This window comes from Gastrolobium bilobum, unplaced genomic scaffold, assembly GCF_033153095.1.
Source record: "Gastrolobium bilobum isolate Gb01-03AN ecotype WA unplaced genomic scaffold, APGP_CSIRO_Gbil_v1 utg169672, whole genome shotgun sequence".
Lineage (NCBI taxonomy): Eukaryota > Viridiplantae > Streptophyta > Magnoliopsida > Fabales > Fabaceae > Gastrolobium > Gastrolobium bilobum.
Genome location: NW_026899867.1, coordinates 1 through 126,581, shown reverse-complemented (window position 1 = coordinate 126,581; position 126,581 = coordinate 1). Strand labels below are relative to the sequence as shown.

The 126,581-nt window shown below is 34.2% G+C and overlaps 12 protein-coding genes and 1 non-coding gene across 15 annotated transcripts; 6 read left to right on the top strand and 7 right to left on the bottom strand.

The window, feature by feature from the left end:
• The first annotated feature begins 26,071 nt into the window (after positions 1-26,071).
• On the top strand, positions 26,072-26,413 carry LOC133294017 (probable histone H2B.3). Its single transcript, XM_061492661.1, has one exon. It carries the CDS (start codon positions 26,072-26,074, stop codon positions 26,411-26,413), a length of 342 nt encoding a protein of 113 aa, XP_061348645.1.
• Positions 26,414-29,481: 3,068 nt separating this feature from the next.
• LOC133294025 (protein VACUOLELESS GAMETOPHYTES) lies at positions 29,482-30,394 on the bottom strand. The gene has a single exon (XM_061492670.1). It carries the CDS (start codon positions 30,376-30,378, stop codon positions 29,653-29,655), a length of 726 nt encoding a protein of 241 aa, XP_061348654.1. The 5' UTR covers positions 30,379-30,394; the 3' UTR covers positions 29,482-29,652.
• A 3,362-nt stretch (positions 30,395-33,756) lies between these two features.
• LOC133294012 (pentatricopeptide repeat-containing protein At2g15980) lies at positions 33,757-35,612 on the top strand. Its single transcript, XM_061492656.1, has one exon. The coding sequence runs from the start codon at positions 33,929-33,931 to the stop codon at positions 35,360-35,362; it is 1,434 nt and encodes a 477-aa protein (XP_061348640.1). The 5' UTR covers positions 33,757-33,928; the 3' UTR covers positions 35,363-35,612.
• Positions 35,613-35,683: 71 nt separating this feature from the next.
• LOC133294013 (CASP-like protein 5C1) lies at positions 35,684-37,861 on the bottom strand. The gene is made up of 3 exons (XM_061492657.1): positions 37,079-37,861; positions 36,101-36,233; positions 35,684-36,013 (listed from the first exon to the last, which is right to left on the bottom strand). Exons 1-3 carry the CDS (start codon positions 37,207-37,209, stop codon positions 35,819-35,821), a joined length of 459 nt encoding a protein of 152 aa, XP_061348641.1. The 5' UTR covers positions 37,210-37,861; the 3' UTR covers positions 35,684-35,818.
• Positions 37,862-39,143: 1,282 nt separating this feature from the next.
• Positions 39,144-41,558, bottom strand: LOC133294014 (mitochondrial import receptor subunit TOM6 homolog). The gene is made up of 2 exons (XM_061492658.1): positions 41,285-41,558; positions 39,144-39,490 (listed from the first exon to the last, which is right to left on the bottom strand). The coding sequence occupies exon 1, from the start codon at positions 41,468-41,470 to the stop codon at positions 41,306-41,308; it is 165 nt and encodes a 54-aa protein (XP_061348642.1). The 5' UTR covers positions 41,471-41,558; the 3' UTR covers positions 39,144-39,490; positions 41,285-41,305.
• A 5,004-nt stretch (positions 41,559-46,562) lies between these two features.
• LOC133294018 (RING-H2 finger protein ATL65) lies at positions 46,563-48,932 on the top strand. Its single transcript, XM_061492663.1, has one exon. The coding sequence runs from the start codon at positions 47,045-47,047 to the stop codon at positions 48,248-48,250; it is 1,206 nt and encodes a 401-aa protein (XP_061348647.1). The 5' UTR covers positions 46,563-47,044; the 3' UTR covers positions 48,251-48,932.
• Positions 48,933-53,786: 4,854 nt separating this feature from the next.
• LOC133294016 (probable CoA ligase CCL6) lies at positions 53,787-60,321 on the top strand. 2 transcript variants are annotated; one of them, XM_061492659.1, is made up of 19 exons: positions 53,787-53,941; positions 54,452-54,515; positions 54,759-54,848; positions 54,933-54,989; positions 55,650-55,698; positions 55,814-55,890; positions 56,306-56,345; positions 56,443-56,537; positions 56,663-56,827; positions 56,961-57,071; positions 57,164-57,251; positions 57,387-57,453; positions 57,537-57,612; positions 57,687-57,804; positions 58,081-58,326; positions 59,157-59,296; positions 59,478-59,660; positions 59,760-59,879; positions 60,117-60,321. In XM_061492659.1, the coding sequence occupies exons 1-19, from the start codon at positions 53,793-53,795 to the stop codon at positions 60,171-60,173; spliced, it is 1,992 nt and encodes a 663-aa protein (XP_061348643.1). In that variant the 5' UTR covers positions 53,787-53,792; the 3' UTR covers positions 60,174-60,321. The 2 variants fall into 2 exon arrangements, with proteins under 2 accessions (XP_061348643.1, XP_061348644.1); XM_061492660.1 differs by having other exon boundaries at positions 54,747-54,848.
• TRNAI-AAU (transfer RNA isoleucine (anticodon AAU)) lies at positions 54,214-54,287 on the bottom strand. Its single transcript has one exon. It is a non-coding gene; the product is annotated as a tRNA-Ile (tRNA).
• Positions 60,322-60,701: 380 nt separating the features above from the next.
• LOC133294019 (cold-regulated 413 plasma membrane protein 1) lies at positions 60,702-63,217 on the bottom strand. Its single transcript, XM_061492664.1, has 4 exons — positions 63,002-63,217; positions 61,643-61,750; positions 61,470-61,540; positions 60,702-61,214 (listed from the first exon to the last, which is right to left on the bottom strand). Exons 1-4 carry the CDS (start codon positions 63,163-63,165, stop codon positions 60,961-60,963), a joined length of 597 nt encoding a protein of 198 aa, XP_061348648.1. The 5' UTR covers positions 63,166-63,217; the 3' UTR covers positions 60,702-60,960.
• A 14,829-nt stretch (positions 63,218-78,046) lies between these two features.
• Positions 78,047-79,641, bottom strand: LOC133294022 (allene oxide synthase 3-like). The gene has a single exon (XM_061492667.1). It carries the CDS (start codon positions 79,639-79,641, stop codon positions 78,226-78,228), a length of 1,416 nt encoding a protein of 471 aa, XP_061348651.1. The 3' UTR covers positions 78,047-78,225.
• An 8,771-nt stretch (positions 79,642-88,412) lies between these two features.
• On the bottom strand, positions 88,413-92,017 carry LOC133294020 (uncharacterized). The gene is made up of 7 exons (XM_061492665.1): positions 91,873-92,017; positions 91,487-91,652; positions 91,311-91,369; positions 90,305-90,423; positions 89,872-90,109; positions 89,285-89,405; positions 88,413-88,679 (listed from the first exon to the last, which is right to left on the bottom strand). The coding sequence occupies exons 1-7, from the start codon at positions 91,930-91,932 to the stop codon at positions 88,600-88,602; spliced, it is 843 nt and encodes a 280-aa protein (XP_061348649.1). The 5' UTR covers positions 91,933-92,017; the 3' UTR covers positions 88,413-88,599.
• An 11,409-nt stretch (positions 92,018-103,426) lies between these two features.
• On the top strand, positions 103,427-105,948 carry LOC133294023 (protein JINGUBANG). Of its 2 annotated transcripts, XM_061492669.1 has the most exons (2): positions 103,427-104,953; positions 105,668-105,948. In XM_061492669.1, exons 1-2 carry the CDS (start codon positions 103,539-103,541, stop codon positions 105,720-105,722), a joined length of 1,470 nt encoding a protein of 489 aa, XP_061348653.1. In that variant the 5' UTR covers positions 103,427-103,538; the 3' UTR covers positions 105,723-105,948. The 2 variants fall into 2 exon arrangements, with proteins under 2 accessions (XP_061348653.1, XP_061348652.1); XM_061492668.1 differs by having other exon boundaries at positions 103,427-105,948.
• Positions 105,949-112,498: 6,550 nt separating this feature from the next.
• Positions 112,499-117,905, top strand: LOC133294021 (extra-large guanine nucleotide-binding protein 1-like). The gene is made up of 8 exons (XM_061492666.1): positions 112,499-113,666; positions 113,808-113,945; positions 114,041-114,145; positions 114,238-114,417; positions 114,882-115,056; positions 115,414-115,655; positions 116,801-116,964; positions 117,147-117,905. Exons 1-8 carry the CDS (start codon positions 112,647-112,649, stop codon positions 117,712-117,714), a joined length of 2,592 nt encoding a protein of 863 aa, XP_061348650.1. The 5' UTR covers positions 112,499-112,646; the 3' UTR covers positions 117,715-117,905.
• The last annotated feature ends 8,676 nt before the right edge of the window (positions 117,906-126,581 follow it).

Here is a 126,581-nt window from a genome sequence, read left to right as displayed (position 1 = left end):
GTTGTGTAGCCTTTGGTTAGGTTAGGTCTTGCTCCACCACAACTAGCTTTTCATGCCACTAGAAGAGGCTTGATCACAATTCAACTTAACCCACCCTTGCTTGGGGGCTGTGGAACGGCTCTGAATTTGGAATCACCACGGCAACAATTCGGGGCTTGCCAGAATCTGTTGGACAACCTGCAAATTGAAACTGCTGCGATTGCTGATCATGACAGAAATGATCTTCGTGGATCTCCAAATTTCTAGACTCCACAAAACCAACAACATGAGGATATTTAAAGTCAACCAATCCTGCAAATTCGAATTCATAAAGGAATTGGGTATCGAACCTGTTAAACCAAGATTGCCAAATTTTCCTAGCATGTCTACAATCACGAAGAACATCAAATAATAGTTTCCTCATGATTTGGACAACTGGGACGACATCCGAACCTCTCTCCACTTACTGGTTCTGCTGCGCACTGAAAGTTTAGCAAGCAAAGTCATCCACATAAACACTTTCACTCGCTCTGGTCCATTCCACGACCAAACTTTTTTCCATAAGCTAGTGTGAACATCTGCTGGGAAGTTCATAAGATCAACAGATAAGCGACCTTAACCAAAGAAGTTGAGTGATGATTATTGATCCAAACTAATCTATCATCCCCATCCCTTAGAATAAGCCTGAGATGATTTGTTCCTGTATCAGCCAAATCTCACTCCAGAAATTGATGAACAATTTCAAGACGGAAACCATCATCCACCATGTAATCTGCAATTGATTTCTGACTCTCCTCCCACGGCACCTGATTGCTCGACAACTGCTGCAAATTTTCCTCCTTTCTTATCCCAACCAGTTATCAAGGTTAATTATTCCAAAGCTTTACTTTAGAACCATCTGCTATTTCCACAAAACGTTACTGTATATGGAAAAAAGGGATTGCTACCGATTTGACCAGCAAGGAAATTACTCCAACATTTAGTAAGAATATATCAAGTCTTGACCAAATATCTACCAATACTAGGCTAAGTGCGCTTAAAGCCCATTCTGTTGACAATCCTTGCATCCTGATCTCCCCAAATGAAAGCCCTTTGTAGTATCAGTATTCGGGAAAAAAGGGAAAAATAAATCAAAGATTTATTTGCACTAACACTTTGCCCCGACATCTCACAAAAGAGATTAATACAATCCATAATCTCCTTAGCTTGCTCCATATCTGCTTCCGCAAAGAGAATGATATCATCTGCAAATAAAAGGTGGGATACACTCGGCCCTCTTCTGCAGACTCTAATAGGCTTCCACGAACCCGTAGTCACTTTTTCAGCGATCAAGTGGGAAAGTTTCTCAACACACAACACAAAAATATAAGGAGAGATTGGGTCCCCTTGACGAATTCCTCTGTGAGGAACTATGCAATCCGAAGCCACACCATTTATCAAGACCCTCAAACGATTAGAAGTTATAGAAGCCATTATAACACCAATCATCCAATCAGGAAACTGAACTTCAATAAGCACTTTATAGATAAAACTCCAACTGAGTTTATCATAAGCTTTTTCAAGGTCCAGTTTGATTGCCATTGTACCTTTCTTTCCTTTTACTCTCCCCATAGAATGAACCAGCTCCTTTGCTACTATAATATTATCCTGAAGCTGACGATTTGGCACGAAGCTAGCTTGGTAAGGAGAAACTAAATTCTCCATTGTAAGCTTAAGCCTATCCACAATGATCTTGCTCATACCCTTATAAATGACATTACACAAAGAAATAGGCCTGAATTGAGAAACATACATTGGCTTAGGAACTTTGGGGATCAAAGTGATCAGAGTACCGTTGACTTCCTCAATGCTGGAAGGGTTTTCTGCATAATACTTGATATCTCTCCAAATATGTTCACCAATAAATTCCCAGTTCTTTTTGTAGAATGCCGCGGTATAGCCATCCTCCCCTGGAGCTTTCGAATCTTTCATAGAAAAGAAAGCTCGTCTGACTTCATCTTTTGAAATTGGAGCACCTAAGTTAACAGCAGTCTCATCGTCCACCTTTGGCCAAAGAGTCTGGACCCAAAGACGATCATGGTTTTCTTCAGAAAATAGTTTAGAGAAGTAAGCATTTATTACCCGTGCAATGTTGTGATCTTCTCTAATCAAGTTTCCAGCATCATCTTTCAACTCCAAGATCTTGCTCCTTCTACGTCTAACAATTGTTTTCGTATGATAGTACTTTGTATTCCTATCTCCTTGAGCTATCCAAGTAGCACGAGACTTTTCAAACCACAAAAGTTCCTCCTGTTCTAAAACTTGTTCAAGTTCACCCCTTATCTTGCCTTCAATCTTTTCCAAATGGCTTTTATTCTGCTCAGAAATTTCCCTCTCGATACCTTCAAGCCTACCAATCAACCTATTCTTCTTATGATGGATATTACCAAACACATCTTTATTCCACTGCTTAATAAGAGGAGTGAAATCACGAAGACTATCAACTGTTCTTTGATCCTGACGCCAGTTTTCCTTGATGAAATTGTTAAAAAATTGATGATCCAACCAAAAAGAATGAAAACGGAAAGGGCGTTCCACCCCATCAACTTTGCTTGGCTCTAAGGTAATAAGGATAGGATTATGGTCACTGTTAATACGAGGAAGCACTCGAACCTGGCCTTCATGAAACATCAACCTCCATTCAGCATTGCTACAAGCTCGATCTAAACGTTTAAAGACTCTATCTAAATGAAGAAATCTTGGTCCTCGCCATGTAAATTTAGAACCTATTCCTTCAAGATCAATCATCTTTATATCAGTTAGAAGAGAAGCAAATTTATTACATCTGCTAGTATCAACTGGAGCACCACCACGTTTCTCACTTGGAAAGGCAATTTCATTAAAATCACCTGCAATTAACCAAGGAACCGAGATATCTTTTGATAACTGAAGTAAATCATCCCAAAGTCTCTTCCGAATTTCTTCTCTAGGACTTGCATAGATAACAGTATAAAGAAAAGCTTGATGATCTGCCAATGTAACACGAACATGAATAAATTGATGGGTCTGTTTTAATGCTTGAACCTGACACCTATCATTATTCCATAGTAACCAAAGACCTCCCGTAAATCCATGAGCATCCTCCACTATTGAATTATTAAAACCCAGCTTTTTTATTATCTGTTTTGCTTTTGAACCACTTACTCGAGGTTCAAGAATAGCTGCCACCTCAATCTTATGCCTTCGAACCATCATTTGAAACGTTGATTTGAAGCACTTTTTAGCCGCCCTGCGGCAATTCCATGTAACTAAAGACATTAATCAATGGTAATTTGGCAGGATTGTGGATCCACTGCCATCCCATTGTCATTGCACTGAGTTTCAGATTCTGAAATCATCTCCATCTCAATATTGAGCTTATGGTTTATTGGGATATGCTTTCCTTTATCTCTACTTGGATCAAGCGCTTTTGGTTGGGACAAGCCATGATCTAAGCTGTTGATATTTTGACCATCCTTATCCACCTCCATTTGATAACAATCTTTGTTATAATCAGCAACAATACTCCTAGCCACCATGGAATCTCCACCGCTTTTACCTCCAATGTCCTTACTATTATGAATCGCAACTTGCCTCCTCAAGTTCGTTGTATTATTGTTTGAGGTACCTCTGGCAACTATCTTCCCATTTATTTGATTCTCTTTTTCATGACCTGTCGTAATCCCACTTAACGTAAATCGGTTGAGGTGTTCCTGTAATTCAACATTAGGACGGCTTCTAGGGTTTCTGTGTTTGGACCCTTGAGATGTACTAATATCAATATTAACAGGAGGGCCCACCATATTGACGTCATTTATAACAGCATCCGGATTAGTCGTTGGGATATCATGAGTAATATCATCTTCATTAGAGCCCATTAAAGCAGCGTAACGGGAATTTGATTGATTATCAATCATAACCGGCTGATTTGATTGCGGTTGATTACTCCCTTGATTACTCCCTTGATTATTCCCTTGATTATTCCCTTGATTACTCCCTTGATTACGCCTTGATTCCCTTCGAACCGGTTCCTGCTTCCTGTTGTCCGCCATTGGAGTTTGAATTCTTGATCGACGTTGACGTTGCACCACCATCCAAGGACCTAATCCATTTTTCTGAAACTCAGCCTCATCTTTTTTCCCGTCTTGAGTTTGCTGATTATCATTTCCTTCAACTGGTATCTCAGGACAACAATCTTTACTATGTCCATAGCACCCACAATGGAAACAAATAAGGCCTAAACCTTCATATTCTATCTGTTTAGTTGCTCCGTCCAACACATATTCACCCTTCAAAGGCTGAGCAAGATCCAATTCCACGCAAATTCGAGCAAACTGTCCTCTTACATGCTCATTAGTTGTCTTATCGATCTTCAACATTTTACCTAGCCAGTTACCAATACGGCGGAAAAAGGCTTCATCATAATACTCCAGTGGGATACCCGGTAATCGCTCCCAAGCTGCAATCTTCATCACACTTGCAGCATTTGGTCTAAAAGCTGGCTCCCAACGTCGGAGTGATAAATAATGGCCTAAAATAATCCAAGGACCACCATTTAGAGCAAAAAGAAGATCATCTTTGTTGCTAAATTGCACCACATAGAATCCATTACCTACATCTGTAACGTTAATCTTTCCAGCTCTAGCCCATAGTATTTCAATCTTCTTTTTCATGAAAGCCACTCCTGTATTCCTTCCAAGTAGTTTTACAATGAGAGCTTTTTCCCAAACCTTCAGCATTCTTGTTCTTGCTTTTCTAGTACAACCAAAATGAGTTCTACCATCTTCCTCTGTCCACATTTTAATCCCACCATAATTCACATCCTCTTCCTCCGCAGGTGCACTTTGATCAACATTTTCTTCCAAATTCCAATCCATTCCTTCCCAGTCATCTGTTTCACCATTGTGTTGCATGAGCATCTCTCGCCAAGTCATCTTTTTATTACCGTCGTCAACCATCCAAGATTCATGTCTAGGAACCCTAGACTGTGATTCAGTAAACACCCTATCTCCATCTTTATTTCTCTTATTACTCCTACGTAGTAGATCTTCTTCTTCTTTTGAAGTTTGGCCTTCAGTAGCTATATTTTCCTCCATGAAAAGGAAAACCCTAGCAGAGCTCAAGGTACATGTGAAGACAACTTTATCACTTTTTAAATTATACAACAAATAGTAATTTGCAGTTCATCTTTATTTTGTTAGTTGAAAAATTAATTCTTTTCTAAATGATGTTTAACTATTGATTTAATAACTAACAGTAGTGATTATTATATAATTAGTTATTTTAATATTAAATAATCTATAAATATAATGAGTAAATAAAAATTGGGAATTAGTTAATTTGTTATTCATATTTAATTCATATGTCAATAGATTAATTTCTTTTTTCTAAATAATGTTTAAGTATTGATTTAAATAAACAATAATTACTAAATAAATAATTACTATTTATTCATTGACTAAGTAACAAAAATTAATAACATAATTATACTTACTACATTATGAATTAAATATTAATTGTAAATTAGTAATTAAAAATATATTGCCAAAATAATTTAAAATTAATCACATTAATTATAGATTAATTATTCAATTGCTAATTATGTTATTAAATTTTGTAATTTAGTCAATGAATAAATAGTAATTATTGCTTATTTAAATCAATAGTTAAACATTGTTTAGAAAACAGAAATTAATTTATTGATAAATGAATTAAATATGAATTACAAATTAACTAATTCAATTCAACCCTGAACTGCTTTAGGGCCATTTCTCGTAATATATAATGAGTAAATAATTTGCTAACGTCGCTATGAATCCAAAATACATAATTTGTTAACGTCGCTATGAATAAATGATTAAATATTAAGATGGTTAATTGTCGATTCAAGATAATCGTAGTTAATGTTGGATTTGAGAACTACCACTGTCTATGGATGAGATAGTCATGGGTGATGACATATCACTGTATACAACCAATAGGTAGAAAGCTTAAGGGTGTTGGGGGTGGGTGTGTGTGCACTATAACAACTAAAGAGGTTAGGGTTGTAATTACATGTAAGATTAAATCCTTTATTTATAGAAATATTCATCTCATGATGAATAAAACTCACATAATCTCTTGGTCGTGTATGGACTTTTATATGAGCACAAAACAATGGTTAAAAGCAAAGTGAACTGAGTATACCAACTAAATACATGTTCTCATTTTATGTACTCTTTACTCTGTGTTTATCTTTTTGTTTTATTTTATAGAGACTTTAACCTTTTTAAAAGCTGCATGTGTTAATTCAGAAATGATCACTCCATCTTAAACAAACAATTTCAGAAAATCCACTAGGGCTAGCCTAGTGGTGAGGGGTGTGAGTAGATGTGTTAGGTGATGTATGTTCTAATCCTTCCTCATCTATAAAAGAAAAACAATTCCAGAAAACATATAAACAACATATGCAACATGTTGAATTTCGTATACGATCTCTTTTTAAAAGACAATCTATTATTCATTTTATCATACTTTTCAACTTACTACAATTCTAAATTCGAAATTTGAATAGCATAAAAGTGATAGTAAACTACTAAATTGACACAAAATATACCAGCTAGGCGATGTTGGCGTTCATTTACGGAGATGTTGGATACCCTGTTTCAAGATCCACTAGTAAAATTCGATGGAGTGTAGTTTATGAAGAATGATATACTGCTCCAATTGCATAGGTAAATTTTAAATATTATGGAATTAAATATATCATAATTCTATTCTAAGTGTCATAAAAGAGCTCTCTTTTTTTCTTTTTAATTATGATATATGAAGATGAATTGTTAGAGATTGCACACTTTAGGGCTCAAATTCAATTCAACCACATTTTTAATGAATATTATATATATTTCATAAACAATCGGCAACAACACAAACACGATGTTTTTCTTTTTCATTCAAGACGAGCCCATTAGTGCGCCTTGTACAAAGTGCAAACACACAACTACAATTCAATTCAATGATCTGAAAAGTTTATATACACAATTAATCTACACAAGTTGTATAAAATAGGTTAATAAACAACAAACTCACGACTATTTTAAATATGAAATAATTATTTGGTACATATGCTTATTTGCATAGTGTACAAAGTTGGATTTTTCTGATCATACTTCTACAGTGCAGTGTGCTCCAAAGTACGTTTCCTTAATTCCTTTGCTCATGTCAACTTTCGAGTTTCATATTCCTCATTGTATTTCATGAACATTTCTCTAGGTCCTGCTACGAACTTCCAATAAATTGCAACTGACATGATGATCTAACTTTTCTTGTAGAGAGAAAGTGCTTAAGACTTCACAATCATGGAGAAGAATCCGCAGCTTTTACAACATTGATGAAGATCATAACATTCATTAATCCCATCTTCGAATTTTCGAAAAACTAATGGGAATATCCCAGAGAAACGTTTGAAAGAACAGGGTGTGTTTTGAAATTTCTTTGTGAAGCAGAAGATGGTTTTACTGAGTAGGTAGGTTTAGAATGGGCAAGAGCTGCATTAGCCTTGATGGCAAGTGCGCACAAGTCCTGCAGAGAAAGTGGCACACGGAATTTATATAGTGGAACAAGGAAATATATATGGTCCAATTGAAGCTTTTCACTTGGAACCACAGGATGCATTGGTGAGCCAACATTCATGGATTCTGAGCAACATATGAAACAGTTTGGGTTCTGGGACAGGACTTGCCATGCTTTTGTAGGCTCCTTCAATTGTTGTAGCCTACCATCTAAGTGAATGATGTTCACCGTTGATTTCCAATTATGGCTTCCATCTTTGCTTGTATATTGAATAGATGCACAAGTACCCATATATATATATATGCTTCTTTGTTTGTGTGTTTGTGTGGTGGAATTAAGGGGAAGGCGATTCCAAGAGTATTTAACAAAGAAACTTTAGTTCTCAGAATGGTTTTTCGATGGTGAGGGAAGAGTTGTGTCTCTGCTATTTATCGGCAAAGAAGAGAAAAAGGGAAAGAGTAAAGTACAAATCAAGGAGACATTATTGTTGATTTTTCGTTTGTATGAAAAAGGCATGCAAAGCACGAATCTGGGGGTCGATTGGGTAAAGTTTTTTTAATGGTTTATATTAATTTTCCATGCATCCCTCAAGCAAGAGTTCTTGGCCTTAAAGCATGAATATTGTACAGACCCAAAAAAATTTTGTTTTACCTTGTGCTTATTTAATTCCATTTGAAAGTGTCGGCGGTGAGGATCGAACTTGTAATCTTAAGGTCACTAGGGTGTTAACGGGCCGAGACTTTGATATTAAAAAGGTTAAGTCTATGTTTAAATATGTCAGTAGGACCTAGTATGAATATAATTTTTGACATGTGACCTAACTTATTTACAAAATATAAAAGTCTGGTTTATAGCCTGTTAAAAACAATAAGATAACAAAAAATTATTCAAAAAGAATATACGATTAACAATGCTAATAATTCCACAAAGATTCATAAATTTAATGTATATCTAAACAACATAATATAAATCAAAATCATTCAAGAAGTCTATTTAACCAATAAAATGGGATGCAATTGGTTGAAGAGAGGGGGGTTATTATGAATACTATAAAAAATATAAAATAAAATAAAAGTTACTATATTAAGTCAGCCAAAAAGACTCTATGGTCAGGCTTTTGAATTGAAATTTGAGGCTTTTTTATTAAATAAGCTTTTATACAAGTCCAAATCTGATTCTAACAATTAATTTTAAATATGTAAGCTCAAGCCACGTGTCAATAAAAGTCTTTTGGTTCATTTATCACCCTAATGATCTCGAAAGCTCTAATATTATATTAAAAAATTAATTTAATCCAAAATTTTATTGGGTTAAATGATAATTTTTTTAATAATTTATATTATTTTTTAATGTGCCCTCCAATAATTAGTGTTAGTCACGAGGACAAAAATTTTCGATTCTAATTGATTTGATGTGCTTGCCTTCGTGGGTGCTCCACTGTTATGTTCTGGGCAGTCTATTTAAAAGACAAATTTCAAGTTTTAACCTTTCACGCAGAAACTCTTGAGAGAAAATGAGATAGAGATAAATTGATAAAGAGAGAGAAATTTATAAAGAAAAAGTGTGTATCATTTTAAAGGATATAAAATTGTGTCATTTAAAAAAAAGAAAAAAAAGAAGAGAAAGTTGATAAAAAAATAAATAAAGATGTGAGTCTCACCTCTTTATAAGAATGAAAGAATATAAATTGTGTCATTTAAAACGATAAATATTTTTTCCAACCTATAAAATGATTGACCCCACTTTTTTTTTTCTCTCTTAGCGGCAGAAATATTTTCTGTTTTAAAGACATAAATTATTTTCCCAATTTTTATATATGATACCATGAGGAAAAGCACCAGTAAGAATATTTCATAAAAGTTTTATCCGGTCAAAATATGTTTGATATGTTTTGCCGTATGCTTTAAAAAAGTACTAGTCCCATCATACGGCCATACGAGACTCTCTAAATGTTTGGTTGTTATTTTCAAGGAGAAAGAAAGTGTAGATATATATTACATGGACTATGGTCTCCGCAGCATAACGCATGACGTTCGATTGTAATCTACGCAAGCAAAGTCGTCACTTTTTTTAAAAAATAAAACTTTATCACTTTTTAAATTATACAATTATAAATAATCACTTTAATCCAAAATTTTAAAATGTTAGTTTTAGATTTTTTTTAATAATTTATATTAATTTCTAACATCCCCACATGTAAGAGCCATCTGAGTTTGAAACATGAATATATAGGTCTAATTTTTTTTAAGAGTAAATACTATTTTTGGTCCTCAACAAATTTCATGATACTCGTTTTAGTTCCTAGCAAATAAAAAGACTCATCGTAATCGCTAAAAATTCAAATGGACCCATTTAGTTGAAATTGTAGTCCCTCACAAATTCAAAAAAGACCCATATTAGTCTCTAAAAAGACTAAAATTGGTCCATTTTGTATTTTTTAGGGACCACAAAGGGCCTTTTTATTTAGTAGGGACTAAAGCTGACATCGTGAAATTTGTTGAGGACCAAAAAGAATATTTACTCTTTTTTTAATCTCTAATAACCATTTGCAAATTACTATTTGTTGTATAATTAAAAAAGTGATAAATTTTGAAGAAAAAAAAAGTGACTATAAGAATTATGTTATTAATTTTTGTAATTTAATTATAATTATGTTTAACTATCTGTTGTATAATTTAAAAAGTGATAAAGTTTTTTTTTTTTTTTTAAAAGTGACGACTTTGCTTGCGTAGTTTACAATCGAACGTCATGCGTTATGCTGCGGAGACCATAGTCCATGTAATATATATCTACACTTTCTTTCTCCTTGAAAATAACAACCGAACATCTACCATTAGCAATTATTCTAACCTGCTTTAGTGTCTTTGACCTTATTATCTATATTGTAAAGATACTTCAATATCCAATATTTTAATATGTTTTGAAATTTTATTATATATCATGAAAATATTGATTGATGTTTTATCTAATTGATATAATAAAAATTAAAAATGAATACTAAATAAATCTCGTTGGAGTGTATAAGAGATTTTCAAATTTGAAAATATGATAGTAAATATTTACATCTTATGTTTCTTTGCAAAATTAATGAGTATTATAAGTTTAGTTTTATTTTTTGTTAAATTATTAAATATTAAATATAATGTACACTACATAAATTAAAAATATTATTTAATATCAAAATGAGTTCTATGTGTCAAAATCTAATATTTTTTAAAATTAATATGTCAGAATGGCGTGTTGTGTCTTGTGTCCCATGTCGGTATCCGTGAAACATAATTAAGTTACAACCTAACGGATGAGAGAAACTAAGAAAGAAAGAGAAAATAAACAACGAAACAATGTGTATATTATTCAGATATCCTTCTTTGTACGTCAAGCTCCCTTTTATACACAGCTACTTACATGCACTAAACAAAAAGCGACTTAACAACTCTAACAGTCTTCCTTATTTCACTCTTCAACTTCTAACTACCATATATTTCCCATGTGACACTTTAAACAAATTCCAACTAACTACTTACAGAGACACATAACTCCATAATTGAATTCACATTTCGTAACATTATCCACCCCTACGAAAGGGACCTTGTCCTCAAGGTCCAATGGGGGGAAAGAAAAGACAAGCAAAACCCCTAGGTCCCAAATCGAATGGAAGACAGTGTTTCCAGCAACATAATGTGCTGCAATTCCAATTCCAATTCCCACGTTAAATCTGGTTGTGTTCTTCTTTTCTCTACTGTTTTTCGTTTTGTTTTTTTCGCTGCGCTGTCCGACCTGGTGAAGTTCAGGCCGAGGTATTGCCGAGATCCGAGATCAGGATCTTGTTGATTGACTTCCGCACAAAGACTGTTTAGTCAAGCTTGAGGGAACTGATTTTTTCCCAACAAGAAGCTGCATCGAATGCTGATGAATTGTTGGATTGCGAAAATGAGGAACACGAGTGCGTGCAACAATTGCCATAACAGTAGTGTTAAGCTATTGCAAGTGAGTCAAAATCAACGACATCTGATTTTGATAATCATCAAACCGTTTTTCTATGCGAGACATGTGAGCATGATTAGCATCAAAATGAGGATCCACTTTTCGCTGGAACGCAAAGAACTCTGTAACGAGATCTTGAACTCACATCATGGAATCTTGATTGGTGTTCAAGAATGAAAGCACCAATTGTTAGGTTACAACCTAAAAGAAGAGAGAAACTGATAACGAAAGAGAAATGAACAACGAAACAATGTGTATTTTATTCAGATATCCTTGTTTGTACATCAAGCTCCTTTTTATACACAACTACTTACATCCACTAAACAAAAGGCTACTTACAGAGATACATAACTCCATAATTGCATTCACATTTCGTAACAATAATTGTTACTACAATGATTCAAATGCTTTTGCAGCTTTTGCCTCCTCTCTTCTTCCTATGTGGAGAGAGTCTTGTATATATGACGAGATTAGTACTAGCACGAGACAAGCTAACGTGGAAATTGGTTCCGTAATGAAGCTATATGGGACTGATCTCGTACTTGCCACATGTAGATTTGACTGCATTACTATGACAAAACATATCAAATGTGTTCTGATTAGGAAAAACTTTTACCAAACATTTTTATTATGGTGCTTTTGCCTGATGCCTTGCGACCAATAACTTTTTAAGACTTCATTATCAACCTTCCATTGCGCCTTTCAACCATAAATTCATGAACCTTTATTAAATCACTTAAACTTTCATCAAAATTATGAATCGGTTTAAAGAAAGAAATTTGAATTCCTTAAGTATCTAATGTTATATTTGGTTTTAAAGTTTACATGCATGAAGAGAAATTTCCATCTTTAACGACCCTTGATTGTATCTAAAAAATTTACTATATCTCACGTATCATTTGAAAAATAATATGGAAAGCTAAATAAATACAATCAATTTAAAGAATATAATATCATCTAGTATTTGGTAATACACTGTATAATACTATATATGATAAAAATAAATATTTTTAATAAAAATATCCTTTAATAAAGAATTTATATAATTCTTCAAAAAATATCATATGATATTAATTTTTATAAAAATTTATTGATCAGTGTGTCCAAAATATAAATTAATTTTTATAAAAATAAAATTTTTCAATATTTTAAAAATTAATATATTGAAAAATTAATTTTATTTTAATAAATTAATATTAAAAAAATATATTAATTTTTGAGAATTACATTGATCAACGATGTTAATACATCAATCTCTTATCAGGCTTTATCCCTCACTCTTAGGCCGGATTAAGTTATACATCGTTTTGATGTATTAAGGGATTATACTGTATAAGCTTATACTATACGATGGTCATACCAAACAATTGAAAATGTCATAATGTATAGTATAAGCTTATACTATTATGCCTTATACGTCACACCAAACATGCCCTAAAATATGAGACATAACTTCAGGTTTGATCTATTGTGGCTGTTCATGATGCAAAATTATATGGAAAGTAGGCTCTCAGGAAAATGCAGAAGTTTTCTGCTATATTATCATTCTTCAATAATCAAAAAAGTCTTCCCTCACATCCTTCTAACCAGCCTTTTAAAGGCAATACAAAAAGTAACTGACAACAAAGGACCATCAATGGTCTTAAAAACTGATACAAAACGGAAATAACCATAAACAAAACATAAAGTCATGCAAACTGAAACGTCTGCAATTATTAAAATCCATAAAAGGCTTTAAAACTGAAACGTCTGCAATTATAATAATTTATGGTGACTTAAGTGCATCATCCTCTCCCACTAGGAAAAGATTCGCCCTCGAATCTGCAACGTCTTCAGTGGTAATCCAGGCGGCAACTCTTCTGGTACAATATCAGCAAATTTCCTAATTAAGATTAGGACTTGGAAATGCAATTTTTTGACATGCTTGGTATATTCATTTGTAGTTTGGATCAATGATCGCATCTGTGATCCGTCATAGGAAAACTTTGTCTGATGTACTAGCAAGTCCCATTGCCCTTGACGACCTCCATGGAGCATAAGGTTGTTATGCTCGTTGTCCCCAAATTCATAATACTGCTTGCAAACTAAAGACTTAGACTTCTTGGATGAAGGTTCATTCTGCATGATATCTTTGGGTAGAACTTCATCTTTGTCAGAGATATTAGAATTTCTAATAATTGACTTCCCATCGGAATCACTACAAGAGATTTCTTTCACCTCTGGATTCTCGTCGTCTTGCTCCCCATCATACTTATCATAGATAGGGAACTTGTCATAAATTGGAGCATCCATAACAGGATTCTCATCATCTTGCTCTTCATCATATTCATCGTAGATTGGGACCTTCTGGTCTTCTGTCAAGTCTATGATGTCAAAGACCTTTTCGACGGTGTGTGATTCGTCGATAAACTCATCTGGATGAGTAGTGCCTTCGAATTCCGGGATCTCAATCTTCACCTCAATATTAGCAAAAAAGGATTGATTTCCAGGTTGACTTCGTCCTCGTCGCTCCTGGTTTCGGTTCCATAATCTCCTTTCCTCCTCATGAGATGATCTTTCAGATTCCCATCCTTCATCTGACTCGTGCAACTGTGCCTCTGCAAGCAGTTGTTCGAGTTCTTGGATCCGTCTGTCCTTTTCCTCAATTTCAGCATCTCTCGCATCAGTATAATAATCACCATCGGTAGGTTGACCGCGTCTGTCGCCACGACCTCTTCGTCGTGGACCACGACCACGACCTCCGCGATTTTCCTGCTCAGCCATCTTTAAGGCAACCTGAGCTCTGATACCAAATGATGCAAAATTATATGGAAAGTAGGCTTTCAGGAAAATGCAGAAGTTTTCTGCTATATTATCATTCTTCAATAATCAAAAAAGTCTTCTCTCACATCCTTCTAACCAGCCTTTTAAAGGCAATACAAAAAGTAACTGACAACAAAGGACCATCAATGGTCTTAAAAACTGATACAAAACGGAAATAACCATAAACAAAACATAAAGTCATGCAAACTGAAACGTCTGCAATTATTAAAATCCATAAAAGACTTTAAAACTGAAACGTCTGCAATTATAATAATTTATGGTGACTTAAGTGCATCAGTTCAGTTCATATAAATCTTTAATTAACAATTTTAATAATTGTTTAAAGATAGAGCATTTCCTACATTTTTTTTTTCCATTTTGGTTCAAGTGTCTTAAGCCTAAAAAATAAAATTAAACACTACAATATTATCACTCACAGTCATAACGTGCAAAGCCATTATCATTCACAGTAAGACCTCTGTAGCTCCATGTGCTCGACAATGTTCTATATTGTAATATAATTAGACAAGATATTAGCATATCTAGCTAGTATTCTAAACTCATAAAAACATTTAAAATAAATTATTCTAATAGATTACGTAGAGTGCTATGCCAAACAAAATTTCTAGACTCTAGTTACTTCGATGATAATATAACAATCTAAATTACTAACTATAAGATAAAAACCAAGAAATTTATAATAATAATAATAATAATATACTTTAAAAAATTATTGGAGCTAACATAAATAGTATAATACAGCTGAAAAACAATTTCAAATCTAATTTCAAATTCTCCAAAATAAATAATTTGCTAATGTCGCTATGAATAAATGATTAAATATTAAGATGGTTGTTCGATCCAAGATGATCGTAGTTAACGTTGGATCTGTTGGGCTTCCTCCTTCAATGCTAAGCCCAAGCCCATTGAGGGGTTTTCTAAAAACCCTAACCCTAGATCTCACCTCCTCTATATATACTCATTAGTTGTGGGTGGAGGCTAGGTCATATGAGAAAATTTTATTTGACAGATATTTGAGAGAAAATTGTTTGAACAAAGCTTTATGTTGCTACTCACGGCAAGTGCACCGATCGTACAAGTAATATATGATTAAGTAAGAGATCGTTCCCACGAGGATTACGGTTCAAGCACTAATTCACTGTCGCAAACTTAGTTGGACAATCGAAAGTGTATTTGAAAACAGGATTTGAATTGCAAAATTAAAATATTAAATATTAAGCTAATTACTTGCAAGAATTAAAGACAAGAAATTAAAGATGTGATTTAACTAATAAAATAAAAACGTAGCTAGGGGTTCGATTTCATTTAATCTCCTTATTACGTTTGAATTCCTTCTTAATGTTAATTGTCCTTAGTATCAATCTAATCAATTCTTTCGCATGTTATTAGAGCTCAATCCCTTGTTACTCTAAAACCTTTACAATATTGGAAGAACCCTAGTTCCCCGGTTATTCCCCAAGCATGCAAGCATTAAATTCAAGAATCTTAAAGATACGCAAACCCTATGTCTATCCCTAGAATCATAACGTTTACGATGAAGTTATCAGATATGGATCACACACCAACATTCCTATTGTCATGCATTCACCGATGATCATTATATAAGATTCAAGCCTATATAAAGCATTAAAAACAGATAACTTCATTCATGATATAAAGGAAAATTAACACAGCGAATTGTTCAAAACATAATAAATTGACTAAAATCCATTTAACCCTAACTACTTAAAGAACTAGCCGGACATAGCACAATCAAGAACAAAAGAAAATAGAAAAGCTCCCCCAAACTCCATAAGTGATTGATGGATCTTCAATATCTCCAGTGAACACTTGACGTTGATCCGTCTCCGCCGCTCACGAACATGAATCTGATGTTTCTCCGCGTTCCTTCAGCCTCCAAGCACCCAAGAGTTGTTTAGCAATGTAAAAGTTATTCTTCTGGTTCCCAATGGTGTTTTTTTATAGGTCAAGAGTTCGTATCTTGATGAAACACCTTGAATGGGCCTAAGTTGGGTTTCTGGGGCGCTTAAGCCCCCTAGAACGGTGATTGCAGAATTCGCGTTGCGCGCTTAAGCGCGCTGTAGGGCGCTTAAGCGCGATCTTCCAGTCAGAATTTTCTTCTTCCAGCGCGCTTAAGCCCTGAGTTAGGGGCTTAAGCGCCCATAGGCCGAGACTTTTTGCGTATTTTGGAGGCTTAAGCTTCCTTATTGGGGCTTAAGCTTCCATTGGCAGAGGCTATTTGCTTGTTTAGGAGGCTTAAGCTTCATGATGGAGGCTTAAGCTTCCTCTCTAACAACTTGATAAGATCTTAAATCTATCTTGTTTTTGATTTTCCTCTATCATCTCTTGATCTCATATCTTCTAGTTGTGATCTCTATCTATCCAATCTTCATCTTTTGACTCCTTTTGTCAACAAATCCCTAAAAAATAGCAAGGATGATTCAATTAAACAAAAATTCAGATAATGTTCATGATTATCCTATTAAAACCCTAGTTTTTGACTTGTTTAATTAGATAATTCATATTATTTTAGTCCATAAAACAAGATAAACTAAAGGTTTATCACTTTATGTTTTGCATTTGAAAGATCTCTAGAGAGAGTTTGAGTGAAACATCTCTAGGGTAGTTTGATTATCACCATTGTTGGAGAGGTTGAGTTAACCACCACATTGGTGTATTCTGATTATTTTGTAACCATTATTTTCATAGTGGATTTCTGATCTGGACTAGGTCCCGTGGATTTTTACTTCTTCATTGAAGAAGGTTTTCCCACGTTAAATCTGGTTGTGTTCTTCTTCTTTCTCTCCTGTTTTGTGTTTTTCGTTTTTGATTTTTCCGCTGCGCTGCCTGACCTGGTGAAATTCAGGCTAAGGTATAGCCGAGATCCGAGATCAGGATATTGTTGATTGACTTCCGCACAAAGGCCCCTGAGCCGAGCTTGAGGGAACCGAGTTTTCCCAACAGTAGTATCAGAACCCGAGTTCGACGGGTTCTGAGGGACACGAGATGGAGACCAGTGGCATAACCAATGATGGAGACATGTTCAAGTTGACCGTAGATAACTTCACTTGTTGGAGACCGATGATGGAAGATCATCTCTACTGCAAAGATCTACATGAGCCCATTACCCTTGATGAGAGACCGGCAGGCAAGGCCGATAAGGAGTGGGAGATCCTGAGTAGGAAGGCGGTAGCCACGATCAGGAAATATATTGATAAAAGCCTCTTTGAGCACGTGTCCGAATTCACGAACGCGTATGAGTTGTGGACGAAGCTGGAGTTCATGATTCCGAAGAAGTATCCCAGGAATAAAGCATATCTGGTTCGCCGACTTGTGAAGCTTGAATACAAGGACGGCATGAGCATGATTGAACACCTCAACACCTATAAAGGTATTGTGAATCAGCTGTCATAAGCTGAGATGAAAATTGATAATGAGATGCAGGCTTTGCTGCTGTTGAGCTCGCTGCCAGAAAGCTGGGATACTCTGGTGGTGACTTTGAGTAATTCAGCTCCAGAAGGAAAGTTGAAGATGGATGTCGTGACAGACAGCCTCCTGAGCGAAGAAGTCAGGAGAAGAGAACGAGGCGTTTCGAGGACGTCTGAGGCCAACGTTGTAGAGAACAAAGGAAAATCCGACTCCCGGGATAGAAGCAACAACAGGGGTAGAGGTCGTGACAGACGAAAAAAGTCCAGAGGTCGATCAAAGCCGAAATATGAGTTGAAGTGCTTTTAATGTGGAAAGATAGGCCATAAGAAGCCAGACTGCTGGACCCTACAGAATGATGAGAAGAACGGCTCTGTGAAGCCGGATCAGATTATTCCCAAGAAGAGAGAAGACAAGAGCACCACTGCGGTGGCTGCCAACCCGGATGCCGAGATATTCCTACTTGGTGAGGATAATTATTTGAATGTTGCATATGATCTCATGATGAAATAATTATTTGGTACATATGTTTATTTGCTCACATAAACACTGTCCTGTATTTATAGAAAGATTCATCTCATGATGAATAAGCTCACATAATCTCTTGATCGTGTATGGACCTATTATATGAGCACAAAACAATGGTTAAAAGCAAAGTGAACGAGTATACCAACTACATACAAGTTCCCATGTTATGTACTCTTTACTCCGTGTTTATCTTTCTGCTTTATTTTATAGAGACTTTAACCTTCTTAAAAGCTGCATGTATTAATTCAAAAATGATCACTCCATCTTAAATAAACAATTCCAGAAAATAGTCACTAGAGTTAGTTTAATGGTGAGGGGTGTGGGTAGATGTGTTAGGTGATGTGTGTTCTAGTCTTTCTTCATATATAAAAGAAAAACAATTTCAGAAAACATCTAAACATCATATGCAACATGTTGAATGTCCTATACGATCTCTTTTTTAAAGACAATCTATTATTCATTTTTATCATACTTTTCAACTTACTACAATTCTAAATTCGAAATTTGAATAGCATAAAAGTGATAGTAAACTACTAAATTGACACAAATATACCAGCTAGGCGATGTTGGGGTTCATTTACGGAGACGGGGATACCCTGTTTCAAGCTCCACTAGTAAAATTCGATGGAGTGCAGTTTATGAAGAATTCTATACTGCTCCGATTGCATAGGCAAATTTTAAATATTATGGAATTACATATATCATAATTCTATTCTAAGTGTCATAAAAGAGCTCTCTTTTTTCTTTTTAATTATGATATATGAAGATGAATTGTGAGAGATTGCACACTTTAGAGCTCAAATTCAATTCAACCACATTTTTCATGAATATTATATATACTTCATAAACAATCGGCAACAACACAAACACGATGTTATTCTTTTTCATTCAATTCAAGATGAGCCCATTATTGCGCCTTGTACAAAGTGCAAACACACACCTACTATTCATTGATCTCAAAAGTTTATATACACAATTAATCTACACAAGTTGTATAAAATAGGTTAATAAACAACCAAATGGTGGTAGCTCAGTTGGCGCATATTTCAAAAAAAAAAAAAAATAGGTTAATAAACAACAAACACATGACTATTTTAAATATGAAATAATTATTTGGTACATATGTTTATTTGCTCAGTGTACAAAGTTGGATTTTGCTGATCATACTTCTCCAGTGCAGTGTGCTCTAAAAGTACGTTTCCTTAATTCCTTTGCTCATGTCAACTTTCGACTTTCATATTCCTCAATCCTCATTGTATTTCATGAACATTTCTCTAGGTCCTGCTTGCAACTGACATGATGATCTAACTTTTCTTGTAGAGAGAAAGTGCTTAAGACTTCACAATCATGGAGAAGAATCCGCAGCTTTTACAACATTGATGAAGATCATAACATTCATTTATCCCATCTTCGAATTTTCGAAAATCTAATGGGAATATCCCATAGAAACGTTTGAAAGAACAGGGTGTGTTTTGAAATTTCTTTGTGAAGCAGAAGAGGGTTTCAAGACTGAGTAGGTAGGTTTAGAATGAGCAAGAGCTGCATTAGCCTTGATGGCAAGTGCGCACAAGTCCTGCAGAGAAAGTGGCACACGGGATTTATATAGTGGCACAAGGAAATATATTTGGTCCAATTGAAGCTTTTCACTTGGAACCACAGGAATCATTGGTGAGCCAACATGCATGGATTCTGAGCAAGATATGAAACAGTTTGGGTTCTGGGACAGGACATGCCATGCTTTTGTAGGCTCCTTCAATTGTTGTAGCCTACCATCTAAGTGAATTATGCTCACCGTTGATTTCCAACTATGGCTTCCATCTTTGCTTGTATATTGAATAGATGCACAAGTACCCATATATATATATATATATATATGCTTCTTTGTTTGTGTGGTGGAATTAAGGAGAAGGCGATTCCAAGAGTAATTAACAAAGAAACTTTAGTTCTCAGAATGGTTTTTCGATGGTGAGGGAAGGGTTGTGTCTCTGCTATTTATAGGCAAAGAAGAGAAAAGGGAAAGAGTAAAGTACAAATCAAGGAGACATATTATTGTTGATTTTTCGTTTGTGTGAAAAAGGCATGCGAAGCACGGAAGTGATTTCGAAGGGCAAAAATATTGACTTTGTGACGTTCTTCGTACCTTCCTTTCAAAGATTGCAAATAACTGAACCAATGATTCTTCTAGACACGGGTTTATGTCCTGTTTGCAAAAACAATTCAAATCAATATCTGTATCTTTGCCTTTCTTTTTTACTCAAAATGATAAGTATAATAAAGAATATAGGATTCAAGGTGTAAATAAAACATTTTATTTCAGTTTTTCCTTACACAAAAGTTTAGAGTATAACTGTGCTTCCAAGCAATTATAAGTGGACTAATGGTGAGCTCTTTGAGGTTATCATTATATAAAAGAAATAAAAAATTTGGTACGTACATATGACTGATTAGGGCATAAGCATAAATCCAAACCTAAAACCTTTTTTTTTATGTTATTCGATCCAAATTATATATATATATATATAGAGGTAAGATCCTTTGACACCTTATCTGAGAGCCGTTAGATCAAAAAAGATCAACGACTCTGATTTGCAAGCATGTGACACCATTGATCTTTTTTTATCTAACGGCTCTCAGATGAGGTGTCAAAATTAAAATTTGACACCGGTGTCAAAGGATCCTACCTCATATATATATATATATATATATATATAGGAGAAGATTATATTTACGAACTTTTTGTTTACAAACTCTTACAAACTACACTATGTCTAACCAGTAATACACTCTTGAGTAGAATATTACTGGTTAGACATAGTGTAGTTTGTAAGTTTGTAAAAAAAAATTTTGTCAATATAACCTTACTCATATATATATATATGAGAAACTTTATATTTACAAACTTTTTGTTTACAAACTATACTATGTCTGACTGGTCATACTTTAATCAAAAGTGTATGATCGGTCATATTTAGTATAATTTGTAAAAAAAATTATAAACGGATCGTACCCCTATATATATATAATTATTATTATTTGGAAAAAAAAAAATTTGGAATTTGGTATCTAACGGGATAAAAGGGGGATGAGACCAACGGAGAACAGTGCTTGAGATTCACGGAAATGCGTATCGTTTTCAGCAGAACAGTGTTAATTATAAAGCATATCTAGATTGAAGTCGTGGACTGGCATTGCAGGAAGCATCCTTGAACTTTCTCAGCTGATACCTTTTTTTGTTTTCACATTACTTTGCATGGATTTGAGTCACTTTATGTCAAATTAATTTCTGTTTCACATTTGTATGTTTCCGTAGCGTGTATCCCCTTTTTCCATATTGATCCATGATCATTTTATCATTTTCTCTTCAGAAGTAAAATGTATTTAAGAATAAGTAACTCTCATTAATCTAGTTGTTTTATTTTTGCATATTTAATAATTGTTAAAATAAAATAAGATAGGATAAAATAAATGGATTGATGTTTCTCCTTTAAATAAAATATCTCCAACAATTTCAAAATAATCTCATTTTGGAATCTAAAAAAATAAAACAAAGTATTTTAATAAAATTTATAATTTTAGAAAAAAAATAAAATTTTTAAAATACCTGCACTTTTTTCAACAACCCCAAAACGTGGCTACCGTTGTTAATGATAACTTTGAGTGTGAAAGTGTAACTATAATGTTTCATGTGATGTGATATGTCAGGGTCAAAACCCAAGTAAATAACTGAGGTCCTTACTCGGTTTCAATAGATCAAAAGAAGCTCGGTTACTTTTTCAGACTCCAATGGCAGGACAAGAATCTCAGCCACAAAAGAAATTAAAGGCTTTGAAATTGGGTCATTTGGTTGAAACCTTATCCGTATAAAGTTGCATAATTTAGATGAATAATTTGTCCTATTACATTAATGCGGCCAACAATTATCCTTAAAATCTGAGAAAAGTCTTTTTTTTTTTTTTTTAAGTGTGTAGCATTGCTCTAGATTTATACCTAGGAAAAGTTTCTCAAACACTCATTTATTACTCTCTCTCTGTGAGACTCCCTTTGTGTACCATTTCTCCAGTAACAAATTGAGAGATTTGTGCTGTTTTATTTTGCTGAGTTCCCATATAACAGAAAACGAGTGATTATTATCAGCTTATCAACAGCAGAAGTAGTATATGATTCAAATTTCAGGCAATTAATCGGAGCCTAAAATTTCGGCTTATGCATGAACATATATATGACCATCGCCTATTACAGGAACAACTCATTTTCACTGAAGTGTGGAATGGAAATGCATTTTACATTGAAGTCAAACTGAACACATTTTTTTTTTTTTTTGGATATTATATGACAAAGATAAGTCAAAAGTTAGAATTTCACTGTGATTGGAAAAAAAAATCGTGCATATATTGAACAAAACTCCATATATGTTAGAGATATTAATATAATATCTTTTATCAGTTTAAATTGTTGGGTTAAAATGTTTATATTATAAGGTATTAAAGCTTGTGATCATGAGTTCCAATATCATTGCCTAACAAATATTAAAGTCATCATTTCTTATTATATCCTGGAATAAGAATATTTATTATTAAATAATATTTACAGTGAAAATTTTTATTATTTGATAAAATTTTCTATATAGATGAAAATTTAACGATTTTATTTTTTTGGTAAAAATTAGTTAAATAAGACTTTGTATAATTCCCTCTCAGCTTTTTTGTTGGTACAAATCAAGTAATGCTGAAATTTTAAATAATTTTCCAAAATTTAATTTTTTTTACTACATATTTTAAAAGTATAAATGGATGATCATAAATAAATACGTTACTGTATGTTGTGATTATAGATTTTGAAAAGTATAAAAATTAAAAAAATTACCAAAAAAAAAGGTATAAAACTAGATAGGAGAGGATCCATTCACATAAGACTTAACCCTTTGCATAATATTAATTATTAGACAAATAATACTTTTTTAACATTCTAGATTGTTGGATTCAAATTTAGACAAAGTAAATCCATATTTTAATGCAATTTTATTTCTTTTTTATTATTTAAATTTGATATAAGTACATTTTTAAGTATTAAATATATATATATATAGTTAATTTTATTGCAAATATCATATAAAATGAATAAAATATATAATTATAAGTAGAGAAGAAAATATCTTTCACTTAAAATAATTCAAAATAACAATTAAAATAAATAAAAAAATTCTTACTCGCTAAGATATATATTCATTATATAATCCTATAAAATTATATATAAAGTATATTTTTATTATTATTTTGTTTATAATTTATTTTATATTTATAAATACTTAAATTTTTTCTTTCTTTTTTAAAATAATAAAAAATTTGATAAAGAAAAATTTTCGGCCTATGAGTAAACTCTAATCTAGCCCCCAAAATTATAAGGCTCTCGTGTTAGGACAAAAAAAAAAAAAAAAAAAAAAAAAAATCTTACCATAAAATAAACTTTGGAAAATTGCCCACAAACTACAGCCCATGTTAATTTAACAACTCTAGTAAAATATGTCGGGATTTAAGTCCTTAACCATTTGTACTTCACGAAGAATGCCAATGACTTATGAAGCAAGTCTGAGGAACTGATTCTTGGATACACATTATACTTTAATATTTATATATAGAACATGACAGTTGGACCTTTTGTGGTCATGAGATTTTCTTAGCAAAGCGTTATCATCATGAAATTTCATGAAGGCATTTAACCCAATATGCATAGTGACTGCAAGGATTCTACACAATTACTTTTAATTGGTTTAATTTAATTTTTAACTCGAAGGAAATAGATAAAGTGATTTGGCTTAAAAATTAAACCAATTTTAAAAATATAATCATTTTAATGCAATTCAGATTTATAATATTCTTCTATTTATTTGAATTTTTTTCACATCCCTAAATTCTTCAAAAATAAATGAAAGTAAAAAAAATAAAATGTATAGCTGGAAGGGCTTTTTGATCACCTTATTGCAAAAAATGAAATATAGCATCACTTTAATTATTTTGGGAAATCATTGATTTATCTAATGCAAGTAAAATGTGTATAGGAAGGTATATGTTTAAGTCACATGTTATCCCTATACACGAGTTGTGATACAATCCACGCAATACAAGACACGCATGCTACTCTATATGTGTTCAAGTCGTGCATACTCCTAATGTGCATTTTGCAAAGAGTGACATAATAAATATTTTTTGAATTTTATACAAGTTGCACAAGCGCATCTCAAATGTGCATATTTCACTTACAAATTTCACTTACAGTAGATAGATAAATAATTTGTTAAAAGAATTAACGATGGTATGTTTCAATTTTTTTCAACTGGAAGGATTAAAAAACCAATATGAAGAGGAACACACGTCAGGTAATACATAACTACATTGGGTCCATGTCCGAGTGGATCATTATCATATCAATAGCAATACACGTTGAAAAATACTCTCCCTCCTCAGTTAAAGTTAATACATAATTACATAGGGCCTTACGTAGGTCCATGTTTCAGTGACTAAGGGTATTTTTGATTCCTATTCTTAAAAACAGTTTTTAAGTTTTTAAAATAAAAAAATCAAAAATTCTGTTTGAAAATGATTGTTTTGCCAAATGCTTTTCAAAACAATGACTCTTTTTTAGTTTTAAAAATCAGAAAACCAAAACAACCTCCCGATGTTCTTCTGCGCTGTTTTTGGTTTTTTTTGTTTAGGCGGTGGCAAAATTGTAAATATCAGATTTCATTAAAGGCAATTTTGTAAATATTAAGACTCAAAATAATTACTTTACGATGGTATTTTTGTAATTCTAAAACTTCATTAAGGCATTTTTGTAAATAATTACAATTTTTTTATAGCTTTAATTTAAATACACTCAAACAAGTTTTTTTGTTTTTTACTCTCAAAATCAGTTTTTAAAATTCATATCTAAAACAGTTTTTAAAAATAAAAAATCTAAAACACTTTCAAACACACCCGAAGTAATTGTGTAGTGTTGTTTTATTATTGTTCCATTTTTTTATTAAGGATTCTTAGTTAATTACTTAATTTATTTCTTAGTTGCTCTGTTGTATCGATTCAATCTTCAACACTACAGAGCGACAGGCCGTTTAGCACAAGGTTCTGATATGAAAAGGTTCTTGGTTCTAGTCCTTTATTAAGCAATTTTTTTTCTCCTTTAGTTACTCATTCTGTACAGAGGAAGGTTATACTTATAATTCTTTTTTTTTTTCACAACCTCTTACAATTATATTTTAACACTGTTGATTTCCGTCAATTAACGGTTATGATTTTCATAAATTAAGCCCATTAATTAATTATTAATTCTGAATAAATGATAATTGTTGATTGACGAAAATCAACGGTGTTAAGATATGGTTGTAAGAAGTTGTAAAAAAAAATTATAAGTATAACCTTCCACTTCTATATAACGGAGAAAAAATTATATATGCCTCGATAAAATGACTGATACAAAATCTAGAAATCATAAAAGCCTCAAAGCACAATCCAATTATGGTGGAAGCACGATTAAATTCATAAAACCACAAAGCACAATCCAATTAGGGTGGAAGCACGATACAAAATCTTAAAATCATAAATCATAAATGCAGAAGCACACAGAGAAAATATTTTTATACTAGTATTGTCACTCAGATTTTTACACATGAAAAAGAATAATCTATATAATTTATTTCAGCAGGCATTATAGTTTTCAATTCATCTAAATTTTTCTATTTTATAGACAAGAGAGTCTCTAACCCCATTTAATGGAGAAGATTCCAAAGAAGATCTCAAAGGAAGGGAGTGGCAACAAGAAACGTGTGAAGAAGAATGTGGAGAGTTACAAAATTTACATCCTCAAGGTGTTGAAACAGGTGCACCCTGACATTGGCATTTCTAGCAAGGCCATGGGGATTATGAACAGTTTCATCATTGACAACTTCAAGAAGGTCGCTCAAGAGGCCTCACGCGTGGCCCAATACAACAAGAAGCCAACTATCACATCACGGGACATCCAGACAGCAGTGCGATTGGTGTTGCCTAGTGAATTGGCTAAACATGCCATTTCTGAGGGGACAAAGGCTGTTACCAAATTCACCAGCTCTTGATTTAGAATTTGGTGTGGTTGATTTGATTGTCTCGGGAGTGGATCTTCTCATGTGAAAAAGTGATCATGTGGTCATGTTTTTTGATCACAACCACTCATTTAAAAATTATACACTTTTTTCTCTCTTATCTCACTATCAATGAATAATTGTGATCAAAGAACATGACCACATGATCACTTTTCTACATGAGAGTATCCACTCGCGATTGTCTTTGAGATCTATGATTCTGTCTCTGAAATTTAGCATGTAAATGTAATGTTATGAACATTTATTAATGGGAGATTTTCTTTTGAATAATGTAAGACAATGGCGTACCTAAGAAATTTTCTAGATGTCTGCATTCTTAGCTATGAAAAAGTTATTTATACATTCGGTTAGCCATGATATTCTTGGGTGAAAAAGATGACAGAGAGACTTTGTGCTTAGCCAAACGAGCAATGAGGGATCCCAGGATCAAGTTGGTTGTGTATCACCTTGCTCCTAAAGAATACAATATAGACTTGGAGTGCATAAGAGATAATGAGGTGTTAGAAGGTATTAAGAAACCAGAATATGGCTTGGAAAGTGTGAGTTATAGAAAAATGACACTAAATGATGGACCAGAGACATCTAGTATTTTACATGATATAGTAAATGAACATGACTTTTTATAGTTGGGAGAAGGCATGACTTTTCCCTCAACTTTATATCTGCAAGTGCAGACAATTGCAAGTGCAGACAATGGCTCCCACCTGGGTCCGCCATTGATGTAAAATTGTGTTTTGTTTATTTATTTTTGAGTTAATTCAACTTTAATTATCTCTTTGAGGCGAGTTGACTCCCTATCATATCCTCACAAACTTCAACTTTTTGAACTAGTTACGGGACTAATTCGGAGTGTGAGACGGATCAAAGATGAAGATATTTAAATCACTTTTAAACATGACATGTGAGGATCGAATCGAGATCTTTTCCTTTTCACTTGCTCAACTTCCTTGTTACTAACTGAACTATCATTATTCATTTATTTGGTTGTATGATTGTGTTTTAAATTGTAAATATGCTCCTGGATAATTATGGTTTTTTTTTTCATCTTAACTCGATACCTGTTTCTAAACGGTTGGCTAAATTTTCTCTTTGCTTGCCCCAATTTAATGAATGTTTGTTTACCCTGGCCCTACAACTTTATATCCTGAAATTGAACACCATTTTGAGGCATTTGGAGCTTCATTGTTTCATAAGATTGATAATGGCTTGAATCTGGTTTACTTTTGGGTGCTTACTCAATAATCTTACCAAAACTTGAGTTCACTTTGAACGGGGTTCTCCGAATCGCAAATTTGGTATTGGGTGAATTTTGTAAAGATTAATGTCCAAAGCACATCTTTTTAATCTAGCTATGTTATCTTTTTTTAGAACAAATAAAAAAAACACATTTTCATATCTGTCCACACATCCATTAACATCTTCAATTAACATTATTGACTAATTTTATCTCTTCACGAACCTCTTTTATTACTTCCTACTTTCTAGTATTTTAATATTCAGTTATTCAAAGATTCCCTGATAATAGCGTTGGTTGCCTTATATATAGGAAAAATCTATTGTACCACAGCGACAGGTACATTGCACTGTTGGGAATGCAATATGTCAGCATATATTGTACCGGAAAGAAAAAAAAAAAAAAAAAAATTTTATATTTTACATTATATCTTACTAATAAAATATAATGTGATGCACTGAATTTTAGTGCATCTGATACACTGTAGTTGCTCCCCTGTATATGGGTCCAACAATTATCAATTGGAAAACAAAATAAAAAATTGAAACAAATGCATTCGAGCTTGCTTGCATAATCCACATGAGTTTTTTTTTATTTTTCTCAATGATTCCAGCTTTCGAATGCTGGCATAGGATTAACTTTTATTAGAAAACCAAAACTATTACTAAATAATGATAATTTAGTTGGTGTCAGAAAATAGGTGGAGTAAGAATATGTGTTAAATTCTCCCCAATACCGTTTTCAAAGATGTTTAAAGTCTTAGTCTCACAAACCGCCTCAAATTGAATTAGTCATAAAATAATGAACCGATTGAAATATCTGAAAAGAAAAAATAGAGCTACTATGTTAACAAACCATAGTCCAAAGAACTATACAAATGGACCGACTCCATATCCCAATAAAAGTTATGAAAAGATCACTAGAATTTTTTTGTCAATAGATGATTACTTCTGTGTATATCTAGACTGGATATTTGGACTGTAGAATGAAAGGGTCCAATCCGTATGCTGCTGTGCAGTTTTGTGGTCCGAATTATGGTTTGGACCAGCCTCAAAGTTGGGTCGGTATGACTTATACTATGTTCAAGACGTGAGGAGTATTGACCCAAAAAACTTAAAAAATTTAAAGCGAAATTGGAATTCTTTCTAAAATGAGTCAATAAACGTACACCTATTTTTGTATTGTAATAGCGTCAATTCGTCAAATTATGTTACACTTTAAATTAAATAATAAATAAATACACCGTTGTATACTCACTTTAAATAAATTTTATCCAAAAGTAATATAGAAATTTTTACTCTCAAATTCTTCACAAAACCAAAATTGAATTGTAGAGAAGCAATTCGACTATTGATTTATAAAAATTGATAAAGCGATAATGTTTCGTCACATTAATATGCTTGTAGATTGAGAAATGGTCCAATTACTTTATTGTATCCAACATTTATCCTTAAAAAAAAAACATTTTTTTTAACTGTGCCATACTGCTTTATACCTTGTAAAAATCGTCCATATATAGAACCAAACCAAACTCCATCTATTTCATTAGATAGCTTAAATTAAAACCACATTTTAATGAAGATTAACAACAAATTAAGCCACGCCCAAGTTTCCTTCCCTTACAAAGTACAATCCCTTAAAAAGCTTAAACAGATAGATTCTGGTCCTGTCCATTTTTATTACTACTATCATTTGTCCATTTTTATTACTACTATCATTTTGAACACTAGTACGATGATGATAGTTCAAAATAAAATTATAAATTATATAATTTCGATAATATATATTTATGATATTAAAGTTTTTTTTTTTCTTCAAAAAACATATTAACTGATGTGGAACACTTCTATTGATCGATTGTACATACGACTCACTGATGTGGAGCACTCCTATTGATCAGTTGTACATACAGTTGATGTGAAACACTCCTATTGTTCGGTTGGTTGTACATACCATAATATTGTAGATTTTTTTCCTATCAAGACCGTGACATGAGTGACCCCACAATACCTGCAATAATAGCCGTTGGATCTCCCAAGACTGCTGATATCACAAACTGCACAGCCAATGCAGCAATCTCACAGCACTTTTTCACCTTCCCTTTGTTTCTTCTGTTGTTGTTATGTGAAGTCATCAGTGTATTCTTAAGGCCAGGAATGCTTGTCTCCAATTTCCTTCCTTTGCTATGTCCAATATATAACTCATGCCAATTCTCCACCAACATTTCCCTCACACAAGCCACATGCAAATTGTAGTTCTTGCATGTTGACCTGTAACTCCAACTACGTCCTTTTCTACCACAACGGTGACAGGGTGAGCTCACTTTCCTATACAAGTAGAGTTTCACTTCACCATCATCAAGCACCATTGGTAGCTTAGCACAACATGGGTGTAGGTCGAACCCACATGACTTGCAATGGTAGACAAAACCATTCACGTCCTTCTCACATGCGTTGCAGTAACGAGGAGTGTCACCTGGTGGAACAGACATGAATTGGAAGGAACATTTTGTGTAGAATGGGTGGAACAAAGTTGGGGAAGGTATGGCACAGTGCATGTGAAGATCATAGTCACAAATGGAGCATTTGTAACGTGACCCTATGCCAACTTCCTTGCAGCCATCACATTTGAATGGGAATTCAGAGTACTCAAACCTCAGCTTGTGTTGTGGGTGATTGAAGTGGGATATCTCATTGTATTTCATTGTTCTTGTATGTGTCTTTCTGATGAGAATGGCCTACGGCATGCAATTTCATATCATAGAGTAATTGTATTTATATATATATAATATATGGAGGGTGTGTGATTACAGTGATTTGGCTTATGGTTGAAGCGATTAGAAAGGAATTATGCCTCCTCCGGAGATGGTGGTGATGGTGATAAATACAGAGTTCATGGGAATCCCCACGTCAACGGGAAGGAAAAGAGGTAGACATAAGGCAAATTGGGTCTTGCCCCACAGGAGAATATATACGATTTTACATAACTTTAGGTGACTTCTAACATGTTAGATTATTTCCTGTTGTTACACATGTTTTCAATCTGTTTGTGAAATTAAGAATTGGTTTATGGTTATTTGGTTATTATATTATGCAGATGATGTAAAACATGAAATTGGAAAGTGTAGGCGAGTAATTCATTTAGTTATAATGGAGGTGTTGTAAAGAGAAAGGCCGGCTTGGCTCAGTGGTAAGCATGCTTATCGTGATGTTCAAGGTCCCGGCTTCGACTCGGCCTTTCCGCAAAAGCGGGGGTAAGGCTTGACTCGATTCCCTTCCCCAAACACTCACGCGTGGGTATTGAACTGGGTCGGCCCTTTAGGTGTTGTAAAGAGACTTAATTAGTCCCTTTTTTTTTTTGATACAACGATGGCACTGAGATTTAAACTTATAACCTCGTGCAAACTATTCAAGTCTTTTATCACTAGACCAATTCTAGTGGCTTATTAGTCTTTAATATATGACAAAATAAGTGAATATTTCAAGAAAGTAATGAAGGATCGATGAAGATAATAATACTTTAATCTAGGGATTTCATTATAGAATAAGAATTTAGCATCTATCGAGTTGAGTTAAAATGAATGCTGTGATCACAGATAAATTTTGCTTTTTATTCTGAGTTTTTCACAGCAGGGTGTTTTAAAAATAAGCAGATAATGATTGAAGGGCTCTAGATATATATCTGTCTAATTGGATTCGTTTAGTTGAAAGCTAAAGGATGATAGAGAATCACTTGCATGCAACCTCCTTCCGTGATTAAAGTTTTGGAACAAAAAGAACAAGAGAATAAATCCCATTTTATGATTATTAGTTTCTCACCTTCTAATCTTTAGGTCCATTAAGTTCTAGGAAATAAATTCCACCTTGATTGAAGGGCTTATCCATTTGTATCTTCACCAAGAATGCCAATGACCCATGATGCAAGTCTGAGGAACTGATTCTAGGATAGATTTTATACTAAAATTATATTTATAGTACATGACAAGTTGGACCTTTTGATGTTATGGGATTTTCTTAGCAAAGCATTACCATCACGAATTCATAATGGCATTTAACCGAAGATGCACAATGGCTGCAAGGTGTCACAAGGTGATTGATGTTTCAGTGGCTGAGATAAGTGATCCTTCGTGGAGAACCAATGCTATATCCTTTCTCAATTGTACTGCTTCTTTAAAGAACAAATGTCGGAAGAATTAAGCAACCCAGTTGAACAAATAATGACGAGATACTACTTTTATCCTTTTGTTTTCCTTTTAATTTTTTTGACCATTTTTTCTTTTTGTTTCTTTTAACACGAACAAACATCAGGAATCTTCAATCGAAGTGTAAGTCATTTTGTTACTTTCTCCATTGAATTCTTCTGCTGCAGCAATGGTAATCACATGACAATTATTAAAGCGGAAGTTTAATGTGATTCTCTTTTCTAGTCTCCATCTTTTTTGTCCTTCTCAAGAATGAAATTATTCCTTCCAACTTCCCCCTCTAGGCCTTTCAAAATAACCATCTTTGGCAGTGGTAACGACTCTGTAGCACCGATACGGACACGGGACACGTGACACGATACGATACGACACTCCGACACGTTAATTTTAAAAATTGTTAGATTTCGACACGTTAGGACACGTTTTCATATTAAATAATATTTTTAATTTATGTAGTGTATATTATATTTAATATTCAATAATTTAACAAAAAAATGAAACTAAACTTATAATATTCATCAATTTTGCAAAGAAACATAAGATATCCCAAATATTTATATTAAACTCAATAAAATGTTAATCGAAATCCAACAAATCTAATAGTTGAAACTAAAAACTCAACATAGCGCAACCTTTGAACCTTTTTTTTTAATTTCTATAATGCGTGTTGAAGTGTCGGAGAGTGTCGGAGTGTCGGGAAGTGTCAGACACGACACGTCAAGATTTTTGAAGTGTCGGTGCTTCATAGGGTAATGAAACTAATTCTTTTAATTTTATTTTTTTTTTATTTTTTTTGAGTACATTTCTCAAGGGTATCCCCGTCCCCTTTGGGGATGAGACTAATCCCATGCGAGTACTGTCGGACCCTTGCGGGAGGACTCTACCTAATCCGTTCTTTCCATACTCAGGGAACCACTGGTTAAGGGAACACAGACTCCTTCTATCTGTGCCAACGGGTTTGGGTTTTTAATTTACTTTAGGAAACAAAGATTATCTTTTTTAAAAACATAATTTTATATCATTTTAAGTGAAGCTTTTGGTGAGTATATACTAATATGGAAGAGAAAAAATGAAATAAGTATATGATAAATAGGGATTAGTTTTCTCATTTTATATGAGAAAATTTTTATTTTGTGCACACACAATTCCAAGGTGGGTCCCACCTATGGTAGTTAAAATCTCGATTTATCACTATATTTTTATGATTTTTTTTTCATCAAAATATTTTTACCAAAATTCAATCGTTTTTACGTTTATACGATTTGACGTTTTATAATTTTTTATCTTATTTTTGATTTTATGTAAATTCTTGTTTTTAACTACCTTATATTTTTGTCTTCTAACTTTTTTGTAAACCTGCTCATTTAAGTTGGAGAAAAAGATTTTTTCACGTGAAATAAGAAAACTATTTGTCACGATGAGTACCTTATTTATTTTTTTCAAATCTCGAAATGACATTACGAGAAATACTTTAATTCCTAATTTGAAGAAAAATTCATGATGGTCAACTTTAATTGGTGGTCAAATTAAATCAAACTGTGATAGCTTAGTTGGCGTTTGGGAACTGAACAGGTAAGGGTGAAAATATGTATTTGATCCTCCACTATCACTTTTGAAAAGAGTTTAAAGTTTTAATCTTAGACTTATATTGAATCAAACTAATTACGAAAGAGATGAACCAATTAGATTATTTTTTGAAAAAAAAAAATTAACTGGTCGTCATTAGAGCTTAGTTTATTAATCTTTCTCCCTATCTCTATTTTTCTTCCTTGACTAGTCGCCATTCAATCAATTATTTCTTTCTTTTTTTGGACATTACAAGGAATCGAACTGCACACTTAATACACCCTAAACACACCCAACACCACTAGACTATCCACCCAACACCACTAGACTATCCTAGTGGTGCTCAATCAATTATTTCTTTCTTGCTGTGACAACTATACCCGTGGTCTTAACTAAGTCTTAACAAGATAGAATAATGCTTAAAAACAAAAACAAGTGAAATGATAGACACAGACAAACATCAAATGTCATTCACTATTTATTAACTATGGCGATTCATTTCAAACGCTTGTTTTGCACTTGTTCAAACGATGCAACCCAGAGTGTGGTAACGAGCGTGGTTTCGATCCTCACCCAGCAACGTTCCAAGTCTCGTTGGAGCTATGTCCATTCTCTGTGCCCTAACGGCATCGACCCCATTGATTTTTCCCAAATCACGCTTCAACTCAAGAACAAACCTCACCTCGCATTACGCTTCTTCCACTGGACAAAATCCAAATCCCTATGCCACCACAACCTCGCTTCTTACTCCACCATCATTCACATCCTCGCACGTGGCCGCCTCAAGTCACACGCTTACGAAGCCATCCGAATCGCAATTCGCTCTTCCGATCTCGCCGCCGACGACGACAACGAAGATCGTCGTTTCAATTCGCCGCCTTTGAAGGTCTTCGAGACCCTTGTCAAGACCTACCGAGATTGTGGGTCGGCACCGTTCGTGTTCGACTTGTTGATCGAAGCGTGTTTGGAATCCAAAAAGGTTGACCCTTCAATTGAAATCGTTAGAATGTTACTCTCTCGCGGGATTAGCCCCAAAGTTAGCACCTTGAATTCTTTGATTTCTAGGGTTTGTAAAAGTCGAGGGGTAGATGCTGCTTATGCTATTTACCGAGAGTTCTTTCGGTTAGATGAGGAAAAAAATGAAATTTCGAAAAGGGGTTTTGGTTTTAGAGTTACCCCGAATGTGCATACTTATAATACATTGATGCTGTGCTGTTATCAAGTTGGTTTGTTGGAGAAGGTAGAGGAAATTTGGCATGAAATGTGTAATATTAAGTGTAATCCCAATGCTTATAGTTATAGTGTGTTGATGGCTGCTTTTTGTGAGTATGGGAGGATGGGAGATGCTGAGAAATTGTGGGCAGAAATGAGGAATGAGGAAATGGAGCCTGATGTAGTTAGTTATAATACTATAATTGGTGGGTTTTGCAAGATTGGGGATGTTGGAAGGGCTGAAGAACTTTTCAGAGAAATGGCATTGGCTGGTATTGAAAGCACTGCTTCAACTTATGAGCATCTTGTCAAGGGATATTGTAATATTGGGGATGTTGATTCGGCTGTTCTTGTTTATAAAGATATGTCTAGGAGGGCTTTCAGGCCTGATGCTTCAACCCTTGACATGATGGTTCGGTTACTTTGTGATAAGGTTAGGGTTCAGGAAGCCCTGGAGTTTGTAAGGTATGCGGTTGGTAAATTTGATTTACATCCCTTGGAAAAGAGTTATGAGGCCTTGATAAGGGGGTTATGTTTTGAGGGGAGGATGGAAGAAGCGATGAAGCTTCAGGCAGAGATGGTGGGAAAAGGGTTTCGACCTAATTCAGAAATATATGGCGCTTTTATTGATGGTTATATTGGACAAGGGAATGAGGAACTGGCAGAAGCTTTGAGGAAAGAAATGCTGCAAACTCATATGCAGAGCTAACAGAATAATAGCTTTTGTTTGCCTCTTTTTGTTGGGGGGAAATAAACTGTATACTGATCTGCTTTTGTCCTCAGACTCTATTCACAATAGTTATCTCCTGATAACCAAGCTTGTTTGTTTAGCTTAAGATAGATAGATGGCATTATACATAGAAACAAAGCTGCATATTGAACACAAATCTTTTACATCTGATGCAGTTAACGCGAGTTGCTTGTCTTAAATGTATACTTCCTTTTCAGTTTTCCATGGAAGTAACGTTTTAAGTTGACATCATTGCGCTCCTGTGTACAGTTTATCATTGAGCTTCTCTATGATTTTAACTTTCCCAAATACATGTCATGAGTTATGTAATCATACATTATTTACAAAACTGTCCCCCAGATGTAATATTTGGAAAAAAAAAATACAAAATAAATAATGATTAATCTAATATTTTACAGGGGAATTAAATGAGAATCACAATGAGGGTAATACCCAAAGGTTAAAAAGAGAGGACGCCAAAGATAGAAACCATGACAAAAAGGCCATAACTGCAGACATCCTGTACCTGCTCCAAAGCTTTGGAGGGCAAAAAGAGCCGTTGGTGTTGAGGAGGAGGTCTACAACACTAGCTGTTGAGCAAGCTGCTGCTAGTGTGAGAGTTGATAATACCTATAGCAAATAAACTGGAGTTACTAACACATGGTTGCCAGTATCTGTCTACATCAACTGATAGCATGTGGATCAGAAACTACCCACCCAATCTCCCACAACAATAATCAGTAGTATTCCTGGTTGACGAATGGGGCATTTGGCCAGAACTGAGTATCCATCTAGCAATGCTAATGTGAAACTCCATGGTATGACCAAACCCATAATTGTTACCAAATAACTTGGACATACAAAAGTAAACCAGTTAATCAACAGAAGAATCAACAAATACCATTATATGATGTAAATAACTGAAGCAGAAATGTAAGCATATTTAAAGGAAGAGTTTTATAAGAGTTATGTCGTAAGAAAAGTGATTGTGTCATGTTATAAAAATTCGTTTTTCGTGCTTTAGTTTTTTTTTTTTTTTGCTTCAAAAAATGCGAGCCCCACAAAATATTGTGTGTGTAGGAAACTTTTTTGTGTGATGTTATGACAATCCTTTAAACGAATCAAAAAGTAACTTAGTTTAAATTCACAAGATATGCTTGATAATTAATAATAAAAAACAAACTTTCGTTTTATATCCTTCTGACACTTGTCACTAGTCACTGGATCGACCGACATCACTCTGAACAATTCATTGCCTATCAGCTCTTAACGCTAAATGTGAACAGAGCTTTGGTGCTTCAGTAGATTAGATAAAATACAGATTTTAGTTGCAAATTAATCATATTAAAGACATATCAAATTATCAATATAATAATTAAATTCACCATCCTTCTGTCTCATCACTCGGTGCATGCAACATCCACCAATATCATGTTTGGCATAAAATTAATGATTCTTTTTGCTATTCTAGAGAATAAGAGGCTCAATCAGATGAATGAACTCAATGCTATATATGATCTATAAATAGCTTATATATGAAAGAAAAATATACATTAGACTCTAAAAACTCTGCAGAATCTCAGGGAGAAGTACTCTTAGAAAGTCAAGCCAGAAAAAAGCAAAGCAACAAAATGGCGAAAGTTAACTACCCTTTTTAGATTAGAAAAACGAAGAGAAGAGAATGAGAGAAGGTACCAGAAAGCCGTGTAACTGTAGAATTCAACACCCAAAGACATAAAGAGAAGGGATGCAGATGAGAACATGGTCTGGCCCAATCTAAGACTGAAGCTGGCACTAGTGCCCACAGAACCAGGTAATTCATCCATGAAGTTATTGCATAGAGTGTATGTACTGTACTAGTTCTACTTCTTGGTTGTTCTCTTCCCTTGTGATATGCTGTTATCATACACACTCCACCACCACCGAGTTTTGTTATCCAGCTTTATTTCTTTCGGCTGAAACCTTTTGGTTAGTATAAAAACATGATCTATGATAGATAAGATCACACAAAGCCCATGATTTGCACAAAATTCATGACCCTTTTTCTCCCTTGTGCCAAGTATGAAACATGCCAAGGAAAAGAAGAAGGAAACTCCAGCAAGTAAGGACATCGGTTGCACTTTATGACAATAAAGGCATAACTCTTCCAAATAGAAACTTCATGATAGAATTCTGTCTAGTTTTTTGTAGGTGGAAGTTTGGACTCTAGTGCAAAAGCTTTTAGGATCTGCTAATTGAGCAATTATGTGGTTGCTTTTATTATGATGATGGAATTGAAACATGAGCTACTTCGTTTTTAGGTGACATGTCCTCAGCGCCGCTATATTTCTTTGACAGGACTTTAGGTAGAATCGGTTGAGTCCTAACCTTTTTCTGTTTATAGCAGAAACGTTTTTGCCTTCTCTACTTTTGGCGCAAGTAATAAGCCTTCTGAATGTACAAGATAAGAAGATTATTCAATAATGAATGTTAGTGACATAATTTTTTATATTATTTATTGTTAAATCATTAAATAGAACTTAATTTTTATGAGTGAAATTTCATATAAAAAAAAAAAAAGTGTTAGTAACATTTCTGTTATTCCGAAGGAAAGAAGAATGATCAGAAGATGCTTCCTTTGCTATAAGTTTTGGTCCTTTTTCTTATTATTTATTTCTATATTCGATTCTTTTTCTTATATTTTTTATGGGTTATGTTTATCTCATTTTACATGAGATAAACATCTCTCCTACACACACAAAAAGGGTTGGGTCCCACCACTTTTTTTTTCTCTCTCCTCTTACATGTGGGTCTCACTTATACTTTTATTTCTACAACATGAAGTAATTCCTTTCCTACAACATAAGAAAAATATATCCCATTTTTTATATGGTTTTGAACGGTCGATGACTCGACTCCAAACTTGTTTGGGACAAGACGAGGAAGGCATCGTGTCCCAAATGAATTTATGAAGGAACGATTAGAGCCATATTGTACACCAGTGCTTTCTACAGAAGGAACCTAGATTTGCCACTTGTCATAGCTATATTGACCCCATTTTCATTGGAAAGTGATGTGATCTTGTCAAACAAGTGGTAGTGGAGAACCTAGAGAAGTGATGGAAACCAGTCACGTCTAACTTAATGGCCAAAATAATATAATATTATGCGCTATTCCTTAGATTTTGTATATCTCAACGCAGTATCAGAGGCTCTGCTTCCCTTCGAATCTGAATCTTGATTCGATCACGTCATAAACAAACAGCACAGTGCCGCATCAACGAGCGAAGTTTATGCGATCGGGGAGAAAAAAAAAAAAAAGTAAACACAATTTTTGGTCCCTAAAAAAAAATACGATCCCCACTTTAGTCCCTTACAAAAATAAATTAGTCAGTTAGTCCCTAACAAATTCAAAATGAACCCATTTTAGTCCTTTGAGGGACTAATATGGGTCTTTTTTGAATTTGTGAGGAACCACGATTTCAACTAAATGAATCCACTTTGAATTTGTTAGGGACTAACTAACTAATTTATTTTTGTAAAAGACTAGAGTGGAGACCGTGTTTTTTGTTAGGGACCAAAAAGGGTATTTACTCAAAAAAAAATTGATATAACTGAGAAAGAGAAAAAGAAAAAAGGTTGAAGAGAGAGAAAAAAAAATTGATCCAAGTGTCAATTTTCTAATGAAAGAACCACCGTCATGGACCATATTAAAAAATTCTTTGTTGCTGGTGAAAAGTAAGATAAATTTATAGCAAACAAAAAAAAAAAAAATACCCCATCACCACCGGCTAAAAAAGAGAGAGAAAAGGCATGAAGCATCTCATTTTTGCTGCCGTGCCGTGTAGGTTGTGATGCATACCAGATGAACCCAAACATTGTTGAACAGAAAATTAATTTAAAATAAATAAATCTTCATACGCTTATTAGTGTAATATGAGATGCAACAAAAAGTGTTGTCCAATAGCCTTAGGACGTCTCCTCACCATACAATTTATACTCGAAATGTAAACGGGAATTTAATTGTAATAACAACATATTATTGCCTCACAATTTTCAGGATTGCCTACAAACATTACTCCAAAAAATTCTTCCTGACTAGCAAACATCCTCCTCCTCTCGAGACCCACTGCACTTACAAGAAAAACATAAGCACATAAAACATTCTCCAATAATAAAAGTGATATAAGGTAGCAAAAACGAAGGGGGAAAAACAATGATGCAGTAGACAGCTATATGTGACAACAATCATCTGCTGAAATACATTAAACATAATCAAATAAAACAGAGAACTGATAAAAACTTTACGGCATTACGTGCCTAAAAATGGTACATAAATAGAAAAACTGAATTTCTTTTATGTTTGTGACAGGACGGAGAAAAAAAAAACATAATTTAATAGGAATGTTCAGATGTTCATCAAAACTACAATTAAACATAATCCAGAAGTTATAGAAATAAATAATAACATTTCTGCTAAAAAAATTCCAATAAAAATTGAAGACAAAAAAGAAACTGCAGCACAAGTTTGAGACAGCAAATACACTGAAGAAAAGCTACTAGCAAGTGCCATATACTACCTGAGACCATAAATTATGTATTTTGATACTTGACAAGTACATGACAACAGGTTCATCTTAAGCAAATAAAACGAACATAAGATGGGGATATTCCCCACTTTCAAACTCGCAATATATGTGATGACATCTCCTAATCTTATATACAGAGACAACCACAATCACTTACAACTTAAGTTTGCAAAAGTTAATTTTGAAAGTCTAATTAATGATTCGATGTAAAAGCAACCATATAAATCCTATCTAGAAGGATGTTCTTCATCCTTACTGCAAACTCTGAATTCGATCATCAGAGAAATCAGAGGAAAACAAGAGAAAGAAATAGAAGAGAGAAAAAGGATGAGAGAGAAGAGTCTGAATATCTTCTATCTTTGATAAGTAACAACAAACATACACATATGCTCTTTATAGAGCTCATTTACATTGGTGACACGTCAGCTAGTAGGTATTCTGTTATAACAGTAATCAGTTTACTAAAACTGAAATGAGGTAGGAATCAAGTACAACTCAAAGTATAGTATAAGACTAGGCTAATTACAGAAATATCCCTACTACACAATAGACATTACAGAAGCTTTGCTTTCATATTTACACTAATAAATCAGTAGTTTTCAACTCTCTTGTTTTTCTTACACAATGAAAAACATAGGGCTGTAACAGTTACGAGAGATTAAAGTATACTCCTCATTCAAAATTCAATTCATCATATCATCCAATCAGCTGCCAATAAACCAATATTATTTTATCATTTGAATCTCGAAATTTGTTTCAGTTGGATCACAACCATGGACACCATTAGATTGATGATCCACACATAATTCATACAGGCATAAGAAACTTGTATATTGAGATAAATGTTAATCATATGTTATGTTGGTTTACAGTTTACAATTCATGTCACCTAGACAACCTATAAAATGCTTACACAAGAGGGAGCTGTATAATTCACATGAGAGCAAGATCAGCTTAGCTCTACAATATGTCTTGAGCTCTCATACAGACTGCAACACTTACAATAAAAATCACAATTTTAGGTCACCACACAAAATGTTGTTGTTTCTTCTTTTAACTGTTACTTATTCGGTTTACTGCAATTACTAAGAACCCATACGTAATTTGAAGAAGAAAAAAACACTGACTTGCAAAAAATCTACATGTAAAAATCCAAACAAATCCATCAAGATTCTGTCCCTTCCATAGATACCCAAAGGATCTTAAACACAAAAGTTTCAAAATGTATGAACAGGTAGAGAATTCCCAAGATTCGTACACAACTCAAAAGAAAGACGCCGTGCAAGTGGCGAAAAAATTAATTAGAAACGAAGGTAATAAGAGTGATCGATTACCTGAAAAGGAGGAGTGAGAAACTAAAGCTCGAGCTTGAGTTCCTCTTTCTCGCCGTTGAGAAAGTGAAGAATGTAAGGAGTGACACGAATAACAACAACCCATGCCCCGAACATAGCGACATGAGATTTCAGCTGCTTCAGGGCTGCAGCTTTATCTGGCTTGCGCATGAACATTCCTGGAAACATGGCTTCTCTTATCTCACACTGCAACCTTAAACCCTAACCCTAGCTCTCTTCTCTCTTCTTTTAGGGTTTTTGTATTCCCCCAATTGCAATTGCTACACCTTGACTTGTGTTTTCTTTTTGAATTAGCCAAGCGCAATGGTCGAGCAGCACTCACAGCCCATAACGATATGGGCTTGTGATATCCTATATACTCTGCCCAACTAGAGGCCCATAACGTGCCTTTTGGGCCCATTCAATCTTTAGGCTTGATCCAAGTTCAAGGGTCGAGCAGCACTCACAACCCATAAGGACACGGGCCTTGTGAGATCGTATATACAATTCCCAACGAGAAGCCCATAATATGCCCGAGCATTCTAGGCTTTGAGTCCATTTAATCCTTTAGGATTGATCCATATGCAGTTTGGTAGAGATCGTAATCAAAACTATTTATTTTTTATAAAAAAAATCATAATATTAAATTTAAGAAGTCAATATTAATATGATTAATGTACCAAAATCACTTTATGCAAGTATCTTTGAATACTCACTTTTTATATAAAAAGATTCAAAACATGAGTCAAAAATCCAAATATTGCCCGTCACAAACCATATGGCGAATAAAAGCTCAAGTGAAGTTCGACATTTATTCATCACGTGTGACATCCTATATACACTATATAGTACAGTGCGAATTAAGATTGCATTTTACAAACTTCAACCACAATAAAATTGCATGGCAAGAAAGAACTTGTGGAAGTTATTCAATACCAATTTGGCACGGTTAAAGGATTAATTTTTCTTTTATTTGATATGGTTGTCGATCAACTGGAATTAACTTTTTAATTGAAAAAAAAAAGTCAACACTTCCATCTTAGGCTTTTTCATTTTTCACTTGACTTATTGTTAGTTGGATAGAAATATTGCAATAAATAAAAAATCTACTCTGTTTCAATAGTAAATGTAAAGAATTGTTACCATTAAAAAAAAGGAACGTTAGGGTATTTGATTCTTCCAAGCATTTTTTTAGGGGATAAATTATGATAACTTTATCAGTACTTCATACTTCATATTTTTCTATAACAATCCAATTGGTTTTGTTGAAACATCATAAACAATTCAAGGAGAACAATTTTTTCTTAAAATGTATAATAGTCATATTATATTTTTTTGAATATTACAGGAATCGAACTTGCAACCTAATACACACTACACACACCCAACACCACTAGGCTAATCCTAGTGGTGCATAGTTATATTATATTCAACCAAAAAAAAACAATGGTGTTAACTTTTTCTAGCCAATTGTAAGCCTACTCAATTGATTACTGTGTTATAATGAGTATTATTACCCATAAAAAATAACAAAAGTGAATGAACGAAGTACATAGCATACCTAATTTCATCATTATTTTCATGTTGTTCAATGTCAGAAAGGCTAAGAGCACCTCCTTGAGTCAGATAAATTTGATGGTAGCGCCTATAAAGTAACAGCAGATTAAGAGCACAACCAATATCATAACCAACTATCCATATCCTTATAGTCCAAACGGGTCTCTCCCTCTTTAAAAATGGCCAAAGTGAATGTTGTAATGGTTATTTGGATGATGCTGGAATTTATTAAGGCAATAAATTCCAGCATCATCCAAGTGCTAGAATTGAAAGGATTAGAGCCAAGACTGGACCTTGATCCATTTTGGAAATGTAATACTCTTCTAAAGAAGGGTTCAAGCCTTAAACATTGGTATAAGGGTTTGACCCTTTTCATATGATTCGTAAGAAGTTGAAGCTCTAGTGTTTCAGTACAACTTCAATCAAGCATACCTTTCATATAATATTTTTCTAGTATTCATTTCAAGTCTGCATCATGGTAATCAAGGAATTCAAGTATGAATTTCATTGTGTAGCTTTCATTAATCTTGATGTCACTTTGGGCTAGATAGCTGAGAGTTTGTATCTAATGTTGCATTTTTTATGTCGCTTCATTTGATATATGTGGTATTGGCCTAATGTTTAAACCTTTAGGCAGGCAAAGAATGGGAAGAAGAAGCAAAAAATTTAGATATTTGGCAGCAACATTCTTCTTCCCTTTCTGGCACCCTTTCGTACATGTGATCCCGTATTGCTAATCTTCAGGCTTCCTTAGAAGAAAAAGATAACACTTGTGTTGCTTTAGAGAAAGCGAAGCAACAAGCTGAAAAGACAAGGGATGCATAAATGAATGCGAAGAAGGAAATCTAGAAGGAGCCGAAAAAATTGGGTTTTCCAACCAAGTCAAAACTTTGGAAACCATTGTGGCTGCTACCTTTGAGCAGACAAAAAAGAATTTGGAGATGGATGTCGCTAAATACCAAGGTATATAGGAATCTGAAGCTGTGGCTACATACAACAACATCATAGAATAAATCTGTTTCTTCAATCCCACCGCCAAACTTGAAAATGTTCATTTCTTATATTTTTTCAAGAATGGGCAGTTGGTGAAGTTCAATAAGAAAATCGGGAATTAAGAGCCGGTGGAGTTGATTACCGTAATGGACACAGATCTTGTCACCAATCCCGCTGCGCAAGATAACATGGTGATAGGTGATACTGATGTCCAAACTAATGCCGCATGAGGAAAAGCTGATGGAGGAGTTCATTTTGCAACTCATTTTGTTGTTCCTCAATCTTATGAGTTTGTTGCCTAAGGAGCTTCAAATTTTGTTGATTTTTTGGTGTGTTATCTTGCTGATGAGAAATTGGAGCTACAGAGGAGGCAATTCTCTGACAAGATGCCCGACCTCCCTTATTTATGCCTTTGCAAACGTTATGGGATTTGAACATCTTGCTCCTGGTATCAACTATGTTTTTAATGTATAGAGCGTGAGATTCAAAACTGACCGTTATCCACAGATGACGCCAATGATCAAAACCATTTTTATCTGAGCTGACCATGTAATCATCTTCTACACAAATAATTTGATGCAGCTTTAACCCATGGGTCTTCACTTGAACACGATGGAGATGTACTGCAAGACACTACGACACTCAAGTCAGATTTTGTATAAACAAGTTTATTCATGTAGAAGAAAATGTGTACATTGGGTTAACACATTCATATTTATAGTGGAGAGATGACTAGCTTGAAAGATGTCTTTCTTCATGATGAAGGCAATCATCTCTCTTCATTGGCTCTTGTTGGTGGTTTGAGATAAGCTTTGCATAAATTTCTTGGCAGTAAAGTATGCAGAGAAGTTTGTGAAAAGTGGCTTGTTGAAATGTAACAACCTTTGTTGACTTTGTCATTTCTTAGAGACGAAGGCTTTCAATATAATCCTTGTATTTCACTATATTTATTCCAAATCAATTACGTTGTTTAAAAAATGAAGATATTAAATGGAATAGATTCTATCAGGTTGAATTTCATTTTACATTATTTTAAACAATCTAAACAATGACAATGTCATTCTATTCCCTTCTCATTTGTTTTATTCATTTCCATTAATCCAAACTTTTTTTTTTGTGATAAAATTCCAAACATAGTTTTAGGGTGCGTTTATTTGTGTTTGTTTAATTTTGACTTAATATATTTTTACTAAAAATTACAAAAGTGTTACCTGATATTTACTTCTTATTTTGGAACTGATACAAAACAGAATAGAATTGATTATATTTTGTTAGTTTATATTTTTATTCTTATAATAGTCCATTTAGGTTATTTGGCATAGGGTTAAAATGTACTTGATGAAATTAATAATTTATTCGAGATCAAATCATATTTTAACGAATGCAATCATATTTAACAGAACTTCTAAATTTAAGTTTTTGAATTTGATGAGGTTTTAAAAATTAATCTATTTCCTATGTTTTAATTCTCTAAATTTAAGATTTGATTTACAAATCAAATTAATCATTTTTATATTCAAAACACATTAAACATTTTTTTTTTGAAATAAAAAAGAAGCCAATGCCAATTTTCTAAAAAGGAAACAAAAATTGTGTGCATGCACTGTGAATCCAACTATGCAGTACGGAAAAGTCCGTTTAGAAAAACAGAAGAGGAGATCATAAAAGTCATTATTGGGAAAAAAAAATGTCACTAGAAACCTGAGTGCAAACATTGAATTTGGCATGTGAATCAAGAATCGTCTTCCTCCTATTATTATTTTTAATTTTCTTTCTTTCTTTCTTTTCTATGCATGACTATGCTCGCTCTGGTTGCCAGTTATAGAACTCTACCAATTAAGTGTCTGTTTGGATCCTCTTTTTTTTTTAAGATAGAAACTACTTATAAGCATAAGTTAGGCCAAACAGATTTTGGAAAAAGTTATTATAACGAAAAACTCTTTTTTTATAATAAAGAAAAAAAGCTGAAAACTAAAAGTTCATAGAATAAAGATAGAGAAAAATAATTTTCTTGAAATATGTACTTTTAAGTAATTTTCAAGTTAAAATTTGTATGTAGTTTCTAAACAGTTTTTAGCTTCTTTTTTCAACTTTAGCTTATAAATAACTTCTAACTTAAAAATAAGAAAATCCAAACAAGCTCTAAATTGTGTTAAGGAAATTATTAATTCTCTCTCATTACGTGTTTCATCAAAATTTTCAAACTAAGTTGTCTTGATAAAGTTCCTAATTCCTTTAAATTGACAGGTTAATTCTTGTAATAAAATGAGTTTAATAAAAACTTAAATTTTATTACTATCAAATGGCCCACACAACATAAAGAGCAACTCATCATATATACAAGAGGAAGAAAAGACAATGAGTAAGATTTTTGAAAAACTGAATTTTTTTAATTTTTAAATTTTTAAATATTATCATAAATTAAATATTTTCATCGTATTTTTAAAAATCAAAATTTTCGGATAAAAAATAATTTTTCTTTTACCAAACGCTTCATAATATAAATGTGTTGGTACTTGGTAAAGCCCCCATATGACTTGACTAACATTAGCGACGGCGTTGTTTATGAAAGAAAAATCTAGAGGAAGTCAGAGAAGATAACAAACCTGAAAAAAAATAAAAAATAGTAAAAGAGACGTAGAATAAAAATGTAATTAAGAGTAATTTTAACTGCAGTAATTAAATGTTTTATTACAGTCATTGAAAAGTTAAAAAAGAAAACAGAGGGTATTTAAAAATGAAATTGTGTTTCGCATCGCACGTGAGAAACCAGTCAGCAGTCACACATGTCACATCAGAAGAGGAAACATGACGTGTCGCGAATAAAAAAAAGAAAAAATGAGGGAATAACATAGAAGAATGGTGAGTGGAGCAGGAGAAGAAATCCCTTGGCCTTAAATTCACCGAAGAAGAGGTGACGTGTCTCTGTGGAGAAGGAGAAGCAGTCAAGGCCAAGAGTTAGCGAGTGAGTGCGCGCAAAAAGGGAAAAAGAAAACAAAAAAAGAAGAAGCACACAAACACACACACTAACATAACACAACAGTCAACGTTTTGCATTGTCTGTATTATGTGTGTGTTGGGTTTGTGCATTAAACCTCAATTGCACAGTACCTTCTTTTTTCTCTCTCTCTTTATGTCTGAATCTGAGTCTTAAGTCTTAACACAGACCAAAAACCCTATCACCATTCAAACACCATTCCCCTCATCATCACCATGATGGCTCCTTCTCATCCACCCCATCAACTTCATTATCATCATTGGGCCCCATCTCCATCTCCATCTCCGTCTCCAACGCCACTCGTTAACAAGTCTTCCTTATCCCCGTCGTCAAAGTTGCCAGCGGTGGACTTCACCCCGCCTTTAATAGCAATGGTGGTGGTTGTCGCCACCGCCTTTGTCGTCGTTACTTATTCTCGCCTTATCGCCCGCCACCTCAGACCTCCCATCCACCGCCTACTCCGGCGGTTTCGGCGGCGGTCCTTCCTACCGTCATCATTGAGCGACGTTGACTCCCTCCCTTACGAGTCACCTTTCGATGGCCCACATCATGTGATGTTCTCTCCTTACGGTCTTGACGAGTCTGTTATCAAAACCATACCTTTCTCTCTCTACACCGCCAAATACGACAACCGTTTCGAGGATTCACGCCGTGACTGCGCCGTTTGCTTGCTCGAATTCGAAGACGACGATTACGTTCGCACGCTTCCCGTTTGCTCCCACACTTTCCACGTTGACTGCATCGACGCTTGGCTTCGTTCCCACGCTAACTGCCCTCTCTGCCGTGCCGGAGTTCTCTGCGCTCAATCTCCGTTCACGCCAATGATGGCCGCAAGGATCCGACCTAGCCTCGACGACGACGCCATTCTCCACCGGATTAATATGGAACCCATCCTCGATGCTCCGCTTCCGCCGCCGTCTCACTCCTCCTTCCCGGAGATCGTGCCCTGCGTCGACGACCACTCTCCGAGGAGGAACAACGGCAATTCGGAGGATCGGTTTAACGGAAGGGACTTTCTCCTGAAGCGGTCCTATTCGTTCGGGTTCGAGCGGAGCCTGGCGTCGGAGAGGATGGTTATGGAGCCGGCGACTGCGTCGCCGTGGCGGTACCGGAGAGGGAGCAACAGTTTCTGGAGTAAGAGGCCGTCGCCGTTTGGATCGCTGGGGAAGCCGCGGGTGTTTTCGTTCAGGTATTACAGAGGGATGAAGTCTCCGTTTTTCCGGCGAAGGGGGTTCTTTCCGTTGTCGGAGTCCAGCATGAGGTACGGCGGCGGCGGGAGCTCGTCACGGCGAAGCAAGTCGATAGCAAGCCCCATGTTCATGAGATCATCCGGTTTGGGAACGGCGGGTTTTTCGTCAAGCCGGCTGAGGTGCGGTGATCCCGAGGCGCTGCTGTCACCGGAGAGGTTTAACAGAAGATGAAGTGAAATGGTCAAAATGTAAAAGGGTTGAATATATTTGATTTTGACGAAAATACCCCTGAGAGTGGACACGTGGAAGTACGGGACAGGTTGATGGTGCATGAGTGGGAGCTTCGATCGGAGATGGGTGGTGTAATTGACGGAGAATGGAGGGTGATGGTGTGGGTCAGGTCAATGAGGAATTAAATGGAGGTGGTAGCATGCGTTTAATTTAATGGGACTGCTCTGCCAATTTCTAGAGACTCATTAATTGATGGTAACAAGTGCATTTAATTGGATACAGAGACCTAAACTAAAGAATACAAGAGAAGATAGTTTCTTTTCTATTTCCCCCCCCCCCCCCCCCCCCCTCTCTCTCTCTCTCTTATCTATTATTCTCCGTGCCTTTGATCAGACTCTGATGGAGTAAGGGGCAGTTTTAAAGAGGAAGCTCATAAATGAGAGGAGGATAAGATAGAGGTTGGGCTTGGCCCCTTTCATGTATTTTACAACCTCATGTCATGGGGGCATTTGACAAATGGGTTGTGTTTCCACTTCCTTGTTTCATGAGGTAGCAATTTAGTTTTGTTTATGCCACCGACTGAAAAAAGAAAAAGAAAACCCCATGTGAAACAATTCAAGATACAAATGACATAAATTGTAGTGACCTAGGGTGACTCTCTAGGCTTTTGCCCACAGACGTAAGGCATTAATTGTGGCATTGGGTATGCTGACAAGAAAGATTGGTTCTTTCGTTTATGTGAATTCTTTCATCATCACATAATTAATGCCATTTATAAGATTTTGAATTTGGAATCTTTTCTGTTCAATGCATGTCCAATTTCCAGTTTATTATTACAATATACCTTCTTCTTTTTAAAAACCAACGGTGAAGCTAAACTCACTCTCGGGTAAACTAACAAAAAAATCTTGGGGAGTTGTGGATGACATTGAATATAATGTGAAGGCTTATTATGGTGTAATATATGGCGTAATGTTTCGTGTACCTCAATTTCTATACCATGCCTTTCAATGGTTACGTTTGTCAATTTTCGTCGGCTGTCAAAATGCGAACTCCATAAATCCACTTGTTTCTCTTTTTGACAAAACAAACCTAGGAACTTAATCAACCTTTAGCATTGTGGCTACCAATAGTAGTAGTAGTAGTAGCTTCTTTGGTTTGTTTTTCCTTCTTTCTTTCTTTTTTGGGTAAATATTTGTTTTTTCTTTTTATCTTTTACCATAATTAGCAATAGTGGTTAACTTGTGGAGCTATCATGCAAGCTCACCGTGAACTTCATCACATGTCTTTAGGCCCAAACCTAACACTTTTGAGTTTTGACCGTACATGTTGTTCGGCCCATTAGTTTTCAGGTTGGTCTAAGTAGATAACGAAACATCAAACATCACACAACGCGCTAATTTTCCTTCTTCATTACTTTTTTGTTTGGGAAAACAAAAATACGTGGCCTGAGGAAAGTAGCATACAATTCGTCCAATACATGCATCGCCGTCGAGTTAAGAGCTAACATAATAAAATTTTGTAATATATACATCTGTAGTGGCCACATGCATTTTTAATGTAGCAGGGAACATTAAAGATAGCACAAAAAGTTAGGTATTAGTTTTTTTTTACTTATTAACTTATTTTATTTATTTGCTGTGAAAGGCTTGACTTATAATCGGGTTTATTCATTGACTGAAGTGGGGTATTTTCCCCCAAATTTTTTCAATTTAGGATTCGGTAGAAATAATATACCAAAAGGGATGGTCATTTCCCATGCGACAGCACTTTTTGTTTGTTTTCTTATTTATTTATTTAAAGAAATGGGCCAATCATATTATGCCATGTGGTGCAATTTGGTCCACATGCTCCTTAAAAAAACAAAAAAAAATTCCTGTCTTCCTTTTTATTAATTACTATATTAATAATTGTAATCAATATTAAATGATACCCCAATCGTTAATGGAAATTTTATGCAAATCCATAATTATATTATAATTGATTTTTAAACCTGGCATTTGCCATAAAAAAATTTATTTTATCAATTATTTGATAATTTTTTGTAAATTATTAATGGATTAAAATTCTGTGTAAATCCAAAAATTAATTATAATAATACACATTTAAAAATAAGCTATAATCAATTAATTAATTTATACAAAATTTCCATTAATAATTAATTAGTTATAAGTATTGATTGAAAATTATTATTATTATAATAATTGATAATTGTAATTATGTATTAATTATTATTTTTAATTATTTGGTATAGCATGTATTAATATAATTATTTTATAAAAAGGAAAATGATAAATATTTTTCGTTGTTTTTTTGTTAACAAAAGGAACATATCACTGAATTATGCTATATGACAATGTGTATCTTTACAATTCTTTTCATTAAAAATTAATATTTCATTTGGCTTTTGACTTTAATCCAAGATAGATATTTGAATGTATTTTTTTTTTGTTATAACAACGAGGTTAATCGTATATGATTAGATTTTCTCATTGATTTTTATTTCAATTTTTGTACATTTTTTATGTTGTATTACAAAATTGTAATAAAAAAAATACAAGAAAAGCCGAATATAAGGATATTTGTACTGTTTAGACATGTTTATGACTTTTCGGTGGCCGATCTGAAAATCAACCGGATAACGTGAAAGGAGACAAAAGAACGAGAAGAACGATGGTCGGAACAACCGAAAAGAACACCAAATGCGCCACCTGAAGTGGTTGCACATGGACTTCACTCACTGGTACATATCTGGCGCGTGGTTGACTGGTTTCTCACGTTATTTGTTTTAAACTAACTTTCTCACGTTATTTGTGTTTCACGGTGAAATGATGAGGATATCTATTTATTTCTTTGAAGATCACTCTAAATTTTATATTGTAATTAGAAAGTTTGTATTAAATATTGGTGTTCTTATTTTTATTTTATTATTTTATTGTTCTTACAGTTAAAATATAGTTTAAGAAATAACGTTATATTCTCTATACATTTAATTATAGAAAGGATGTTACGTTAAGATGTTACGTTGGTTAAGTGCGTACATGACCAAAGCAATCCTTACAATAATTTGGACAATCCTTTCTTTTTCTTCTTATGTTAACTTTTGAAACTCAATTCGCTTTTAATTTCAATACAAGTTAACGGTACGAATTAAAGTTTAAACTTAGGGTTTTATTATTCTTATGTTACATAAAAATAAATCTATCTCCTACACACATAAATTCAAGATGAGTCCCATTTTATTTATTTTTTTCTCTTTTCTTGAAAGTGGATCCTCCTTATATAAACGAGTCAGTAGAAGATAATTATTATCTCTTACTACATGAGAAAATTATTACCCTTAAATTTAATTAGTACGATAAAATTGCATTTAGATTGACATTTTGCGTTGTGATGTTTTAAATATATTAAACAAATGACATAATTCTGTTAAAAAAAATAGTGTATCCAAACACACCCATTAGGACAAATCCTAAACACATATCAAATGGATGACGTTGTGACCCACTTAATATAAAATGAAAAAGTTTTTATTGAATTGATTTAAAATCTAAAATTTTTACTAAATTAATGTAATGAGACATATATGGGTAATGGGTCACAAACTTTTAAATTGCACATCTCCACATGTGCTATTTAAACGCGCATAACTCTCTTATATGTCTCGTCGTATTATTTGATAAATATTTAAATTTTGCATTATTATGGCTAATAATTTTAGATTTTACATTAGTATTGTTATTAAAACAAGATCAGACTAGTCGGTGGCATTTGTATAAAATATTTGATATATAGCAGCTGTTAGGAATCAAACCCGTGTCATGTGGATGAACAGTATAACACTTACTACTTTAATCATTTGTTAAGATGCATCTTTTAATAGGGGCATCATCCTTTAATATCGGTGTCAAATTTTGAAATTTGATACCAATTTTTTTTTGAAAATATTTCATCGGTTCATCCTTTAATCATTAATTCCTAATAAATAATAACCGTTGATTGGCGGAAATCAACGGTTAAAATTTGGTGTCAAATTTCAAAATTTGATACCAGTATCAATGAATCCTATCCCCTTTTAATATATTTATTATGTGATTTAATATAAATTTAGTGGGTTCGCCACTTCTGCAGTGACATCAGCAGATGGAAATTTTTACAGCAAACATATTTATACTAGGATCTGCTAACATTTAAAAAAGAGAGAGACAGGATCCACATGCATATTCTTTCTTTCTATGCGTTGCTGTAATTTTTTTTATCTACAACAACATAAAAAATATTAAAGCCTATTTTCAAAAAAAAAATATTAAAGCCAAATTTAATTTAACCAAAACACATTGATCCGGTACCAGTGTTTAAAAACCCGGCCTGACCATCGACCCGACCGAGGTCAGGGGTCAAGTGGTCACTGCGCTGACCCGGTTTTATATATTAAAAAAAGAATAATATTTTTTTTATGTTGTAGGAGAGTGATTATCTCTTGTTATAGAAATAAAATTACAAGTGAGACCCATACGTGAGAGGAGAGAGAAAAAAGAGTGGTGAGACCACCCCTTTTTGTGTGTGTAGGAAAATTATTTATCTCATGTAAAATGAGATAAACATAACCCTTAAAAAAATATAAATATATATATCCTATATAAAAATATTAAAAAACAAATCACCAATCATTAAAGATTCAAAATATATTTAACATAATTCACCAATTACAACCACAAGTTAATATTACACAACCTAAGTTAATATTACACAACCTAATTAAAATATCAAGATACCAAAGTACAAGACTCATATTCTAATGATACCAAAGTATCAAGGTACCACACGTTTAAGTCGTTGGGAGAGAGAGAATATTTAGATTTAGGTTTGCAAGTATTTTTATTTTATTTTTTTAATAAAACGACGTTGTTTCATGAAATTTTCTTTAAAAAAAAAAACATATGCAGTGACCCTGTTTGACCCCTCTGACCCGGGAGTCATTGAAACCTGGCCTGATTTTGGAGGTCGGAGGGGTCGATGTGCATATAGGGTCCAACTTGTGACCCCAACCCTAAGAGGGGAGGGGTCGGGGTTGACTCGAGTCAACCCGGGAGGTGGAGTGGAGTTTTAAAACACTGTCTGGTACCTTGACCGAGTCCATAACATGTTCTAGTTTAATAATATTGATTAAAAGTCCGATATTAGACATAATTTTTTTTTTCATTTTGCAAAAAGTAGTAACAAAAACAAAAAGTCTAGTAATTTATCTTTTTATCTTGTTTATCTATTTTTAGGCAAGGCATCCCCAGTTGCTCACCAAACTTTGACAGCAAAAATAAATGCTCAAGGTGGGTGTGCGTTGCTAAAAATTGACAAATACCGAAACTGGCACAAAGAGGCTCATAAAAATACCGCTACAAAAATAGTTCAGATATTATTTGGAAATGAATTTATTGCTTCAGATCAACCAACTCTTCTAACGCCATCGATCCCTTGTTAAATTCATCTACCCTTTTAGATAACAAAACACCCCACTTGTTAAAACATTCCACAGTTCATCACAATGCCGGAGGTATACACTGTGAAGGTGGAAGAAGCAAGGCCAGCAACTCATGAAAAGCCATCAGCAGGTCCTGTCTTTAGGTGCATTTATGCCAAAGATTCTCTCTTGGACTTGCCTTCTCATTTTCAATCTCCATGGGACTTCTTCAGGTCACTTTATTCAATGTTCAAATGTTTCATAATATTGGATTTATGACTTAATCCACATAATGCATGATGTGTTTTAAGTTCTGATGAAATTTTTTGCCTTAAAAATTCTGGGAAACCCGTTTTGTTCTTTTTAGTTGTCAAATCCTTCTTCTTGAACCTCACTACATTGCACACATTTTAGACATTAAGCTAATTAATTGCATGAAATCTTAAATAATGTTATTAGAAATATTTGGAATTATGATATAAAAATATGTTTAATAAAAAAAAAATGGCCCATGCAGGTCTCGAACCTGCGACCTTCGCGTTATTAGCACGACGCTCTAACCAACTGAGCTAATAGGCCACTTGATTTTCAATTATTAATATTTTAATTAAAATTTATTTACAAATCGCTTCATTTTTGGGCGTTGATTGAAACCTCTGAAGATTGAATATGAAGTTGTAGAAGTGTATTTGTAGTTTGGTTTGAGAATTCATTCTGAGCAGTTTTGATGCTTCCCAATGCAGGGACACTACAATAAGGTGCCCCGGCAATCCAATGCTGGGTCGGCGTCAAAAAACAGATTCTAAGGTACCAACATTTATTAAAAAATAAAATTTGTATCAATTTAATTTCTTATGACATATGAGAGTGATTATATTTTGATTAGTAGAGGCTAAATAAAATAAATAAATTAATAGGGACTAAATTAATAATGAACACAATTATAGTGGAACCAAATATAATTTTTCACATATAGCTAACTACCTAAAAAAAAAATCAATTTTTTCGTTGAATGGGGTAAATTATGTGAACATTCAGCTGAATTTGCAGGTGGGTCCCTATGAATGGCTTACATATCAGGAGGCTTATGATGCTGCCATCCTAATGGGTTCCGCCATGAAGAGCCGTTGTGTCAATCCTGTAACACATCTTGCTCTATCAAAGATACTATGTATTGGGAAATATATGTAAATAATCTAACTATTGCTTTTATTATATCACAAGGGAGACCGTTGTGGCATATATGGATCCAACTGCCCTGAATGGATAATTGCAATGGAGGTAAATATTACTTTGATTTTGTTCTAGATACAACTTACATTAGGTCCACCAGATGGGCCCAACCTCTCAAAGCCCACAGTCTAGAACATTCTAGAGGGCACCCATGACAAGCCATAGATGCTCTTCATTGGGACATTTCCCTTTTCCTGCACTGCTGCCCCTGTACACTGAGGGGGACAGCTTGATGAGACAGCTCATGGGCTGACCAGCTCAAGCCCCCATGCAAGAGATGACTCTCCTCTCTAAATACCCCTCTCACACATGGAGAGAAGGGCTTGATCTTCTTCCCCACTCTCATATGCTGTCACTCCGCCTCTATGCAGAGCCCTCACACACACTCTCCCTTTGAGCACATTCATGGGAAGCTTCACTAGTGGCTTGGTCTCTATCAAGGCCACTATGAACACCCCCTATATCACCCTCAATAGGACACATCTATGTACTGCCATGAGTACAGATTTTATGTGGGAAATTACACTTAAGCCACTCTTTAGTATGTTAATCACAGTTAGGGACCAAATTGAACCATGTGTTCATTTGGTTCCTAATTATAGTTATGCAACTCAGATGGGCTAATACCTTATTATTATTTTGTATGATTAGCATTATTAATTATTTCTTTGGGACTTGAGTGACTTGATTCAAATTTGCTCTTTGCAGGCTTGTAATAGCTATGCAGTAACATATGTCCCATTATATGACACCCTCGGTTTGTGTTTTTGTGCATTTCCCAATCAGTCTCAATATGCTTGCTTTTACTATTTCAAACATTTCACTCATCCTGTCATTCAGCTAGAAAATGACTTTAAATTTATGACTAACAGGTCCTAATGCCGTGGAATTTATCATCAACCATGCTGAAGTTTCCATAGCATTTGTACAGGATAACAAGATTCCATCTGTAAGTTCTGTTTCATTTCTTGGAGCACAAACTTTGTTTTATTTCTTGGATTCCTTATAAGTTAGACACCTTCAACAGATAACTATTTCAATTCTATCGACTGTGTCTTTTTTCCTAAGAAATTGTAGGATAAGAAAGCCATTAGCAGCTTTGTAAAATGAGTTTTAAATAATTTGTTTTCAGATATTTCTGAAAGCCAATTACTTAAAACAGTAATTAAAACCAAGTTTTCTATTTTGAAGCTTACAAAATGTTACATATACTGCTAGTCCTATTTTATATTTACTGTACTTCTTGTAAATTCTAAGTTATCCATTGTATTTCTTGAAGATAATTAGCTTAGCATCTGAGACAGCATTGGGCATCTCTTTTTTATGATTTTTCCCCCCCACTGAAGTAATGACTGTTTCCACAGATCTTGTCATGTCTTGATCGGTGTTCTTCATATATTAAAAGTAGGTTAAAAGTTTCTATTTTCTCTCTGTTACTATTAGTTTAAGAGGCTTTCCTTCTTTTGATAAGGTTACCAACCTTTGTAATTTAATGGTGTAGCTATTGTGAGTTTTGGTAATGTTTCAACCTCACAAAAGAAGGAAGCTGAGGAACTTGGTGCATGCTGCTTCTCGTGGGGAGAGTTTCTCCAGTTGGTAGGATATTAACCTGGTTTTTTAATTGCCTATCTGTATTTAAAATTAACAACATGAACCATTTTGATTGAGTATTATGAGATTTTTTTTTTTCAACATTTAGTCATGTATCTATGTTTCTCCAGGGAAATCTGGATTGGGATCTACCTTCAAAAAAGAAGACTGACATCTGCACAATCATGTACACCAGTGGAACAACAGGCGAACCCAAAGGTGTCATTATTAAGAATGAAGCTTTCATGACCGAAGTGTTGTCTGTGGATCAAATAATTCTTTTAACAGACAAAGCGGTAAGATAAGTATTTTTCTTGAAGTTCATTAGTTTCATGTAATGCTTTTACAAGTAAATAGAAAAGTATGAGTTTGCCATATTTGCATAACGTCAAGTGCTGATACAAAACATATACTATGTTTTATTTATAGGCAACACAAGACGATGTGTACTTCTCTTTTCTTCCTCTTGCTCATGTATATGACCAGATAATGGAGACCTATTGCATTTACAAGGGCTCCTCAATTGGATTTTGGCAAGGCGTAAGTTTTGGATTCAGTTACTTATATTAATTTCTGGCTCATTCTTTATGTGTTCTCTTTCCTCATGGAATTTTTCATGTTAATTTCTGCAGGATGTCAGGTTCTTAATGGAAGATGTTCACGCACTGAAACCAACTATATTTTGTGGCGTTCCTAGGGTTTATGACCGCGTTTATGCTGGTAAGGAAAGAATGCTTCTTGTGCTACTGCTATTAACTTCTTGTGTGCTACCTTATTTTAGTAGTGTTCTAAGCATTGAATTTAAGCTCCTTGTACTTGTGTAACTACATTGACCAATAAGCTTTGCGCCTGAAGGTATCAAAAGCAAACTTTCATCTGGAGGAGCAATGCGAAGTGCATTGTTTCAGTATGCATATAACTAGTATGTTTTGCTGCTAAACTCCTCACCATTTTATACTTTTAGTTTTCTATCCTTGTGCAAACTAATCTGGAATCTTCTGACAGCAAGTTGGGATATCTGGAGAAGGGTCTTCCACAAGACAAAGCAGCACCTCTGTTTGATAGGCTTGTGTTTGATAAGGTATTCCACTTTATACTGTGTTTTTTGTTCAGAAAGTCTTGTTTTAAAAATTGAATTGTTGTTTTTATTGATAGATAAAACAAGCATTAGGTGGACGAGTTCGTCTCCTTACATCAGGAGCTGCTCCTTTGCCTAGGCATGTGGAGGAGTTTTTGAGGGTCACTTTTGGATGTACTCTGTCCCAAGGATATGGTATGGTATTTGAATCTATTGCTAAAATGATTCAGGTGGATTATTTTACGCCATTTTGATGATGACTCTTCAATGCAGAATTTCATAAGAAATGGTTCCATCCTATAAATCTGTTCTAGCTTTATGTTGGCATTTCTTGATTTGATTTTTTTTTTTTTTTGGTTCTTGAGGATTACATTTCATTATAATGGTCACATGTTAATCCAGAAGTGTATATGGGTGTGCATACCATTTAATTACAAGCCACATTAATTTATTATCACTTTGATATGACAGGTCTTACCGAAAGTTGTGGCGGGTGTTTCACTGCAATAGCCAATGTGTTTTCTATGATGGGAACTATTGGAGTCCCCATGACAACCATTGAGGCCAGGCTTGAATCTGTGCCAGATATGGGATATGATGCACTTTCCAGTGAACCCCGTGGAGAAATTTGCCTGAGAGGGAATACCTTGTTCTCTGGTTACCACAAGCGTCAAGATCTCACGGAAGAGGTCCTGGTTGATGGTTGGTTTCATACAGGTAAATCCTCATGTTGTTATGGATTAATGCGGCTCTACAAAGTCAATGAAGAATTCCTTTTTCCATGCTCTGTTAGGATTCTCCACTTGAAAGTTTAGTACTTGTTAAGAACCTTGAGGTCACCACCCCAAAAGCTAGCTCAAAGGGTGGAAGTGCCCAAGGCCTTATAAACTCCACATTAGTTGCACATACAACCAATGTGGGACTATATATCTCAACACGCCCCCTCACACAAGAGCCCATTGGGCTTGAAGAGTGGACAATGTAACAGGCCCAGCTTACCTGTGCTAAGAAACGCCACAAGAGAAAGTGGGGGGCGGCGAGGCTCTGATACCATGTAAAGAACCTTGGGATAAAATCTGTACATAGGGGTCTCCCACCCTTTGAGCTAGCTTTTGGGGTGGTGTATCCCAAGGTTCTTTACAGTACTCTTACTTGTTTAGGCACCACTCAGATTCTTGTAAAATTGCTAGTACTTGATAGAATGAGAGACATTCCTGAACAGAAAAACAAATTATATATGTATTTATAAATCTGAAAAGAGTTTTATGGGCTGTTTAGGACTTAGTAATCTCCCCATTTGCGATATAAAATCACTTGTTGAAATTATGGAAGGCACTTTTCATTGATAATTGAGCTATCCAAAACGATGTTCGTATAAGAATTGGTTCAACATTGTTTACTAAAGTTGGGATCCCAGTGAAGAGGGCACATAAGAAATCAAGTCTTGAGAGTTTTGTCATGAACTTCTACCTTTCTCCGTTCTTGTTTTTCTTTGCATACATACTGCATAAAGATTATTAACTGGAATGATTTGAAAATTGTTGCAGGTGATATTGGAGAATGGCAGCCAGATGGAGCCATGAAAATTATTGATAGAAAAAAGAATATCTTTAAATTGTCTCAAGGAGAATATGTTGCTGTGGAGAATATTGAGAACAAATATTTGCAGTGCCCTCTTATAACATCCGTATGTTTCTGCTTCAAACACAGAACATTCTCCAAAATTAGAGAAACAGGAATTATATTGCATTTTTGTTGGATGCCAAGTTTTTATAGGAAAGTTGATTTACAAAGTAACGTTGCAATGTACCTCAATTATTAAATTTATGCAATTCAATTAATGTATAACGTTTTTATTATATTTGCAGATTTGGGTCTATGGAAACAGTTTTGAGCCTTTCTTGGTGGCAGTTGTGGTCCCTGAAAGAAAGGCCCTTGAGGATTGGGCAGTGAAGCATAATTTGACTGATGATTTTAAATCTTTATGTGAAAATCTGAAGGCAAGAAAATACATTTTGGATGACCTCAACAGCACTGGTAAGAAACACCAGGTATGTATATAGAATCCCCAATTCCATGCACTTAATTTCTGGTATTATGCTATATTTTAATCTCGCTAGCTACATTTGACATGATTGATATTCTCTCAGCTTAGAGGCTTTGAGCTGCTAAAAGCAGTTCATCTGGAACCAATTCCCTTTGACATGGAGAGAGATCTAATCACTCCAACATTCAAATTGAAGAGGCCACAATTGCTCAAGCACTATAAGGTTTGTCTCATGTTGTGTGATCAACATTGTAACAACTAACTTTCTATTTCACTTTATAATACAAATATATTTTGGTCACAATTTGCACCAAAATGTGCATCACTTTTGGTTTATCAGGAAGCAAAACCTTTTAATAATTTCAATAGATGTTGAAGTGCTTAAGTTACTAAGAAAATGAAGTGTTACTCATGCATCCAAATAAATAAATAAAATATTATTTGCCAACATCATTTGCAGGATCATGTTGATAAACTATACAAGGAAGCAAAGGGAGCGATGGTGAGAGCCAAGTGACAAGCGGGAATTTTATATGCAATTGTATTGATTTCTGGCAGTTTCCTCATAATCCATTCTGAATTTTTGTACATTTTGGTTCATTATCTATTGAATGAAGTGAAAAGCCATGAACAAAGCTTGAAGTATATTGAAATAAAATCTCGGTATGCCATTTAGCAATTCTTAAAAGATAACAAAATAAAGATTATTTCGCGTTTTCTATTTTGGCGCCGACTGTTTTCTCATCTAGTCCATAATTTCTGCCACAGGAATATAGTGGATAGCGATAATGCTGAACCTGAACTTGGATTTTCATTCCACTCTTAACCTTATGCTTGTTGGTAATGTTTTGATTACATGTTGATATTTGATAAAGATGAAAGTAGTATTCTTAAAGGACCAAAGTTCCGGGGGAAAAAAAAAAGTATTCTGAAAGGACTAAGTTGTTGCAAGTTGCAACTACCTTAAAAGTTGTTATACGTACAATGCAGAGCAGTGGTAAAATTATATTATATTCCACAAGCAAGAATACAATAATTTCCTCAAATCACGTTTGATATGTGAATACACAAGAAGCTAGAAATATATATACTACATCAATCCTCTTTTATCATTTTATTTTTTACATTCAATGAAGCCAAAAAAGTCTTTCAATGAGATTTGATTTGACAATTTAAAACATGCAAACAATAAGACATAGGTCATGAAGCAATGGCAGAGTATTGCTAGATACATCCAATAAATGAATGATACAAAAGGCAATTGGTCTAATTCACACATATCAACCAAGTCCAAGAGTTGGTGCCTAAAGAAGTATGACCACCAACGCCCATATGGGATAGACTAAGAGAACGATTATGCCAATGGAATTTGATATGCCATGAGCTCTAGTGAAGGAGTTTCTAAAACCACCAGATGCCCGAATGTGTTCTTGCAGCAAATAACATGCAATTATAAGGCACACTACCACCCCAACAATGTTGTCTCTAAAGGTGCTTGCAATTAGAGATGGAGCTACAACCATAAGAAGAATCAAAGCACCAGGTAATTCCAGCCAATCTGCAATAACAATCATGACTAGTTACTAAATATAGTCAATGTTTCCCTGTACTTAGTTTTAGTATATAGTAAAGACTGACATATACTTGAGATATGAAGTGGTATTTTGCTCTGGAATGACACAGATCACCAATAAGGATAGCAGCAGAATATTTGCATGTTCGATCAATGGTTACCAGTAAAGAGTTTTCAGACACATTAACTATATTAGTGAGCATGATTATACTGTAAAGTCTCAGAAAAATTGTACCATACCAGGAAAGTGTTTAGGAAAGAAAAGCCGTAACACAACTGCAACAAAAGCAATCCATTTTCCAATCTCTCCCCTGGGTATCCATAAGTAGAATTGTTATTAAAAGGAAATTTAATAGATTAGAGAAAAATGATGGTACAAATTTGATGACAATAAAGTTTGACAAGCTAATCACCTGAAGACATTGAAAATTATTGAAGGCAAGCTGAAGAAAATGTATGGAATGAGTAGTGATGTAAGAATGTTTGTCTTCCAGTTTGTACGATCCAAAATCAACAAATAACTGCAGAAAACATATCAAAATAATCAGTGTAGTCATAGTAAAACTATAGTTTCTCCATGAACTTTATTAAGTTGTAAAACGTAACTGGTATTGCCTCTCATTTTTTAAGACTCTTGAATTTAATGATGTTTGAAATTTTATCTCTCACTAAATTTTTTTTGGTATGCATCTCTCACTAAATTTTACCTCTGAAGAATAAAAGGAAATAATAAAAGCTAACATCTAATAAATTAAAAAAAAAATGCAATTGCTTATGAAATATATGGGCCCAATCAACATTTGTGAATGATTATCTACGATGAGAGAGATCCATTAATTCCCCAATATCTTGAGTGCGTTAACATGGTGGACCTCCTAGCATTAATAATATCTTGTCTGTGAAGGGATCTTATCCAAATTCAAAACTCATCCACCATCTACCTATCTTTAAGTAAGAGAGACTTGAGGTATATTTGATGTTAAATAAATTTATATTATTAAATGCGTGCCATATTAAAGCTGTACTTGAATTGACTATTTTATATTCAATAGCTTATTAAGAGAATTTTATAAAAAAATAAATATATTATTGTCCTAAATAATAAAAACCAAATATGCTATAATTATTTGGACTATTATTAGTTATATTAACGGTTAATGCTTAATAAAAAATTGATGTTGAATAACTGTTAACAATTTTTTATTAAGCATTAACCGCTAATATAACAAACTGTGAACAGTTATTATCAAAAATCAAATTCAAGAACTAAAGTGAAAGAGAACAATAGCACATACATTAGGAGAAGTGCTTAGAAATTTCTCAAAAAGTAAAGAAGGGACGAATAAAGAGTCTGAATTGAATTCAGCAAAAAGAGAGCTTAGAAGCAGTAAGAAATAGCATAGAAACACAAAAACAAAGGAAATTATTGAGAACAAAAATAATCTCAGAGATATGGAGTTAGATCCAATAATCACAATTCACAACACCACCTGAATAAGAGATTTATTCCTTCAAGTTCAAGCATGATCAGCAACCGAATCACCAAAAATTCATATAAGGGGTGATATGAGGTGCAAGTGATGAAGTTGGGGGTTGTAGTTTCATAAATTACAAAATAAATCTCCAGCAAAGTTTGACATAATTTTAAAGAAATTAAAGGATACCCTTTGAATAAAATTGCAAAATGGAAGTAAAAAACCATGGCCTTTTTATATTTTGCAAATACAAAAAAGAGATAGATTTGGTTTTGGAGTAGAGTAAAGAGTACATACATAGCAGCAATGGCAGCAATCAATCCGAAAATAGAGGCTCCAAAGCCTATGCCACCAAGTTTAATGGCATGTTGGGCCAATTTATTAGCAGCTAGACTCAGGTCCCTGAAATCAGAGTTGATCAATTGAGCAGCTTCTTCTTGAAAATCCATCCTCTTAAACATTTTCTTCCAAACTCTCAGAAGCAGGAAAAACAGTGACAGAATGAAACAGCGAATGAAATTCAAACAAATATTAAGCAAAGCTAAGGGATCCACAAATCTATATGTATGGACATATGAATATGGACACGTTACTGGGTCTCTTCCACGTGGAGATCAATAACTTGGCAATAATGTAGATATAGATGTGCTGGCGTATGATGTATGACAGCTGGTCTTGCTTTCACTAATTTTTATTTTTTGTAAGACAAGTCCTACAAGCAAGAAAACTCCAGTATGGTAGTATCGATAAACTACATATATTAAGACTATAATATTTGTTTTATTTATATTCTTATCAATCATGCGTTTGGTGTCATGTGAATAAATAATGAGGAGAAAAAGGTTGTGTCTGCCACGTACTAAAGCAAACCTCGCTCATATTGTGTGGGTCAATATGTCTCGCAATTGGGCCATGTCACCATCCGGCATTTGTTTATTTGTATGTCGGTAAACCATATCCCAACCTGTTTCCCTCCCGGTTTTAATTGGTTTTCCCTTTTCAAGGATTGGCCTTTAATTCCTCACTTCCTCAATTTCCTAACTTCATTCCATTAAACTGATTAAAGAATTGGAACACAAATTGAGGGTTATCATAAACTTCTATTATCTGTTACGGATTTGATCAAGCTTTTTTTAAGGTATAATTGTGCTATTTTTTCCCCCAATTTTTAATTAGGCTTTAATGTTTCTAAGTGAATGTAGATAAGTTATTTATATTTACTCTTAAAAGAGATGTCATTTTGAATTGAAAAAATTAAAAAATTATAATGAAAAATACTATTATAATCCTGAAATAAATTATAACTACAAAAAATACTTTGATTTCCGTCTCAAAACGATGTCATTTTAAATTCAATGTAGATAAATTGTCTATATTGACTGTAGAAAAAGATAATCCTTTAAATTATGCACATATTGTGAGTTTAACTTTTAAACTTTGTTATAATGTTTTTTTTATAGAAAACAAAGCATGGGACGTGGGGTTGGATTAATGTATTGTATATTGAGAAGATTATGAGGGTGGTAATTCTTGACTCGAGATGCTGATATAATATGAAAATTTATGTTTAGATTGATTTATATTTAAATTTGTGTCATGTTGAATTATTGGCAAAATATGATACGTAAAATTCTGTATCATATAGTGTCACATATCAATACGCAAATATGAATTTAACTTGTATTTTTTTTTGTTAATCAACTTTTTGACCAATGGTTGTAGTTATCTATTGTGTTTCTCGTGGTATAGTGTCAACTAGCAAGATTTGTGGATGTATTTATATTAAAGGTTTTGACACAAATTATTTTGTGTCATATTCGTACAGTGCGCGTCGTGTTAATCTGAAATGTCACATATAAAGATTATATGTGTTTTGGAAGAAAATTTTATCTGCAGCCGATGTATGTACATACTAGCCAAAAGAGGTAAGATTTAGGGATAAGAAGGGAAATAAAAAAACAAGGATAGAAATGAAAAAAAAAATTCTCCATTTGATAAAAAGATGTACCCAAGTGGGTACATAAGATGTACAAAAAATTTCGTGTTTACGACCTGCCACGCTAGCTTAATCTAATTGGTTGGCCATAGAGGTCCATAGAAAGTATTACACCCATGTATTTTTAAAGTAATTTTTTAGAGTAATTTGGTGTAATGTATAAGACCTGATAGTATAAACTTATACTATACGTTATGAGCTTATAAGGTGTTTGGTGTGACCATTGTATAGTATAAATGTAACGCCCCATCTGCAACCGGTTAATTAGCATTCATATAATATTTAGCGCAGCAAATTTTAAACTTAACAAATGCGGAAGCTAACTGATTAACTTTTTTCTTTTCCTTTTGTATTACAATTTTCATCGCTTCTTTAGTCAAAATAAAACGGACAACATTTTGTCTGTATTTCGAATCACTAGGAATAATCTCCACCATGATAATTTTAACCTGATTGATAATTTAATTTAATCCAGGCATAAATCATATTACCCATCCATCCATAGCATAGGTTATCCCATACATAACAGGTCTCAAAATAATGTTCATAGAGCTATTTACATGATTACATCAACCAACCAAAAGAGATGTAATTAAGTAAGTAACCTAGACATATGAAGACATAACTAACAAAATAGATAAACTATCAACATGACATAGACATCTCCTATGCTCTCCAAAAGAATAACATGGTATATATACATATCCAAAATAGGACCATGTCAAGTATATATCAAAATAACAAGCTAATTCTGACTATCAAGCCAGGTAATATCTCTCGTCTGGCCTCTTGCCACACGATACCTCAGCACCATCAACTCTTGTACCTGAAATGGTAATCCCTATAACGCAGGGTGGGATAATTTAATTACCTCAGTAAGCTAGGGACTCTTGGAGGGCTCCTCCACCCCTAAGCTCATTTATGGAATAACCACAATATAAAATCCATGCATGCATCAGAATATGTATATCAATGCAGTGTGCAGATAATATATCCTACTGGCTAAAGAATAAAACATATATGCATTACGTAAGGTAACTCATCTTGCAACATACTCATACAAGGTAAGTCATTATGTACTACGCATAAGGTAACTCCTCTTATGCTTCACACGTAAGGTAACTCCTCTTGTGTGGCACACAAACATACATACATATGCATGCACTATATAACAGTTTATATCCACATACCATATGAAAGAACCATCCTCCCTCGAAGTCTGGATGGAACAAACAGGGGATTAATCCAAGGACAGAAAGCTTACATGGCAAGCAATGTCCTTCAACAAATCTCGTATCCACAGAGTCACAATCACGATCTCTCACAAGGTCATAACCTAGTTCCAAGATGTGAAGGCAATTAGTACATAACTAATCTATCACATTCAATTTCCAACACTACACATACAAGACACCTACACTTCATTTTGAGTCCAATTTATCAAAGTGTTCTAAATGACAATTTCATAATTTTTTCTTTTACGGGAACAAATCTCAAAATGTTTAACAAAGGGACTCACATAAAATCACCATCCAAGTACTCAAGCCATCAAATTTCTGAAATTGACATATAGCCAAAATATCATGATTTTCTATAGTAAGCTAAACAGTGATTTCTTTTATTGTCTTTCATCAAGTAGTAATCCTAAAAATATTTAACAAAGGAAGCTATATCCAAATTACTCTCTAACTGTCCATACCATGACTTACCTCAATGTGAAAAATCCACAAATCTCCAACTCAAGCGAATGTGGATTCCAATCCATGAAAATTGCTCAAAACAACGTTGGGATCAACTCTACAACATAAATATACCACAAACAACCATCATAATCCATAAAATCCTCACATTTTCGTGCACTATTCATCACAAAACCTAACTTTCTTGAAATTCCATAAAAATGAAGTTGGAGTTGGGGAAACTTACCATAAATCATGCTAGACTACTAGGAAAGATAAATCTCAAGCTCCATTGTTCCCAAAACACTCAAATCACCCAAATTTCTTAAAAAAAAGAAATGGTAGAGGGTTGGTATCTCACTCCACATAACTCCCCACTTGAAAATGATGGTTTGGCTTTGAAGAGGGGATGATTTGACACACTTTTGACTTTGGAACCAAGTGATTTGGAGGTCTCTAGCTCTCTCTATGTTTTTGGAAAATTTCAAGCTCTTATGTAATGGGGAAGGGGTTCTGTCATCGGGGGAGGAGAAATGAGAGAGAGATAGTGTGATTTGTTTACTTAAGTGAGTTCAAACTAACCCGGTGGGTATAAACGTATCTACCCCGCTCACTTATCTCTCATTCCAACTTTACACATTAGTTCAGAATATTTTTGTGGTAATATTTATAATTTCACTTTCACTTTTTGGGTAGCTTTGTTTACGCACATTTTTACGCCAACACTATCATTTTTACTCTTTTTCATCAAAGGTGACTTTAATTCATTTTATTATAGGCTAGAGTCATTATAATAAGCTTATATATCAGGATTCCTTAATACATTAAAATGATGTATAAACTTATCAGATCTAAGAGGGGGAATTAGACCTTTAGGTTAATCGTTTCCTATTTTTCTATCCCCTCTTATATCCTTTTTTCTTCTTCTTCTTCCCCCTTTCTTTCCCCGAGGTAACGCCCCTATTTTCTTCTTCTGACCATAATATCCAAACATTTGCGGATGAAGTAACCAGGAGAAGCATAGAAATTAGGTAGTGTTTGGTAGAAGATTTATTTTGGGATTGATGAGAAAGTGTAAGTAGATATTGGAAAATACTATGTTTGGTTCAGGTTTTTGAAAGAAATACTAGGCAAATAAGATAGATGGAAAAATGAATTTTGTGTTGATTTTTGAATGAAATTCACTGTTACAGAATACCACTTGAGATGTGGTATTTTGAGATAACTGGGGAAGTGAAAAAACAAGTGCGAAGTTTCTTCTGAACATAGATTTTGCAAATTTAAATAAATTTCTCTGGTAATATTTTGGTCAACCAAACAATTTTTTTACATTTTCCTACCAAACTCATTTTCCAACCATTTCCCTAGTAATTACATTTTCCTAGTATTCAAAAAATTTCTCCTCAACCAAACGCCCCATTTAAAAACAAGCATGTCGTCGTTGCTTCTGTCAAGAAGCCAGTTGAATATTAAGATTTAACGGAGTCATTATGTTGTTGTCTTCTAAATTTGTAATTTAAAACCCTAGCCATGTTGCACTTTTTTTTAATTTGTTTATATATTTATAAATTATTTTTCTTTAAATTTTATTTTTTGGACATACTGACTAATAGATTTTTTAAAAATTGATATTATATGACATATTTAGAAGAATTATATAAATTTTTTATTAAAGGGTATTTTTGTCAATAATATTTATTTTTATTTTATCTAGTATTATACAGCACATTACCAAATACTGAATAATATTATCTTATATAATACATTATCTTATACAATGTCATGTTAAATGCTGGATTGTATTAAAATTTAATTGAATCTTATACTCAGACCTTATACTATTATGTCTTATACTATCAGACTTTATTCAAACTCGTTCTTAATATAATGGATCTCATCTCCTATATAGCACATCTCGCACATAAGACTAGTGTGCTTGCCTCGTGCCTAGTGAAGCCCACAATGATAAAATAATTATGGTTCATCACTAGGAATCTTTTCCACCTATTTATCCAAAAGAAAAACATATTTTACATAACATTTCAAAAATTATTTTGCTGTTGAATTTTCGTCGTGCCTAATATATCCCCCTTGATTGTCAGCTTTTGCTTAGAATATTACTTACGATGAATCTACATTGAAGTTAGGTTTATACATTTATCTCACATATTAGGGATACATTGGGATATTATACCCGGGAAAGAAATCCTACTCCTTCACTCAAACCATTCAATATATTAATATCATTATTTCTAAAGAAAAATATGGCGAAGCAACTTGGGACGGTCATAGCCACTCCATGTCGTGCAGCTGGAGGGACAAGTGGCAGCTATGGCTACTGTCGACAATTACGAAGGTTGAATAAATAAATCTCCACTATTAAATCATTACGGGAACAATGATTTAGTTGATTAGACAATTTAATTGTAGTAAGGTAAAGGAGGCGAAATTTCTAATATACTACACCAGTATTACATTCGTCGAATAAAAATATAACACATGTATTAATATATTTCTTGAGGACAGAAAAAAATCTTTGATATATTTTCTAGAATATATAGTCAATAATTTTATTTTGAACCGAAATCATATCCATTACTCAATATGATCGTAATACACTAATACCAAAGATATTATCCAAAGGAAGACGTGATACCAGCATTGATTTATATCAGGATGCTTTTCAGTCTTAATAATCTCACCGTCTCGTTTCCTTTTTAAGTATATATATATATATATATATATATATATATGAAAAAGTGTGTATCATTTTTAAAGAATGTAAAGTTGTGTCATTTTAAGTAAGAGAAAGAGATAGATAAAGGAGGAGAAAATGGACAAAAAAATATAAAAGTATGGGTCCTACCTCTTTATGAGAGTGAAAGGATATAAGTTGTGTCATTTAAAAGGACAAACACTTTTCTCATATATATATATATATGTGTGTATGTATGTATATGGGAAAAACATTTCTGAAGCTGCTTGAGATAAGTTTATTTCCGGCCACCCCAAAATTACGGCGTTTTGTTTATTTATTTCCTTATTTTAATAGATTCACTTTTGAATAATTATGATTTTCTCTTTCTCTCTCTTCCTTTATCACTATTGATCAATCTTTGTACGGTTATGATTTAGTAGTCAGAGATTACATTGTCTGAAGCAGCTTGAGAAACGATAAGCCCTATATATATATATATATATATATATATATATATAGGATTTTATAAGAGTTATGTTGTAGGAAAAGTGATTGTGTAATGTTATAGATATTCATTTTGCGTGCCGTAATTTTCTTTTTTTCTTTTTTCTTCAAAAAGTGTGGGCCCCACAAAATGTTGTGAGTGTAGGAAAGTTTGTTGTGTAATGTTAAATGACAAATGCAAACCCCATATATATATGGGAAAAACATTTCTCCGACAACTTGAGATAAGTTTAACTCCGGCCACCCCAAAACTACGTTGTTTTGTTTATTTATTTTCTTATATTAATTGATTCACCTTTGAATGATTATGATTCCATTTTTCTCTCTCTTCCTTTATTACCATTGATTCATCTTTGATCTATCTTTGTACGGTTATGATTTAGTAGCCGGAGATAATTATCTTCGGCAGCTTGACAAACGATAAGCCATATATATATATATATATATATATATATATATATATATAGGTAGGATCTTTTGACACCAGTGTCAAATTTTAAATTTGACACCTCAATATCTGAGAGCCATTAGATCAAAAAATATCAATGATGTCACATGCTTACCTATATCTATATATATATATATACAAGAAAAATATTTATCTTTTTAAATGACATAACTTATGTCATTTCACTCTCACAAAGAGGTGGGGCTCACACCTTTATATTTTTTTGTCCACTCTCTCTCCTCTTTTATCTATCACTTTCACTCATTTAAAATAACACAAATTTACACCCTTTAAAATGATACATATTTTTTCACACACGCACACACACACACACATATGAGGAAATTAGAACATGTCACAATATGATCTATGAACTACCAATACTTCAAAATCTCTGACGTGTCATGTCTGACACTTCCCGACATTCCGACACTCTAATACTCGTTGTAAAAACTCAAAAAAAGTTCAAAGGTTACGTTGCGTTGCATTTTGAGTTTCAACTATTAGATTTATTGAGTTTAATATAAATATTTGGATATCTTATGTTTCTTTGTCAAATTGTTGGGTATTATAAGTTTAGCTTTATTTTTTTGTTAAATTATTGTGTATTAAATATAATATACACTATATAAATTAAAAATATTATATAATATCAAAATGTGTCCTAACGTGCAGTGGCGGACCCAGAAAATGTTCTTTATGTCCGCACATTTAGTAACGGGGGTGCTGCCCCCGAAATTTTTTTTTTTGTAATTTAAATTAATGCTTTATGTACATCCAAAACAAATAGTTTGACCAATCATTCCCTCCTAAATCTTATCAATCCTCTAAAACAAATATGAGAATAAACTCCAGTACATCCATACATCATCATTCTATTTATACAGAAGGCAAGCAAAATAACAGTGAAGGCTCTCATCTCTAAAGATTAACTTATTTGAGATTAACTCCAGTCAATCCTCTCTTTTTAAGCTAGAATATAGCACCAAAGCTGAAAGCAAACCCCAATAAAAAAAGGTCACAGAGAAAGTAGGACAAGACTCATTATAACTCACATTAAGAAACAAAGAAAAAGCCTATAAGTTGAAAAATACCTTCTTGAGAAAAATATTCCTTCAATTCAAGCTATTCCAAGAAGGAATTCAAGCTATTCCAAGAAGCAATTCATGCCATCTCACCGACTAACAACCACTATTCCAAGAAGCAATTCAAGCTATTCCATTCAGACAGTGTTTTCTTCCAATTAATCATACCCTCACCTCAATCCCCGTCCTCTCATGCCATTGGCTCACAAGAAGGCACATTAATAATCAGTAACACATAATTTAAAAAATTCATAACCAATATAAAAAGATATTATGATGGAAACCAAGTAACCAACCACCAATTTGAATTTAACAAGGTGATATATAAATGTAAAAGACATACAGAAAGCTGCATTGTTGTAAATGGTATTGCAAGTGGTTGTACTTGTATAAAAATCTGGACAGTCTTCACCAATTTTTATCCTCAATAGCAGGTGTGGTGACCTTAAGCAATCAAAGTAACCAGATGTTAGGTTTTGTGCACCAGTGATTTGGAGGGAATCCTTGATAACTGCTTGGTCGAACCGAGAGTTGCTCGGGAATATTTCTTTCAGAGAGCAAGAGTGTAGAGTAGTAATCAGGATTGCCAACAGGAGCAATCTACTCTGACTAAGAGCAACCCTCTTCAACTATACGCAAGCGTACGTGTCAAGCAATATAGGGTATTATAGCCCGAGATTTATCGTCCTCAGGGAGCAGTTGTGAAGTAAGAAGCGCTAAAGGAAACTTAATTTGTAAAATGGAGCAATAAAAGAAATCACTATTCTCAGCTAAGCTTCACAAAGAGCAATCTCTGGGCAGCTAGTTAAACAATGTTAACCATTCTGAACCAGATGAGAGCAGTGAATGACTTAGCATGGTCATCGAATAAAATGGCATCAATTGAAGTAACTTTAAGAGAAGTCAACAAAATGAAAGTAAGAGCATCAGCTAGTAAAACACAGTTCAGTTATCGTGAGGAAAAGGTTGTGATAGGAATTGAGTTAAGATTAATTTCAGAAAGAAAAAGATCAAGTAGGTGTTACGGGTTCCATGTTTTCATCCCTTTGGTTAACCCTGCCTGGTAGCATATTTTACAAGTGGATTTTGCTCATTCCCTTGTTTTGCTATAGGTAAGCAGAGGGTAAGGTCTTACTCTCCACGTTATTCCATAGTACTTGGAGTTATATGCAAGGAAACCATGCTGCCTTCTCAAAAGAGCATGGATTCACATGGCAGTGCTCCCCATTCCAGGTGTTTATCCCTCCTTTCTTCAGGCTAAACTACCCCAGGATTTTGAGAATGCTCCACACGCTTTTGTCAGTGTTTCATCAACCGAGTGGTCCTGGGATGAGGTTGCCAGCCCAAAGGGTTTCACAAAATCAATAAATTAAACCAAAGAGCAACTCAAAATTCATTTATAAAATGTGTTCCTTACAAAGCTATCCTAAGACAAAAGGGATTACTTCTATGGAACCCTCACCTACTTAGAGGAAGTTAGCTCCTAGTGAGCATTTTTACAAAGAAATAAGAAAACAAAGAGACAACCAGTCCTAGGATGGGTGCTGATCCTCCTCTTTATGAGGATTGCTTGTTCCTTTTATAGGGTTCTTCATTTGATCTCCATTGTTCCTTTCATCAAGGGTCGTGCTTTGTCTAAATCCTCTCCAATGGTAGCTTTGCTTCTTGCCAGCTTGGCCTTAAATGGAAGTGGTCCCCCTTGCTTTTGGCTCCCTTTGTGAGTAGGAGTATCGGATTCAGGGTGGCACCTCCACTCCTTCTGCTGTAGCTGACGTGGCGGCTCCCCATTGCTCAGCTTCTTTGCTTTCGTACTGTAGCAGAGGCAGCACCTTCACCTTCTCTGCTGTAGCTGACGTGGCGGCTCCCCATTGCTCAGCTTCTTTGCTTTCATACTGTAGCAGAGGCAGCACCTTCACCTTCTCTGCTGTAGCTGACGAGGCAGCTCCCCATTGCTTCTTTTGACTGCTGTTGTACTATAGCAGACTTCTTTTTCCTTTCTGCGCAACACTCCTTCTTTTCTCTTCATTTTGTGGTTCCTTTTGATGGGCCTTAAGTGTCCTGAACAAAGCAAACTAACCCAATAGTCATATGTGAAAAAGATAATGTTAAATTTGCTTCAGGTCTACCTTAATTCCCACTTTCGACATTGCTCTGGTCCACTATTCAAAACAGTTGCTCTATATGAAAAGAAGAAGGTTAAAGGGCGTGATTTATAACCAAAACATGGGTTTTGTGGAACAATTTGCACTTAATGGGCCTCAACTCTTGAGGACTATCAATAACCTGCGGAACTAGTGGAAAAATACATATAATAAAGCAAAATATAAACATCCATTCGATAGTACCAAATACCAAATAATTTAAAAAATTAGTAACCTATATAAAAGGATATCATGATGGAAACCATCCACTCATTAAGATTGTATTATAATCTTCAGCAGTAGCTTTGATCTAATAAAATCCAAGAGCCTAAACTAAAGTAACCTTTAAAATAAAAAGTAACAACAAACAGGTTGATCTCCTCCTCCATGCATGCCTAACTAGAAATGCTATCAGAATTCAATATACAGAATAACTCAAATGTCAAGTAACTAACCACATCTAACCAAAGCAGACCAAACAAGTTACACGGTTCTAAAATCAAATTAACAAGAACTTTTTTTTCTACCATGTTCAAAATCATAGGTAAACGTATAAAAATGCAACATATGCATATATGATGAATTCATACCACAATCAAACGAAATAATATAACATAATTTCACAAAAAAATAATACAGGGAGAACAGAGATTTTTGAGATGTTACCGCTAGTAAAGGCACAAGTCAATCCAACAGCGAAAGCTAAAGTAACGGTGAAAATAAAGAGGAAGAAGTAATTGAGAGGGTGTTTCTGGTGATAATAGTAAAGGGGACATAAGTACATAACGCTGCAATATGCCACAAAAATGGAATAACTGTTAGAAAGAAGAAGAAAAAACCAGATAATGTAACTAATAATAATAAAATATTTAATTAAAGAAACTCGATTCGAGGATAAATTATCTAGCAGGGGACCTGTTTCATTGAGTAAGATCTACCAATATTAACAAAAAATAAAAAGGTGGTAAACTGTTCCAAAATGAGTTTTTTAATCTTGATTATGGAATGAAAAAATCCCCAACATTTTGTTTTTCTCTCACCCACTTTCTAAAGTAACAATTACAGAAATATAAAATGGTAACAGATTTCTCACATTTCCCGTCTTCTTTCTCGTCTTTCCTCAACTCTATTGTGGACAATGGCTCGTTGGAAAGGAAGTGTAGGTCAGAGAAACTCAGCTGATGAAGAGAAAGTAAAAAAAAAAATTAAAATTGAAATTTATGTGTCCGCACGTGCGGTCATTTGACCCCACGTCGGGCCGCCACTGCTAACGTGTCAACATTTTTTTTTTGAAAATATTCCAATCGGTTCATTGCTTCGCAATTAATCCGATTCGGGGCGGGTCCAGGTTTAAGGCTTTAAACCCCTCCCAAATGTGGTACTGGGGAGATTCGAACACATGTTCTTACCCCCACCTGCTTAGCTCCCATACGCCAACTGAGCTACCACCATTTGGTCCTAACGTGTCAACATTTAACATTTTTAAAATTAATGTGTCAGAATATCGTGTTATGTCGTGTCCTATCCTATATTCCGTGTCGGTATGGATGCAAAATAGAATATGACATCCAATTGAGCTTTGCCCTATTACTTTTTAGTTGTTCATATCACAACCCGATCTGAGGATGGTATGATGGTAGGAGTATTACATTTAGGAATTTGCATTTGACATTTAATATGACACAACAAATTTTCCTACACACATGACACTTTGTGGGACCCACACTTTTTGAAGAAAAAAGAAAAAAAAGAAATTACGACACACAAAACGAATCTCTATAACATTACACAATCACTTTTCCTACAACATAATTTTTATAAAATCCTTACATTTATTACTAGCCATAGAGGCATGTTTGTTTTGGCTTTTTTGGCTAGAAATGTTTGTAATTAACATTTATGTTTGAATATACATGTCACAGCGACCAATTGTCATATCACCAATCAACATTTGTATCACTGAAATGATCATCGGTTAACAAGACGATACATCTTTTACCCCATAAGAAACCTCCCCTCCCTCCTCCTTTATGTGAGTGTGACGATTAATAATTGCCCACATAATATTTATGAAGAGACTCCACACTCATAAGTAGGGAACATTGATCAATTATGTATCATACATTGGTCACTTTTTTACCAGTATACCACGTGAACAGTAATATTTATTAAAATGTCACGTATTCGAGTTCGTTACAGCAAAAAGCGAACTCGATTTGATGATGTAGCGTGTTTTTGGTGGTCATCTAGTTTGTTACTGGGTGTAACGAATTAAGTAATAATTAATACCTATCTACTCTGACAAAAATAGAACACGTGACAGTATTATAGAAGTTCGCTAAAGATAATAACGAACTAAATAAAAATAGTTGTGCCTGATACATACAAGTTCACTATACTAAATAGCGAACTATGTGTTATAAAAAATGTCTAAGGATTACCGTAGCTAATGCTTTGCTTTTGTCATTATGCTTGTATTGATACATGTGACATGAAGTCCGAATAGATAGATATATAGCACTTTTTCACATTGAATTATTGACGAACCCATGCTTTTGTCCAGAGATAAAGACTCTTTCTCAACTTATTACTTTTTTTGTTTTTGTTTTTAAATTAATTATGCAAAACAAAATTTACAGAAATTTAAAATTTAAAACAATATTTCAAAAATATTTTTTTTTTATAAAACCCCTTTTGTTTTTTTGTTTTTCTTTTTTTCCAACTACCAAAAAATGAGGTCCAATTTTCTCCAATAGAATCCCTCTCCTTTCTATCAAGGCAAACTTACTTTCATTTATTATTAGAACACACATAGTTCACTACGCGTAACAAATTTATGTGTGTCAGGTTATTTTTACTTAGTTTGCTATTATTCCTAACGAACTTCTATGATACTGTCACGTGTTTTGTTTTTGTCAGAACAAAGGGTATTAATTGTCACTTAGTTTGCTACACTCAGTAGAAAACTTGCTCGCGTGATATATTAGAAAAGAGCACTATTCACGTGACATTTAGATAAAAAAATTGATGAATAGTGACATTTTGGTCACTGTTCCCATAAGTAACTTAAACACTTAATCTAACAGTTTTGAAGCGTATGTCAAGAAATTAGTAAAAGTAAAGCTGTAAATAAATTTAATTAGTTGGCAAATTTAGTCTAACATGGGCAAACTCTACCTGAAATTAAAATTCAAAATTCATTAAAAGGATGTCGGGTCTTGCTTTTGTCATGGAAATCATTTTTACAATATTGATATATTCTTTTACATATAAAGAAAATGTCCAAACAACCCATATAATTTGTAAATTTTAATGAGCTTTTATATAAGTTTTTCCTATGAACTTTTGAAGTCGTTAAATTTAGACTTACTTATTCTCATACATCATCTCAGTTTACTTTTTTTCATGAATAAATTTAATTGATACTTTTTGTGTTAATGAAATATATGGTTGATATAAATATAATTTATATATATTAAGTATACATTTGGGCTTGTCTAAGCTTTTTCTTCAAGCCATGCCACTTATTGAAATTACTTGCAACTAGGGTGAGGTCAATGTCTAAGTGAAAGTTCTATACAAAGATTGAGAACGATTCATAATCTTAATAAAAGGACAGCGACTTCGGTAAAGAATTGGACGCAGGATTGGAAATGGGGTAAGTTGGTCATTGACTGATGGTAGGTGGAGTGGATTGTGGATAAGTTTTGAATGTCAGCCAGCACGTGCAATTGATGTCAAACATGCAGATTACATGTGCAAGGGACATCACGTTTTATTGCTGCATGTGTACTATACACAATAGTTGACACAGCACATGGAATAAATGAAACAATAACAAGGAGGATGAAAAATAATCACACGTAGACGCTAGAAAGTTCTTCACATGATTGCACATTTACATTAAGGGAAATATATTTTTTAAAATTATTCTATGCAACACATAAAAAATAAATAAAATTCATTTTTTAGTGAGTTCTATCCATTTTTTTATGTGTTAATGAGATAATTTATCTCATAATATGATAAACATATTCTCTTACATTAATTCACTTCAATAATTATGTACCTTCTCTAACAACGTAGTTATTGATAATTAAAAGTTAAAATTAAAGTTAATATTCAGACTTAATGCATCTTTTATTAAATATAAAAAAATACCATATTTATACCCATTCTTATATTTGTCTTTCCCATTTTATCCATCCGTTATTTTCCCTTAATTCTACCCTTTTCTACTATTAATATAAGAGCACATAATTATGTATTTATGTAACACCAAAGATGTGTTCATATACCAACTAATCCCGGCACAATTGATAGATAACTGGTTCTTTTATCATACCTATAAGAATTCGATTCTTGATTATATATATAAAAAAAGAATAATTTTTTATCATGTTACATGAAAAAAAATTAATCTCCTACACTCATAAAATAGAGGAGAGAGGAGAAAAAATAGATGAGAGAAAAAAAAATATAAAATAAATTTTACCTTTGAATTATGTGTGTAGAAAAAAAATATGTTAAGGAAAATCCATTTCAATAATCTTCACACGAAAAAAATGAATCCTCACCTATCGGCCAAACTTAAAGAAACTCAAAGATGTGTTCGTGTAGTTTCGTTGTGTATAGCTCAAATATACCATGCTTACAAATCAAACCAAACATAAAATCATTAAAAAAACTTGAACACGGAAAAAATAAACAAGCGAAATTCAACCATATATCACTCTGCAAAAATGTACAGGTAGCAAACAATATACATACATAAAAAACGCAACAAGGGTGCCTCAGTCCTTCTGTCCTATCTTTAATGCACATCCCACCCCAAGGTTCTTTTTTAGTAAACACAAAAAGAAAAGAAATTACAATAATGTAATTAAGTAAATATAAAAAGTGATATTTAACGTAGGACGAGAGAACTTTTAGGTAGGGTGGGTCTCGATGATGATCAAAAGGTTGAGGCCTTAGACCTTAGTGAAAGACTTGATGGTAACGTTGGGACCCAGAACAACTGGTTTAAACTCGAACGTAAACGTGTCGTAGCGCAAGAAGAATTCCACCAAGAACAACCTGCACAAGAGCACCACCAGATTCTTGGCGGGACATTGTTTATTATCGGGTGTGGGCTCCTCCGTCTCGCGTCCATTGGACCAGAACACGTGTTTCAACAGCTTTTCTCCATCACCCACAAACCTATGGCCCACAAACTCTTCGGGATTCTCGAAAATCTTCGGATCCTTTGTAGCGAACGGTTGATATCCAAAGATCATCTCACCTTTCTTGATCTCATAAGCCGCATCGTGACTATGCACCACCAGATCCTCCCTCGCCTTGGCGTACTGATAGGGTACAGCAGGCTCTATCCTAAGCGCTTCGTACACCACTGATTTGGTCAAAGTCATCTTATCCAACGCTCCGATAGTGACTCCACCTTCGTCCCTAACAACGGTCCTGATTTCATCAGCGAGTTGCTTGTGTAAACCCTCACCACCCAACCCGAGCCATTTGATCAGAATAGCGAACTGGTTGGTCAACCCACCGTAAGCGTTGAACCCTAACATGAAAACCAGGTTATGGCAAGCTTCGTCCCTCTTGATCCCCATTTTTTCTGCTTCGTCGAGCACCGCCGCACCCGCCGCCGAGAAACCTTCACAGAGCTTCTTGTAGCCTGACTTAACGGTCCACGACGGGAACGGGACCGTTCTGATCGCGAAATCTTCCAAGTAGTTGAATATCTTCGGCAAGCCGGCGGTGGCGAGCGGAGCGAGCTGAGCGGCGAGCCAGGTCTCGACGAGCTTGGGGCCGTCGGAGCCGATCTTGGTTTCGGCCGGATCCTTGTCGGTGAGGAGGCGGAAGAGGAAGTTGAAGGTGGCGGTGCCGTTGGAGGAGTTGAAGCTGCAGGATTTTCCGGCGAGTTTCTCTTCGAGGTCGGCGAAGTGCTCCGATAAGGTGTTACGGAAGAGTGGAACGAAGGTGTCGTGTTTGGAGGAGAGTATGTGGATAAAGAAACGCTTAAGGAGCGCGTGGGAAGGCTCGGTGGTGTCTTGGAAAGCACAGGTACGGTAACCGCCGGTGAAGGCGGTGGAAGGCATGAAGGTTCCGTCGAGGACGTCGCGCTTATCGACCTTGGAGTTGTCGAAGAGGATTGGGAAAGAGACACCGTCGAGAAGAGCGATGACTTTAGGGTCTGAAGAAATGAAGGGACCAGGTGGCATGTTGGTTCTGATAACGGTTGAGTTGTATTTTTGGACTCGGGTGGCGAAGAACTCGTCACGTCCTTGGTTGTAGAAGTAATCGTGTCTATCACTCATGGGTCCGAAAAATGGAAGGCCATAGCTTCCGGGGATTGGTTTCAGTGTTGAACTCTCTGAAGAAGCCATTGTTGTTTTGTTTTGCTTAACACTAAAACTAAAGCTCACTTAGCAAGTGTAGGAGTGAAAAATATATGTAATATGGAAGGGCATAAATAGTGGAGTTTGTGTACTAGAAGTGTCTTCTGCGTGGACAGTAAGATAATATATAGAAGAGAAATGTTTTTCTGGAGTTACATAAATTTTTTTATCTCATGTCAAATATACATCGCAATCCGAGTCTGTATTTTTTTTTTTTTTTTCTTTTAACCGTGGAACCCACCCAATTATATCTCTATATGAGATAATACTATCTCATATAGCATGAGAAAAACATTGCCCTGTATAGAATATAATATGATGAAAGAATGGCAGGGTCCATTTATGATTGATCTTTGTTTATTGTTAAAGTTGCCAACGAGCCTCACGTTGTGGTTGTACTATTGAATTAATACACTTCACATGGACTATTTTGCCGATACAATATGGTACATTGAACGTATTGTCACGTTTTTTTTAAAAAAAATTAGATAGGGTTAAAAAAATTTCCATGTTTGTTGACTGTTATAATAGTATGATTTGTCAAGTGACACATTTTTTGAAATTATCAAAATTGTTGTGAGTTTAGTTTAAATTCACTATCACGATTAACAATTTTGATGACCATCGTTTCGTGACATGTAACATAAAATTTTAAAAATTTTATAGTAAAATATATGGAAGTTATAATTTTTGGCTCGAGTGTCTTTATCTAATTTTTTTTATTTCGCATAATTTTTTAAAATTTACGTATTGATAAATCTTTGAAGGTCAAAAAAAATTTCAAACAATATTTTGTTGTGCTCCGTTTAACATATTCTATTTCTGCCAATAATGTTTGTAAGGTATCAGATTCAAGAATAAGAGATGAGAGAGAGAGAGAGAAATCAAGAGAAGAGATTGAATCAAATGATTTTTACTTTCAAAACCAAATAGATGATTACATGGGATATAACCACGTGTATTTGCTAAAGGCATCAATACATCATATGTAGTATCCAGAGTCATTTAAGCTATCTATGGGGGCTGGACCCCAAACATGAGTGTAAACTAATTCAAGAGGTGCATGATAGACAATACTAGAAATGGTAAAAGGAAGCTGGTGCATTTTTTCCATACAATAGGCACAACACAAAGGAATTTTTGTATTATTGAATGGTGTTTTACAATGAGAAAGTATTGATTTTACAGTTAAAAATGAAGAGTGACATAATCTATTATGCCATAATTCTAATACAAAATTAGAATAACATTTATTTGAGATAGATTTAGCTTTAGTTTGCACTTGGTAAGTTGAGTGCTTGGAAGCCTTTATTGTGTTTGTTCCTTCGAAGGCATAAAGTCCATCTTTAAGTTTTCTTTGGAAAACAATCTCCTTGGTAGCCTGAGATTTCACAAAACAATGGTCAGCATGGAATTCAAAGAAAACATGATTTTCCTTGGCAAATTATGACACACCCAGAAGATTCTTGGAAAGATCAGGAACATGAAGAAGATTGGGTAAAGTAAAGGATAAAGAATTAGATGATGATTGTAAAATTGAGTTACCAACATGCTGAATTCTCATACCTGAACCATTACCTATCTGAATTGTATCCTGTCCTTTGTAGGTAGTCTTTGACAACAACATAGATACATCAGGAGTGAAGTGGTTTGAAGCTCCTGAATCAAGATACCATGTTGGATAAAAAACTAAAAAGTATTCAGAAATGTTGTCATCTTGATGGACAGATGAAGCATTTCTAGCCACTGCAACATTTGCTTGTAGATGTGAATATGAGGATTCACCACGTTCTGATCTGTTACTGAATTGATTGAATGGATTTGGATATCCTTGATTGAACCTATTATAACATTCCCATGCTATGTGACCTGGTTTGCCACATAATTGGCACTGAGGCTTTCTCGTTTACTGGTGTGCTCTCCCTCCATTTCTGCCATATCTTCCTCTAAAATTATTGAAATGACCTCCTCTGTTAAAGTGTTGAGGATTTCGTTCAGTGAATAATCCATAAGGCCTTTGAATATTCATTTGATTCATGTTGGCTTGTAGTACACTAACTTCATTCTTTTTGTGTGTTTCTCTAGGCATTCTTCTTGAGCCATAAGAAGTGCCTCTATTTCACTTGCAATGTATGGTCAGATCTCGAAATAACAGATGTGATGAACACATCATATTCTTCACCAAGACCATCAAGAACTGCATCTATGTGATCTTCTGAGGTGACTGGAGCTCCTGCAGCTGCAAATGAATCGACTATTTTCTTGATTTGCAGCAAGTATTCTGAAACTGTAGAATCTTTATTGATGTTTTTCAACTAGATTTTTAATTGTTTTACCTTGGATCGAGTCTGAGAAGTAAAGAATTCCTCTAGTTTGTTCCAAACTTAATAAGAAGATTGACATCCAACCATCCTTGTATATAAGGATTCAGACATTGATGCAAGGAGCCATGACATCAGTAGTTGGTCTTGTTGTTGAGATGATTGATCTGCTTCATTGGTGATGAATCTCTGTAGATTAAATCCTCTTATGGTTGCCATAGCTTGTTGCTTCCAAGGAAGAAAATTTCCTTTAACCAGTTTGAAGGATATTAAATATGAAAATGTATGAAGTACAAGTTACATCGTAGCATTGTGAGCAGGTTGAGATTGTGCAGAAACGTTGTTGGTTTCCATGGATCGAAGAAGAAATGCTCTGATACCATGTAAGGTATCAGATTCAAGAATAAGAGATGAGAGAGAGAGAGAGAGAAATCAAGAGTAGATAAGAAATTGTATTATTAATAAAATGAGAAAATGACTTCTTGATTATATTACAATAGTTGGTAGGAATATATATATATATATATATATATATATATATATATATATATAATACTATTTATTAACTGATGCACAAGTGAGTAAGTTATAACTGCCTAGCTAATAATGCGGAGCATGTTAGAAGTTTGTTAAGTCAGTTCGTCTTTCAAAGTTATTTAATTCATATTCTTATTTTCATTTTTCAAACTAAAAAATAATCCTTCTAGTACGTAGATATCAAAAGTTTATGTGGAATAAAAATAAAATCTCTCGATTCGGACACACGAATCAAAAATTATGACTTTTCAAAAATGAATTAATTTATTGACAGTCTATACTCATTGCTTCTGATAGCAAATTTATCTCGTTCTATCACATGAAAGTTGAAACTCGCTACAACTGTGAGCGAATTTGGAGTTACGACACTTTGATAAATTTTTTCAATTTGGTAGCATTTCGAATTTTTTTTAAAAAAAAAGCGTGATAGGATAGTCAATGTCCCATACAATCTTTGATATTGTAAGGGGACTGTACTATAATTGATGTTTTTTATTTATTTATTACGTGATTGATGTTTTTTATTTTGCCAACGAGGTGCTCGAGTTGTGCATATTTGATAATATAAGAAAATTTCGATATTTAAGTTAATTGAGATACAGGATAATTATAATTATAGAGAGGTAAACGTATTGTGATTCTGAGTTCACACTGTAGAAACGTATTATCAAAGAAAGCAACGTAATTCATACACGTTTGGTTTTTCAATACTTTTTGCCTGCCCAATCAATTAACATGCGGCAGATTAGTAGCTGCAGAAGAGGTTTTAATGCTTAATATAATTGAGATTTATGGCGTGGTTGGTGTAAAAATAGAATAAATTATTTAAAATTAATTTTAATTTGGCTTTCTTTGAGAATAATGCATACGGGGCATTGTTTGCTGTAAAAGAGGTCTCCTAACGTGGAATAATGAGAACTAGACTCCAGATATAAAAATACAACTTTGGCTTGAGATATAAAAATGAAACTTTGAATGGAAGTCATGGAATCCCAAACGCTACGTGTACGATTAGTATAGGGTATAAATGCAATTTAAATACTATATGCCTTATTATTCATACTGTAGAAATAAAGTTGACATGTGATATATTATGTTGAAAAGCAATATATTCATCCAAAATGTATTTGGTTTTCAATAATTTGGCCTACTAAAGGAATAACGAATATGTACGAGTACGACCCTATTTCTTTTTCCCTATAGCATCACGATCATCCATTATTTAACATGAATTTTTTATAGGGGCTTTTTGATCGGTGTACCTTTTAATTAATAACTAATTATCAAATTAATCTTGCTTATAAACTATTATAAAAATTTAATATTTTCAACAAACGTAACACCAATCTATCCCTGTTTGATCGTTGATCATTAAGATATTCGAGTATCTCTCACCTTACTCATGTATATTTCGCGAAATAAATATGTTCTTACACATGTTGAATATTTACCAGGATAAGTAAAGAGAATACTTGGGTATATAATTATTTACCCGAGTAAAGATGAGATACCCAAATATAGACTACCTGGGTACACTAGTACAGTGGATCAAATATGGTTTGAGAAAAGAAATTGCACTTACTGTAACTGATAACAAATGGAATTGGTTTCAAGGTAGAACTCAAGGTAAACCTTATGGGCAAGGTCATCTAAGGTTCTAAGACATGTAGCCATTGAAGATTTGGGGTCACAATGGGAAAAGGAAAGCTTTCCAGAATCCCTCTGAAAGCAATCACTTAGATGCCAAGCTAGTCTAGACCTTTTGTCATCAGCAGCCAATATCTCAGAACACCTAGCAAAAACATTTGATAAGCGAGTTGCCAACATGAGTTTGAGCCAACCATTTTCTTTTTTGCATTCTCTACTAACTTCATTCCCCTTTGGTTGTTGAAGCCCTCAATGGAGAATTCAGCACTAGAACCTCTAAAAGTACCCTTATTGGCATAAGATCTATCACTAAAAGGGGTCTCTTTAGATGATGAAAACCAACCCATGATGACTCGCATCTTATTGTGAGAGAGAGCAAAATAAAAACAAGAAGATGACTCCCATTACCCATTTGAGGATTTTATCAGAGTTTTGTGTTGGAGTTCCACAAGTGTTGATTAAACCTGCATTGAACACACCATAAATTAATCAACTTGTGCCACCAGAAACTATTACCTCATTTGCAAGCATGCTAACAATTTAGAAGGTTCAATAGGAGATTATGTTCTGCGCATTTACTTTTCTTTTCAAAAACAAAAGTCCAAACACAGAGTTAATTTACATGTACAAATCTAGCAAAGGTTGATTTTAGATGAGACAAGAATGAATAAATTCCGATTTTCTTTAGAACCTTTGGTTGGATGTCTGAACAAACAAACAAAATCTCTATCCGGTACCCCTTTGTGGGTTTTCCAAATGGGACTGTTGAGTTTTTTAAAAACCCTATTCGTGACATTTACTCGGATATCCCCTTTTCTATTCGGGTAAATAATTCAAGTATTTTTTCAAATTATGAACAATCCTCGGGTATCCCTTTGACTATCCGAGTAGGGTTAAATCTTCAAATTATATCTTGGTATGCTTACCCAGATATTTTACCTAAACAAGATCAGATGGCTGATATGTTTTAATTGAAAGACGAATTAGTAATTAATTATTACATTAAAGTTATAGTGATCAAAAAGCCATTTTATAGGATATATCTAATGTTGTTATATAAATATTTTTTTTTATAACATTCATTACCTCCAACTGATAATTGTCCAAAAAGTCATAATTGGGGGATTAGAACGATCAATAAAATATTTATATGAGAAGATGAAGAGGTTAGAAACGTAAACTAAGATGATAGAGAAAAGCATATTTTAGCTTCGTGACACTAAATGTTTGTGCTGATTGAAGTTAGTAGGTAACTAAAGGCGCTGTGGGGAACTAATGTCGGTAATTGTAATGAGTCATATTCATGTAGTGGTGGTGAGAATATTAAAAATGGTGACAGACTGATAGTGATGGAGGAGCCAAAAGCTGCTGTGATGCAGTGAAGAACTATAAGACAATATAAACTTGGGAGGTTCCGTGACCTGTTTAAACTTTAGGGGCGTTTTGTACTAGAAAAAAAAAATTATCTAAAAATGATGATTATTAAGAATACGGTGGAAAAGTGAATTTATGGAAACGTTAATAAAAAATTGTTTGGTTGACTAAAATATTACTGAAAATATTGAATAAAAATTACTGAGTCTATGTTTGATTAATTGAGAAATATTACTGAGAATACAAGATTATTTTACAAAAATAACCCCTCAATATTCTAACCGAAGCATGATTTAGAGCCCGTTTGGATGAGTTTTTTTTTATTCAAAAGCTGCTTTTTTTAAGAAAAAAAAGTTCTTTTCGAAAAAAGTCTGTTTGGATACCTGCTTTTAAAAAAAACAGAAATCATAAAAAAGCTAAAAACTTACTTTTTTTCAAAAGCTAAAAATTTTAACTTTTAAAAAAAGCAAAAGTCAAAAGCCAAATATTTTTTTCAAAAATCAAATATTATTTTAAAAATCTAAATAGCTGAACTGATAAAAAAGACTTTATTAAAAAGTCCATAGAAACGCACCCTTACATTGATATGGGTTGCTTGTATCTGCATTTGGGTTTGTGAAAGGGTTGAAGTTTAATGATTTTGAGAGGAAGTAACTGTGACCCATGTGAAGAATCAGCACTAGTTTAAACAAATTTCGAACAACGGCAAGTCAAGGAGAAGGGTTTCTTTTGGGGAGTACAAGCGAGCAGTGTCATAGTCCAAGTATCTGGTTTCATCTGGGTCCAAGTTTGCTTCTGGCAGACAGCAAAGCAACGCAAGAGGACATAAGCTTACTGAGAACCAAGCAAAGCGTAAATCGACTTGTTTCACAGACAGCAACAAGGGTTACAGGGCATTTTCGTCTCACAAATTTGTTTCAATTTTTTCTTAGGTGTGAGATTTGTAAAATACCACACTATAATTGGTAATCTGAAATAAAAAATTTGTGTGTAAATGAGAATACAGAGAAAGAGAGATGTCAAGGAAAATTTTTGATGACCTTGTGCCAAACATGGCAATATAAGATTGCCATTGTAACTTTCCCATCAATCTAAAAAATTTCCTTATATCAAACACTCCTTAAATTATAATTTCAATTGGATGGTAATCTACCTTAAAAAAAGAAAAAAGGAAAAGAAAAAAAGAAGTTGTTATATATTGTTTAATTTCATTCACAATTATGAAAAACTAAAAAGGAATATAATTTTCTTATATATTTAGGTATGGTACCTTGCTATGTAGCACTAATACCAATACAGGACACGGGATATGACATGACATGACATGACACTCTGACACGTTAATTCTAAAAAATGTTAGATTTTAACACGTTTTGATATTAAATAATATTTTTAATTATTTAATGTATATTATATTTAATATTCAATAATTTAACAAAAAATTGAAGTTAAACTTATAATAGCTATCAATTTTGCAAAGAAACATAAGATATTCTAAATATTTATATTAAACTCAATAAAATGATAATTGTAATCCAACAAATCTTCACAACACAACACATCATTTGAACCTTTTTTTGAGTCTCTACAATGCTTGTTGAAGTGTCGAAAAGTGTCAAAAAATATCGAACATGATACATCAAAGTTTTTGAAGTGTCGATGCTTCATAAGTACGTTGTATTGTTTTTGATAGACCAAGGTAGCTTATACATTCATTCATTCAATAATTAATTCATTGATATTGTGTTATTTGTGCATAATTTGTGCCGCACACGTTTTCATGTCTATGATTTTATTTTTTAAAAGCTTCTTCACAAATAGAGGTAACCCTTTTTCAAAACGATTTTCTTATTTCGAAGATATAATTTAAATCTCAGATCTCAAGTTGACTGAAGCCGACCTTTATTGATGACACCTTCGATAAAGTAACAATCAAAGATACCAAAAGACAAAGCAGGAATAACGTGTTGCTTCACACAATTAGGGCAAGTCAGTCTGGACCAATCTAAACAGAATTAGAATATTTCTACATTTCACTCTGGTTGGGAGGAAACATGTTTATCAGAACGGAAAATTGTTTTTTTATGTGACAATGAGATAAAATTTCTCTATTACAATTACAAATACATGTAGAAAAAAAAGGAGAGAGAATATAAGAGAGAAAAAAAATATAAATGAGTCTCGTCTCTTTATATGTGTGAGTAGAAAAATTATTTTATCTTATGTTACATAAGAAAAATAATTCCCTAACAGAATATTAGCTCTTCTAATTTTTTGACACTAACAAGAATACACAGGCAAAGGTTGATAATAAAACAAACATAACAATTCAATTCCTCTTAACAGAGATGCACCGCATGAAGGGAATAAAGAAGCATGAAATTACAATCAAAATCTCAAATTGGAAAAAAGGGGCTAACCTGGGAAATTGAAGGAAAAATCGAAGAGTTAATCGATACAAAATCAACTCAAAATGTGATTTTGGAACCAAAGTTACAAGAACGAATAGATCCATAGCTTTAATCCTCCATTGCCAATACAAATCCAAATAAGGTCACGGAATTGCATCGCTTGAATCGGATCCAGCTTTCATCTTTTCCCCATTTTTTATTATCCTTTTCGATTAAAAAATATTTTTTTATTTTAACATTTTTACTTAAAAACACTTAAAATATTATATTTAAACGCAAAATAATTTTGACATTTTAAAAAAATTCTTTAAAAAAAACTTATAAAAAGTCATTTTTTTTTAAAAAAACCCATCCAAACTGGCCTGTAGTCGCCCATAGTCACAAAACGCGTGCGTACACATACAATAAGGAGCACTAAAATGTTGGAATTCCAGTTTCTAAAAATCATATAACAGCATCATGCAGTAACAAGAGCCTTCAGAAGAACAAATCCCTACACTTTGCGTAAAAATATCTTCAAATTACACCTCTCAACTAATATCATATGATATATGTGGATCAACATTATTGAATTAAAAAAAATTAGAAAGAAAATTCTCCTACAACAATTTCCATCTTCAACCGCCATTTAATTTAATAATTACATCAATCTAGCCTTAGAAGATGGACGCATCTGGGGGTGGTCCATATACAGTCATCCAAGAATGTGGAACTCTCCATTTTCCACCTTCAATTCCTGAAAATGCAATTATCAGAAATATTACCAATGGAGTTTTATGAGTTTTATTACTAGCAAATATGTCCATTGACTAGTTACAGTTAATCTTTAGCTTGTACAAAAGAACAGATGCGGATTTGGATATAAGGAGTAGTAGAAGGGAATTGTAGAATAGCTTGTATTGTACGTATGAAGTACGATGTAGGGAACTTGGGGTATTTATCATTCATATGTATTGCTAGATAACAGATACTGATACAAGAAATTCATCTGCGCCATAAAAATGGTATTTGGAGAGACACATTGCCTAAAATGAGGAATTTAGGAATAGGGACGCAAGGATTAGATTATATTAATTTTCAAAATCCACATTCAAGGGAAAAATCTGTCTGGAAAGATTATCTAATAAGTTATGGGGCAAAAAAAATAGTGAATCATAATATCCTTGAAACAGATCTTGGGAATAATCATTATTAGTTATAATATGACAATTTTGGTAAAAACCATTGTTCTGTCAATTTCACGGTGAATTTATTCAGACAAATGCCCTGCTTATTTGGCTGAATAACAAACAATAGATCAAAATCACTATACAAGGAAAAACAAAGTTAAATAAAGCTCACCAGAAGTAGGGTGAGTCAGCCTTAGAAGTTTGCATACTGCATCGGCTAATTGAAATGCATCAGATATGTTGTCTCCTTCTGAGCAGTAACATAACAAGCAGGTGACCTTCAAACCTTTAGCCTGATACATTAAACCAAAACTTCATAATCATCAATCCATATTAATGCTGTTTTTCTGCATTGTAATAAAAAGTTAAGTGATAACCCACCCTACTTCTCCCTCTTTTTTTCTTTAATAAAAATAAATAAATTGGTGAGATTAAATTTCACCATTCTCTGACATGGAGATTTATCCTGCATACGAAAAAAAAATTCCCAAAGCAATTGGCCTCACATTTATATCATAGCATGCAATCACGGTAGAGTCTCATAGCATGCCACGTAAAGAAAACTAAAACCAATTAAATAACTTTTTTTGTTTTGTTTTTGAAGAAACAAGTAAAAGTAGTTGATGACAACTGGCACCAATCATAAAACCAATGAGTAACATGATGAGAACATTTTCTCCCGTCCTCATTCCTCTGTAGATATGATTACAAGATTAACAAGAAATATGACTTATCATCAAAATTAACTGCAGATGTTACCTTGAGAAAAGAAAAAAGTGCAGCAAAAGGCAAGCTTGCGTAATAATTTTCTTCTTCTAGCTCATCTTCTACAGAAATAATATCTTCCCGAGTCGCATTTCCTTCAGCTAAATTGCTAAGATATTTCCAATGCTTTTGAGAAGAGTCATACTCCTGAAGTTTCTTCCACCCAAGCTGTTCACAGTTTTCATCCGTTCCATCACTGTTGGCACTAGATAAGTAATAAATCTGCAAACCACTATTATGATAACCAATAGATATATCAGAAATGGGAAACATCCCAATGCAATTTCCTACATCAAGTTGGATTCTTACATATTACAAGATTGTTACGGTGAGAAAGGACATAGTCTTCACGCATTTATAAATTGAAACAAATGAATTGAATATCATAATTAAAAAAAAATGCTCTTTCAAAATATTACTGCCTCACCTTGACATGTCAACTTTTTGCCACTTTCCAAAATCTAAGCTGGAGAGAACAACAATATGCTTCTTTCCACTACCAGCAAGAAAATCAGCCAAATTTTTTGCAAACTCAACCATCATACCCTATTCAAATGACCATGTATTAATTGCAATTTCTCCTTCCAGATTCCAAAATTACTTGTGTCAATTCAAGCATCAAAGCTAATAGAAAACATCCATGGAACTAACATTGAGGCGAAGTATAGTGCAAAAGTATCAAGAAGATTAATAAGTGATATGCCCAGTAAATTGTAACTTAATCCAGTCAAACCAGTAACCAAACAGACAAACACCCACAATTCTATGTTAGTGTTGATCCAAATATTTGGTAGTATTAACTGTACATGTTATTCTTCATAACTGCACTCTAAGAATGAATTTGGTAATCGGTATACCCTTTAAAATTGGAGGTGTGAATTTCAGAGATTAATTGTTCATATAATATACATCCGTGAACTTTCCACCTCCAATTTGAAGGGGACAGCAAACTAACCCTAAAAGAAATATGCAAAGCCTTAGACAACTCAAGGTTAGTAGTTTTATTGTGCATTTCCATGATGTCCATCATGGAAATACACAATAACACTGATCCGTTAATATATCCATCTATTAATAAATCTATGATAATCTATTGATTACTCCCATAGGAGATAGTGATGCCCATCATTACGGAGAATAAAAATTAGGAGCAACCAGCAGTAAGAATCAAGATTACAAACTTGAAGGACAGAGGAAGGATGGGGAGAAGGGGGGAATATATTAATGCTAATGCACACAAAAACAAAAGCAAGTAACATTCAAGCCCCAGCTTGTCCACATTCGAATTTCACTACCGACAGCATAGTTTCTGAGTAAGGAACAATCCACACATAAAAAATAACTTAATTATAGCCTGAAATCAGCATATTAGACTCAGGCAAGCAATGTCAGATTAAAGAAAGGAACAGAGAAAATGCTGCCTCAGGCGATACCTTAATCACTGGGGATCTCTGTTGGAGGATAGCGAGAGCATTGGAAGGGGAATCATAAGCTGCAAAGAAGTAATAAGGAAGAGCTGAACATTTTAAGAGCGGAGAATTTGAGATAATAAAAAAGAAAAACAAAACAATTATAGTAGTGGCAAAACAAGTAAAATGCAATGCAGCACCTTCAAGAGGAAGAGCAAGGTCTCCTTGAGGAAGTGGTCCATAAGCATCATTGCCAACACAGGGGAGAACGTAAGGATCATCCAAATACCCAACTCTCTCTGAATCCATTGATGTAATCAAAAGGTCTGCAGCTAACTGCCCCACATTCCCAATTGATAGAGCAGGCTAAACACACAAACACAAACAAAAGAGTGACAAAACCACCAAATTAATAATGGAGTACAAAAGTGAGCTAACCCCAATATTTCTACCATGCAGTGAATTGGAAAGTTAATGTCTTTTTTGCGGAATAAAGAGATTCATAACACAGTAGGGTGAAAGATAGAGGAATGAATACGGAAAAAAAAAAAAAAGAATGGGCGAAACCCTAGAAAATAATACAAACCAAAATCAAAGTGGAGCAATCCTCATGAAGGTGCTTTCCTTCTTCAGGAACGAACTCCATCTCCTATTCCAATGTTGAAATTTGTTTGTCAGTTTTCACCCTCCTTCAGCTCTTTCCACCTTTCCTAATTGCTACCCTTTTTTATTTTATTTTTCTTTTCAACTTGAAGAAGACGAAACAGAAAATCCCTTTTATGGGCCTTTTCGATACGGGCCGATTCTGGGCTTGTAATGGACCTTACAAAATATTCACATTAGAAATAAAAGATGACAGGCCTATCTCTTGTTCATGATATCTTTTAGCCCAATTCACATGTTTAGAATTAGAGTGTAAATGGGCTGAGCTAGGTTAGACTTTGGCTTAAATAGGTCAAGCCTGTGTAAAAAATATTGGGTATGGCCTGACCTATTAGCCTTGTGTAGGCTCCAAATTACAAGTCTGGTCTGACCTATAATCAAAAAATAAAAGCTTTGGCCTAGGCCTGTTAGTCTGTTTAAGCCTATTAAATATTCAACAATTAAATGAATAACTAAAATAATATTATTTTATTATTCAAAATTATTAAATAATAATTTTATTTATTATATTTTAAATAAATAATATGATATATGCCGGCTTGTAGGCTTATAGGCCTGACATATACAAAAAAAAAGCCTATGGCCTGTTTTCTAAATAGGTTTTTTTTAGAGTCTAAGCATATTATATTTTACTACTTGTAATAGGCCAAGTTTGGCCTAATATAGGCTAGGCTTTAGGCCCTTGTAAGCCGACCTAGTCCATTTACACCCTGTTTCTTTAGATTGACTTAGTTTGCCACGTTACGTCACTTTCTCTACTTGATAATCATAAATCTCTTTTTATTTTTTTTATTTTTTTGAGAGTGACTTAATTTGTTATGCTGACATGTATTTTCTTTAAATACAAGTTTCTTTTTGAATCTTGACTTAATGTGTAACGCACTAGCTTTTATCAAATGTCTCTACTCTCTACTCTGATTTTCTGTTCTTGGAAATACTTGAACACGTTATTCCGGGTTTTAGAGAGAGAGTTCGAATACATGAGTGTTACCATTGTGGATTAAGGTTATTATCATTGCATATTAGGATTATTACCATTTAATTTATATAAGAGTTAAGGTTGGTTGTGTAATGTATTTTGTTATATAAACCCACAACTGCTGCAATATGAGATTTATTTTTTACACATCATTTCATTGGAAAGAGTTAGGCATAGGGATTGTTGTCTGTTTTGCCCTTCTACTACATATATTATAATATTATACGGATTTAATGGAGAAAAGAGAGAACATAAAGGCTCTGCAAGTGATAATTTTATGAAAAACATTAAATCCATATTATATTCACCAACACTTAACTAATAAGTAATAACATCTGCGAAATAGTTGTTAAAGCTTATAATAAAGCTAATTTTGCAACATTTATAAAGCAAAATAATGTTGTTATTTTTTACGGAGTGTTTACAAATTTTCTCATGCCTTTCTTCACTTTTCCCTCATTACTTTCTTTTGCATGAATTTTTCTTCATCGTGAAACCTAGCCATTCTCATTTTGGCATCTCCACTTTCTCTGAAAACTAGATCTATTTTTCAACTTAATCTGAATGAAGTATGATAGCTCTAGAAATTGCAATTATTGGTTTTATCCATCCATCTTAGCATTATCCTCTTCTGAGCCTGATGCTTAATGGTTTCGTACAGTGTACCAGCACCTGACACGTACACTAAAGTTCCTTGACAAATATTGTCAACATCCCACAAAAGTCGCTTCTAACACACCTGTCCAACCAGAAAGAAAGTAGTGAATGAAATTAATCCAATTATAGAAAGATAATCCTGTGGCAAAACAAGTTAGAAATGGTCATAAACCAACTCATAGTTATCCTTAATTATTAAAGATAATACTATAAAGAAAACTGATACAGATATATATAGGAATGGAGCTACATCAGTGTGTTAAGTTACACCAACTATAATAAGTGGATTCCATATTATGTCTGATCAACTTAAAATCTTTAAGATAGTATCATAGGTCCATCCACTTACATGAATTTTACTTAATCCATTACTAACCAAAGTAAAATTTCATTACACTTAAATATCTCAACAAATTCTCATGAGGGGCCTAACTGGGTTTATCAGAGACACTGCTTTTAGGCTAGTCATTTAAGATATGGTCTATGGGCCAAAGCTCAGTATAGTGAAGTGTGTAGAAGCTAGCCATGTGTACAGCACTATGACTGTGGTTGGTAGCTACCATGTTTTGGTTTTGTTATATTGGATACCCTCTTGCTACTCCAACCAAAGCCGATATGGTCCAATAGTACTGTAGCCGCACGCCAAGTGTACAGCACTAAGGTCGATGGTTCATCATTTACCATCTAGAAATGGAAATTCTAGATCTTTTCCCATTCTTCGTATATTTTTATATAGCTCAATAATTGCAACAATCATAACAAGTATTATTATACTATGGACCATTCACAAAAACACAGGGCACTAGTAAAATATTAGCTTTATGTCCGCATAAGTAAAGATATTAATCAAATTAAAACGGGTGTTAGCTAGTGGCTTTGATATGCCAAAAATGACACAGAACAGAACTTGTGCTTTCTTGCTGAGTACTGTTGTTATACTGAGAAATTCTTAGCTGCTCTTGAAATATTTTTCCTTTTGCATGCATTACTTTATCTATATGTATTATTGTTGTCCACTGTTGCAACTCTTTTTTTAAGAATATAATTGAGATAATATACATTCCATGATATAAAGCAACTGAAATTTTTTTATTACAGGAAAACCTAAAAATTTTACAATTTAGAAGTATCATCCATTATTTACTAATGGGAGCTAGCAATTTGAATGTCTGCTGAAAAAACTTTTTTTTCTTAAAGAAAAACAATCTAAAAAAAAAAATTATGGTTAATGTATGGCAGAACACAAAAAGGAAAATGGGATGATGCCAAGAGGGACAGACAGATATATATGCTTGAAATCAATAATTGTGTTGGAGGCAAACAACAAGAAGCAGCAGCTACTTTATTGTTCTGCTTTTTCTCGGCTATAAAGAATCTCGTGGCAAAGGATAATAGATGAGTGCCACATTGTCAAGACTACCATAATTTTCCAATCATTTAAAGGCCTTAATTGACATTCTTGTTGATGCAGCCATTAACTTTAAGATTGGCTTTCATAATCATAGCCAACCAGCAAGTTAATTGATATATTTCTTCCATAAGATGAATTCGAAAGGAGCACAAAAAATGTGGAAGAGTTCCATATATATGTGGAAATGAGCTAGTTGAATGGATTGGAGATGAATAACCAATTGTAAAGGAAAAAGCTAACACATGTTACTGTAAAATTTTGTTTCCTCCTAGTCTAATTGTTTTTCGTGCAAGCTTTTTTCTTCATTTTTTTTTAATATTTGGCGAGTCCTACAAAAACATGTCCATGTAACATGATGTATTAATTTTCCTGTTACATAACATTCACAAAACCCAAAAATAAAATAAAGAAAGAAAGTGAAGATATTAGTAAGATTACCAGAAGGGTGTTTATTGGGAAAAGATGAGATAGATCTAGAACCCTTGATTCCACTGAACTCAACAAAACTACAACTCCTCAAACTTTTGTTGGTTAGTTAAGTTTAACAATAGCACCAATTAAAAATCATTGAATTTTAATACCCAAAAAGCGTTGAATTTAATTAGAATACTTTATACCAAGATTAATGAATCTATCCTTGATTCATCTACGTTTCATTGGGGATATTTATCATAATCATAATGACCAAGTGCAAGTACAACTACAAGTGTTTCTAACAACATCTAGCTAGTCAAATTTAGATTAATTAATCTCCAAGTCTAAGTTGGTTAGCGAATGTAAATTGCCGCCAAAATATCCATTATATGATTTTGTAATCTTCATAGTATGTGATTATGTTTGAGGATTATCAGACAAAGTTAAAAGAATTATTATACAACACCATCTCTCACGTCATAACTTCATGTATTTTTATACCATTTATTTGAGGCAGCCGTGACAGATCAATGGGACACTTGCCCCAAATTAATAGCAATGTTGAGCGCTTAGATTTTTTGCTAAACGTTTTTTGCCATTCTTTAATATCATTTTTTTATAAAAAATAAAAATTAGATCGCCACTAAAGTATATTACGTAAGAACCATGCTTGTGATTATGACATCGTGTTTGACAACTAGCAGACACAAAATCGCAAAGGGTACAAGTAAATTAATTTAAAGTATAGTACTTACTTGAATAGTTGAATAATTATTACAAGGAGTTTACCTTTTTATATTTTATTATTTTTGTAGCTTTAGGCATCATGGGAGGGATTGTGTCACTTACACATGTTGAAGAGGCAGGGCAGTTGGGTGCAACTACGAGTGATTGGCAACCATGCAAGAAGGGAACTCTGCATTTTTAGCCAAGTGTCTTAGACAAATTGCTAGCCCCATTTTAGGTGAGATTTTGACTTTTTGTGGCCTCGCAGCTGACACGTATATGTTTGTATGAACATTTTTTTTATATATTCATCAGACACTGAGATACGGAACGTAAAACATTGTCTTATAGAGTTGTAGCAGAAATATGAATCATGCGCGTGTATAAGCACTCCCGAATTTGAATTGAATGATCAACCACGGTGCAATTAATTGAATTCAAGCATACAGACAACGCAAAAGTTCATGTTGTAAAACATGAATCAAATGACAAACGTGCGAACCTATGTATCAATTAGCTTGTGTTGACTTCTTCCACACTCATGCGACATTCCATGTTCCGCGTATGTACATTATTTTGGGATTTTACTTTTCGTCTCTCTTGCGTAACAATCTTTTCAAAACAAAAACTGAAATGTTTAACATATTTATAACTCAAATAGTATTTAATATTTTCTTTTTAAATAATTAGATGCATGTGAATATATTTAATCCCACTAAATTAATACTTTTAAAGTACTTGTACTTAGCAATATTTCTATTTTTATACTATTTTTCACACTCCCTTATAATTTTTTTTTTGGATTACAGAGGAAAATAGAACATCCCTAATAAAAATTATAACCAGTAATCTTCTTTTTTCTTACTATAAGCTCTTTTAAGATACGATATTAATATTTATTTTTAAAAAATATTAAAAAATTAATTCATAATAGTGAATCATTAGTAAATAAAGTATGACTTACTAGATATGGTTGATGTTGTTGTTGTTGTGATATGGGGTTTTTTCTTCTTCAACTTGGCATGCTACGTAGTTATATTTTACGGTTAGTCCAAGCAGGGTTTTTTTTTTTTTTTTTTTTTTTTGGGTTACATCTAACTTGATTAGAAAATTCACGACTCCACAATAGAACTCAGGAAAGGTTAAGAGATTAATAGAGTAAAACGAATTGAAGACATCAACACACCATACAGAAATTATGAAAATGTGATTGGGAGCTATTAGGACATTGACTACAATTTTCTCCAAAGTTTTTGATACTTTGTGTTATTTAGCATTATCATTTGTAAATATTATTTATTATGTACAATTTAGAACCTATTTGACACCTCTCTCTTTTTAAGTTAAAGCTAAAAAGAGAGATTTAAAAATAAAGCTAAAAGCTATTTGATGATTATATAAAAAATTTCCCTTAAAAATAATTTAAAAGTTGTTCATTTCAAAAAAAAATTGATATAACTTAAAAAAAAATTCTCCTCGGAGTTTTTAATTTTTGATTATTTTTTTGTTATAAAAAAGCTCTTTTTATTATAAAAGCTTTTATAAAAACATGTTTAGTCTATGTTCTGCTTATAAGGAGAAGAGAAGCTAAAAAAAATATCCAAACATACATTTAGTCATGTCTAAATTCATTTTTTTCCCTATTATTTTTCATCCAGGTTAATATATGTGTAATCTAGTGTGCGCACCTTTAGTTGAGCCTTTTTAGTTTAGTTTACCATCTTCTAATTGTATTTGGAAAATAATTATTTCATGCTGCATGAGATAATCTCATGCAACAGAAACAAAGTAGTAGAGTCTATTATTATTTTTTTCTTTTTAAAAAAAATAGTGGACTCCACTATCTTGTTTCTGTTGCATGAGATAATTATCTCATGCAACATGAGATAAATAGATTCTATTGCATTTACCATGTTCTCCTAAATTGCATAGCAGTCATCTATACTTCATTACCTCTTTAGTTTTTTTTTATATAAATAGGAATTGAACACATAACCTAATACAACCTACATAAACTCCTCACTACTATACCAAACCTAGTGACTTAGTTCTTCAGTTTGTTCTCGATATTTTCAAATATGCTTGTCTACACAATTAAGTCAATTTTTCTGTGAATTATATCCAGCAGTCAAAATATTCAAACCCGAATTTAATTAGTAATAGTAATTAAGTAAGTGGTAGGTTATATTTATAAAATTACTTTTACAAACTATTATAAACTACACTATGTATTATAGATAGTACATACTCCTTACTCATTAAGTAAATAATGATTGACTGTATATATGCACACGCATGAAGGCTCCCAATTCCTAACATAGTTACAATAATGTGTATTGAAGTGTGTTCTGGCCGGCCCAATTTGTTGGCCCAATAAGGCCGATCCAATATAAAGGGTTTATTCTACCTCAGTCCTACCAACCCTGTTGTGCCAGCGCTATTATCCATGCTCCCATGTAGTGGACTTTCCAACGTAAGATACCAAAATGTCTTACGTTGGGAACCCCCCCCCCCCCCCAAAAAAAAAAACCTTTTTCCGTTTCAGGTACTCAAAATAACCTACTGGGAACTCTCCCTTCACATGCTTCCTTGCACGGCGGCTGCTGGCAGCTGCAAAGGCCTTGCCTCTGCAAGGACAGACGACCTTGACTTTTTCCCATAATAGTTGACTCGACTCTCTTCCCCCACTGATTTGGAACCTATAAATACCTCCTCTTCACCATCATGTAGAGACACAATATCACTATTGTATTAACCATTACTATGTTAACTTAAAGAGCCATTGTAGCCACTAATACTATCTAGGGGTGTCGCGGTCTGGATTGGATCGATTTTGGAAGCAAAAATCATCTGATCCAATACCTTCGATTTGATCATTTAATCATCCATTCGTTTTGGATTTTTTATCAAATCTGATCCGATCCAATTCAATTTTTTTCGGTTTGGATTGGATCGGTTTTTTGAAAATCCTAAACTTTGTTTCATGATTATTATGCTAATAACATCTTTTATATATATTGGCTTTGTAAAAAAAAAAAATTGAAATACAAAAGCACCAGTAAACAATAATATAGTTTTTTTTTGGGTAATGAGATATGAAACTCTACACAGATGAAATTTTATTGATGAGATGTGATTAGTTTTTTTCTTAGGTGTATAGTTGATGGGTTAACAGGTTTTGGGTTTAGAAAATTTTGGGCTATGATTGGGGAAAAACTCAAGTAGATAGAGAAAAATTAATATATTGGATCGATTTTCATCAACTCATCCGAAAACTGATCCAATCCAATTAAAATTTGTGATTTTTTTTCGATTTTTAATTTTTCAATTTTTTATTTATTCGGTTATCGATTTTTCAGTTCGGTCATCGCAATTTGAATCACCCCTAATAATATCCCCAATTGATACACACTACACTTGAGACAGCTTGTTCAATCTTAATTTATACTATTGCTGTCTAAAACACCCCTATATTGATTATCACACCCGTTGAAGTTACATATGTCGCTCTTAGACCATGCTAACGGCTCAAAGTCAAAATGTAGGTAAAAAGGTTTGCTCACATTTTGAAGAAAGCTGCAACAATAAAAATACCTTTACCTACCAGCAATAGAATAATCTCTACACATTAAATTCAATACAGGTTGCAAAGAAAATTTATGCGAAATCGGTTCTTTTTCCACCGTATCTTTACTTTAAAGCCATGAATATTATTCAATATCCATTACAAATATATATTATAATTAGATACTGTAGATTTTGGGTGACACCCAGAGATTTTGGATGACGCCTAGAAATTTTTTTTAAGAAAAAAAAATTGGTATCTCACCATAAATTTTGTCTATTTTAATATATGCGCGATATGTGAAAAATTAAACGCTTAATTAATGCTAATCCTGAAAAATATTTAACAAAGGATAGGATAACATCTCCCTATATAATATTCAATTTCCAAAATAATATATTTTCGTTCCATTTATAAATTGGAAAACAAAACTCAAAATGTTTGAATGATTGATCTCTATGAAGCAGCCAGGTGTCGATCAACACCTGAATCTGAAATAGTTTTTTTTAATAAATAAATAATTAATAATGTTGTGATGTCCGCATGCACCCATATACGTAACGTATCTTGGGGCAATTTTGTGTTGCATGTTACGGTCGCACTTCTGATCCCCTCACATACGTCAGGCTTATGCATTGTGATATAAATCGTCCCTTTTTTTTTTTTTTTGGTACATATAAATCGTCCCTTTAATTAGCTTCAAATATATTACGAGTATCATATTAGTTGCCCATACAATTAATGTGGAGTTTATAAGACCTTGTGCACTCTAATCTTTTGAGCTAGCTTTTGAGGTGGTAGCGTAACAATTGGTGCTTTCATTGAGAGTTGAGACTACGGAAAGGGCTACCTATAGGCTGGATTAAGGTGTCTTTGGGCACTGAATACTGATAGATGAGTGAAGCCACCAAAAGAGAAAGGGCTACCACCGGGTCAGTGTCGATAGAGTGAAAGCCGCCGTGAACGTCGGTCCTTAAAGGGGTGGCAATGTTACGAGTCCCATATTGATTGCTCATGCAACTAATGTGGAGTTTATAAAGCTTTGGATACCCCAAAAGCTAGCTAATGTGGAGTTTATAAAGCCTTGGGGTGGTGACCTCAAGGTCCGTAACAAAATCCCTATTGGCTAACTCATATTTAACTCCTCAAAATGGAAAAATATCAAATATTCTCATTGTCTATAACTAAGAGATTTTGAGATAATTTAAAGGAGATTATGAATCTTGGCCAATTAACGAAATAAATGCTGCATATATATAACACACCCCTTTAAATTCATGTAAAGATCTACTTGTACAACAACTATCCATTAACCAAGATCTATAACTACGTATTCAACCAAGTTTCAAATCTACATTATATATAACGTTTCTTTTTTACTACCATTCAAAGCTTTTCCTGGTATGTAAGGGGAAAGACAACTAAAGAAGACCTTTAGCCAGGTACTAGATCTGGGCAAGGCCCTCTTCACACGAAGAGTTAAGGTGGTCCCCAAACCAACGTTTGAACTTTTAATTTTAATTTTATTTTTTTTGGGATAAATCAACCTTTGAACTTTGATAGCAATAGTAAAGACGTAGACATATAAAAGCTGCTTATTTAGAGCGCTGACATTATGCCATTAAGCAAGCTCAAAAAACAAGGTCATGAAACCGCGGCTGTTTTGGTTTGGCTAGCTTTGGATATGGTGCCGTAAAAGGCAATATAGTTCAAACTATTTTATGATTCGGCAGCTATATAAGTTTTTGGCTTTGTTTGGTCATGTTGAAAAATTCCCAATTTGTAAGAAAACCCAACTATGCATGTTTTTGGATAATAGGCAATTCGCGCAAGGAATTCAGTTTTTGCACTCCTAATTAAAGTCCTAATATTATGCTCATGGCCGGCTGTGCCGTTGCATAATTCCTAAGACGATGGGAATTCAATTTGACCGACTGAACATGATGAATCTTATCATATATATGGTGCTATTTGTTTAGATATTTGAAAAGTATTATAATTCATATGTAGACGTCATTTATCATAGTTCTTCATATGTAATTTTGATTTTTAAACCTTTTTTACAATATTATTCAACTATAAGATTTTGTCACATATTAGGAAGTTATAATTAATAATAATTATCTAAAATATGATATTCTTTTACCCATTTAATAATATTTAATTTTGTATATATTAAAATAAAAAGAGTTTTAGTCAGACGCTGAGTCTATATCCAACTACATTTGTTAATGACAAAATTATTTGCATCACTAAGTACCAATTAAACTGTGTCCAGAGATACTTAAGATCATATTTTACGTATGATTTTATGCTTCTCTCTATTTGAGATGATATATTCAAACCATTATCCCATTTGCATGTTCCCATTATCCCATTTTACTGGATAGCTTATGTTATTATAAATTAAACTGATATATATAAATCAAACTAATGCTTCCCATATATATGTAATATGCTTGATTGCTTTATATTTTGGTTAGATTAATGCAAGAATTTAATTTCAAATTAAACAGGAAAAATGATACTAAGCATAGTCTTTGGAAGGATGTAAAGCAGGTTTTATCTAAGAGATGTAGCAGTACATTTTTTTGGAAACAGAGGAAAGAAAGAGATGTAGCAGTACTTATATATGAACTCAACAATATTAAATTCATCAAACCTCTTCAACATTAACCTACCTTCATTGTAGAGTTAGGTGATCACTGGTTTGAATTTGAAAAAAGAACGTTGTTAGAGAGGTCTGTGTACGTTGCACTTGAAATTTTGCATCCCATGATAAGTTGATGCTGCAATAAAAAGTCAAGGGTTTGAAAGAACAAGAAAACTGATTACAAAACTGGTGGCGTTAAATATCAAACGGGTAAATCTTCACTCTTGAGATAAGTAATGGTTACTACCATTAATTAATCAATATTCAAAAATATTTCATGCATGTCCATTAATTTGCCAATAAATATTAAAAAAACTCCAATATTGATATATGTTTCCTATAATTAACTACGCAAGATATCTTTATTGTCTTAATTACATAACGAAATAAGGCATTAAGAATAATTAATTCTTGATTTTCATAATCAATTTCTTTTTAACAATTCTTCTAATTATTAAGTAATGAAAATATTCAATACTTTTTATGTTTCTAAAAGGATTTTTCCCTCCGACTACAGAAAATATTTAATCATTATTAAGCATGAACTCGATATCTCGTATTCTCTAACAAAACAACCATCCCAATTCCCAAGTAATAAAATGGATGATAGAATAGAATCATTGGTAACCAACTTCCAATCAAATCGTCCACCATAGGCCACGTAGCATGTCGCTGATGACGCTATAAATGACGAGGCGCGTTAAACGTCGTCGTGTCATCATCTGAAAAGTGCTATTTTGACGAGTTAGAAGGTCAAGATTACCCAATATAGAAAAGTTGAAAGGTCAAACATAGCAATCTAAATTCACAAATCGCATTCTCACGTATAGGAATAGAAGAAAACGTACTCAAGCAGTAATCCTTACGTAGCTTATCCTTCTTTTCTCCCACACAAAATAATCATAAACCATTTTCAGCTTCCACACTAATTACCGGCACATCCGGTTTCCCGATAGCACCACCACGTGTCGTCCACTCACTGCAACATTTCTCAACCTCTCGCTATATTTAAACATTATAAATACGCATCCCCGAACCTCTCTCCCATCTTTCCATTCCGCCACACAAACACAAACACAAACCTTAACCTCAATTAAGCTTCATTTTCTTTTCTCTGTTTTCAAACCAAACCTTCGTATTCTCCGAAACACAAAAAATCAGTTTTTCTGTTTCGTTTTTCTTGGATGACTAACGCAAAAGGTGGCACCATGTTAGTGGAACGAAATACCTTACACAGACCCAAATTAGGAGCCTTCTTGCAATCCGATCCTACGTTGAAATTTTACGCCACCAACCATGACGTCGACGAAGAGAACCGCCTCAGCAACGGTTCCGCCTCCGCCTCCAGCCCCCGGAACTACGCCGACAGCAGCAGCACACCCACCACGAGCAGCAACAGTGCCTCCCCTTACTTGTTATCACCGTGGAACCAAACCTCATCACCTTATAACAAATCCCCATGGTTATTCCAATCACCTGGAATCAATCTCTTCCAAAACGACGACGATAACAACTACGACTTCCCGCAAACTGGACTCGTCGGTTCACTCGTTCGCGAAGAGGGTCACATATATTCCTTGGCGGTTTCCGGTGACTTGTTGTACACGGGTTCCGATGGCAAGAACATAAGGGTGTGGAAGAATCTCAAGGACTATACGGGTTTCAAATCAAGCAGTGGCTTGGTCAAAACCATTGTTATCTCCGGCGAGAGAATCTTCACCGGTCATCAAGATGGAAAGATAAGAGTTTGGAAAGTTTCTTCCAAAAATGGTAGCACTCACAAACGCGTTGGGAGCTTGCCAACTTTCAAAGACTATGTCAAGTGTTCAATGAATCCAAAGAACTACGTTGAAATCCGGCGACAACGAAACGCGGTGAAGATCAAGCATTTCGATGCCGTTTCGAGTCTGAGCCTTGATGAAGAAGAAGGGTTGTTGTATTCGGGTTCGTGGGATAAAACGTTAAAGGTTTGGCGCGTTTCGGATTCGAAATGCTTGGAGTCGGTCAACGCTCACGATGATGCAGTCAACGCGGTTGTTGCGGCATTCCAAGGCTACGTGTTAACTGGTTCCGCGGATGGGACGGTGAAGATGTGGAAGAGGGAACACGCGGGGAAAGTGAAGAAAACGAAGCACGTGTTGGATAGGATTCTGCTGAAGCAGGAGAACGCCGTGACGGCGCTTGCGGTTAACCGTTTGAACACGGTGGTTTATTGCGGTTCCTCCGACGGGTTGGTGAACTACTGGGAGCGTGACCCGAAAGGAAGCCTATCTCACGGAGGCGTTCTGAGGGGGCACAAGCTCGCCGTCCTCTGCCTCGCGGCGGCCGGGAACCTAGTGTTCAGCGGCTCCGCCGATAAGAATGTTTGCGTGTGGAAGCGCGACGAGCGTGGGGTCCACACGTGTCTTTCGGTTTTGACCGGCCACACTGGTCCCGTGAAATGCATCGCCGTCGAGGAAGAAGAAGCCAAACAACGACAACAACAACAAGCGGAGAGTCGCCGTGAGAAGAGCGATCCACGGTGGGTAGTTTACACCGGGAGCTTGGACAAGTCAGTGAAGGTGTGGCGCGTGTCAGAGTACGCGCCAGATTTGAGATTGTTTCAGGACTGGGCAACCCCGAGACATGGATGTGCTACCTATGATTCCTCCACCGCAGGATTGAGTTACTCGTCGCCTATTAGCAATGGCAATGGCAATAGCAATAACAATGGCATTGGTGGTGACTACCAAAACACGAACAGGTGGAAGTTGCAAAAGTAGAAATTAATTAAGATTTTATTTTAATTTTTTCTAGGGTTCATTCATCCACATAATTTAATTATGTGTATTAATTCCTTGCAAAGGTGTATTGCATGTAATTAGTTGAGTTGGCGCCTGAGATTGGCGCGGCGTGAGAGCTGAGTGTGTTAAATTCTCTCAGTACGTACTATATTTGAAAAATGTTTAAAGCTTTAATTATAAACTCGCTCCGAACAGAATTGCCTCTCGGTGAAGTGAAGAATACATGTGGTTTATCTAAAAAAAAAAGAAAAAAAAAAAACTTGTAAAAAAGTAAAGGCAAGTTTGAATGGATGTGATATGGTCATGCCAGTCCATGGAATTTGGATGGTTGGAGTGAACAGCGACAGGAGGGTGTGCCTTGGGCCTGAAGTAAAAGCGATGGAGCAGTTCATTACCCTGCAAAGAGGGAGCACTTGAATATAATTTGGTTGCTTCTGCGGTAGAGTGAGACGTGGAAAGATACATCTTCGTGCCCTAAATAGGAGGGACTACTAAAGGTGGCCTGATTCGTCACACAGGACATTTTACAGATCAGATTCTGACAAGCCTTCGTTTTCATTTTGCAAAATATGGGCAATAGAGTAAGAGGACATTCTTTGTTTTAATTTTTCAAATTTGAAAGCTTACCTTAAATTATATCTTTATTATGGTTTTCTAAGGTATAGTCGTGATCAAAGGAACTGTCAATGTTAGGCTTTGCCACTTGTTGCAGTTGTTTGTTTGTTTAGGGTCAGTGGCATCGATTAGGGTTTGTAAATATGGTTTTCTAGCTTGTAATATATGTCACCTTAATAATAATTACCTTCCTAGTTGTGGCGTTTTTACTTTTTACGTTGTTTGTAATTTGGGCAAGCTCATTTGTTGGTCACAACATTTTATGTACAAGATTTAGAGTAATTACTATTTCGTGTTTCGTAATTTTTTTTAGAAAACTAAATTGTATATGAAACTCCAATCTTTTAATGAAAATAACATGCATAGAGTTTATAATCAGTAATATTAATAACATGAAGGTGATGCTCTTTGAACAATCTCAGGTTGACATTCAAGTAATCAAGTGGCATATTATTTAGCAATCAGATGGTACATAACAATTATTATAATACTATCGAGCATTCACAAACAGATCGTGAAAGTACTAGCTTTATGTCAGCATAAGCTAACTATGAATCGCTAGTTGCTTTAATATGGGAAAAACGACACAGATATTGTGCTTTATTTCTGGGGACTGTTATTGAAATATTTTTTTATTTTGCATTATTATGTATTGATTTATATATATGGATTATTATCGTCGTCTGTTGTAACTATATTTTTAATAATATAATTGAGATAATATACATGCAATGTTATAAAGCAATAGAATTTTTTTTATCACAGGAAAAACCTAAAAATGGAGCTGACGATTTGAATGGTAGGCGACAATTTGAATGTCTGCTGAATGTTTTTCTAAACAAAAAAATAAATAAATAAATAAATTGTTTTTTATGGTTAATGTGTGGCGGAACACAAAAAAAGGAAAATAGGTTGATGCCATGAGGGACAGAGATATGTTTGAAATCAATTATTGAATAAAGAAGCAGCAGCAGATACTTTATTGTTCTGCTTTTTCTCGGCGATAAAGAATCTATGGCAAAGGATAATAGATGAGTGCCACATTGTCAACTCTAACATCATTTTCCAATATTCAAAGCCCTCAACGTTCTTGTTAATTAATGCAGTCATTAAGTTTAAGATTGGCTACTTAATCATAGCCAACCAGCCATTTACTTAATATATCTCTTCTTTAAGATGGACTAGAAGGAGCACAAAAAAATGTGGAAAAGTTGCATATGTAAAAATGAGGTTCAATGGATTGAAGAGGAATAACCAATTAATTAGAAAAAAAAAATACTATTGCTGTGACTGAAAGTTCAGAAATCATTAGAATCTCCCAACTCAATATGGGATGATCAGTGCCTCTAAAAGTTTGTTTGTTAAGTTTAAGAATAGCAACAAACGGACAATGAGTTTGTACAACCCAAAAAAAAAAAAAAGAGCAATTAGTTATGCACACAGTTTAGAGTAACTACTATTTTATGTTTCCTAATTTTCTTAATAGCAAAAGACATATTGGACAAAATATTAATTAGGTGGGTAATTAAGAAAGATATTATAGAAAATAATTAATTAATTATATAACTAATGAGTATATTAGTTATCTATTATGTGATTAATATTACAAATTATAAAAAATGCTAAAGAGTGTCTTTCATCATTAGTATACCTCGCTAATTAATTAGAGCGTTAAGAAGGCTTGGATTCCTTTTGTTATTGTATTGGGCTAGCCCTCATCCTAAAATGTAATGTGCCGTTGTCTTTTAGGACCACCAGTACATAAGTAACTAGAAATAACGAGGCCAAGCCCATTTTATGCTAATGGACACATTTGGGCAGAAAAGAACACGTTGTGCAGGAGACAATTAGGTGGTGTTTGGTTGGGTGGATTTTGAAATAATCCTATGCAAATGAAGTTGGCATTCCTTAAAACATGCGTTTGGTTGACAGTGAATTGGGTGAACACCCAGGCAAGATAGATGTCTATCATTCTCATTTTTGTGCCGTTTTTCTATGCTTCTACACTGTGTTGAGATATATAGTCTCACATTGATTGTGTGGGCAACTAATGTGCTCCCACCCTTTGAGCTAGCTTTTGGGGTGGTGACCTCAAGGTTCTTAATATGGTATCAGAGCTCTGAAGAGAGCTCCCATATTAGTTGCCCACACAATCAATGTGGGACTATATATCTCAACACACTGTTTAGAATCCATTGTAGAAGATGGTTTTTTAAAGAAACCAGTTAAACCACATAGGGCCCACAACATATGAGACCACAATATCCTCTGATATTGTTCTGGCGAGACGAAAACAGAGGCAATAGAACTGACATGCAATGAGCTCCTCACCTCCTTGCTGATGAACGCTCAGCTGAGTGGGAAAGGAATAGCAATAGAACTTGGTGGAGATGATGAAGCAACTGGAACTGACATGCAATCTAGGTAGTGGTTGGTTTGGCTGAACTAAGGGGAAAAAGAAAATACTTAGGTGCTTCTTCCTCTCTCAAGGCTCGCGGATTAGGTAGGTGAGGTGAAGAGAATGAAATACAATTTTTTCGTTGTGATATTTCTCTACTAAGCTTGCGGCTGTGAGGGATACGAGTGTGGTGACTTACGGTTGAAAAGGAGAGGGAGTGTTGGCCGAATTTTTTGAGCTTCGAAGTGGAGAAAGATAGTCAACAACTTTGGCCAAGGTGGTGCATGTGGGATAGGTGGCTAGCATGCACTTAGTCCCTATGCCAAGTGGTGTTCATGCACAAGTGGTGTTCATCGTTTCAAACAACACAAGCTAACGGGTTAAGGGCGATTGCAAATTTTTTAAATATAAGGTTATTTTCGTAATATCAATTATTTTCTCCATCTATATTTTACCTACACCCAAACATAGACTTCATAAAAGTTACATAATTTTTCCATCAAAATTTTATCCAACCAAACAACTTTATTTACATTTCTCTATCAAACTCACTTTCCAACCATTTCTCTATCAATTACATTTCCCTAGTATTCAAAAAATTTCTCCTCAACCAAACGCCCCCTTAACGTCAATGATCCTCATTCTACTAGACCATAAAGTCTTTGATTTGATAATAAAGATGAGCCACAAAATATTATTATGCCATCAATAAAATATAATATCATTTCAGATTACATAGGCTTATCTAACCTCCCACCCCCAAACTATAACTAGCATTATTTAGAAAATATAATATTCCTTTAGACGTACAAACTTTCAGAATAATATTATACAAGCCATGTTGCCATAGTTAAACTTTTCTTTTATCGGTTAGGAAATTTTTTTTGCACAACTAATATATATCTATGATATCTACTTACAATTTAAATAAATCCAATCAAACTTATTGTGGAAAATGAACTAGTATATATGGAAATGCAAATTATGTAGAATAATGATCGATAAGTAATATTGATGTGAGATTGGACTTTGCATGTCATGGGCCTGCTCTCCTTCTAAAAAGGTAGGGCAATTGGTGCATATCAATTGAAATTATTAAGGTTTTCCAGGAGCATCATTTATTTAGTGGGACAAATCAATCAAAATCAAGGAAATTTCTAAGGTACAACCGTGGTACTCTTATTTTGGTGGAGAGCACCAATCAAAAATGGAGAGAGAATGTGAAAGTGAGATAAAAAAGAAAAAAGAAAAAATAGTCCAAATGACAAAATTTGAATGGAAGTTGTACCTACAACCGTGGTACCAAAAGTTTGCTCCAAAATCAGAGAGAAAAAATGTATTATATGTATAAAGGAGAGAAAAAAAAAATTAAGCCATATATTATTTTTTTAATGGAAGAAAAATGTGCTGCTGGAACATATGCACCATTTAAGGTGCATACCAATCAATATATTAGCCAGACACACAACCAACCAACCTGCAAAACATAAAAACGTGGACCTTCTTCAACATCAAAGTGAGTGACATGTTGGGCAAACTCAAAAGTCAAGGTCTTTTTATTTGGCGACTCATCAAGCCTTAGTCAACAACTACCCCGGACGAAAAAGTCAGCTTTCCTTCTTAATAAATCTCCAAAGTCCGAACTTGAGAGATCGATATACAAATGTAAGAACCCAAAATTTCTGCATAAGTCTCTTTATAAATATAAAAAAAACTAAGATTGCGCACATATATTGTTTTCATATATATTTTTACTAGTTTTTAAATAAACAATGTTATCTTTTATATTTTAATTTTTAAGAAGAATTAGTCCAATTCAATTGGCGTTTGTTTTTTGTTTAGACAAATTACATGTGTATTTAAATTAACTTGTTCCGGGGAAGATCCAGGACCCGAGCTACATCTTCCTTATAAGGAAGTCGTCGTGGGCTAGGGCATGAGGCCACCAATCCACTATCACCACTTCTTAGGCCCACATTTGTAAATACAATTATTAGCTCCCAATCTAGACATTCTTTGTTCATCATTGAACATGATTTATTTAATTAACATAATTTATAATAGGGTTTTATTAGAGTTATGTTGTAGGAAAAATGATTGTAAAATGTTATAGAGATTCGTTTTGCGTGTCGTAGTTTTTTTTTTTTCTTCTTCAAAAAGTGTGGGCTCCACAAAATGTTGTGTGTGTAGGAAACTTTGTTGTGTCATGTTAAATGACAAATGTAAATCCTATTATAATAACGAAAAATTCAAAAAATCATCTATGATTTTGCTTTCAAAAAATCACTTACACTCTTATGTTTATTTTGATCATTTATTCCTTTATGATTTTTTCATTCAAGTTTATTTTTAACACCTTTAGAAACTTTACTTCTTTATCTATTTTACCCTTCTTAAAATAAGAGAATAGAATAAGGGAAAAAGGTGTGTCATTTTAACGACACACCTTATATCCTTTAACTCTCACAAAGAAGTGGGACCCACACATTTAAAACTTTTTCCACCCATTCTCTCTCATGATTTATCTCTTTCTCTCACTTAAAATGACACAATTTTGTGTCCTTCAAAATGATACACACTTTCTCCATAGAATAATGACTAAAAAAAAGGCCAAATATAATGGAAACATACAACTAGGGGTGTAAATGGACTGAGCTAGGCTAGGCTTTGACTTAAATAGGTCAAGCATGTGTAAAATATATTGGGTATGGTCTGGCCTATTAGCCTGTATAGGCTCCAAATTACAAGTCTGGCCTGACCTATATTCAAAAAATAAAAGCCTTGGCATAGGCCTGTTAGCCTGTTTAAACCTATTAAACATTCAAAAATTAAATCAATAACTAAAATAATATTATTTTATTATTCAAAATTATTATATAATAATTTTATTTATTATATTTTAAATAAATAATATGATATAGATCGGCCTGTAGGTTTATAGTCCGACATGTACAAAAAAGCTTATGGCCTATTTTCTAAATAGGTTTCTATAAAAGCCTAAATCTATTCTATTTTACTACTTATAATAGGCCAAGTCTGACCTAATATAGGCTAGGCCGTAGGCTCCTGTAGGCCGGCCTAGTCCATTTACATCCCTACATACAACATTTACAAATAAGACAAAAAGTAACAAAAAAGAAATAATAGAAGGAAAAAAAGAACAAATATGTCTAAATCAAAAAGAAGAAAATAGATTAAGGATAAAAAAAACCAAATATATCGAAAACAAACAATAATGAAAGAAAAGAATAAAAAAGAAGAAGATAGACTGAAGATAAAAAAATAAAAGAAAAATGAGACACAAAAGAAATAAAAAAATCGGTAAGTATCTAACTCTTGATATTTTTTTGTCATCATACTATTTTTTTTTTATTGATATGTTCAATTTTTTCTTATATTTTTATTTTCATTTTTCATTTTTAGTCTTTTCTATCACAGTTAAAAGAAACGGAAGAAAAAATAAGAATTTTTTTTTTTTGTAAATTTCCAATATATTTGGTATTATTTGTTGGTTTTTTGATCCTTTTATCCTTCATTAATTAATTAATAATCATTCTGTCCCTTATTCGAAATTATTTACCAATCTGTCCCTCTTTAATCGATTAACTTGAAAATTTAATTGATTAAATGATCAAAACTGGCAAAAATGATTGAGTTGAAGATTTAATCGATTAAGTCTTCAAGTTAATCGATTAAATCTCGCAACCGATAATAAATGTCAAATCTCCTCCATAAACAAAAGCAGATTCCATGCATATGAAGCAAATCAGCAAGTTAATAAGAGTTGATTGCGATTTGTATTTAATAGGAGCTGATTGCGTTTTGTATTTAATAGGAGCTGATTGTGTTTTGTATTTAATAGAAGCTGATCATGTGTTAACAATAAAATTGGATGAAAAAAATTACAAGGAGATAAGTGATTAAAAAACAAGCATAAGAGTGTAAATAATTCAAAACAAAACCAAGAGATTTTTTAAACTTTTCCAAATAATAATATTTTCGTAGAAAAAAGCAATCATATGCAAACGTGAAGAACAACTATTCATTGAAATTGATACGTACTATGTAAGGTGTACTATGTCAAGGATGACTGAAACGCGCATTAGAATTTTCCCCACGTTTAGTTTGAAAGTTTCCAAGCAATGGTTGTTTTGTCCATTTCTTAGGTTTTTCCCTTCAAACTTTTCGAACACTTTGATTACCAAAACCTGCGCTACACACTGTTCCGTTCAGCCACTTTGCCTTTTCACTTGTCTTCTTTCATTCCTTCCTTCCTTCTTTTTCTGTCACCTCGGACAAGTTTCGTACTATCGCAGGATACTTGTTCTTTAATCTGATTATTGATATTACCTAATTAATTTCTTCCTTCAAGTCTTTAGATTAAAACTCAATGAAGATTGAAGAAAACACCATAAGCAGTGAATTGGGTTGGTGAGTTTAGAGTCAAAGTGTGTTTTTTTCGGTTGGTTTTCAAATTGAAACTTGACCCTGCATGCATGGCTTCGCTTCTGAAAAAACTGAGACATGGTCGTGTTCCTTCAGTTCACGATGATGGTGGTGATTACAGCTTTGAGTACTCCTTTGCCGAAGAGTACAAAGGCCCTCCTTTGAGTTACTCCATCCCTGAAGCATCTCCATTCAGCCTTGACCAAATCCCAGTTGCTCCTGTCGCTCCTTCTCCCCCTCATCATTTCTCTGTCCCAGTTATCCAACCTTTCAGAAAAACCAATGCTACCAATCTCAACCTTTCTACAGTTTTTGTTCAGTCTATGAATTCCGAGCCTCTTGATCTTGAATCATCAAACTCTGATGTGAATTTAGAAGTTCCTGGTGGTGATGATGATAGACAAAATACCAATTTGGATACAACAGAATCGGTTTCAAGCTTTCGTTCTATTTCTTCTGAGGTATTTTCATGCATAGAAGATGATCATAATGATGAACCTCATAGTCCAAGACATGTTAAACGGCCTTCTGCTGTTACTTTTCGTGATCCTGAGTCAAATGAAACGGTAGATGATAAAGAGTTTGTTGATTCTCAGAGTGGAAAAAGTAGTACTATCCCTGTGAACCCTGTGAGGCCACATGCTGTGAGAGAGGGGAAGAAAGGAACGTGCTATCGATGCCTTAAAGGGAATCGTCTCACTGAGAGGGAGGTTTGCATTGTTTGCAATGCAAAGTATTGCCGCAACTGTGTCCTTAAAGCAATGGGGTCCATGCCTGAAGGGAGAAAATGTGTCACTTGCATTGGTTACAGAATTGATGAGAACAAGAGGGGAACACTTGGCAAGTTTTCTAGGATGCTCAAACGCTTGTTGTCTGAGTTGGAAGTGAAACAGCTCAAGCATGCTGAAATGTTTTGTGAAGCAAATCAAATACCAGCTGAGCATGTTCGTGTGAACGGAGAGCCTCTTGATTGGGATCAGCTCATGTTACTCCTCAGCTGTCCAAACCCACCAAAAGGATTAAAACCAGGTTTCTATTGGTATGATAAAGCATCTGGATTTTGGGGAAAGGTGAAAAATAAACCTGTATAGATATATATATTTTTTAATCTCTTTATATAATCTGAGTGTAGCTTAACCTCTTCATGAACATACCCTTGATGTTTTAATTACATACAAAGCTCAATATCTGGTGTATGCTTGATTGTACAGGAAGGTCAACGGCCATGTCAAATTATAAGCCACCAGCTGGATGTTGGAGGTCACTTGCAGAGAAATGCAAGCGGTGGAAAGACAAATGTGACTGTGAATGGTCGAGAGATTAACAAAGAAGAGCTTTTATTACTGAAGGTTTCTGTTTTGGGCACTTTGATTCTATAACTGATTATGGCCATGGGATTTTGAGTCTGTTAAATCAAAGTGTTACTTTGTTTGTTAATTTGCAGTGGGCAGGAGTGCCGTGTGAAGGAACTACTGACTTTTGGGTGAGTCCTGATGGATCTTACATGGAAGTGGGACAGAAGAATGTCAAGGGACGTATATGGGATAAGGTGATTTGTGTGTGGATGGATGTTTCCTTGTTTGGTTTCTCTTGTTATAGTTATAATTACTGATCAATAATTTTGTGTATGCTCTTCAACAGCATGGAGTGAAGCTAGCTTCTATCATTCTGTCACTGCCAGTTCCTCGTAGCTCTGAGACTCCTTCTGGAGAAGGAGAAAATGTGAATAGAGTTGCCCAATACAACCTTCAACAGAAAATGGTTCACAAATTTCTACTTGTTGGTTCTGTCAAATCTGGAACATGTACTATATTTAAACAGGTAGGATGTTGCTAGAGGGAAATATTTTTTTCATGCACTTAATGGCCAGCCAAAGAACTTGTGATGCCAATTAGTTCACTTGATTTATGCTGCAATTTTTAATGTTGAAAACTATTCCAATCTTTCATTACTGCAAAACTCATTTGTACATGATGTTCATAGCTAGCCTTAAATAAAGCAGATGATAGTATTAAAATACTCTCTAATCTCTATAAACATTTCAATGCTTGATTGTTGTCAGTCACATGGCTAGTTTTCAGTAGGTCCATTGGCAGTGCTTAATCTGTATCTTATAAATTGCTTCTAGATATAAATTATATGCTGTCGAAGTGTGGATTCCCCCCCCCCCCCCCCTTCCTTTTCTGGTGTATATATCACTGACATCTGAAGAAATCATTACAGTTTTTAAGCTAAAGCATTTGATTTTAAGTAACACTAAAAGAATGATGAATCTTTGATTGTAGGCCAAGCAACTGTATAATGTTCCTTTCTCAGAAATTGAGCGTGAAAATATCAAGTTGGTAATCCAGAGCAACTTGTATAGGTACCTTGGTATATTGCTTGAGGCGAGAGAAATATTTGAAGAGAGTTTGTACAAGAACAGCAACGGACTGCATGTTGATGAATCAACTTCATCTGGTAATTTTTTTCCTTGGAAAGTTAACCAATTTGAATGAAGTATTTGGCAGCATTTCTTTTAAACACTTTTCCTTTGCATTTTTTTTTCTTGATCAACTTGATTAGTTAGTGGTTAGTTACTCTCTATAGTGTATATATGCCATGAGTTAGCATTTAATAACACACATTCAACAATGAGTGATGCTTCTGACTAGTGACTGCATCAATGTCATAACTTTGTTGAGGGTCTATTTATATTGTGATTTTTATTCTAGTAAAAATCTTTCTACCTTTGTTTATGCGATTATTTTTCACACATTGCTTCTATGAAATGGCATTAGTTGGTAATTGAAGTTACTAATTTTTAGTTTACAACAGGGAACACTGGGGAGAATATTGACAAAACAATCTATTCCATTGGCCCAAGATTGAAAGCTTTCTCAGATTGGCTACTCACATATATGGTGTCAGGTAACTTGGACGCAATATTTCCAGCTGCTACTCGTGAATATGCACCACTGGTAGAGGAGATGTGGAGGGATGCAGCCATTCAGGCCACATATGAAAGGAGAAATGAAATAAAAATGCTACCTAGAACTGCAAGTTATTTTCTAGAGCGGGTAAGATAATGTTTGGCTGTTCATTTATTCTTCCTAACATGATTATTGTGATCATTGGCACTCAACTAACTGATTCCACTCATTAGTGTTTAATGCAGCTTTAAATTATTTTTCTGAATTTGTTCAATTTCTATTTTCATGCCATTTTTCAATATTCATTCTGTTTTGTATAGAGTTTGCATGGATAACTCATTGGACACAATGTAACTATTAATAAGGGTTGATCTCTGTCTTTTCTTTTCTCTCTTTTGAAAAAACTCTTCCATGTTGGGAGGAGGATATTTTAGAAAAAGAAAAATTTAGAAAGATTTGGATGAAAAAAACATTTTATTTTTACTCAACTCTTTTTCTTTTGGCTTGATACAAAATGGTAGAAACACACCTATTTATATTAGCGGCACCTCCTTAACCAACAACTAGAATTGTATCAACATAATTGTATCTAAGGGTTACAAATCATTCTCTAGAATTTTCCACAATCTCCTAGCATAGACATTAATGATGGTTGTTTCTAGGTACAACTATTCTCTAAATATTTCCATAGAATAATCTAAACTCTAGATTGGATTATTCTAGAATTTGGCTAAACATCTCTCGGATATTTCTAGATATTGAGCTTTTTAACAACTAAGCCCAATGGATCAAGTTTATTATTCAACATTCCAAGCGAATAAGTAATGATATACCTACACTTCATTTAACTTGGTTAATCAATTAAAAGTTATCCAAAGTGAACAAGTAAGGGTGCATCTACCAAAAATTTTAGTTGATTAGGATCACGATATACTTTTAAATTAAATAAAAAGAGGCATACCTTTATTTGTTTGCTTTAGAGATAAGCCTACTTGCCCTTTCTCTTTTAATCCCTGTTTGGACACGTAGTTTCATTAAGGCACAGAATTACCTATATCATTTCAGTGGGAATTTTCTGTTGAGATTATGTAAATATAGGCAGAGAAAGAAAATCCCTTATATTGATTATATTTGTGATTTTCCAATAACAACTTGTTAATTAGTTCAAACAAGATGTGACTAAATTCTTTAGGTTGTGAAAATATTTGGCCATGAATATGGCAGGTGCATCACGTCAAGTCATCAACAAACACTAGCTATTCATCAATATCTAAATGTTATTCTGAATGCAGGCTGTTGAGATTTCCAAGGGAGACTATGAACCTTTGGACATGGACATCACGTATGCTGAAGGAATATCCTTATCCAACAGCCTTATTTCAATGGAATTTTCGTTTCCCTTGTCAGGTCATGAGGACTCCATGGACCCTGACTATCAACATGATCCTTCTCTAAGGTCAGCTTTAATGAAACTCAAATCTAATAATCTTCAGCTTTTTGGTAATGCACTGATGCTTTTTCTAGTTCCAAACCAAAAGCTAGCTAATGTTACTCAAAGCATAGACATTATAATGGATGAAAACAATTGCTATCAGTTGTTGATTTCTTTGTTACCACACCTTTATGTTGTGCTTATAGATACCAACTCATCAGAGTACATCCAAAAAGCCTTGGAGAAAACAGCAAGTTGTTGGACATGTTTGAAGACACTGATTTAGTCTTATTCACTGTGGCCTTAACTGACTATGATGAGTACACTGTGGACAGTAATGGAGTTGCTACCAACAAAATTTTAGCAGCCAAGCATCTCTTTGAAAACATCATTACTCGTACAGTTTTCAATAACAAGAAATTCCTTTTGATACTGACCAAACTCGATCTGCTAGAGGAAAAGATTGAAAGGGTACCTCTAACACAATGTGAATGGTTCTGTGACTTCCATCCAGTTATCAGCTACAATCGCAATCACACTCCATTAGCTCAATATGCTTTTCAATATATTGCTATGAAGTTTAAGAGATTGTTCCATTCTCTTACTGGTCAAAAGCTGTTTGTTTCACTGGTTTCTGGGTTGGAACCTGATACTGTTGATGAAGGGCTTAGATATGCCAGAGAGGTTATGGGGTGGGAAAAATGGGATCCCTCTTTCAAAAATGGGAAATTTGAGATAACTTCTACAACCATTGAGGAGACAAACTCATCATGATTTTTCCTCCAAAATAATCTTACAAGGACTGTTTCTGTACAAACAAAGTTCTACAAACAGCTTAGACAAATTGATGTATGAAAGTAGGGTCATGAGAGGATTCAAAGAGTTTTGATCATAAATTCATGAAGTTAGGATTAGAGTAGAGCTTCTTCCTTTTGTCAGTCAACAAATTTTGTGTATATATAAAAAGGGTTTGCATTTGTCATTTAACATGACACAACAAAGTTTTCTATACACACAATATTTTGTGTGGTCCACACTTTTTTAAGAAAAAAGAAAAATTACGGCACGCAAAATAAATCTCTATAATATTACACAATCACTTTTCTTAAAACATAACTGTTATATTATAAAATGCATGTACTCTGCACAAAACATATAAAGATGCGTAGCATAGAAAACAGTGTTTCTTATATTAAAAAAAATTATCTTTCACATATATGGATTATGGAAGATATATCTATACAATTTTTTTTTTCTTGAGCTGAAGTTGAAGTTCACTTTTTTGTAAGAATATCCATAGTACAAAAGGCTGTTTCTTTCTTGGGTTTTATAAGAGTTATGCTGTAAGAAAAATGATTGTGTAATGTTATAGAGATTCGTTTTGTATGTCTTAATTTTTCATTTATTTTTTTGTTTTAAAAAGTGTGGGCCTCACAAAATGTTGTGAGTGTAAAAAAGTTTGTTGTGTTATGTTAAAGGATAAAACCAAAACCCTTCTTTCTTTTCCTTCGTTATGATACAAACTTGCCAATAGTCCCTTTTCACAAACTGACCAATAGTCTTTTACGACAAAGTGACCCTGATATTTTATTAGGATTGACAAATATAAGAGACGAGAGAACACTTTTCTTTTTTTTATATACAAATAAAAATTAAACATATAACCTAATATAATTTATCAAAAAATTTCACCACTAAATCAATCCTAGTGACTTGAGAGAGCACTTTATTACTAATATCTTGTTGCGCATAAAAAAAAAAAGTTCTAAATTTATAGAAGATCCATTGATTCACTTCTTGTTGGGTCAAAGAGAGCACATCGTAGAAAGAGATTTATCATCATATGAATGAGTTCGAACACATATCTCAATCAAAAACCTAAAATTTTAAAGCAATAAATTAATGAGTTCTTCTACTTATATCTTTCTTACTTTGAACATTTATAAATAATATAGGACTTCACTAGGATTCTTATCCGGTTAGAGCCCTTTTGTTTCGCCTTCAAGTTAAAAAATTTAGTTTTAAAAAAAAAAAAAATTGACTTTTTTTTTATGACTTCTACTTTTTAAAAAAAAATATCTAAATGAACTTAAATTGAAAAGTGTTTTTTTTTTTAAAAAAAAAACAGCTTTTTGAGAAAGAAAAAAAACCATCCAAACTCACCCGTAGTTGTAAACAAGAAAGGCAATGACAATTTAACCAAAGCACGTTCATGTGCTCGCGCATGAACAGAAAGACAATTAAAATACGACCTTTTAATTATCCACATTTTTAAACTCATAGTACAATAATAAATTTGTATACAAGTATTATGATTTTCCTTAAACACAACAATGGTTACAATTCCAAGTATAATGACAGGAATTTAAATTTTAAAGCCATCACATTGAAAAATATTTATTTACCTATTACCTCAATTTGAAAAATTAGTCTCACAGACTCGAATGATAACACGAACAAATACCAAAAAAAAAAAAAAAAAAAAGAGATACATGAGAATTCGTACTGTGTGGATGACCTGGAACATAGAATGTGCCGTATTGGCGTATTTCCTTTGGCAAATCTCACAAGTGAATATACAATTGACTAAGAGGTTATTTACCCCTATAGGAAACCAAAACCTTTTAGGTTCATCTCTGCATGATATTGCATTGGGTGTGTATCAAACTGGACAATAATTAAGTAAAATAAAATTTTGAGTTTTATGCATATCAAGAATCATTTCACTTATATATATATATATATGGGAAAAGGGTGGGTTCAATAACTTGGAAGGACCCATACAAGTTTAACACATAGCCTTCAAAAAGAGCAACTAAATTAACCAACCTCTTAATTTGTACAATACATGATATATAACAACATTTCACGGACTAAGGACATTGTACATAGAATACACAACACATCTTGGACAACCATGGGTTTTCTTTGATGTCAGCATGAACACATAAGAAACATATCACCAAGGCACAAACCGATCCATAAGCAAACACACCGTTGCCTCTGACATCGTTGTATTGTCTGTTTGAACAACCATGTTTTCCTTTTGTGCTTCCTTTACTTCTACTTGTGATCCTTCTTTGGCCTCAGCTTTTCCTTTTGATAAGAAGGACTTGCTTGCAAGAACCTTTTCTCTGAGCTTTGTCAGCTCCCCAACCCATACCTCTACCATGGCAGACATTTTTCTCAGCACTCAGAAAGTACTAATGACGTAAAAAGCCTTTGTTCTTTTTTTGTTTGTTAAGGTTTCTGTTTTTAAAATAAGGTAAACAAGATTGATTTATATAGGAACTGGAAAGGGTAATAAATGGGGCTTGAGGATTTAAGAAAGTGTGTGTAATGTATTATTAACATGTTAGAAACTGGTAGCTTTTGTGGCACCTTGGAAGCGGTGGCACACAGGAAGGAACGTGACCGAGTCAATTGGATATACTCTATAAAGTTTGGGATATTCTGTGGGAAATATCTATTGGCTTCCTATTACTGTCTATGTCCTTGAGTAATGGTCCACGTGGGTGGATGTGGACAGTGGACACCCACATTTGTATTGCTTTTTAATTTATTATGAGCAAGGATAAGATCACAAACATGCAATTATTGCTATTCTTTTTCTTCTTGGGGAAGAGAACAGAATATCATTCGTGGATAATTATTTTTTCTGACTTGTTCGGGTGAATGAATACAATTCCACCCCAAAATTCGTTGAATTTCGTTCCTTTTAGAAAAAAAAAATAGAAATTTTATATGTAAAATTTTTATATCTATCTGTCTTCTTATACATTAAATTGATGAAGTTCAATTATTATTAATGAAAAAAGAGATATATAAAAAAATTTCACATGATTAGATCGTCTAATTTTTATACATATAGAAATTACCCTATATTATAACTAGTAATTAGAAAATAAATATTAGGCACACTTCTCCTCTATTATACTTGGGTAGAATCTCGTTACTGTTTATATATATGAGAAAAATATTTCTCAAGCTGCTTAAGATATATTTATCTCTGTTTATTATAAAATTACGTCGTTTTGTTTATTTATTTCCTTATATTAATTGATTCATTTTTGAATGGTTATGATTTCCGTTTTCTCTCTCTTCCTTTATCATCATTGATATATTTTTGTACGGTTATGATTTAGTAGGCAGAGATAAAAAAATTTCAAGCAGCTTGAGAAGCGATAAGCCCTATATATATATATATATATATATATATATATATATATATATATATATATATGAGAAAAATATTTCTCAAGCAGTTTGAGATAAGTTTATCTCCGGCTACTCCAAAACTACGTCGTTTTATTTATTTATTTCCTTATATCAATTGATTCACCTTTGAATGGTTATAATTTCTTTATTTTCTCTTTTCCTTTATCACCATTGATCCATTTTTGTATGATTATGATTTAGTAGCCGGAGATAAGATTATCTCAAGCAGCTTGAGAAACGATAAGCCCTATATATATATATATATATATATATATATATATATATATATATATATATATATATATTGGTTTGATGAGTGTCATGTTACTGAATATGAGATTTTATCTAGTCACTAAATCATAACTGTACAAAGATGGATCAATGGTGATAAAGTGTAACGTCCCGTCTGCATCCAGTTAATTAACATTCATATGATAGTAAGCGCAAAATGCTCAACTTAATTAATGCGGAAGCTAACTAAATAAATTTTTTTCTTTTTCCTTATGTATTTCCAACTTTTTCACTTCCAAGGCCAAAATAAAACAGATTTCGTATATATTTTGGACCACTGAGAATAATTTCCACTATGATAATTTCAACCTGATTGACTGTTTAATATAATCTAGGCATACCACAGCATAGATAAAACATATTGCCCAGTCATCCATGACCTAGCTATCTCATAATCATACTATCTCAAAATAAAGTCAATGATGTTACTTATATAATTACATCAAATAAATAAAAGAGATGCAATTAAATAAGTAACATAGACCTGAGCATGTATCACTAACAGCATATACAGACTATCGACATGGCATAGACATCTCCTATGCTCTCAAAAAAATACATGGAATATACAACTCAGAATAAAGTATGTCAGATACAAATCTAAATATCCACAAGACCCTGACAATCATGTCAAGTAGTATCTCTCATCTGGCCTCTTGCCACGCGATGCCTCAACACCATCAGCTCCTGTACCTGAAATGGTGATCCCATAACGCGAGGTGAGATAATATAATTATCTCAGTAAGCTAGGGACCCTTGGAGGGTTCCTCCACCTCTAAGCTCACTTCTGGTATAAACACAGTATAAAAATCCATGCATGCACCAGAATATGTATGACAATGCAGTGTGCAATAATATAATCTTACTGACCAGAGAATATAACAAGTATGCATTATATAATAGCCCATATTAATTAATTAGGAAATCAAGTGTAATTAATTAATTAAACATGTTTTACTGGGTGAAATTAAGTATGAGGCTTAATAAAATGAATCTGAGTCACTTTGGAGTTAAAAAGTGTACTCAGTGAAAATTAAGGGGTATAAATGGGTACTGTCAAAAGTACCCAAAATATAAAAATAAAAATAGTAATATTCCTAGAATAATATTCCAGACTTTTGGGTAAAGTTTGGTAATTATTGGAGTTAAATAGATAGACGAACCAATACCCGCTTAGAGCCACTTAACCTATGTTAAGTGACTTAAGTCACCAAATGCCCCCATTTTTCCCAGAAGCCCGTCGAGAAACAGAAAAGAAGGAGAAGAGAAGAGAGGGAGAAGAGAGGGAAGAAGAAAAGGGAAAGAGAGAGAGAGAGATCAAACCTTGATGGTTTTGGATGATTCAAAAGCCTAAATCGCTTAGAATCTCGCCCTCTTTCATAATCCAAGCTTTGTTTTGAGTGGGGAACCTTGTGGAGAGGGATATTGGCTCTCAAAAATTCGGCCATTGGTGAGGTTTTGGAGTTTTGGTGGCTTCTACCTCCATGGGAGCTTGAGGAACACTCCCATCATTGTTGTGCAACCATTGGTGGTAAGATTTAAACCCTTGAACCTCATGATTCCTTGAAATTTGCATGGGTTAGGGTTTGTGAATAGTAAATTGGGATTTTTATGAAATGTAGTTGAATTAGCTATGTTCTAGGAAGAATGGAGCTTAGAGCATGTTATGGAAAATGCTAGGAATGTCATTTAATCGGTGGAAATGAGCCTAGATAATCATTTGATAATTGTTCATAATATTGGAAAATTCATGCTTGGATTGGTTAGTATTCTAGCATGTTGAACAATTAGTGAGTTGAATGATTGATTGGGTCCTTGTGATGTCTAGGATTGAGACATTTGGACCAACCGTGAGTGATCAACCTTTGGAGCAAGCTATGGAGCTTGAATAGCTCATTGGAATTGGTAAGCTCATACTTGGGTTGTGCTTTGAATTGAGTAATTGATGGTTGATTGTGAAATACTCTTGGATGCAATGTGTTGATTGCATTACACCATGTGTAGGTGTATGTTTGTAAAAGTTGATTGCTGAAACTGTTGGTGAAGAACAAAGGTTGACTGAAGCATTGAGGTAAGCCTTCGGACCTTGGGTGTAATTCCCTTGACTGTTCTACCAAGCCCTGAAAGGGTGGAGGTTGTGATTGTGTATATAAATGCAATAAAATAGTGTAATGCTTTGTTATACGTATGTGTATGCATTTGGTGTGGCATAAGATGGTGTTTCCCTATGTTGGTATGTGGCATGACGATGCGTAAATCATACTTGGTAGTTAGCTGGCCAGTAGGACTATTTGCATCTGAGTTTCCTTAGGACAGCTTGAGAGCTCGAGGGATTTCTCCTGGAGATGTATTGCACTTTGCATAGATATGTATTTACTGCATTATTATTGTTATTGCTATTACACTGATATGGAACTGTGGGGTGGAGAGATGCTCCAAGGACCCCTGGTTTACTGGATATATTCGTATATCTCACCCCGTGTTGTGGGGACCCCCTTTCAGGTAAGGATGCTGCAGGAGCCTCTGGTGGCAAGTGGCCATATCTGGATTATGCATGAGATGTGGCATTCCTTTTGAGTTTATGCATGCCTTTTGTAGTTGACATGTATAGGAGTTTATTTTGAAAGCCCTTGGTCATTTGTATGCCTTGATTCATTGAATGAACTTAGCCTATGCTCATGCCTTTGGTTACACCTTTTGTTGATGGGAGCCAAGGGAATGATCATAGTGTTTTGTAAGCTAAGTTCTATGATTTGTAAAGGATATGTAATGTAAATGATGCCTACTTGAAATTCCATATATGCATGCTTGTTATGTATTGAGTTGTTGAATTGGTTGGGCTGAAAGTCAATTAGGTACCCTTTTGTTTAAACTGGTAAACGATGAGAAAACAAAGGTCATGCTGCCCAAATTCTAGCTAAATCTCATGAGGAGAGGTTGGATGAGGCTAGGATTTAGTTTTGGGGCATGAACAATTGGGATATGTAATGGGGATGCATTTTCCCCTAGGCTTGGACTTGAGAAATGTGGGAATTGGAATTCCCTGGCAGCGCGCTTAAGCGCCCAGGAGCGCGCCCAAGCGCCCTGCTGCCCCTGCGAGTGCCAATGCATTCTGCCTCCTCGCGCTGGAGCGCCCAAGTGGGGGCTTAAGCGCCCAGGATTGCGCGCTGGAGCGCCCTGGCGTGCGCTTAAGCGCCCCTTGCTGCAGAAAGTGGGGTGGCTTACTGCCCCTCGTGTTTTAGCGCCCAGGGTGGGGCTTAAGCGCCCAGGGTTGCGCGCTTGGGCGCCCTGGTCCGCGCTTAAGCGCCCTTCGCCACTGAAGGAGGAGATGCTTCTGTCTCTGCGCGCTAAAACGTCCCAGTGGGAGCTTGAGCGCCCAGGCCAGCGCGCCTGAGCGCCCTGTTGCGCGCTTAAGCGCCCATCCACACTGGAAATGCTAATGCTTACTGCCTCCGTGCGCTTAAGCGCCCAGATGGAGGCTTTAGCGCCCGATAGCGCGCGCTTGAGCGCCCGGTAGCGCGCTGAAGCGCGCTGGGCCTGTGACCAACACTCTCTTGTGTTGCTTCAAATGGTCCTAACTTGGGCTACAGTGCTCCGATTTGAGCACGGTTTGAAGCCACAGGTAGCTATTGAAGAAACCTACAATATGGTAGAAGTATTGAATTAAACAAGAGGTAAATTAATGGTTTAAAAATGGGAAATGAACATGATGTTAAGCTTAATTTATCTGTTTCCGCAAGGTAATATGGTTATGATCACGAAATTGGGTATTATAAGTTCGGTACGTTTTAAAATGAAAAATTTATCCGGATTTTAATTGAACCCAGGTGATTGTAACTGCGCTTAATATCATAATGCGATGTTAACAAACCGATTCTAGAACGGGGTGTTACATTTTATGGTATCAGAGCAGTTTCGTCGGAAATTGTTAAGTATGCTTAGTGTTTGATGCTTTATAGTTGTTTTAGTACTCTTTATGATTATTGCATTTGTGATCACTAAGTGTGGGCCTGATCAACTCACTTCTTTGTGTAACAAACAACCCCGGACCATCAAACACCAATGCTCAGCCAGAACCTGTTTTGGCTGCTCTTGTAAGGCCTAGAAGTGGCCGTGGGGCAACGGGCGTACCGCCTGATCCCGTGGCTGAAGCTCTTGCAGCCGTTCAGAGAGAGTTGGCTGCGAGCAGGCAAGCCAATGAAAATTTGTTAAAGACAAATGAAGACTCGCGGACTGCTATGGCCGCGATGATGACCGAGTTGAGGAGGACGTTGAGGGGTCCTAGGCCCGTGAACCGGCAACCTACTCCTCCTCACACTGCTACGCCTTCTCCACCTCCGTCACAGGAAGAGGGTGGAGTGGGTAACAATGAGGGTGAAGGTAGTCACCACTCCGAGAGTCGGAGTCATCACACCGAGGTTCGTCAACCTCAAGTTGAAAATGTCGGTGATCATGAGATGGAGGAAAGGAGACTGATGGCTTTCCGAAAACATAAACCTCCTTCTTTTAAGGGAGGTTATGAGCCAATGGCGGCTGCAAAATGGCTCCAAGCTATGGAGAAGATATTCAGGGTGATGAGGTGCCCTGACGCAATGAAGTTGGCTTACTCTGTTTATATGCTGGAAGAGGAAGCAGAAGATTGGTGGACAAATACCGTGCAGCCATTAGAAGCTGAAGGTCGGGAGATCACATGGCGGTTATTCGAGACATTGTTCTTGGATAACTACTTCCCTAGAGAGGCTAGGGAACAAAAGCAGAATGAGTATAACGATCTCAAACAAGGGTCGATGTCTATTGACCAATACTTCTCAAAATTCAATGAGTTGGTGAAATACGCCAACTATGGGCGAGCCTTACCCACCCCGGCTGAAATGACCTCCAAGTTCCAATGGGGTCTTAATGAGAAGATGTCTCGGAAGATGTCAAATTGTGACATCCGAGAATTCAGTCGGTTTGTAAACCAGTGTAGAAAGGTGGAAGAAGTGTATAAGGTGTCTCAAACCAAGAAGTCTTCAGAGGCCCAGGCACCTAGTTCCAATAAAGCAACGGGCTCCGGGTATTGGAAGAACAGGAAGGTGCAAGGCAAGAAGCTGAATGCGAATAAGCCCTTTGACTTGTTCAAAAAACCCGGT

Bases quoted from the DNA above. Each gene is read 5' to 3' on its own strand.
- LOC133294023 (XM_061492668.1), top strand. From the start codon at position 103,539: ATGACTAACGCAAAAGGTGGCACCATGTTAGTGGAACGAAATACCTTA.
- LOC133294016 (XM_061492660.1), top strand. From the start codon at position 53,793: ATGCCGGAGGTATACACTGTGAAGGTGGAAGAAGCAAGGCCAGCAACT. The intron at 57,252-57,386 runs GTAAGGAAAGAA...TTGCGCCTGAAG, and splicing joins TTATGACCGCGTTTATGCTG to GTATCAAAAGCAAACTTTCA. The intron at 59,297-59,477 runs GTATGTTTCTGC...TTATATTTGCAG, and splicing joins AGTGCCCTCTTATAACATCC to ATTTGGGTCTATGGAAACAG.
- LOC133294025 (XM_061492670.1), bottom strand. From the start codon at position 30,378: ATGAAATACAATGAGATATCCCACTTCAATCACCCACAACACAAGCTG.
- LOC133294019 (XM_061492664.1), bottom strand. From the start codon at position 63,165: ATGTTTAAGAGGATGGATTTTCAAGAAGAAGCTGCTCAATTGATCAAC. The intron at 61,751-63,001 runs GTATGTACTCTT...TGTTTTCTGCAG, and splicing joins ATTGCTGCCATTGCTGCTAT to TTATTTGTTGATTTTGGATC. The intron at 61,541-61,642 runs GTGATTAGCTTG...ATGGATACCCAG, and splicing joins ATAATTTTCAATGTCTTCAG to GGGAGAGATTGGAAAATGGA.
- LOC133294012 (XM_061492656.1), top strand. From the start codon at position 33,929: ATGGCGATTCATTTCAAACGCTTGTTTTGCACTTGTTCAAACGATGCA.
- LOC133294021 (XM_061492666.1), top strand. From the start codon at position 112,647: ATGGCTTCGCTTCTGAAAAAACTGAGACATGGTCGTGTTCCTTCAGTT. The intron at 113,946-114,040 runs GTTTCTGTTTTG...GTTAATTTGCAG, and splicing joins AAGAGCTTTTATTACTGAAG to TGGGCAGGAGTGCCGTGTGA. The intron at 114,146-114,237 runs GTGATTTGTGTG...GCTCTTCAACAG, and splicing joins AGGGACGTATATGGGATAAG to CATGGAGTGAAGCTAGCTTC.
- LOC133294018 (XM_061492663.1), top strand. From the start codon at position 47,045: ATGATGGCTCCTTCTCATCCACCCCATCAACTTCATTATCATCATTGG.
- LOC133294020 (XM_061492665.1), bottom strand. From the start codon at position 91,932: ATGGAGTTCGTTCCTGAAGAAGGAAAGCACCTTCATGAGGATTGCTCC. The intron at 90,110-90,304 runs GTGAGGCAGTAA...TTATCATAATAG, and splicing joins CAAAAAGTTGACATGTCAAG to TGGTTTGCAGATTTATTACT. The intron at 89,406-89,871 runs GTAACATCTGCA...TTAATGTATCAG, and splicing joins CACTTTTTTCTTTTCTCAAG to GCTAAAGGTTTGAAGGTCAC.
- LOC133294013 (XM_061492657.1), bottom strand. From the start codon at position 37,209: ATGGATGAATTACCTGGTTCTGTGGGCACTAGTGCCAGCTTCAGTCTT. The intron at 36,234-37,078 runs GTACCTTCTCTC...TGTATGTCCAAG, and splicing joins TACAGTTACACGGCTTTCTG to TTATTTGGTAACAATTATGG. The intron at 36,014-36,100 runs GTGGGTAGTTTC...TATTTGCTATAG, and splicing joins TTATTGTTGTGGGAGATTGG to GTATTATCAACTCTCACACT.
- LOC133294022 (XM_061492667.1), bottom strand. From the start codon at position 79,641: ATGGCTTCTTCAGAGAGTTCAACACTGAAACCAATCCCCGGAAGCTAT.
- LOC133294014 (XM_061492658.1), bottom strand. From the start codon at position 41,470: ATGTTTCCAGGAATGTTCATGCGCAAGCCAGATAAAGCTGCAGCCCTG.
- LOC133294017 (XM_061492661.1), top strand. From the start codon at position 26,072: ATGGAGAAGATTCCAAAGAAGATCTCAAAGGAAGGGAGTGGCAACAAG.